This window comes from Orcinus orca, chromosome 14 (assembly GCF_937001465.1).
Source record: "Orcinus orca chromosome 14, mOrcOrc1.1, whole genome shotgun sequence".
Lineage (NCBI taxonomy): Eukaryota > Metazoa > Chordata > Mammalia > Artiodactyla > Delphinidae > Orcinus > Orcinus orca.
The window spans coordinates 10,702,817-10,842,949 of record NC_064572.1 but is presented as its reverse complement, the minus strand read 5'-3'; the positions used below and the strand labels follow the sequence as shown (position 1 = coordinate 10,842,949).

Here is a 140,133-nt window from a genome sequence, read left to right as displayed (position 1 = left end):
GTAATGGCTGTGGAACCACACAGGACATGATGGGGCTTTTCACTCCCTTTGTATCATCCTAACTAACAGCATCTCTCCAAACTGCACCTGTGAGGTTGCTCCACATCTGTCAGATGTTGGAGGATGCTAGGACAGTTGAGGATGGCTGCAAGTGAGGGTGGAGGGTCATCAGAAGAGGAAATGCTGGCTGGAGGCGATTGTGTGGAGGAAGAGGGAGCAGAGGCTGTGATTATTCTGCCTACAACGGAGGCTAGATCATCGGACAAGAGTTTCTGAAATGGCTCAAACCGCGGGGCATAAAGGAAAAAAGAAACACTGGAGGCAGACATCAGTGAAATCTCATCAGATGCTTCACGGGACCTGGAGAGCCAAAGATGAGACACATCCAAAGGGCAGAGGAAGTGTGGCCACTGCTGTGATGCACATGCAAGAAGTCCTTTCTCTGTTGATCTTGTTGCCTTTGCTTCCATTTGGTTCTCTTCAATTTATTGCTTGTTTCTACTGAAGCTGTCACAGGGGCTGCCGTACATGAGCCCCTCACCCTTTAAGTCCCCAGTATCAACTCTGCCTCTAAGCTGACAATTTCCACATGGAATTTCCTAAATCACTAAGGTCACCTAACACAGACTCCCTTTGTGGTCTGTGGTCCACCAGCCTCTCTCTCTGTAATAAACACTCTGGCTTCTCCTTGAACCTAACCTTTGCCCTGTCTTCTCCATTTCGTCCTCATCACGGTGCCTTTTCCCCATCTTTGGGCTGTAAGGTATCCTTTTTCTACCTCTGCCCTCCATCCCTCCTCCTCTGCATCTGCAGCCTGGCACTGTCTCCCCTGAGTCTCAGATTTGCCTTGCCCCCTCGGGACCACACCTGATGGCCAGCATCTCCTCAAATTCAATACTGAGCTCATACATGACATCTCCCACCCTCAAAAACAAGACAAGACAAAACAAAACAAAACCCTAGGCTCTTGTAGGACTCTTTCTTCATTTCCTTTAACCATCCAGACTTCAGAACTGTCTTTGACAACTTATCACCCTTCACATCTAAAAGGCCAACAATTGAGATGTTTGTTTTAAGAGCTTAGCCAGCCGTGACCTAAAAGAGTTACACCTCAGATACTCAACAGACTCCACAAAAAAGGAAAATTTAGGTCTAACTGGGTGACTCATCTTTTCCCCAAGCCAGCACTCGGCTGCCTATGGCAATGATTTTCTGCTTATCACAGAAAAGCACAGGGGCTGGTCTCACGCATCCCTCTGCCCGCTGGTGTAGATGCTGTATTTCAGTAACAGCGGGGTGACTGTGCACCTGCTCATGCAGTGTCAGAGAGAGAGTAAGGGCTTTGTGGACAAAGTTCTCACCGGCCACCTCCTTTGCCCCCGGGGTTTCTCCCAGTCTCTGCATCCATTTCTCAGGTCTGTATTTACATGCCTGTTGTTTCTGTCATCTTCAGGGTTTAGATCCAGGAAAGTCAGCAAACTTAGTTTCCCATGATGTCCAGAACAATAAAACGATTAAGAAAGTAGAATAATAAATAAAAGTTTAAAAAACGGAGTCTTCGAAATTTTCAAAATGAATAAAATTTAAAATAAATATTATTTTACATAAATTCAAAGTCAGTATTATTTCTATAAATAGATTTTTTTTTTTTTGGCCACACCGCAGCTTGTGGGATCTTAGCTCCCCAACCTAGGATCAAACTTGGGCCCCCTGCCATGGAAGCCCGGAGTCTAACCACCGGACCGCTAGGGAATTCCCTAGAATTTAAAAATAAAGGAGAAGAATGGCAAAACCTCCTAAGCAGAATAGGAAATAATAATAATAATAATGAAATAAAAGAAGAAATTTAAACTTTACAAATAAACTTTAAAAGGGCAAAGGCAGAACATGATAACCAAAAAGGTAAAATTTTTTAAAATTAGGAATCATGAAGACGAGAAAGATATATGGTAAAGTTGGATAAGTATAGAAGGTACAAACACAAACCCAAGGCTATAGAAGATTTATTTAACAAAAAATTCATAGTAAAGAAAATAAGCAGAAAAACCATAAAAATACAAAATCCTTGGAAATGAGCATTTCAAAATGTTTTCTTAAACTAGAAGTTTATCACAAGGAGGGATTCGGGAGTGGAAAACCTCAGGGGGAAAGCTTCGGGCATGGAGTTGCCTGACAGACTGTAATGTCTACAGCTGGGCTCTTTGCCTCTCCATCATGGGTCCAAATAAGACGTGTTTCTTTACCAAGTGGCTAAAGTACTCAGACTCTGGAGCTGGACGGCCAAGATTCCAACCTCTGCTCTTCCACTTAATAACTATGCTGCCCTTGGCAAATTACATAGCTTTCTGCGCCTACAGTTCCCCAGATATAACATGGGCCTAATAACAGTACTTATCTCACTGGGGTCCCTGTAAGTATTAAATAGGTGATGTGCTTAGAACAATGCTTGACATTCCATATGTGCTTTATGAGTTAGTTGTTACTAGTTATAGGTCTCCAAGAAAATACTTTAAAGAAAACCTTTTTATTATGGAAAATTTCAAATATAAGCAGAAGTAGAGAAAACAGTATAATGAACCCCATGTGCACATCACTCTGCTTTGACAGTTATCAACTCATGGCCAAAGTGTCCCCCATCAACTCTGTCTGCCCTCCCCTTCAGAGTATTTGGAACCAAATCCTAGATGTTGTATTAGTTCATCTTTCAACATTTCAGTGTATACCTCTAAAAGATAAGATTTTTTTCAAAAAAGAGAACCTAACCACAATGTCATTTTTGCACCTAAAAAATATTAACAAGGCAAACACTTGATAGGTCTTAGAACAGTCAGTGCATGTACCAAGCGCTTGTATGAAGGCCAAAACTTAATCTACTGTTATTTCCTTTAGATTTCAGCATGTAAAGCACGTACTCATTGGTATTCATGAACTGAAGCTAAAGTTTTTCCTCGTCTAACAATTTTGTGGTGACTCATATTATACAATGAGAGTAGTTTTGTTGTTTTGAAAGTGAAAAAGAACCAAAGCTTTTCTCTAAACGCTCCAGGAATACATCCTGTGAGGTATGTTTTAAGAGACCATTGACAACAATTACACTTTTTCTCTGGATTCATTCTTCTGTGAGAAAGAGTTGTTGGTGTTGCCAATTGAACTCTTGAGGATACACATTGCACATTGTGTAGTCTACAAGGGGGGCACAGCATGTGAGATCTCAGTTACCCAACCAGGGATCGAACCCGTGCCCCCTGCAGCGGAAGCGCAGAGTCCTAACCACTGGACCGCTAGGGAAGTCCCCTCTTTCTTTTTCATGTGAAAGACACATTTCAGTTCTAGAAAGGTTATCGTTATCTATTCCATATCCTTCAAAGCATATTATTACTGTGACTCTTGAAATTCTTGTATTTCCAAAGAGAGGGAGGACAGAAGGAAAAACGTTGAACCTTCCGTAGCACCAATCACGGTAGCATCCACTCCCACATCTGCCCCTGCTCCTCCCCAACTTTACGTAATCACCTTAGAAGGCTGGTCAGTAAACGGTAGAGTCTTTGTTCTGCCTCTGTTCCTAAGGCAAACCCCATATTGAAGTCTGAACACCATCTGGCTCTGCGTTGCTTTACAGTGTTCAGACAGAATTCATTTAGTCTCGTTTCTCTGCAGTTCCCAATGTGCTCATAGAGAAAAACTTTCAAGAGAGATGTATAACTTTCAACTTTCGAGACAGATGTATAACATGGAAAATGATTAAGGTTTTACTTTATCATAATTAGTTCGTTTCTGTAAATTAGACTTTCCTTGATTTGGCCAGAAAGTGAAGTCTGGACGTTAAACCGTGATTTAATCAATTCTCCTGAGAGTTGAGTCAACCTTGTTTGTCTAGAGGTACAAATAGAGAAATTGAGGTGCAGCCTGCCTTTAGCATGCATTTTGGCAATGTGATCATTATTCAGGTACAGTAACACAGTTACGTTAGTATATTATTGCAGTAAATAAATTCTTAGAAGATCGGTAGTTCATGTGCCCTGGTTACTAATACTAGTGACAGATGCAGTAAAGAAAAACCCAACTCAATACAAGTAGCACAAAAGTAAAGCGTAGATGTTATTATTTTTTATTTATTTTTATTATTTTTATTTGGAGCTGTTGGATATGTTTATTACCTTGATTGTGGAGATGGTAACATGGATGTACGCACTTGTCGAAACCCATCACATTGTATACATTAATACATGAAGGTTTTGTATACAAATTATACTTCAAAAAAGCTGAAAAAACAGTACCCTTGAGATCACTCCATAGGGCTTTCTAGAGATAGCTCTCACTCCTTTCAATAGCTACAGAGTACACCATTGTGTGGATGTGCCACCATTTAGTCAACTAATCTTCTGTTGACGGACACTTTGGTTGTACCTACTCTTGCTATTACAGATACAGCTGCAATGAATAGACTTGTGACATCTTTAGCAATTATCAATATGCCTTTGAGATCAATCCTGAGATATACTATTGCTGAAGAAAGGGTAAAAACACATATAATCTTAGAGCATAGGTGTTTTTAAAAGGATGTCCAAATGCACATTATAAAAATTCATAATAAGAGAACGGTTATTAAGTTCAAGGCTCTGACTGCTAGGACTACATCTGATTACAAGCTGTCGTGTATTTCCGGGCTGAACTTCTGCATAATTACTCTTAATTTCCCCTAATGAACCTGTGGAAATAGAGAATCATAGTGTGAAATGGCAAAAACAAAATCTTCAAAAATAAAATAAATAATTAATAATAATAAATAAAATAATAATAAAATAATAAATATATATATATTAAATAAATATAACATTAAACAATAGAATAACTAAATAATAATAAATATAATAGCATTAAATAAGCATAATAATTAAATAAGGATAAATATAATAATATTAAACAAATATAAATAAATAAAATATATAATAATAATAAATTATTATTATTATAAAACCTTCAAAAATAAAACCTTGCAATTCAATCCATCTGGTGATCAGTTTTAGGGTCAAGATAATCAGGAGGATTTGACACTTGGGGAACAGTAAGTGTTCGCATGTGTATTTCTTGTTTCGTTTTGCTTTGTTTTGTTTTGTTTTCCGGTAGGCGGGCCTCTCACTGTTGTGGCCTCTCCCGTTGCGGAGCACAGGCTCCGGACGTGCAGGCTCAGTGGCCATGGCTCACGGGCCCAGCTGCTCCGTGGCATGTGGGATCCTCCCGGACCGGGGCACGAACCCGCGTCCCCTGCATCGGCAGGCAGCCTCTCAACCACTGTGCCACCAGGGAAGCCCCGCATGTGTATTTGATAGGCAGGCAGCCACACTCAGATGGAAGGGAAGTTTAGATCTGGGGCTCCACATGACCTTCCAGGGGTGCACAGATGACCTTCTGGGGAAACCTCTGCCATTATATTCAAAATGGCATATCTCTGTGAGAAGCTTAACTTCTATCAAACTTTCAAGGGATTCATTTACTTCTGGATATTCAAATATGATACCGATAGGAATGGTCAAGTCTGGAGTAGAGGAGAGGGGCAGGGGACTGTGTAAGCAGAGGTTCCGTTCAGCTGTGGTCGGGACAGAGGTGCAGAGTGCAGTGAGTTTCCCTGACCTTGCGGTCCCTACCTGAAGCCTTGGGCACCTCCCGGTCACCACGCTGAGGAGCACAGCCATCGCAGCCCTGTCTGTGCCCTGCGTTTGTCCTTCACACGGTTCCATGTCCATGCGCTCCAGCCAGCTGTGACTGCCACAATGGGCTTGTCTGGGCCCTTTTCTGGCTCACAGGACGCTGCTCTCCCTCCTTCACGGTAAGCCCGACGCGCTGGAGACTTCACCTCCCCTGAGAGCAGCCCTGGACCAGCGACTCTTGGAGCTGGTGTATAAATACTCCAGCTCACCTACCGCTCAGTTGGGATAATCCTGAGATGCGTGTTTTATACCATTTCCCAGAGTCCCACACACACAGCATGGGATTAAGCCCCTAAAGGCCACTGTGGAAGCTGGTTTAATAATGCACACACATGGGCCATCTTCTCACCCCTGTGTCACCTCTCCGCTCTCCTAGTGGTCTTCTCCGCATCTCCCAAGAAAACTACTTGCACTTGAACCCTAGTCACACGGGTTCACTTGTGGGGAAAACTGGACCAAAGCCAGCCAAGCCCTGACCTCAGTCTCTCAGCACTAGTAACAGTCTTCTCAAAGAAAGAATTTCCTGCAAGAGTTTCCATTAGCAGATACAAACTACTATATATAAAATAGATAAACAGCAAGGACCTACTTATAGCACACGGGAACTGTATTCAATTTCCTGTAATAAACCATAATGGAAAAGAATATTAAAAAGAATATATATGTATGTATGTATAACTGAATCACTTTGCTGTACACCCAAAATTAACACAACATTGTAAATCAACTATATTTCAATTAAAAAAACAAAAAGAGTTTCCAGAGGTCTCAACAGGTGCAGAGGGGCAGCTAAGCCTCCAACAAGAAGCTACTGAGGCAGATTTGTTTTCCTGAGAGGTCCCTCAATTGTGAAGAGCATCGGCGTCCAGACTCCTCCTACACCCTGACTTCTGGGAAGTGCGGTCCCTTTTGGTCTCTTTGCCCCCTCGGAGATGTCCTTTCCTGAGAGGGTTGGCTGCCCAGGAAGAAGTCAATGTTCCCTGGGTGCTGCTGGCTCTGCCTCTGGCTCAGGTCAATGCACAGCGTGTCTGAGGTTGCCTGGGCTGTGGTCCCCAGATCTCAGAAGACTGTTTCCTGTGACCAGTTCCTCTCTTGTATCGCTGTTATCTTTCCACCGAGGCATCTAGGCTTTTCTTTCAGCAAAAACCCAAATCTCCTGCTCCCTGGGCCATAGTTACTTTACCCAGTGGAGGCAACTATGCTCTTGGAGAAAGAGAACCGTGTTGGACACAGAACATCTGGGTTTATGTTCTAATTCCAGCTGTGTGACCTTCTGCAAATCATTCAACCTCTCTACACTCCGGTGAAATGGGCAAGATTAACAAAATGATATCTATCTTACAGGGTTGTGATGCGGATGAAGAGAGATGGGTGATGATGACAGCATCTTGTAAATGCGAATTAAACCTAGCGAGAGAGCATTTTTCTCCTGTCAGGTTAGCAAATATAGAAATGTCTGATAATACGCTGTACAGGTGAGGATGGGGAAACAGGAGCTCTCATATGTTGCCAATGGCAATGTAAATTGTTGTCACTTCCCTGAAGGGACATTTGGCAAAAAGCTTTCAAAATTACAGACACATGCCCTTTAGCCTAGCAATTCCACTCACGAGAATGTGTTCTCTGAGATACTTCATTCACGTGCAAAATACCTACACACACACACACACACACACACACACACACACACAAAAGATGGGAATATTAACCATGTTATTTATGCTAGAAAAATACTGAAACAACCTAAACAGCCATCAAAAGAGAATAGGTTAAAGGAGTCACAGTTCGGTGCAATTCCATGCAATTGGGGGAAGAGCAAATCAACACCATCTATCATGACACAGAGTCATCTTTGAAATACATTGATAAATGAAAACAAAGCCAGATGCAGAACAGTATGTACAGTTTGCAGTCATTTGTCTAAAAACAATTACATGTGTGTGCAGACAACACCTCTGGAAAGATTCACAGGTGCCCCTGGAGAGGAGAATCACGTGGCTGGAGGACCAGAGAGCTGAGGGCGTCTTATCTTCTTCCAATACTTTTTTTTTTTAATTAATAGGAAAAATAAGTATTTATTTTTATATTATATAATATTTTAAAAACAATAAAACTAGCGCTAATAAAATTTTTTTAAGTTAATTATTTGAAACAATAGTGGATAAACTGATGGATAATCTCATGACTCAATAAATATCTTTTTTAAATTTATTTTTTATTTTATATTTGACTATAGTGGATTTAAAACGTTGTGCTAGTTTCAGGTGCACAGCAAAGTGATTCAGTTATACATATACATATATCCATTCTTTTTCAGATTCTTTTCTCATGTAGGTTATTACAGAATATGGAGTATACTGTGCTATACAGTAGGTCCTTGTTGATTATCTATTTTATATATAGTAGTGCGTATATGTTCATCTCAAACTCCTAATTTATCCCTCCCCACCTCCTTCCCCTTTGGTAACCGTAAGTTTGTTTTCGAAGTCTGTGAGTTTGCTTCTCTTTTGTAAATAAGTTCATTTGTATCTTTTTTTAGATTCCACATATAAGTGATATCATATAATATTTGTCTTTCTCTGTTTGACTTACTTCACTTAGTATCTCTAGGTCCATCCCTGTTGCTGCAAATGGCATTATTTCATCCTTTTTTATGGCTAATACTTTTTTGTACTTCTTCAATCTCATGACATGTACAACTATTACCTATCCAAATATTGTTGATAAAAAAACTGGAAGGGGGCTTCCCTGGTGGCGCAGTGGTTGACAGTCCGCCTGCCGATACAGGGGACACGGGTTCGTGCCCCAGTCCAGGAGGATCCCACATGCCGCGGAGTGGCTGGGCCCGTGAGCCATGGCCGCTGAGCCTGCACGTCCAGAGCCTGTGCTCCGCAACGGGAGAGGCCACGACAGTGAGAGGCCCGCGTACTGCAAAAAAAAAAAAAAAAACTGGAAGGAAATCCAAGAAAGAGAGGATATATGTCTACATATGGCTGATTCACTTTGCTGTACAGCAGAAACTGACAGAACAGTGTAAAGCAACTATACTCCAATAAAAAAAACTGGAAAATGTGTGCAATATACAAAATTGTTAAACCTAATAATCAATGGGAGTAGAACCTGATAATAGTGCTTGCAAAGCAAAATCCTGCACCTAAGATCCTGGACAAACTTGTGGGACAGGCTGCCTGGCACCAGGGACAGTTCAGCCTCCACCCCTAGATGACACCATAATGCTTGTGTGGTTCGATGCTGAGATCCACTTCTGTCTCATCACACTGGGTCACAGCCCAGAGGCAGGGGCAACCTGTTTTCCTTTCCTTAGCAGGTGGCCAGCTGGTTGGCATAAGATCAATCATTTTCCCCATTTCCTTACCCTGTGTTCCCTCTCTACATGCAGACACTAGCCCATTGGGTACGTTTGCAGAGATACACTGGTGAGTCCCATAACCAGATGTGTTTTTGTTTGCTCCGGCTCTGCCTTTGCAAGTATTTGTTTTCCTCACACCTGCTCTCATTAGGCCATCTGGAAATTGTGTGCCTGTCGTGTGGACAGCACACGTTGCTGCCTTACTTTGTGAAGGATTGTCATCTTGGGCCCTAGTTCTCAAAGGGACACATAATGGTGCTGACATGTACCTGACTGGGCTTCTTTTTAGATGAAGAGCATCTGCGGAGGCTGTCCCAGAGGTGCCCACTGTCTCAGTCTTTCTGGCTGCTGTAAGAAATTACCATAGATTGGGCTGCTTGGCCACCAATTCATGTCCGACAGCTTTGGAGGCTGGCCGTTCAACATCAGGGAGCTGGCAGATCCAAGATGCTGTGTCCTCACGTAACAGAGAGAGGGGAAACAAGCTCTCCTGTCTCTTATACAAGAGCACTAATCCCATACTAAGGGCTCCATCCTCATGACCTAATCACCTTACAAAGGTCCCACCTCCTAATACCATCCCATTCAGGGGTCAGGGTTTCAAACTATGAATTTGTAGGGGACGCAAACATGCAGTTCATGACACTCACCCACCAGCCCAGCAGGGGGCTCAAAGGAATCTTCAGAGAAAGATCACAGGTGACGCAGCTGTTACTTTGAGCGTGTAAACTGGTGAGGTGATGGCCTGGAGGGTCAAAAAGTGTGGTGTGCTAAGGAGTTCCAGGGGTGTTCTAGGCCAGAGTTTCTCGATACTATCCAACCGATGTTCCTTTTTAACAAATACATTGTAACATCCTCCTCATTATTCTGAAATGAAATTTATAAACATTACCACCTACACGTAGAATTTCAAGAAAACAAATCATTCTAATTGCAGTATAAATTAAACCCATAGGAAAGACGCTTGTAATAAAATGCTGTGTCTTTCCATATGGAAATGCTCAGGTCTGCCCACAGTACAGGACATCGTGGGTGGAGTAGTTGGATGTTTGTACCAACTGTACATGGAATCACCAGGATGCAACAGCTACAAACAAAAACACGGTGGGGTATATTATATTAGTGTCGAGAGAGCAACGACAGAAGCAATGGAATTTTATGAAACCAGAAATTACTCCTGTTTGTGTTCTAGACAAACAAAATACAATCTTACAGTAACATTCTGGGAAAATTTAAGCCATGGAAAAATACTTTGAGCTTCTACGTAAAAGAAAGTTTTACATATAAAATGGACTTAGATACACATAAATCGGGTTTTCCTGACATAAAGGTCCAGTGGGATACCTGAAAATCATGCAGGATGTGTGGACAGTTCCTTATGGGGTGTGACTCTTGCCCAAGGATATTTAGCATTTCTGGCCCATATCTAAATGCCAACATCCACCTGACTCCCCAATAATCATGACAAACAGGAAATGCTTGCACAAATTTCCAAAACACACTGACAGAGCCAGCCTTCTCTGGGCTCCATCTGGCCCAAAGGATCTCCCCAACTGGATTCCAAGAGACCTTAACTGTCCACCCTTAGAATCACTAGCTTGAGTTAATATACTTTCTTCAGAGCATCACTGCAAACCTGACACGTTACCTGGAAATGACGGAGAACGAACAGCTTGGCACGAATTCATGTACTGAACACATGAACTGCTATATTAGAGCACGCATCCCTGACGTAATAGAAATTGGGCAGAAATGGTCAGATCTGAGGTGGGAATGGGGAGGAAGTGAGAGACACCCCAATATGAAAGCCCGCAGAGAAGAAGCAGGTCCAGGTGCAATGCTACACAGACTGTTAGCCTCGGGGAATATTAGTGCACCTGTCTTCAGAGTTCTTTTGCCTGTGGGCTCCCGAAAGATATGTAAAATCTATCACCTAGCATATTGTGAGGTTGACGACAAAATTTTTTATCTTAAGTTTATACGGTTGCAAAGATGATAATTTCTGAGTATTGTACATATTGTCATTTTAAGACAAAACAGTTACATTTACCTTTTATATTAAATACCAGAGTGGTGTGATACCCTCACCCAATGTCTTCTATTGTATTATAAAAAATTTAAACATACAGAAAAGGTGAAATAACTTCACATTGAACACGCATATACCTACCGCCTAGACTGAACCATTACAGTTTCTGTACTTGACTTATTACATGTGTATCCATCTCTCTATCAATCTATCCAACCATCATCCATCTTATTTTTATGCATTTCAAAGTAAGTTGAAGACATCAGACACACCTGAAAAAACTCCAGCATGCGTGCTGTATACAATTAGAATTCCATATTTGCTGATAGATTTTTTCTTTCGAGTTAAACTGAAGTAAATAAAATGTACGAATCTTTTAAATATATCACTTGAAACTCAAACCCCTGTAAGATACAGTGCATTATCTTCACCTCGGAAAGATCATTTGTACCCCTTCCAAGTAACTCAACGTCTCCATTCCCTCAAAGTTCTGATTTTTTTCATACAATAGTTTTGCCTATTCGAGAAATTCATACAAATAGAATCATACAGGAAGCACCGTTTCGCTCAGAAAGTTTCTGACATTCATCCTATTGTTGCACGTAGCAGTCCCTTCCAATTTATGGTAAGCAGTGTTCCACAGTGTGAATTTACAACAAATCTCCTGTTTTTTGTTTTTTTATAGGCTCAAAGGGCTAGATTTATTCGACTAAATTTCTGATCTAAACCCAAAAGAAAAGCTCTCAAAATTTTCCACCATTAGAGCCCTTTAGAGAGTAATATCAATTGTATACAAATGCACATCCACAAGTACTACTTAAAAGAAAACCAATTAAGTCAAAATTTATATACGTGCAAAAAACAGTCTTGTTAGATTTTTTCAGGAAATCAACGGCAAGGTCCTCAACGACTTTATATTGTAATATGTTAATAGATCTAGCAGTAACAATAAATTTAGTGTGCGAAATGCACTCTTAGGTAATATTTTGACTACAGTGATATTCCACAAGCTGTCAGCATGGATAGAAAATTTCCATAATTTTAGAAAACTAGCTCAACATCCTATAGATGCATTCTACATAATCCAGTCTATTCTGTCGATATCTTAACTCTAGCAGGAATGTGAATTCCATAATACAGTGAAATCAAATAAGAATTTCTAAAATTGTGTCCATCCTGTTGATGGACACAAGCTGATCCTAAGTTTCATATAGGATCCTCAATTTCATGTAGAAATTTAAGGGACCCAGAAAAGCCAAAACTACCTTTAAAAAGAACAAATTTGGAGGACTCACACTTCCGGATTTCAAAACTTACTACAAAACTACAGTTACCAAGATTACATGGTATGGCCTAAGAATAGAAACATAGACCATTGTAATAGAATTGAGAGTCCAGAAATATACCCTTACATTTGTGGTCAATTGATTTTTGACAAGGATGCCAAGACAATTCAATGGGGAAAGAATAGTCATTCAAACAAGTTATTCTGGGACAAGTGGATATCTACATGCAAAAGAATAACATTGGACACTTTCCTCACACCGTACACAAAAATTAACTCAAAATGGATCACAGACATCATGTAAGAGTTAAAACTTAAAACTCTGACAAAAATATAGAAGTAAACCTTCATGAACTTGAAACAGGCACAAGTAACCAAAAACAGAAGTAATGAAAGAAAAAAATAGACAAGTTAGACTTTATAAAAATTAAAAACTTTTCTGCAAATGATATCATCAAGAAAGTGAAAGGACAGCTCACAGAATGAGGGAAAATATTTGCTAACTATGTTTCTGATAAGGGATTTGTATCCAGAATACGTAAAAAACTTATAAAACTCAATAACAAAAGGATAACCCAATTTGCTGTGCAATAGAAATTAACCCAGCATTGCATATCAACTATACTTCAATTAAAAAATTAATAAATTATAAAAAAGACTAGTATACAAAAAAGTGGGTAAAGTGTATCAACAGACATTTCTTCAAAGAAGATATACAAATGGCCAATAAACACACGAAAAAATACTTAGCATCATTAGACATTAGGGAACCACAAATCAAAAGCATAATTAGATATCATTTTGCTCCCTTTAGAAGGCCTATAATTAAAAGACAGACAATAGTGTTGGCCAGGCTATGGAGAAATCAGAGCCTTCATACACTGTTGGTGGAAATGTAAAATGGTGCAGCTGTTGTGAAAAACATTTTGGCAGGTCCTCGCAATGTGAAACATGGAGGGACCGTATGACCCAGCAGTTCCACTCCTAGGCGTATACCCAAAAGAATAAAAAGCATGTTCAAATGATAATGTTCATGGCACATTTATTCCTAATAGCCAAAAACTGGAAACAACCCAAATGTCCATCAGCTGATGAATGGATAAATAAAATGTGGTACATCAAAACAACAGAAGATTTTTCAGCCAGACAATGGAATCAAGCACTGATTGGCGCTACAACGTGGATGAACCTTCAATAAATGATGCTATGTGAAAGACACAAGTCACAAAAGACCACATGTTATATGATTCCTTTCACACGAAATGTCCAGAACAGGCAAATCTATAGCGACAGAAAGCAGATGAGCGACTGCCTAGGACCAGAAGTGGGGAGGACTGGCGATGACGACGTGGACTGGCTGCTCCTGGGTACTGAGTTTCTTTCTGGCTGATAAAAACATTCTAAAATTAGATTGCAGCGATGGTTGCAAAGCTGTGACCATACTAAAAATCATTGACTGACGTACTTCAGATGGGTGAATTGTATGGTATGTGAATTATATCTCAGTAAAGCTGTTAAGTATTAAGATAGTACTATCTGAGAATATTAACATAATAAATGCAACTTGTATTTATTCCCATTATTAGGAACAAAGTATTAGGGGTAAATACGTCAAGCATTCCATGTTTAAAAACCTTCAGAGGGGCTTCCCTTCCCTGGTGGCGCAGTGGTTGAGAGTCCGCCTGCCGATGCAGGGGACGCGGGTTCGTGCCCCGGTCCGGGAAGATCCCACATGCCGCGGAGCGGCTGGGCCCGTGAGCCATGGCCGCTGAGCCTGCGCGTCCGGAGCCTGTGCTCCGCAACGGGAGAGGCCACAACAGTGAGAGGCCCGCGTACAGCAAAAAAAAAAAAAAAAAACAAACCTTCAGAAACCAGCCATCATTAGAATGAGGGTAGATTTTTAAACACAAATTTGGACTTTGGCTGGTTTGTGGATTTGTCAATTTGAATCGATAGGAATTCAAAGAAGTATTACATTTAAAATAACAACACTGAACTAAGTTTTTTCACATAGATTTTTATCATTTTAAATCCATTTTATAGTTTTACTCTGACACATTGATCCTCTAGCAAGCACAGCATAACTGAGCTTCACTCAAATTTTTCTCTAGGTTATTATCATTTATCATTTGACAGCGTCAGAGCCATCACAATGTCTCTGCTCTGGGAGAATTTGCTCTTCTTACAGACACAGAGGTCTACTGCTGCTATTTCTTCTAATTCCTAAAACTACGCTCGTGTGATTTATATTTTATTTTCATCTCCTCTCCACTTGGACCAGATGCAAAATGGAAGTAATTAAAAATGCAGTCAATGAAAACCAGACCAGCAGGATGCTTCATTTTTGCTGAGTTTTGCCTGGTATGTCATTGCAGGTTCATTCTTAAAGCTCTGAGCCAGCCTTGGGCTTAGCTCTCTCTTGGAAATGGCCAATTTCATTCAAGTAAGTGAAGCATGAAGTCATAGCAGAGATTGCTGCAAGACGTGCCCAGAGGCCAGACACAAGAAATACGTGATTGGAATCGAACAGTTTTGTTCCCTGGCTGATGCTGTTTCAGTGGAAGGTCTTAATTCCTTTCCTATCTTGAAGGGCTTCGGGACACATGGACAAAGTTAGTTGCCAGTCGTTCAGGACTCTCCTCAAAGGATAGATTCCACAGACGCACATTTGACAAAATTGAGTCATACTTTTTTGTAGATTACAGAGATGAATCTAAAATTTTTTTTTAACATCTTTATTGGGGTATAATTACTTTACAATGGTGTGTTAGTTTCTGCTTTATAACAAAGTGAATCAGTTATACATATACATATGTTCCCATATCTCTTCCCTCTTGCGTCTCCCTCCCTCCCACCCTCCCTAAAATTTTTTAATGAAAACCTCAAGGAAGAGCAAATAAGCAGCTTAGAGGGTGATTCCCATGATAACACTTTTAGGAGAGCAAAGCAATTCTTGCTATCAGAGAAAATTTATTTCTGATGACCTCATTTTAAAGTAAATTCCTCTAAGCACAAGTTCTGCCAACCTATAGTGTGCAGAGTTGCACGAAGAATTCCTGGGCTCATGGTTTCTCTTTGTCTACCAGTCTGGCTTCCGGTTAAATAGCATCACGTAGACAGCTCTCCAAGGACGGTCCGTAGTCCCCATATGGGCATCTCACCGGTCCAGATGGAATAAGCAGGGCTAGATGGTTCAGGGAGAGCAGGTGGGATGCGAAAAATGCCTGAATCTATGGCATGTCCCCCCAAGGGTGTGTGCACGTGTGTACACACATGCAAGTGTGCCATTCCGGAGTTCCCCGTTTCCTGGTCACCTCAATACACTCCTCCTTACTTACCGCTGGTGCAGTACCATCGCTCTCTGGCTGTTCAACCTCTTCCTCCTTTCACTGCCGCGTCCCGTCCAGGTCTGACCTAGCCACACTGCATCTTTATATTATATGTTAGGAAAATAATGTAATCAAAATCCATTGTTACAGTATCCTGAAAAAGTAGTTGCTTTTATTCATTTGTTAACATATTTATTTATTTATTTGGCTGCACCGGGTCTTAGTTGCAGCACATGGGATCTTCACTGTGGCACGTGAGATCTTGAGTTGCGGCAGGTGGGATCTAGTTCCCTGACCAGAAATTGAATCTGGGCTCCCTGCGTTGGGAGCACACAGTCTTAGCCACTGGACCACCAGGGAAGTCTCAAAGGTAGCTGCTTTTAAACTTTGTGACTCCAAAGGTTTTTTTTTTTTTTTAATTCATCCTCCCAACTCCTGATTCCTTTGAAGTATGAGTTATCGGTGATCATAATAAGTTCTAGAAGAAGATTTTGTTGAGGACAGTTAGGGATGCAGAGGCAGTAACTTATTTTTCCAATTTCCAGGGCCCAGCCTCTTCTACTGCCACATACCAAGAGTTACAATGTGATCACTGGCCTGTCCCTCAGTAGCCAAGCCAATCTAGATTTTTATCACGGCAGCACCTTACTTCTAGGTACCAGTTTTTGTATCAGCTAGTTATTTCTGCGTAACAAACCACCACCAAAATTAGTGGGTGAAGGACCAAGCATACTGAGTTCATGGGTCTGTGTGGCAACTGGGCAGTTCTGGTGATCTGGGCTGGGCTCAGCTGGTCTTGGCTGGACTCACTCCTGTATCTCTGATCAGCTGGTGGCTCAGCTAGAGATGACCAGTCAAGGTGGGCCTCAGTTGGAAAGGCTCATCTGTGGTCCATGTACTCTCATCCTCCAGCAGGTCCACCCAAACTGGCTCACGTGGCAGCCGGCAGAGTTGTGAGAGAGAGAACAGAGCACACGAGGCCTTTTGAGATCTAACTTGGAGCTGGGATATCAGTTCTGCTGCATTTTTTTTTTTTTTTTTTTTTTTTGTGGTACGCGGGCCTCTCACTGTTGTGGCCTCTCCCGTTGCAGAGCACAGGCTCCGGACGCGCAGGCTCAGCGGCCATGGCTCACGGGCCCAGCCGCTCCGCGGCATGTGGGATCCTCCCGGACCGGGGCACGAACCCGCGTCCCCTGCATCGGCAGGCGGACTCTCAACCACTGCGCCACCAGGGAAGCCCCCAGAAGCCCCCATCTTCTTTTTTTAAAATTAATTTATTTATTTGGCCACGCCACGCAGCATGTGGGATCTTAGTTCCCTGACCAGGGATAGAACCTGCACTACCTGCATTGGAAACGTGGAGTCTTAACCACCAGACCACCGAGGAAGTCCCTTGTCTTCTTAAGCTTAACAACTTCCTCCTCCTCTTTCCCACAACTGATAATTGGGTTGGGAAGGACGGTGGGCCAGGAAAGAAGAAAAGGAGTCTATTGTCTCATATGACACTGTTGTAAAATAACTCAGGCATGATGTGTGTGGACGTGGGTCTCCTGTAGCTCTTCTCTTCCGCATACTGTGTGTTCAGCCAGCCTGCAGAAAATATAAGGCACTCTCAAAATTGGTCTATTAATTTGAAAGCACATTGACATACAAGCCAAAAAATCATGATGTTGTACAATTTCAGCCTGGATAATATCCTTCACAAATCAAGAGTAAGTTCTAAAATAACATAGTTACAGGATTTATAGATTTGATTTCACTAGTAGCATACAGGTTACTTACTAAGCAGGTGATAGAATTTCTGTTCGATACAGTCCACTGCATGAAAAGAACAAAGTATAACCCCTGCAGCACTCAGAATAATAGATCATTAACTGGGATATAACCTCTGCAATGAATTAATAATGAATGCAATCAAGCATAATTTTGAGAGTTTGAAGAAAATGTCTTTGATAGCTAAAAATTATTAATAATTTTCAATAATAAACTTAAATGACTTTTGAAAACAGGAAAAAACACTTAATTAAAAAAAAAAGAGAAGCCCATATTATGGTATATTTATACAATGATACTATGTAGCAATTATGAAGAATTAAAAGGAGTCCAAAATGTAGTGCTAGATGAAAACATCAAGGCTATATAATAACAATCATGACTAACTTTAAAATATACATCTATCCTTAACATACACATGGTAGATCTACATCTATATCTGTACCTATCTATATACACACACACAATTGAAATCTATCCTTACCTACATATACATATACAAACACACAAATATATATCTAATCTATACATATATATATACAATATATTTTTTTAAGTGAATAATGGTATTTCTGGTAAGTGATATTGAGAGAGCCAGGAAGCATGGAGAAAGACTTGGGGTTTTTCTCACTGAACACCCTTCTATGGGTTTAGTTTTTAATATACATGCAAATATGCCTTTTTATAAAGTTTTTTGTTGATCAATGGCAGAGAGTAAGCAAAATTATGAAGATGACAAAATTTAACTTGCTGAGTTTGAGGACCTAAGGGGGTTTAGTAAAATCGTATTTTGTAATAAAAATAGGCTAGAAAGAAAAAAGAAGAAAGCAAGGAAGAGGAGGTGGGCAGAGAAGAGGGAGGGAAGGAGGGGAGAGGGCTGTGGATGTTCCGTGACTGAGTGTGTAAACATATTGTGTGTAATCTGACACAAGTATCATCAATTCCTCTACAGAAACACAGCAAACTCAGTTATCCTCCTTGACATTAGGCAGGTATCAATAAGACCATTTTAGCGACCACTATGCTTGTAGTCAGGGGATTAGCACCATGAATTGTGTGGTCAAGGAGACCAAGAAGTTATTAATAATTTTATAATACGTTTTCCTTTTTCTCTCCCTCTTCTAAAACCTTTAAATCCATTAGCATAGTAACATGGATTTAATCCCAACACAATGGAGAAATCTGAAATTGCAGCATGAAAGGTGGTTTAATATTGCCCTCTGGGCAGAGAATTTTTTCTTGATTAAAAGCTAGTGATTTAGGATTAAAGTTATAAGATTATTGTTATAGAGCTTTAGAACAAATAAACGTTCTTCTTCAAGACTGAATGTTTTGAAAACATTACACTAGACCACCCCTTAGAAGACTGACCTTTGTATCCTTCACTAAGAAAGAGAAAATCTCTAGGAAAGCAACTCTCTCGCTCCAAGAAAACTTGAGAACAACTTCATTTGATACTAATAACAATTCAGAATGTATCAGACTGTTTCTGTAGAAATCTACATCATATGAAATTCTTACCATGTTTGTTCATCTGAGTTTGACGTTTCTTGGGAGAATGATCAATATTTGATACAACTGTAATAAAATCTTTTTTTTTCAGACAAGTTGAACAAATCCACAAAAGACATGAAAGAAGACAAAGTGAGTTCATATAAAGACATGAAGTATCTATTTACAAGCACAATACATTCACAAAGCTAAGGAAATATGATAGGCAAAATACATAGCATGCAAATAACACAGTTTATTAGATTTTTTACCCACAAGACGATGGCCAGAACAAAGACAGTTAATGATAAAGTGCTAAAGGAAAAGTATGAACAGGATGCCCAGTGATCCCGGTGGCCCGGAATGAAGGACGAAAAGTTCAAGACTGATGCAAAGCTGCTAGTTGACTGCGCTCCACATCCGCACGGTATCTCCCCCTTAGGAAGAATTGTTTCTTGTTCCTACTAGGGCCCAGGTGTGGTGCTCATCCCTGGGGCTACAGAAATGCCAGCACTGTCCTTGTCTTCAAGGAACTCCACAGCGAAGTGAGGAAGACAGACAAGTAAGCAGTTTCCGTATGGTGTTGCTCTGGTCAGTGTTCGGCAGCAGATAACAGAATCCACTACTGCTACCTTAAGTGGGAGGAGACTTATTTCAGGGCGTTACGTGGTTTACAAAATCACTGGTGGAAGAACTGACTCTACCTGAGCTTCTGTGAAGAGTGTCCCCTGACATAGTAGGGAGCTGTAAGAACCAGGAGGCTGTCTGAGGAATTGAGGAATTAGCAGTTGCTGGTTCCACAAACACTCTACCTCTGCCCTGACCTGCACAGCAGAATGGACACCCTGCACCCTGCTTCCCCAGCATGTACATTCTGAAGTCGGGGTTCCCTGCTCTCCATTAAGGCTTAGTGGAACTTCAGTGAGGTCTGAAAAGGATATAATGTGAGAGAAAGCTTGGGGAGAAGGGAGCAAAGGAGGAGGAAAGAAGGGAGCAAAGGAGGAGGAAACGTAGACATTCCCCCTCGGGGCTTTGGTAAACTGTGTGTGTGTGTGTGTGAGGGTGGGGGGTTTCAGGGAGGTGAAACTTACGCAGAGGGTGGGAATGGAGGTATTGATGCCTCTGTCCCCACTCAAGCTCTGCTAAATCATCATCTCTCAAAGTGCCTCTTCACCCGCTGGGGCATGACCACGTCACCGTGGGAGTATTACCTGCTGCAGCCACTCTCAGTCCCCACAGAGTACAGACAGTGAGATGAGAGCCAGATGTCTGACCGTGATGCCAGCGGTGGCGGAGCCCGGGGACCCCATGGCAGACACTGGCAATGGACTGTCAGGCTCAGGGGCTGGATGGAGGATGTGACAGAGACTTCGGAACCAGCACTGCAGAAACCAAGATGAGGACAAACCGGCCACTGCTGGCACCGTGGGATTCTGAACAAGCAGGGAGAGATCAGACAGCTGAGAACCCATAGTCTATGCCTCCTCCACAGGCTCCCTTACGACATCCCTTCCGTGTGCCTGGCCACCATTTCAGGACCGGAGGCAGGGAACGGGACACGCTATTAGAGAAAGAACATTCTTTTAATGCAAGAAAAATTAGGCACTTATGGGACTATACTAGTTGTCAGATCAGTCTAAGTTTTAAAACATGAAGAAAGTTAAATTTTTATTTATGCTTGGTATGTAGGGCTCAATAGAAAGACTAAAATAGTAGAGGGATTCTGCCTATCTGAATTTCAGCCTTAGTGAAACTATGACCTCACTACAAATATTAAAAAACATTTTATCTCGGTGCCTGGTGCCAAGTATAAGGCATTTTAAGGTGCCTCCCACGAGTATGTACGGCCCATGAAATACAGTTCATTGTAGGAGTGTGTCCTTACTCCCCGGGCTCATCTGCAGAGAATAAGATTGTATTCCTTTGGTACTTGTATGTGTTAATCCAGGTCCTTTGGGAAGCTGATGCCAGGGTGGGATTAAACACCAATGACTTTATTAGAAGCTATACCTCTGCTATAGCTTCTAATAAAGAGTAAATGGGGAGGTCCAGGAAGGCTGCTGGACCTTGATGCAAATCTGACGCTGAGTACGAGGCAGGAGATAGATGGGCCCCGGGCTGAGCTGCTGGAGTTCGTCCCCTGTGGACGGATACTCCAGAATAGCAGGAGGGAGGAGAAGCTGAGCTCTGCCCAGATAAGAGATAGAGAGACCACATATTTCTCATTCTCGAGATCAAGGAGACCTTCCCGACTACACATGCACAGAAAAGCTCCTGGGAGGTCAAAAAGGGAGGGCGCGCCACTCCACAGGAGGTGATGTCAACCTACCCACAGGCCTCTTCGCTAGAATCCATCTTGGCTACGAGAGGTGTGCACACCCAGGGGAGGACCCTGAGACAAACCAAATACAGACTCAGAGCCAGGCAAGGCAAGATGATTGGCCAGAGGAAACCCGGAAGAAATGTCCCATATAAGTGATTCAAACTACCACGGGGGCACGACTCTCTCTCTGCGTCTGCCCGTGGGAGTCTATTCACACGAACCCTTTTTCCTCCTAAGAAACACTTCACTTGTTTCACTTCTTTCGCCTCTTTGTGGGAATTCATTTCTACAAAGTCGACGGGCCAGGGCTCTTGTCACTGGCCGCTGGCCCCTGGTGGTCTAGTGACTAGGATTCGGTGCTCTCACTGCCAGGGCCTGACGTCAGTCTAGGGATGGGGACCTGAAATCCTGCTTCAAGCCGCTGCAGGCCTAGGACAGTCAAGAACAAGAGAAGGAGAGAGAAGGGCATGGTTAATGGAAGCGTCCATCACAGGTGCCGGGTGCCATGTGAGGAAGGTTCTGCTGGACCATCAGGAGGTCCTCAAGCCAAATCAGATGTCAGGAAGTCCAGTGGCTCCTGGGAATGGCCCGCTTTATGGACCCTGTTGCTCTCACTCACTGACTTCATCACGGCTTCAGGGCAAATGCCGTGATAGATTTCAGAGCACCACAGCCAGAGCCTTTGCTCAATTAAACTCCCTGTGATTGGAGATCTGTGACATGTATTCTCACGGCCCGTGCTATGTACAATTGCTCTGCCTCAACATATAGCAAAAACAATTCCTGCATCATGGCTTTGGCAGGTATGATTATCTTACAAATATGTAGATCTTAAGCTTAATAAAGGAGATGCATTTCTTAGGAACACCATTAGTATTTAAAGTCACACTCTAATCTTGTTATTTTAATGACTGTATCTGAGCCTGGCCCTCGGAATGTCTCTAATTTACCTTCTTTGGAGTAGTTTATGCCTTCTGTTGCCAATCTTTTTTGAAGTCCAAGGCTGCTTTCTTCAATTTATCTAATAAGCATCTCACATATTTTCTTAATCGTGATTAAGTATACTTCCCACAGTGATAAGCCATAATGTCTCATATAACCATGAGTACTTTTCCTTAAGCTAAGAGAGTAAGAGAAGCAAGAATAACACTTTGAAACAAATGATCAGGAAACCTCACATTCCTCACCTATAAAATAGGGGACATAGGGCTTCCCTGGGGGCACAGTGGTTGAGAGTCCGCCTGCCGATGCAGGGGACACGGGTTCGTGCCCCGGTCCGGGAAGATCCCACATGCCACAGAGCGGCTGGGCCCGTGAGCCATGGCCACTGGGCCTGCACGTCTGGAGCCTGTGCTCCGCAATGGGAGAGGCCACAACGGTGAGAGGCCCGCGTACTGCAAAAAAAAAAAAAGGGAAAAAATATCTACCTTATGATATAAAGGGAAGGATTAGCATTGTGTTAGTCACAAGGCAATTCCAAACCACTCCAGGTATTTTAATCAAAAGGGGTTTAATACAAGTAGCAAAGTGCTTACAGAATTGCTGGCAGGACCCTCAGAACAGCACCCCAAATAATTGCTAACTCTGCCATACCCAGGAAGCTGGGGAATCAGGAAGCCAAAGCTCTAACGAGTGACTTCAGAATCACACCGCCCTGGCTTCAGTCTTTGGACAGATCAGGAAGCTCCACAGGGCTCCCAGGATGACCACAGCCAAGCGGACGCCTCTTGCCCTGCTGTGTTCCTTCTGCTGAACTCTGCTCCAAGTTTACATCTCGTACAGGAAATGATTAATGTTTATAAGGAAACTACAATTTCTCTGGGGCTTCACTTAAATGGTTTTGCATTTTCAAATCTACATTCCAGGAATTTCTAGATGAATGAGCTTTGAGAATCCCACCTTGTAATATTAAGACACATCCATTTGGGGGTTTTCAACGCTAGGATATTACTTTTTAAGTTTCAATTTTGAAGCATTGTAAAAACAGCAAGCACAGAACACCTCAAGCCACAAACATTTGGGATCTTTTGGAAAATAATTAAATTGAAATTTAAAATTTTGAAGAATTTAAGATTTTAAAGAAGGAATTAGAATAAGAACGCATCATGAGGAAAGTTTCCTACTTAACAACTTGGTTGAAGCCATTATATATATATATATATTCAAAAGTATATTTCATTTCCGTATCAACTAATTTTTTCTGTACTTATATAATCCGTTTCAGGGATGGATTTTCCATCTGAACCAGGTTTAAGTAAGAGTGGTATTGTTACAGCAAACTTCTGTTTCCAAAAATAGTATCATTCCATTGATACCTCATTACTGGGAGACTTCCAAGAATTTGTTTCCGAGCAGTAGAAAGCCATTTCTTCATGACTGAGAGAACTGGTCACCTCATGTTGGGTTTCAATGTGGAAGTCCCTGGATGGATTTTTCCCGCTCTTTGGACAGTAGGGGAAAAACAATTCAGGAGCTCAGGGCTCAAAAAAGGAGACTGGGTTTGTTACACAAACGAAGCCGTCGACACTGGAGACAGTACATGTTTCCTGTGTGTCAGGGAGAGAAGAGATCTTTGGGCATCTTCCTGGTTCCCAGTTTACCAGAGCACAACCACAGATTCAGCTCCATCAGAGGCCTCGTCATCCAGGTTCGAGAACCCACGTGGAGGGACGGGTCTGTCCTTTGCTGTGCCTGGACGCCTGCTGTCGTTGGTTATGGTGGGTGGGCAGCAGACCTGAGGAGGTGAGGCTAGGTGGTCTGAGCTCTCAGCAGGCTTGTGCACCAGGGCCTGCGGAGCCCAGAGGTTTTCTTTTTCTTTTTTTTTTAAATTAATTTATTTTTAATTTTAATTTTTAAAAATATACTTATTTTTTGGCTGCGTTGGGTCTTTGGTGCTGTGCACGGGCTTTCTCTAGTTGCAGCGAGCCGGGGCTACTCTTCATTTCGGTGCGCGGGCTTCTCATTGCGGTGGCTTCTATTGTTGCGGAGCAGGGGCTCTAGGCTCGCGGGCTCAGTAGTTGTGGCACGTGGGCTCAGTAGTTGTGGCTCTCGGGCTCTAGAGCGCAGGCTCAGTAGTTGTGGCACACGGGCTTAGTTGCTCCACGGCATGTGGGATCTTCCCGGACCAGGGCTCGAACCCATGTCCCCTTCATTGGCAGGTGGATTCTTAACCACTGTGTCACCAGGAAAGTCCCGAGCCCAGAGGTCTTCTGAGCTGGAGGGTAACATCTTAAAATTTGCATTTTAAGGTTGGGGAATGAGGAGGGACAGGACTCCGAGAAAAGACCTGCCGAAGGCATTGTCTGGTCTGGAGAACAACAGCCAGAGTAATTGGAGACTCATGGGAAGTTTCCGAGGACAATTCTGGGGTTTTCATCTGGCTGAAGACAGGACCACGTCCAGAGGAGCAGCTAGCCCTCCCGTGGGCAGGGGGGTTACCTGTTCAACAGGACTCCAGGTGGGCACACCTGTGAGGCCGTTAGCTTTGTGATCTAGAGCATAGGTCCGCCAGTGTGTGACAAGCCACCAAAATGCCAGCCTGTTGTCCCAGGGCAGGACGGCCAGGTGCTCCCTGCACTCTGTCTGGCCTCACAGGCTGTCTGTCTGGTCCTGGAATCAACTCCACTTCTTTGTCAAGAGCAAGACCCTTCCCTTTACACACCTCCAACCTCCTCATTCTCGTGATCTTAGTCTGTCGAAGACGCAGCAGGAAACAAACCAGGAGGTGCAGGTGGCTGATGCATCTGCCCAGCCTTCCTACTTCCTTTCACAATTACACAGGACATCTAGGTTGTGCGGTGTGACCTTGGTTCACGGCTGCAGAGCGGCTGCCGGAAGAGCAGTGCACTCACCCGGTCCCCCTGGCCGGTCACTGGTGCCTGGAGAAGCCTCTTGTTATGCAGCCAGGCCAGGAGTGCAGACTATTATGCTCCTGACTCACCTGGGCCACCTTCTTCATTAAGCAAAAGGCCCCGTATCAGCCAGTGCTCTGTGCCCTTGGCCAGCCCTCCTCCTGCCGTCTGCCTTGCTGATACAGGGGAGTGATGAGTTTTGTAGAGAAATGACTCATTCACGTATGACTTATTCGGAACAGTAACCGTACAATTTAGTAATGAGTATCCAGGACCTAGGCTGGTCAGAGCCTGCCTTTAAGGGGCCACTCTGCCTGGAGAGCAGTGCCGGATCCAGGCTTTAGGGTGTCCTGCCCAGTGGCTCCTGGGTACCAGGAGTGCCGTGGCAGGGAAGTCAGGAACACGAGGTTTTTATATTCCACGTAATGAAAGATCTTGCTGGGGCCGCAGCAGTGCTAGCACCACTGTAACCGGGGGAGGTCCCATTTGGGCTGCGTGCAGGGCAGAGCTAAGGGCCAAGTGAAGGATCCCACAGGAGCCAGAGCTTCTCCCAGCACCACTGGACTCCATCTGCTTCCTTCAGCGCTGGGATTCAGCCACAAGGAGCAGGTTCTCCGTTCAATTTTATGTGAAAGCACAGCCGCCGTCGCCAGAGCCTAGAGCAGCTGTTGCATCCCTGCCAACCCTCGGGTGAAACTTTTGGTCAAGATGACTGTTCCCTTCTCCATTCTGGGCCTCCATTTGTTTTCACAGCAATTTATTTTTCACTTTATTTAAAAAAAATTTTTTTCCATTTACAAATTCGTATTTTATTTATTTTTTAATTGAAGTATAGTTGATTTACAGTGTTATGTTAATTTCTGCTGTACAGCAAAGTGATTCAGTTATACATATATGTATATATATATATATACAGTCTTTTTTTTTAATATTCTTTTCCATTATGGTTTGTCATAAGATATTGACTACAGTTCCCTGTGCTATACTGTAGGACCTTGTTGTTTATCCATCTTTTATGTAATAGTTTGCATCTGCTAATCCCAAACTCCCAGTCTATCCCTCCCCCAAACCCTTCCCCCTTGGCAACCACAAGCCTGTTCTCCACATCTGTGAGTATGACAGCATTTTACTTTAAATGTCAGAGTAAAACAGGAGAGTGAAAGACTGAGTCAGAATAGCTCATGGGGTGTGAAGAAATGTCATCACCTGAAAAAAAAAAAATGAGGCTTGAGTTGCTTTCCTCTACTTAGAGAGGGCAACATTGGCATGGGGTTTTTTTGGGGGTTTTTTGTTGTTTTCTTAATATCTTTATTGGGGTATAATTGCTTTACAATGGTGTGTTAGTTTCTGCTTTATAACAAAGTGAATCAGTTATACATATGTTCCCATATCTCTTCCCTCTTGCATCTCCCTCCCTCCCACCCTCCCTATCCCACCCCTCCAGGCGGTCACAAAGCACCAAGCTGATCTCCCTGTGCTATGCGGCTGCTTCCCACTAGCTGTCTACCTTACGTTTGGTAGTGTATATATGTCCATGCCTCTCTCTCGCTTTGTCACAGCTTACCCTTCCCCCTCCCCATATCCTCAAGTCCATTCTCTAGTAGGTCTGTGTCTTTAGTCCTGTCTTACCCCTAGGTTCTTCATGACATTTTTTTTTCTTAAATTCCATTATATATATGTTAGCATACGGTATTTGTCTTTCTCTTTCTGACTTACTTCACTCTGTAGGACAGACTCTAGGTCCATCCACCTCATTACAAATAGCTCAATTTCGTTTCTTTTTATGGCTGAGTAATATTCCATTGTATATATGTGCTACATCTTCTTGGCATGTGGTTTTCTTAGGAAAACCTCCAAGAGCTGGAAGCCCTTGAAGCAGGGGACCTAGGGGGTGAGAATCAGCACTTCTCGGCGGCAGGCTTTGGTGGGTTGGGGTGCGAATGGACGGTGAGTAAACCCGGGGTGTAACCTGCCAACGGTCTGCGTTCTCAGGTGGTTCACACAGGCTCGGCACCATTTGCTGGTCTTCACACGTGGCAAGATTCCCAGGGCATTTTCCTTTCAAATGTGACATATGTTCACATTTCATAGGACTCAAAATGACTCAGAGAGAAACAGGTCAGCAAGGCAAGAAACATGCATCTCTCGGCTGGCAGCAGCCGCTGCAGCCTGGGGGTCCTGGGATGCTTGCAGCTGTCCATGTGGCTGGTGGAACACAGGGAACTGGGGAGGGCTGACTCCACACCATGGGTTAAAACCGCAAGGATGAGAGGCCTGCAACCTTGTCTCCATGGAGCGCTCACTCTAAGGACTTTGGAAACTGAGTTTTCTTTTGAGGAAGAGACATCTTCATGAGCCTTGCAGGAAGGACACTTGTGCCATTACACCATCACGTTTTGCTGGTTTATAAGGAGGCCTTATTTCCACCCCTCTCGGCTTCCCTACCTCAGTTGAGACAGCGAGGAATGTTCCTTTCCTTCCTGGATCTTCCGTCTTCAGCCCCAGTCCAGTCATTTAATGCCGGTCTGCGCAAGGGCTGGTCCTGCTTCCCAGTTTCTCGACACTTCACCTTGTAGCCGGGACCCTGCTTCTCAGGAATTCTGGATGTGTTTGGCTGGGAATTGAAGCCATGCAGCTCAGGTTGGGACTTGAACCCACGGTCTTTTTTTTTTTCTTTTCTTTTTGCGGTACGCGGGCCTCTCACTGTTGTGGTCTCTCCCGTTGCAGAGCACAGGCTCCGGACGCGCAGGCTCAGTGGCCATGGCTCACGGGCTCAGCCGCTCCGCGGCATGTGGGATCCTCCCAGACCGGGGCACGAACCCGCGTCCCCCGCATCGGCAGGCGGACCCTCAACCACGGCGCCACCAGGGAAGCCCGAACCCATGGTCTTTTAATCGAGATCACACATGTGGTCTCAGGACTTAACGAAGCACAGGTTCTGGATGTCTCATCACAGAAAGAACTCAGTGAGAGACAAAGTGATACGTAAGAAGTAGATTTATTCAGAGAGACACACACTCCACCCACAGAGCATTGGCCATCTCAGAAGGCGAGAGTGGCACCAGGGTCTGGGGTTGTCCGTTTTTATAGGGGTGGGTCATTTCACAGGCTAATGAGTGGTAGGAGTATTCCAGCTGTTTGGGGGAAGGGGCGGGGATTTCCAGGAACTGGGCCGCCGCCCTCTTTTTGACCCTTGTGGTCGCTCTTGGAACTGTCATGGCGCCTGTGGGTGTGTCATTTAGCTTGCTGATGTGTTACTGTGAGCATATACTGAGGGTCAAGGTCTAGTGGAAGTCGACTCGTCCGCCATCTTGGACCCATTTGGTTCTAATCAGTTTATGTCGTGTCCTCAGCCTATGTCATTCTTTTAAAGGTTGTGCCCTGCCCCGTTCCCTCCTGTTTCAGAATGATCTAGATCATCAATAAACTTTCATTGTCTAACTTAATTTAGCAAAACTTTAAAGTTTTAAGTTACTAAAAATCTGGGGCAACTATTTTGAAGTAGACATGCCGTGAAACATAATTACTCCTAAAGAGTTCACCTAAAAAATCTCATTTATATTTAATTTACTTATAAAAATTCCATCATACCAATTTCATTTTCTTGCTGACAAATTTTGTAACAGAGATAGGCTCTTATTTGACTTCCAGTAAACCTAGGTGCAATAAAAGTATTATACTTAATGCTGATAACTCTAAAGACATGTCTGTATTAACTAAACCAACACATTTAAGCTAACTTTAATACCAAATATTAATTTAATACTGAATATTTCCCAGATTACAGGAACCTGAAATTCATTTGGGTTAGTTTTTGAAAATTTTTATTTATTTATTTTTATTTCTGAGAAGTTATGTAAGCACTTAATTTTTCTTTAAGCCAACCAAATAGATCTCTTTTACAAATTAATTTTGGAAATGCCATCCAGAGGTATCTAAAACGTACACATGGACTATAAACAGACACAGCCAGAAATCTTTCAGTTTCATTTTAAAATTTAGTCATGAATCAGGTATTACAATACAAAACTTGCTAGTTTAAAAACAACAGTTGGAATAAATTAAGCTTACTCATTTGAATTTAAAAAGACCTCTTTTCTCTTTTTTTTCTTCTCAGTCTCAGGAATTGGAGCTGGTCTAGATAAGAGTAAGATAAGAGTTCCTGAGAGCCCTGTTAGAACATTTACATCTCAAAGGCACAGGGAAAAAAATGCAAGTTGCTCCTAGAAGGGCTTTTGTTCCCTTAGGGTCAGAATTTTGAAAAGATGTTTTATCAATCTGGTTTTCTCTAACTGCATACACAAAAACCAATTTTGGAATGTCAAAGACCCTCATCTTGGCCATTTTTAGGGTGAGATTTCTTTAATTCCAAATCAAGTAAGTACTTGCAAGTGTAAATTCCAAAAACCCATCTGGGGTGTTGTCAGAGGTTAGCTGACATCCCTTGTTTCTCTGTTTGGGAAACTCTGTTACCCATTTAAAAGTTGGTTTGTCAGAGTAAAATTGCTAATGAAATTGTGTGGTGAGCCAGTGTACTGTTTTTGAGCTTAATTCCTCTAGGTGTCGCCATAGAGTCATTTCAGCTCTCTTTTGTGTTTCTCCCTCACGCAGTCTGACATCGCCATGGGCACTCGGAGCCCTGGATGGCCAAACCTCTGTGTGTGTGTGTGTGTGTGTGTGTCCACAGGTGGATGAGTTTCTTTAAAGCAATAAGTGGTTTTCCCTATGGGGCCACTGCACGGTTATGAGAACTCGCCTCCACCACTCTTGTAAATTTCTTAGTTGCCGGAGAAAGCCGTTACCAGCTGGGAAAAGCTGTGTCCCTTATCTTCGGAGTTAAGAGGTCTCCTCTGGTACCTTTACTTTTATTCTGACAAACTCTGTTAAGGTATCCAAACCGAGGAAAGATGTCAGGTCAGCCTCCTACCTAATCACCCAATCCAACCAGCTCAGTGTCTCTCAACTGAGAAAAATCTCCCAATGTCTCCCAGTTGAGGAATACAGGTACCCCTTTTTGAACGTAATCTCAAAGAAAACTGATCCTCACAGAGAGGAGTTTATCCACCACTGAATAAAACTCAAGATTGTCAACCAGCGATGGGTGACCCAAGACCGGGAGAGACTCAAACAAATTTGTCAGGGCTTGCTGAGAAGGTGAACAGGCATGAGGTCCCTTGTTGGTACCAAGGCTCCAGACCTTTGTAGAGTTCAGGTGGTGGGGAAGATGCCCTGCGTCCCTTCATGGTCACCAAAACTGTTACTGAATTTAAAAACATATGTAAGAGCAGTGAGATTCAGTTTTATTTGGGGACCTTACTGAGGATTATAGCCTGGGAGGCAGTCTCTTAGATAGCTCTGAGGAACTGTTCTGCAGAAGTAAGGGAAAAACCAGTATATATATGAGTTTTGGGGCTGGGAAATACATGTAGTCAAGCATAAAAAGATTACTGATAATCACAAAGAACAGATATGTCAAGTTAATGATTTTAGTGCTCTTGTACGTATGGGAAGATGCAAGGATCTAAGGTCATTGAAATTCTTCCTTAGATAAGCATCTTAACCATCCAGGGGCCCATTTATCCAAAGCACAGAATGTTTCCTGTCTTTTCTATACTGAATTCCCCTCAGGGTGCAGTGTCAGGGCAGTTGCAATGGCTAATGACTTGATCCTTGTAGAACTGGAATGGTGGGTGATATTTTTTCTTTACACTAACACACTGTTACTGAGTCTGAGTTCAAGCTCATACTGCTTGCTGTACAACAGGCAAACACATGGAGAGATGAGTTTTTGGGACAAGGAATAGCGACTTTATTCAGAAAGCCAGCAGACCGAGAAGAAGGTGGACTCGTGTCCCAAAGAACCATCTTACCTGAATTAGGATTCAGGCTTCTTTTATACTAAAAGGGGTCGGGGGCGCGGTGTGACTGGTTGGTGCGGACTCCTTGGTGCCTGAATCCTTTGTTCTTGCAGCTGTCCCTATATGTCTGGTCACGAGGTTCCTGTAAACCTTCAAGACAGTTGATATTTTCTGTTCTACAACTTTTTATCTCTGTTGAATGGAAAAGTATTTTACTACCTTTAAAGGTCAAGCCTGGGAGGGAGAACATTAAGAAAGGGCTATGGTGTATATTTCATGCTATAGGCAACATTCTTTTATAAAAGCTGCAGAGCCAGCATGACTCAGCACAACAGAGCACAAAACAGCAACAAAAGTTAGAGCTAAAGGAATAGATCCAATATGGGAATAAGCCTCCGTTTCTGCCCACTCACCCGCCAAACACAGAGTACGGGCAGAATTGAGACCATCAGTTCTTCAGTGTTGGGAAATAACTCTCCGTGGGCATTTTTACATCCATACACAGTCAGAGCCTTCTGAGCAAGACTTACTGGCAACCTGGATTAAAGGATGATTGAGTGGCAAACATGCTTTGGAACTGAGATAGGAGAGGCTCTGGGGTTGCCAAGACGTCCATTTTAGACCTATCGTACATTTGAAGTGGCAACTAAGAGGAGGAGGGTTAAAAGGGGATTTAATACTCATTTAAAACTCAAGACATAAAAAGGCTTTTGTTCCATGTCTATCGGGGAACCAGGGATCTCTGAAACTGATAGCTTAAAAAAAATTGAATAAGGTTAACATTGCAATTTTATACATATTTTTATGTCATACGTATATCATGTCACCATAATCAGTAAACGGTTAAAGTGTCAGAAAATTCTGCTACCTTATTTTCATTCTGATAGGAAGTAGATGGAATTAGTGTGTCATGTAGAAAGCCAAGTTTCTTCACAATTTATAGCCCAGTTTCTCAGACAAACTATTTAGAGTGACACATTTTTCAATGAGACCATTGACCAGCACAATAGCTGTGTCTATACGGCATGTTTATGCCAAATGCCACTATATCGATTACGTCATTTTAACGCTAGGACCTTCCCAAAAGGCAGTTAGGGGCTGGAACTATTACCCAGAGTTTCGTAGATCAGAAAACTGATGTGTGGCACCTAATGACACATGCAGATACTGATAGAACCAGCAATGGAACCAGCTCTCTACAGTGGCAGCCCTGGTCCTTTGCCCCAAATGCTCAAGCCCTTGGCTGTTTGATTTCCCTATTGTCACTGTCCAATCCCTAGGCCCTATTTGTGTTTCTAAAGTGAAATTAAGGGTAAACCTATCCCCATGCTGTAATTTCTGAGACTGAGTTTTCTAATCTCTTGCACTCCCACCGCTGTAAATGACCAAATAAAAACATGCTCATGGTCCTTGGCGCTCCAAATAATGATAAGCTGTTACTATATTTTGGAAAGAGATTAACCTTGGTCTTTGCATGTTGCTTGAATGGTTAACTGAACCTGCTCTCAACCTCCAAATACTCAAACCCAGAATATTTTGCTTTTACCTCAGTGAAGTGTTCCAGTCTTTATTTTCTGGGGAGGACTAAAGGAAAGCGATTTTTCATGAGTTAATGAACATTAAAAGCCAGTAGTTTTAAAGCCTGGCTAACTATCAGATTTCCTTGGAGGGCTTTTAAAAAATATAAGTTATTGTGTTTTTTATTATACTGAAATCTCCATATTTATTAAATTAGGCTCTCCAGAGGTGGGGAGAAGGGGAGAACTTTGATCTTTCTTACATTCCCTAGTAATTCTGGTGATTATGCATTTGGGGAAAAGTCCAACTTTGAACACAGCGCTCCTGGAATGATTATAGCTGTTCTCTGAGCTTAAGCCCCTTTACCTGCCTCCATCTCTCATCCCCCTAGGAGACTGGTAGAGATCAAATTATCCCATCGTTCTCATAAATGATAACCTCTTCCCCTTTACTTGTTCCTTCTCAAGCATTTAATGTGTTCAAGTGTCTTCCATCTTTAAAGACAATTAAAAAGCTGTTTCCTCAACCTTACACCTCCCTCCACTGTCTCTTCTTCTCTATTCTACGTTTGGCTCACTGCCCCCTTGAGATCTCCAAACTCACCATCCCTACCCTTGGCTTTTAACTGAGTGCACCTTTCCAGCTCATACCTTCCTGGGCTTCCTGGCAGCATCACAACTCTTGGCCTCTCCTTCCATTTTGGAACACTCTTTGCTTGGCTCTTATGACAGCACATCCCTCTAGTTGTTTCTTTTTTTTTTTTTTTCCTTTTCTGGACATGGTTTTCAGAGAATTGGCCATCCCCCTTCCGTGTGACCCTGAGAATTATGTTTCTTATAGAAAGATCGTCAGCCTACCTGGATCAGAATCATGGCAGGTGCTGATGAAAAATCTAGAGTGCCGGACCTACTAAACCAGAATCGCAGGGGAGAGGGGTTGAGAATCTCAAATTTTAGCATGCATTGTAAGTCTGAACTTCCCGACCACTGAGCCACAAATGAATTAAACAAGATGTAGGTGCTGCCTCTGCCCCCAGCTTTCTAGGGGCTGGTGGCAAAGGAAGGCATAGGCTCTGGGCTGGTTGTCCTCCTACATGAATGGCTGCATTCATTTATCCCAGGTTTCTTATCAATAGAATCATTTCTGTGGATGCCAAGAGGGGACAGAAGTGGGAAGCAGCGCCCAAAGTAATCTGTATGCACCGTCAAGTTTGAGGACCACTGCCCTGAATGCAGGCGTCCCTTGGGTTCTCCAGTCTGGGCCAGCCTCTTTTCTCACTACTGTACTGTCTTGTCCACGACAATTCCATCCACTTCACAGCTTCAATGCCCGTAGCTACAGCTCTGCCTAGATCTCCTGTCTGAGACCTACAACCGCATGCCTAATTGCCTTTTGGCCGTCAACTAGTAAATGTCCCGAGGATCCCTAAAACCAAGACGCATCCGGCCCAGAATGGAAGACAGATCTCCCCATGTCCTAAATCAACTTATCTGATTCTATCGTACCTTCCCATAGTCTCATAAATTGCTCTAATTGTAACAGCTGGATGAAACATCTCCTCAATAGGTTGTAAAGTTATTTATGGCAGGAACTTTAGTTCTGCAGTTTTAACCTAGCTTGGCACTGTATTATTACTTTTACGTAAAAGATACTCAATAAACAATAACTTCCTCCTGAGTTCCTTTTTTTTCTTTTTATAGTTGTATAGAAGTATAGTATAGAAGTGTAGTTGATTTACAATGTTGTGATAGTTTCTGGTGTACAGCAAAGTGATTCAGTTATACACATATATGTATATATACTCTTTTTCATAAACAAATTGTTCTATTATTCTGGAAATTGAGAGTTTTTAATCTGGAAATTGAGACATGACTATTCATTTCATAGAGTTGGTGAGGAAAAGCTTACAAAGTAACTAGAAAAAAATGCCAAGCACACAGTAGGCGCTCAACAATTATTAGTGTCCTCGCCTAACATTTACCTTATGAGACGGGCATGCACCACTTCTCACAGATGAGAGAACAAAGACGTTCAAAAGAACATTCCCAGTGCCATTTTGGGCACGGTATCTGGCTTACGGGGTCGCTGTGAGAATAAAATGAAATAATATATGTAATTCTCTCAATGGGGCCTGGTGCAGAGTAAGTGACTTCTTATACGTTAGCTCTTTTAAGGGCAAGTATTTGAGGGGCAATATTTTTGTCTTCTGTTCTTTGATGTGTCCCGAGTACCTAGAACTGTGCCTGCTGCATTGTAAGAACTGAAGACATAAGTGTTGATAAAATAAATGTCAGTTCCCTATCCTCACTTCCACTTTTTTACTCACTATAAACGAAGCATTAAGAAGTTTCTGCTCCCCACGTAGCTTGCCTGCAAGACACTAGAAATAAGGCAGAATTAGCCATGGCTCCTGTCCAACGGCCTGACAAAATCACTTAATCCATCTGGGAGAAAAAAGAAGATAGAGTGCGACATGTCGCCAAACCATGGAGGGGAAGGGGCTAAGAGAAAATATTGGGACTGAACAGCATGGCTCACGGGAACAGTTTTGAAACAACAACAGAAGCATCTAGAAATGAATGCCATATTGGTACATAGCAGGGGGTGAAGTAGAAAAGAGGAGGAAGAGAAAATTAGAAACTGCAGGGACAGAGCTATAACTGGCACCGGCACAGACACTGAGGTGAAGGCTGGCAGTATGCAGGATGAGGCTATTAGAACACCAGCGGGTTGCGGTCAGGACAAATGGGCACCGAGCTGGAGCCAGCGATGGCAGCAAATAAAACGGGAAGCAAGAGGAAACGGAAGTGGCAGTAAAAGTCGAGTTAGAAGGATGAACATGTAGCCTAGACCCATTCATTCACGCAGCTAAGCATTCGATAGTAACATGGCAGCAAGTCCTCACTATGCAGCAGGGACTGAGCTAGGCAGGGGACCCGGAACTTTGTTGATAAGACATAGAGCTGAAGGGTTTACATGGCCTGTTCTTCCTGCCTCAGCGTCAGGCACATACTTCCCCTAAATACCTAGAAGGAGTAAACAAAAGATGAAACGACGGTTCTTTTGGGGATGCCAGACACGAAGCAGTTTCTATAGGAACAGCAGAACCCTGTAATAGGATGGCTCTGTATGGGTAACAGGGCTCTCTAGGGGCAGATCTGTTGTGTGAGATGAATCACAGACAAGTGTGTCAAAGCTTCAAAGAAACGGGAGGAGGGTAGGAAATCTGCAATGCATGATGAATGGGAACGTGCCACTTGGTAGGGAATTTCATTGCTAACCCTCAACTTTGGAAAAAAATTTTAAAAAATTTTAAAAAGCCTTGCTCTCAGAAGGTAAGACTTTCCTTGCAAGAGAACCTGTCTGTCAAGTTTTTATATATATATTAATTTATTTGGACAGGAAACACGAGGTCTCTGGATCACAGAATAGACCTTTGCTCTCACAGAGCGCTGCAGCAGGATCGGCTTCCCGTGGAGTGATACACCTGCACGTGCAGGGTTGTTCCACAGGAGAGGGCCCTCCAAGCTATGAAACTCGGAGTTTATATAGTTGGCTGGCGCATCTGCCCTGCCTTTCCTCTCTGGGCAGCGTGGGTGAGGGTAAGAAGGTTGGGAGGAGAGAGAGAAAGGCCTTTGCTTTGCATTGTAAACAGATACTCTCTAGGGAGAGGAAGTTGCCCCCGCCCTGCTTTTTTTTTTTTCACTCTTTTGAATGTAAGCAAATATCTCCAGATGAGATAAGACTTCAAATTCCTCCACAGCAATAAACAGGATCTCAGTTCCAAAGCATGTTTGCCATTCAATCATCCTTTAACCCAGGTTGCCAGTAAGCTTTGCTCAGAAGACTCTGTGTATGGATATGAAAATGCCCACGGAGAGTTATTTCCCAACACCGAAGAACTGATGTGTCTTAGTTCTGCTGATGCTGTGTGTATGGCGGGGTGAGTGGGCACAAGTGGAGGCTTATCTCTGTTTGACGGACAGTCCATAGCCCCTGCTTGGCTTTTTCTGACACCACCTGAGTGGGGGCATTGGGGTGCCTTGTTATAGCCTAGCGAGGGTAGAAGTCTATGCTCCCCACTCTGTCTTTGCTGCCATGAATGTGGTGGGACGAGTTTTTTCTGTGGTGTGTCTTTCTTGGACCCTGAGTTCCATAGCTGGTAGGCTTTCATGGTTCCACTTTTCACTCTTCTTGTGTTTATCTTACACATAATGTGCAGGGTTGAATTAACGGGAGGAGTAGGGAAAGTACCCCTACTCCATCTTTCAAGATGCAGAATTCTAATTACTTTGACTTACCAAGAGGCTAGATCTTTTTTATTTTTAATTTTATTGAAGTATAGTTGATTTACAATGTTGTGTTAATTTCTGCTGTACAGCAAAGTGATTCATATATATATGTATATATATATATTCTTTTACATATTCTTTTCCATTATGGTTTATCACAGGATATTGAATATAGTTCTCTGTGCTATACAATAGGACCTTGTCGTTTATCCATCCTATATATACTAGCATCTGCTAATCCCAAACTCCCACTCCTTCCTTCCCCGTCCCCCCACCCCCTTGGCAACCACAGGTCTGTTCTCTATGTCTGTGAGGTCTGTTTTGTAGATCAGTTCATTTGTGTCCTATTTTAGATTCCACATATAAGTGATGTCATATGGTATTTGTCTTTCTCTTTCTGATTTACTTCACTTAGTATGATCATCTCTAGGTCCAACCATGTTGCTGCAAATGGCATTATTTCATTCTTTTTATGGCTGAGTAATATTCCATTGCATATATGTACCACATCTTCTTTATCCATTCCTCTGTCAATGGACATTTAGGTTGCTTCCATGTCTTGGCTATTGTAAATAGTGCTGCTATGAACATAGGGTTGCATGTATCTTTTTGAATTATAGTTTTGTCTGGATATATGAAGAGGCTAGATCTTAATTATTCCCACCACAAAAAAAGAAATGATAATTATGTGATGTGATAGAAGTTCCAACTATCGCTACAATTGCAATCAAATTGCAACCTATAAATGTATCAGATCAACACGTTGCACACCTTAAACTTACACAATGTTATATGTCAAACATATTTCAATTAAAAAAAAAGGTGGAGAAGGGAAGGCAAAGCTGGCAATGAGGGAAATGAAACTTAAATAGTGAGACTGATTGCCCAAGGCCCCCATGGAGCCTGCCAAGATTTCACATTGTCTTAGGATTCTGCCTCATTTTGAATTAAGTCGCTCTTGTCATTGTGAAAGTGTCAGACCTTCTCAATAGGTGGTGAGACAGCCTAAATTTGAGGAGAGAAAGTCACATCAAAGGTTTTGAGGAAGCCGAGCTGCTAAATGGATTCCATCCATGTTGAAGAAATCGAACTTACGGTTAATGCTCTATTTAATCAGAAGCCAACACTGAGGACAGGTCACGAGGGGAGCGATTCAGCATCTCAAAGCCCTCCGACTGCCTTTAGCATCTCCCTTACATCTAACCTTTCAGCTTACTTATATCCACAGCACAAGCATATCTTCCACCCAGGCTTTGTCTGCCCATTGGTCCTAAAAGGCCTCTCTGGGTTTTGATAATTTTGATGAGATTTGCCCCCCACTTTAGGCCCCTTTGGCTTGAGTCAGGAGCAGAGTTAAGGGAAGGTGGTCTGACAGCCCCATTTCTACATCTCTGAGCTGCAGAAATAATCTGCAGTGACCAGGCAGTGTTTGGAGTCCCCTCCGTTGGCCAACAAAGTGGGTTCACAGCATCCAGGATTAGCCCCCAGGTCTCCAGAAGCACGAGGAGTGGAGGTTACAGGCTGACCTTATCAAACACCCTTTGGCAGATGCCACAGCCATTCCAAGTTCTTGCTCTAGAAAGGAAACGATGTGGTTTTAAAAGCTGACAGAGGGCTGGGCTTCCCTGGTGGCGCAGTGGTTGAGAGTCCGCCTGCCGATGCAGGGGACACGGGTTCGTGCCCCGGTCCGGGAAGATCCCACATGCCGCGGAGCGGCTGGGCCCGTGAGCCATGGCCACTGAGCCTGCGTGTCCGGAGCCTGTGCTCCGCAACAGGAGAGGCCGCAACAGTGAGAGGCCCGCGTACCGCAAAAAAAAAAAAAAAAAAAAAAAAAAAAAAAAAAAAAAGATGTGGTACATATATACAATGGACTATTACTCAGCCATAAAAAAGAACGAAATAATGCCATTTGCAGCAACATGGATAGACCTAGAAATTATCATGCTAAATGAAGTAAGTCAGACAGAGAAAGACAAATAGCATACGATATCACTTATATGTGGTATCTAAAATAGGACACAAATGAACTCATCTATGAAACCGAAACAGATTCACAGACATAGAGAACAGACTTGTGGTTGCCAAAGGGAAGGGGGTTGGGGAGGGAAGGATTGGGAGTTTGGGATGAGCAGATGCAAACTATTATATATAGAGTGGATAAACAACAAGGTCCTACTGTACAGCACAGAGAACTATAGTCAATAACCTGTGATAAACCATAATGGAAAAGAATATGAAAAAGAATGTGTACAACTGAATCACTTTGCTGTACAGCAGAAATTAACACAACATTGTAAATCAACTATACTCCAATAAAAAAAATAATTACAGTGACCCTTAAAATCTAGCTTGGTCACTGCTTAATGGCTGGAAATAAGCTTAGTCCCAGTTTTAAGGTCACACTGTCCTAAACTGCAATCATTACACCATGTGCCAAGTTGGGAACACCTGCACAGAGGAAGCGTTCATTATGCAACGAGCACATGAATAAAAGGACACTTTTCCCAAGAATGCAGCAATTTGAGGGAACAGTGTTTACACAGAGCACGAACAAAGTAACACAGGAGTTTCAGGTAAATTATGCTGATGTCTTTGAGCATCTATTTAACCTTCATCAGAAGGTTAAATACCTCATGGCTGATGGGCTCTGGGTTTCTAGCCACTGCTTAGAAATGGAAATTAAGTGCTGAGTTATATGATAGATGTATATATAATTATATATAAAATTATATATAAAAACACTCTATGGATTCATTAGAAGGTTAAATACCTCATGGCTAATGGGCTCTGGGTTTCTAGACACTGCTTAGAAATGGAAATTAAGTGCTGAGTTATATGATAGATGTACATATAATTATATATAAAAACCCTCAAAACTCAGTTTCTTCAACTAAAAATAAATAATATAGATACATAATTTATTTACAGAAGATGTAAGCAGTGGTCTCATCTTCACATGTCAATGGCAGCGAGGCTATACATTCGTTACCACGCTACCTCCTGTTGGAAAGTGAGATGCTTAGTCTAAGGGCATTTCCTAGACAGTGGAAATGATCACTTCAAAAGCAAGGCTCTTAAAAATGAATTCTAATCATTTTGTATGGAAATACATTTTCTTTTATCTCCTTAAACAGAGCATATCAAACAGAGTTTAACATTGTTATGAAAATTGTGTAACCGAAATCACATCAATAAAAATACCGTGCCATCCCGGGAACTATTTGCCTCAGCCTGTGAAGGTTTCAGAGGGCAGGTCTTTTCTTCTTCATCTGGGTCTGTCCCTCACGTCAGGCTCCCAGAAGTCTGCTCTCCTTGGTGGACTTACCAGTGGTTAACACAAGGTTCTCAGCCGGGGTGGCAATACACTCAGATCCACAAACCACACACAGGCGGCCAAGCAAATTTTTATCCACGTGGAAAGTCCATTTTTGCCACAAATTTATACTTTTACAATCATATCGACCTGAGCATGTCCTGCCGTTTGGCTTAGAATGGATCCAACTTGCTGTGAGTAACAGAGTTGTTGCATTCCTGGAGCATCTCACGATTTTCCTCCTGAGTACGCTAGAGGGGTCAGGAAGTAAACTCTTCTTCCCCGATGTGGAGCACAGGAGGCCAAGGGGATGGTGCAGGCACCGCGGATGCTTCTACCGGAACAGAGAAACTGCTCATTTAAAGCTGCCCGAGCAACTACATGGTCATTACTTCCAACTTGCGTCTTGAGACAATTTTTTTTTTTTGTACTCTGCCACCAAAAATTATAACATGGAAAGTCTAGGAACTGTTGGGAAGCAGCACGCGCGTTTATTTTCTGTGGGTTGGGAAATCAGAGCAGTAATTTTTTGAGACCTGTGTGCAAAGTAAGTATAAGCTCTGAGGGAAGCCAAGAGGGGGCTTATTTATTAAACGTACTTGACTGTCAGGCTGGGAAAAATACTTAAAATCATTTTTATTTACTTCTGGGTTCATTATTGCATTTTAGAAAGCTGAGGTTGGGGCTTCCCGGTGGCGCAGTGGTTGAGAGTCCGCCTGCCGGTGCAGGGGACACGGGTTCGTGCCCCGGTCCAGGAAGATCCCACATGCCGCAGAGCGGCTGGGCCCGTGAGCCATGGCTGCTGAGCCTGCGCGTCCTGAGCCTGTGCTCCGAGGCGGGAGAGGCCACAACAGTGAGAGGCCCGCGTACCGCAAAAAAAAAAAAAAGAAAGCTGAGGTTATCTGACAGCACATTATTAGATAAGTGAGATGTTTTGAATATTGTCTTCAGCAAACAATCTCATGTTTTGCCTCATACAGAAAGCTTGGATGTACCAAATTTTCATAAAGTAAAACTCTTGGAAAATAATACATCAGGACATGGAAAACTTTAAATGTATTAAAGACACATATCTGAAATCTTACTGGGCACAGTTGAATAAAGTAAATGGTAAATACTGTATTATTTCAACTTCAGCTTTCTAAGGAAGGGTTATTTCTCATTTTGCCCAGGATCTGGTTGACCATGTATGCATTTCTGAAACTACATCCCAAAAGGACTGACTGCCTTCCTGAATTGAGGATATCGGGATTCATCACAGCTCTCCTCAGCATGGAAGATTTAACAGCAAATCACCAAATGGATGCACTATGCCACGCAATTGGGAAATTCTGCTCACTGAATTCTGCGTGAGAGATAGATAATCCCATGATCGCCCTCCAATGCATGCTTGTGTCAATTTAAAATGAACTCTTTTCTGGAGCAAATATTAGCTGCTTTTAGTAAGAAGCCAGTGTGCTACTGATAATTTTAAAGGGTTAAAAACATTTTGCATTGACCACTTCAGTTACCGTGACATCTCAAGATTTGCAAATAGCTCCTTATTCATTTCCTAAAAGGCACGTAAGGCTGGTCTGTAGGACGTATGAGCGTGACTGACTGTTTTCCAGACATTCCTAAACATTTTTTCCTGAAGCCACTCATAAATGGAGTTATTTGGGCCAAACTTTATCTGTCCCATGGGTTTCTTTTTAAGATTCTTTGGGAGACGGCTCCAATGCCTTGGTCTGTAGTCCCTTTGATTCGGGGGAGGCTAATGCTTACTCTGAGCTACCGTTCGTTGAGTATATCTCCTGCTCCAAAATCAACATACCTACTGGACACACCTGACTTTAAATTCACACACAATGAAGGACAATGCTTTCCGCTGATTCTCTATCCTGCGGGTGTTCTGTGGGATTCTTAAGAACTCAGCCTAGAAGACTCCTGCCCAGGACTTCCATCCTTCAGCTTATACTCTGCTCACTCCAAATCCTTTTTTTTCCCCAGAATCCTCTTCTTTAGTGTTCACTTTGACTTCAACTTCACACTTGCTCACCTCCAACTAGAGGGTTCCAATGACACTTCTGGCCCAGCCTCTCACTTCCTCATCCCGCCCCCAGGGGACCCTGCCTCTGTTCTCTGGCTGACACAGCTCCCCCTTCCTCAGGACTCCAGGGCAGCATCTGTCCCTTGGCCAGTGACAAAAAGAAAGTCTGGAGAAGACACTCTCCCTTACATTTCATTTCTGACAGGGAGGCAAAACCTGCTCCAATTTTTGAAACTCATCCTTCATATGAAAAAGAACAAAAACAATGTGAAGGGTATTAAGGTTTAGCATTTAGTTAAGGGTATTCTCTGCAGATTCACAAAAGCTTTGCAAGTGAAGTATTACATTCTCTTCTAAAATTCCTAATGGCGTCCTACGTACAGCATTTAAATGGTGCCTTTACGGTTCGTACAAATGCTTATGAATGACATCCTGATTCAGAATTTTCCCTTCAGGCTCTTCCTCGTTTTCTGTACTTTGCACTCCCCTCTCACATTAGAGTCGAGCAGTGGTGGCATATCATTGTTTCCTGCATTGAATAAAAATGCAATGACACTCCGTGGGTATAATCCACCTTTTCTCCAATTTACATTCTTCAGCATCTTAGCACCATGCCAAGAACTGTGATCACCGTGAACTTTCCAAACCCAGTCCTGCCCAGGAAGCATGCAACCTCCTAGGGGTCTCTAGTCCAGCCCTTTACTCAATTACCGACCCAGGGTGAGCCGTCTCCCACCATGGAGACACAGTCAGCCTGGAATGCAGACAAAAATGTGCTTACAGGGCAGGATAACCCAGAACGGAGGGACAGGAGGACACGTTTGGAATTAAACCCTGGAAAGGATCTGCCGAGGACGGTTCCCCATTACAGGAGCTATGGAGTGAGGCACTGGGGCTACAGAGTGGATGTCATTCCTTCTCATGGTTTTGCCACTCTCAGACAAGATGGGATTTTATACAATAAAGAAGGGCCCTGTTCTAAGTCAGGGGATACAATGTTTGAAGGCTAACAGCAGCGAGCAGGACAGAGCTGGTAACGGTGTGCCCAGGGCACACAGTGAAGGAGGTGAAGAGGCTTCCGGGGGAGCCCCAAGGAGAGGATACTCTGCTCAGCTGGCTCGCCAGCAGGATGCCGACTTTTACCAACATGTCAAGCATCATCGACTGGGCCCGGGAGATTGGGACTTGGCTAGTGGGTCACTGAGCATGCGTCATCACACAGGGTCTAATTTTCTCTTCTAAAATTCCTAATAGCGTCCTGTGTACGGCATTTAAGTGTTGCCTTTATGGTTGCTACCAAAGAGTGCATACCTATTATCTACGTGGAGGAAAACTTTTCTTGATATATTGAAGCATACGACTGCAACCAACTAACATTTTTATTTATTCAACTTATAAATTAAAAAAACTCTCGGACTCATTTGACAGAATCTGTTCGTTTGGAGCGTCTGTGTTCCGGTTCTGTGCTTTAGTACTAGGTGATGGCAAATCATAATTCACTTTCAAAACAAAATATCTTAACTTTTTCTTTCTTTTTTTTTTCTTTACAAAATCATATTCTTTGTTACTTGTTCACCTCCAGAGAAATGCTTACAAACATTTTAGACATTTGAGACCATACTACTGCGAGAGGGTAGAAACATTTATTGTAGCAGAATACTAAAGTCATTCACTCATAAGTGTGTTATTCCCCTTATTTTATTGCAGCAACTTTTGACTGTTCAGTATAAAGAGAAATCAAAAGGGAAAATCTCTACAGTCTTGGGTTAAGAAGTGTGCTGGGATCCAGTGACCTACACCGTATGTACAGGATATAAACATATTTATACTTTATATGTACACAGTTAATGGTTATCTAGTCATTATAAATAGTAGGTTTAACTTAGAGTCTACAAAAATAATGATTTCAGATGGGCACATGCAAACCAGTACACATAAACTTATTTGTAAAACACATCTCTATGCTTTTCTTTTTTGCTTTTAAATATAAATGTCGCCATTTAACCATCAGCTAAATGATTTAAATGCAAATCCCAAAGTCCCCAACGAAAAGTATAAAATCTGCTTCTCTCCACAGAGGCACCCTGCTTCAAGTGTTGTTCACCTATTAGTAAAGTCGAGATAATTTTGTCATATATGAATGACGGGTACAGACCCCATTTTCTCGGATTTAAGACAGTCCTCCAGAGTAAGAGCTTCCTTTGCTCCATTATACAAAAAATCTTGCAGACAGTAGATATCTGTTCAAATGTCACCTTGGCTTTTACATACTCATCAAAATGAGCGAAGTGAAGCCTCCGCCCACTGCCCGGAGCCTGCGCTCTGGGACAGCGCGGCAAAGCCCTAAGCCTACTGGTTCGCGGCACCGTCGGCAAAGGCCGGTGACTGGGGGGGCACAAAAGGCTCATCCTGCTTCTGGTCCTCCTTCACGCTGGCCGCTTGGTCCGTGATGGAGGAGAAGGACATCTGGTCGTGCTCTATGATGTGCACTTGATCCTCCTCCTTGTCTTTCTTCACATAGAACATTTTTCTGAACTTCTTCAGCTCGTGGAGCTCACAGAAGGTTTCCAGAACCACCAACATGGCAATAAGACCCAGAAGCAGGTAACCTGTGTGAGAGAAATGACAGCGTCTCAGTGCGATCAAGCCACGCAAGACACAACCTATCTGCTGATGAATAAATCCATTGCCACTTCTATAATTTCTAGGGATGTGTTGAATTCCACGGGTCAAAGAGGGACGACCCAGAGAAAAATGGAGAATGACTTAACCTCCTAGACCTAAATAGACGTTTCTCCAGAGAAGGCATACAGATGGCCAACAGGCACATGAAAAGATGCTCAATATCGCTAATTATTAGAGAAATGCAAGTCAACACTACAGTGTGGTATCACCTCACACCAGTCAGATGGCCATGATTAAAAAATCTACAGATAACAAATGCTGGAGAGGGTGTGGAGAAAAGGGACCCTCTTACACTGTTGGTGGGAATGTAGATTTGGTACAGCCACTATGGAGAACAGTATGGAGGTTCCTCAAAAAACTAAAAATAGAGCTACCATACGATCCTGCTATCCCACTGCTGGGCATATATCCAGAGAAAACTCTAATTTGAAAAGATGCATGCACCCCAATGTTTATAGCAGAACTATTTACAATAGCCAAGACATGGAAGTAACCTAAGTGTCCATCGACAGGTGAATGGATAAAGATGTGGTACATATATACAATGGAATATTACTCAGCTATAAAAAAGAATGAAATAATGCCATTTGCAGCGACAAGGATAGACCCAGAGATTATCAAACTAAGTGAAGTAAGTCAGAAAGAGAAAGGCAAATACCATATGATGTCACTTATATGTGGAATCTAAAATATGACACAAATAAACTTATCAATGAAACAGAGACAGACTCAGACACAGAGGAAAGACTTCTGGTTGCCAAGGGGGAGGGATGGATTAGGAGTTTGGGGTTAGCAGATGCAAACTATTATATATAAGATGGATAAACAACAAGGTCCTACTGTACAGCACAGGGAACTATAGTCAACGTCCTGTGTTAAACCATAATGGGAAAGAATATGAAAAAGAATGTATATCTGTATAGCTGACTCACTTTGCTACACAGCAGAAATTAACACAACATTGTAAATCAACTATACTTCAATAAAATAAATAAATTAAAAAAAAGAATGACTTAACCTTCTACAACCCTGGATGATTCAGAATCACATGGTGTGATTCTGGGAAAAAAAGAAGTTGGGGCTGATAAGGCATTGTTAAAGAGAGATAACACACTGTACTCGCCCAAGGGCAACCTCCCCTCCACTGTATAATCAGTGCTTCTCAAAAAGCCAGTGACATTTCGGAAGAGTTTCTGATGTATCAGGAGTGCTTGGCACAAACCTTGCCACCCTTTTCAGCACTCAATGCTTTTAGCAGTAGACATTACAGTTTAAGCTAGATGAAAATTCCCTTAAGAATGGACGTGGAGGGACTTCCCTGGTGGTGCAGTGGATAAGATTCTGTACTCCCAATGCAGGGGGCCCAGGTTCGATTCCTGGTAGTGAACTAGATCCCACATGCATGCCACAACTAAGGAGCCCGCATGCCACAACTAAGGAGCCCGCCTGCTGCAACTAAGACCGAGTGTGACCAAATAAATAAATAAATATTAAAAAAAAAAAAAAAGGAACAGATGTGGATATTTACAAGGTCTTTGGGTGTGGTTATTTACACTTTCACCGGGGCCCCGCTAGCAGACTAAGCTTTCCATTATGTGACCAGTCATTTCTGGGGCACATGGACCATTCCTCAAATACTATGTTTCTGACTCCAAAATGAAAGATAACCTGTTGCTTCAGGTAAAGTGCTATTCCTTGGAATCCGTGATAGGAAAATGGTAATTTTAAGTCGATTCCAAGGCATTTAAAATCGGTTTTCAGAAAAAAAAATGGTTTTCATCAGGGAAAGGAACAAAAACACGAAAATGAAAACTCAAAGAGTAACAAAAATCCCAGTTTCATGACCCCAAATGGTAAAACGTTTGAGGACTATTTTCAGAAAATAAATGAACCAGGGAAGTCAGAATCGGTAGCATAACTGGAACAAGGAGGCTGATTACATCAAGAATGCAAAGTGACAGTTTTCTAGTATCTTTAGAATTTGGTTATTAGGGTTTGGTAATAAGATAGCATATTTTAGAAATAGCAATGACATTGTTAGTAGACTAATGGCTAATCTCCTCCTTTTCCTTTATGCACTATGTAGTCGAACTCTTGAGGGCTGACAAAAAGAGCCATGATGTTTCAGACAAAAGCTGCGGGACTTTAGCCTATCCACAAACTAATATACCTTTGGAACGTTCATTTGCTCCACCTGGCACACGCACTATTCAGAGAGCCTAAGAAAACTACAATTCACATGGAAACAAGCCTTAAAACGTTCTGTAAGGATTTAGTATTACATGAAACATTGAGGACATTAAACCGTTGGGCAAAATTTATGAGCAAACAATTAGCACAAGAGAAAAGTAGAGCTAGCCACCATAATTAATTAAAGAAACGAATTCAATATCTCTTACGTCATGAAAAAATTAAATTCAGAGAAGGAGGTAAACATTTTACCCTAATGCAAGACAAGAAAGTCTTGCATTAGGTAATTCTGGTGGTACTGTAAACTCATAGGCCATTTGGAAAGCACTGGGTCAACATGATCTATGAGTCACCAAAGGGCATGTTCACTTTGGGTCAGCCAGCCCACTTCCTGGAAAGATAACAAAGTAGAAAAACATGTAAACATACAAAAGTATTTACTGCAGTATTATTTATAATGCCCCCCAACTGGAAGCAATCTAAATATTTGATGGAGGGCTTCCCTGGTGGCACAGTGGTTAAGAATCTGCCTGCCAATGCAAGGGACACGGGTTCGAGCCCAGGCCCGGGAAGATCCCACATGCCGCAGAGCAACTAAGCCGGTGCACCACAACTACTGAGCCTGAGCTCTAGAGCCCGCAAGCCACAACTACTGAGCCCGCGTGTCACAACTACTGAAGCCTGTGTGCCTAGAGCCCGTGCTCCGCAACAAGAGAAGCCACCGCAATGAGAAGCCCGTGCACCGCAGCGAACAGTAGCCCCCGCTCACCGCAACTAGAGAAAGCCCACGCGCAGCAACGAAGACCCAACACAGCCAAAAATAAATAAATAAATTTATTTTAAAAAATAATAAATAAATAAATAAACAAACAAATATTTGATCGAAGCAGGACTAGATGATGGTATAGGCACCAGATAAAATATTATGCGGATATTAAAGATAAATATGGTAAGTAGAGGAAATGTGCAATCACTCCTGTAACCATTTGGTAAATATTTATGGAACTTGTATGGTAGCCAGGCACTGCTGAAAGCACTGGGTGTTTATTAGTGAAGCCTTTGTCCTGAGTGAGCATGGTTTCATAGAAAAGCGAAAATACATACAGTTCAACTAATCCTTCTGTCATGTTAAGACTACAGGATAGGGCCAGGCCAGAACATCTGGCTGCCTGAGTATGTACTGTGATTTCCTAGAAGACATGGCATGAGCTGAGTCTTGAAAAATTCCTGAGAAGGCAGAAATGAAAACTATACGTACAGGGGATGGTGGTGGTGAGATGAACTGGGAGACTGGGATTGACATATATACACTAACATGTATAAAATAGAGAACCAATAAGAACCTGCTGGATAAAAACATTAAATTCAATTAAATTCAAAAACAAAACTGTACATACAGTATGATGTAATTCTACACATTGTGAACAGACAGGAAACAGACACACAAAAATAAACAGTTTCTTGCCAATGGATTTCTAAGTTTTCCATGACATTATATTGAATTTTTCAAATATTGTTTAAGTTATAAGTCACCGGCCATCTGAATTTTATGCCTATTTTCCACATATAAAATTCTGAAAGCGGCAAACATGGTCTAACTTCTTCAAAAAAGAACCAGATGGACAAATGAGATAAGCAACTGGTTTACGATTTTCCTGGTAAATGAAAGAACATGATGGATTGTTAACAGGCTAAATCCTAGTCCTGGTTTTCTTGCGCTTAAAATAGTTAATAAAGTAGAGCAATTTTTTAAAATCAAAAGTTGATTATCGGGATTCCCTGGTGGCGCAGTGGTTGGGAGTCCGCCTGCCGATGCGAGGGACACGGGTTCGTGCCCCGGTCTGGGAGGATCCCACATGCCGCGGAGCGGCTGGGCCCGTGGGCCGTGGCCGCTGGGCCTGCGCGTCCGGAGCCTGTGCTCCGCAACGGGAGAGGCCGCAACAGTGAGAGGCCCGCGTACCGAGAAAAAAAAAAAAAAAAGTTGATTATCAAGTTATTCTGTGTGGTGCATTCTTGTGCTGTCATTTGTAGTGTCTCTTACATTACTAGTAAGAAATTGATGGGTACTTTTAAGGTGCCTGGGAAACAATAATTCTCAGTAATAAGGCTTTTGCTTAAAGCATTTTGAAAGGAATCATGACGAAATGAAAGTTATGGGAAGGTGGCAAAATGGAAAACGTATCCATGGACAGCAGTCAGGGCTCTGATGAGCGGCTCTCCACGAGTGGGTGAGTGGAGCTTGGAACCGCCAACAGAGCCCCGGCGGGGGCAGAGTCCGTGAACCCCAATACTCACACGTGATCCCAATCTTGTAGAGCTCCCTGAATTTTTGATTATAGCCCTCTCCGGGAACATAATCCCCGAGGCCAATTGTGCTCAGGGAAATGAAGCAGAAGTAAAAGGATTCCAGGAAGTTCCAGTCATCCTCCAGGAGGGAGAACACCGCGGCCGGGATGAAGAAGAAGCAGGACACAGTGATCACACCGAGAAGGACAGCGTGGACGATGGCCACCGCCTGCTTGGAGAAGCCCCAGCGGACGTGGAAGTAGAGGACTGGCCTGCGGGTGACATGGATGGTGACACGCTGGACCACTGCCGTCAGGAACAGGAGGGTGAAAGGGATGCCGATGACCGAGTAGATGATGCAGAAGGCCTTGCCCCCGTCGGACAGGGGCACAGTGTGGCCATAACCTGAAAGGGGAAGAGGTGGAAAACACCTTGTAAATAACACACGCCTGCCGTCCAGCCGTCCTCCCCTCCCACCCAGGTGATGAGCCAGACGAAATTTACGTTGGTCCTTCAAAGGCTGTATCCCGTTACTGCAGTAAGATTCAGCAGTGGATGCCATATATTTGGGAAGTCCATCCCTCTGGGTCAGATCCACCCGGCTCTTCCCGACGCATCCAAGCCTGGCGCTGAGGTCATTGTTAGGCTGAAATAGAAGCTCTGTGTGCGGCGGAGCTAACACTTCGTCGTCTTAGGCCATCAGGGAAAATGCATGATAGGATGCCTCTGTGCCAGGAGGGTGTACCCCTCCCCACTCCGCTCCCCCCAACCCTCCCCAGGAGCCTCATTAGGACCCAAAGCCAGTACAGGCTTGCTCCGAAACACTAGAACCAGGCAGATGATGGTACAGTGGGAAGATGGGGGAAGACTCAGTGAGGATTACAGACATCAAGAAACAGGAAGATAAACGAAGATGAAAGCACACCGGGTCACAGGGCTGAGTGCTTCTTTTCAAATATTTTGTTCGATGATCTGGTTAAACGGCACATCCACAAACTGTTAACATTTTTTCCGCCTTGTCATTTCTGTAGGTTCCAAGATGCCATATAGTCCACAAAACAGACATAAAAAACCCCCACCCGTTAGGGTCAGTGGTCAAAACCTATGTCTCTGATTTTCCACTAGGTTTCAGTCATTCCCAAATCAAGCTAGTCAAGAGACTTCATCTGACAAATGGCTGCAAAAGAGAAGCCAACGGACTGTTTTTAAAATCTCACAAGCCCTGGGGCTTCCCTGGTGGCGCAGTGGTTGAGAGTCCGCCTGCCGATGCAGGGGACACGGGTTCGTGCCCCCATCAGGGAAGATCCCACATGCCGCGGAGCGGCTGGGCCCGCGAGGCATGGCCGCTGAGCCTGCACGTCCGGAGCCTGTGCTCCGCAATGGGAGAGGCCACAACAGTGAGAGGCCCACATACCGGAAAAAAATAAAAAATAAATCTCACAAGCCCTTCATCCTGAAAGGATGCCCATGTCTGAACAAGTCTGTCCAGGAAAAAGCCAACTAAATGCATTTTTTGGGGTGAAATCAGCTTCTGAAAAAAACCCCTCACTCATGGGGTTATTATTGAAAAGCGGCTTCAAAATCTGATTTCTAAAATATATCCTGCTTAGAAATAACTCTGAAAAACCTTCAGCTTCAGATCTCCTGATTCTCTGCTTTATACCAGTTTCCAGGGGTACGGGGGGCGGCCCAGGTCTATGTGGCCACCAAGAAGCTGCCCCGGTTACTCCTGTGCCTGGCCTCAGCACGACAGTCAAGGTGGTTTATCCCAGAAGGTTCTGAACGAATAGGGAGTCCCAGCAATCTACTGAAATTGTATCCACTTGAACATATCTCCACACCGTGCATTTTCTGTAAAGAGATGACAGAGCTCAGACGCTCAGAGGATTGAGAACCACCGTGCTGAGCATCGGGTCCTGAATCCATCTGGTCCTCGCACACCTGGCTGCTCCTGGAATGCTTCAGCTGATTCCGGGCGTGGTTAAAGAGGGAGATGAGTCAGTTAGGGTTTCCAGAGGGTAACATGAAGGATGGAGAAAGCTTGTCGAATTCTGTTCATGCAAAAAAAGGAAGCAGCAGAAATGTGAACGCTTCACTTTTGAGGAAAAAACATATTACAGAGGAATCAGACTTTATAAGTAAAGCAGCCCGTATCACAGAAGACAGGGGCCAATCAGAGCCATGCCAGGCATTAAGGAGGAAGGATTTTTTAATGGTCAGAGATCTGGAAACAGAATCTGATAATGGAATCTTATTTAACACAACAAAACCGACTGGAAAGTGATTCACAAATTTGGTAATGAGCCTCTGACCAAAAGTATCAGGAGACAACAGGGGAGCAAGCAGAGACTGTAAGGGATGGATTGACTTTGGCAGGAATTGTGTAGAGAAGACATAAGATTAGCTGAATTTGTTAGACTACGTAAAAGTCTTGAAGCCATGATTTTATTACTGTTTGGTAGCATTGCTATGAAGTATCTTCACTAAAAGTGTAACACACCTATTTCACATCGCCCACCTCTTCTGTAGCATCTGTTCCAATAAACTACATGATTTCAGTATTAGTAGAAAAAAATTAATTTCTAGTTTTAAAATACTTTAGGCTACAGTTTTTACTCTCCAATGATAATAGCTCTTTTTATTAGAATCTTAACTAAACTTCCATTTACTAAAATGTTATCTCCAAGCCATAGAGATAATCATTACAAGACTCTAGGATGGCTGTCTGCAGTAATGCTTTTTTTTTTTTTTTGGTCAGTAACGTGTTCCCACTAAGAGATTAAAAATCACTAAAGTGTAGATGCCTCTTGAAAGCCAGTTTCTCCTTCTGATGTTTGCATAAATAATTTTTGTTAGTGGAAAGTACACTGTAAAATTTATATCTCATCTGCAGTCTCTACACTTTCAGTGCTTTACTGAGTACACAGCAATTCTTTTGCAATGGACAGCTGAATGCACCAGACAGAAACCTTCAGTCCTAGTGAATTATAATGAAGCAGTGAATAATTTACTCAAGTTCAGTCAACTGACTCCCCAGATAAATCGCAAAGCAAAGCTCATATTTTTATCTCAGAACCACATTAACATCCTTTACAAACTAGGAAGGATTTAGCAGAATGTTAATACCTTACTTGTTTGGTGTTCCTTAAATTTTTCTAAGGCTATGCATATAATTTGGGGTCCAAAAGATTGAGCATGGCAAAGTCTACTGGAAAAATGAACTTCAAAAACTTAGGATCCAGGGACGTCCCTGGTGGCGCAGTGGTTAAGAATCCGCCTGCCAATGCAGGGGACACGGGTTCAATTCCTGGTCCAGGAAGATCCCACATGCCGCGGAGCAACAAAGCCCATGCGCCACAACTACTGAACCTGCGCTCTAGAGCCCGTGAGCCACAACTACTGAGCCTGCATGCCACAACTACTGAAGCCTGCGTGCCACAACTACTGAGCCCGCGAGCCATACTACTGAGCCCACGCGCCTAGAGCCCATGCTCCGCAACAAGAGAAGCCACCGCAATGAGAAGCCCACACATCACAACAAAGAGTAGCCCCTGCTCGCTGCAACTAGAGAAAGTCCGCACACAGCAACAAAGACCCAACGCAGCCAAACATAAATAAATAAATAATATAATATAATATAATAATATAATATATATGTATATTTAAAAAACAAAAACTTAGGATCCAGAGACGAAACTAGGATGTACAAATGTTCTTATAGAGTAGCCTCCTATCCCACGATTGCTGGGTTTTCTGTTCTGATTCTGCACCTGTAGGGCAGGAAGGAGGACATGTATCATGCGGGTGAGGGCGTAGGGGGCGCATCACACCGATGACAGTCTTCCAAGAAATCTGGCTTCCCCATCTGTCACTCTAACTAAACAGCCCTGACACGAGGCTAGCTAACATCCAATTTGGAGCCACGCCATGCTGGACACGGGCCTTCTAGTTTTTCTTGTATTTACATCCTCCTGAATGAGATCCAAGAGAACCTCTGTGGGCTCCTATTCCGTCCATTACAGCAAGTCACAAACATGCAATTTCTTCACATGTACATCATGATGCTTTTGAGAGAAGTGCCGCTCACCACTACCTCTTGTGGTGACCCTGCCCATATAAAAAAATACTCTTGGGAATTCCCTGGTAGTCCAGTGGTTAGCAGTCCAAGCTCTCACTGCTGAGGGTCCGGGTTCAATCCCTGGTTGGGGAACTAAAATCCCACAAGACATGTGGCACGGCCAAAAAAAAAAAACAAACCAACCTCTCATTTATTCATATTATTTAATATAACATGGTACAATGTATGCACACTCCATCTGGAATCCTTGCCTACAAATAAATACACAACTGCAGAGGCACCAGTCAAATGTGATAGGATGCCCTGTGGCCCAGAGGATGAGTTATATTCCAAAGAGGCTCACATAAACATCAGCTGAAAGTTTCCATCAAAACTGTATGTTGTAAAAAAATGATTCATTCTTCAATATGGAAAGTACATTTTCATTGGAAAACTTCACAGAATACTGATGAAAAGGTCCCTTGACCACCCACCTCCTCTTCAACTCCAGGTCTCCAGAGGTGACTGTTATGAGTCTGTAGCCAATAGTTCCTGAAATTTTTCAAAGCATTTAGCTCCATATACATAGATTTCCAGAAAAACACAGTGTTAGTTTGTTTCTATCATGAATAGTATACCGCATGTATGGCTGTTCTGCTACTGTTTTCTTTCTGATGATTCTGCTTCAACATGTAGTTTTTCACCGTTTGCTACCTGCTTATTGACCGTTTGTTCTACATTATCCAATCAAAAAGATTTAATTTTCTAATTTAAATTTTTCAGCGAGCAACCTGGCCAACTTTGGGATTCCTATTATGAATGCTTTCTTTTCTAAGCATTAACAACTTTCAGGGTTCATTTCCTGTCACTCTAAAACCATGTGCTTACAAATGAACTTATTTACAAAACAGAAATGAACTTATTTACGAATATCAAAAACAAACTTATGGTTACAAAAGAGGAAACGTGGTGGGGAGGGGAATAAATCAGGAGCTTAGGATTAACATACATACACTACTGTATATAAGACAGATAACCAACAAGGACCTACTGTAGAGCACAGGGAACTCTACTCAATATTCTGTGATAACCCATGTGAGAAAAGAATCTGAAAAAGAATGCACATATGTATATGTATAAACGAATCACTTTCGTTGTACACCTGAAACTAATACAACATTGTAAATCAACTAGACTCCAATAAAATTTTAAAATAAATAAAAAATAAAATATGTGTTCATTCATTTTACCCCTTACACTAGTCCTATGAATACTATCTAGTGCTAAGTGATCCCAACTGTTTCATTTCTATATGTTTTCTTTTCCCTCGCACTGTTTATTTTAATTTTTTAATCTCTTGAATGATGTTTTTTAGCTCTAGAGTTCAAATTACAATGATCTTTCCCTTTTTCCTTTTTCATATTTTTAGACCTTCTTCAATCTATTTTTTTTTTTTTTTTTTTTTTTTGCGGAGCACAAAAAAACTGTCGTGGTCTCTCCCGTTGCGGAGCACAGGCTCGGGACGCACAGGCTCAGTGGCCATGGCTCACGGGCCCAGCCGCTCTGCGGCATGTGGCATCTTCCCGGACCGGGGTGCGAACCCGCGTCCCCTGCATCGGCAGGCGGACTCTCAACCACTGCGCCACCAGGGAAGCCCCTCAATCTATTTTTAAGACATGTATCCCTATAATGTCTTCTCCCACCAGCCTCTCCCTATCCTCACAAGCCAAGATCACCTTACGAAGCCCTGCTTCATACAATCGAAATTATCAGAGGCGTAAATAAAAGTTGTGGAAACTTGGGCTTCCCTGGTGGCGCAGTGGTAGAGACAGGTAGAGACCTGTTCCCTCTGAAAGAGAATCAGCTCTTAATCTCTCTGTACCTTCCCCAGCACCAGCTTGCTCAAGTGGCCACCTACTGAGCACTGTCACTTAATCCCCTTGTTAGGTTACCAGAGGCGCAAGAGGGTAGCACGTGACCCAATAGCCAATATGAGATCATCACCAGATTAGTTCCTGTTTTCAGTATAGCTTTCCCAGGATTCCACGCAGCCCCATGTATTGTGGTCCCCCAGAAGGGAACAGACGAGGCAGGGTAAACAGGCTTAGGGCTGCCTAGTTGGAGTCATTTCAGGGGGCTCTGGCATGCAGGGGCTGGCCCTAGTTGTCTGGTACCCGGCCCTGGGGTAGTCCCCTGGTACGAGGGCGGCGGGCGAGTATCTCAGAGAGACAGCCCGATAAAGGAGGTGCTGGGGTGAGGGCTCTGGACTGGCTGGTTTGGATAGGAAAAGTACACCCACAGGCGGGCCCTTTACCATCTCGGGATTGGCTAAGCCTGGGAGGGGCAGTTCCTGCAGGATCAACAAGGCCCCAAGATTCCAGAGCATCACAATAAAAAGACACGTCATACAGAAGGAGAGCGAAACCAGAGCCTACCTCTAGGGAGGCACGCCCGTCGGGCTGGCCCAGAAGCAGTGCCAAGCCTGAGCTTATTCTAGCAACCAAACCAGGAAGAATCCAGCGTAGTGGATATGGGAATGGGGAGATGAGCTTGAGAGCATTTAGAAAAAGTCAGGGAATAAGGTCAATACATAATTACAATGACACTTCATGATACTTCAAATTCCTAGAACCTTCAAAGTATCCTCGGGACCTCCCGGGCAGTCCAGTGGTTACGACTCCGCACCTCCAATGCAGGGGACGTGGGTTCCACCCCTGGTCGGGGAACTAAGATCCCACGTGCCGCGCGGTACGGCCAAAAAAAAAAAACCCTCATATTTGGTCCTTGTTAACTCTGGTCTCCCCTGCAGACCTGGGAAGAGTGTTCCAAAGAGAAAATGAATGTAAAGCATTTGGTATGTTATGACCCAGGCATTTGCTTTTTAAGTGTCATTTCCTTTAATCTTCACATCAGCTCTTTGAGATAAGCATGCCAAGTCCCTATTTTACAGAAAAAGAGACACTGAGATTAGACCGTTTACCGAAGTTCTAAGAGCAAGCTCGTGGCAGAGGCAGGATTTGAACCGTGTGTTTACCAATCTTTTAAATCAGGCCACAGGGGCTGTGATGAGGGGTAACAGGGAAACACAGAGGAGCGATGATGGCTGACGACGTGGGCGATAAAAGCTGGAGAAATCCCTGTGTGTTCCCAAATCACGGAATACTCGGAGACAGATCAGACCTAAAGCAATGACCACAGGGCATGGCTAGCCTGTGCTGGGAGCTCCCAGAAACTCACCCTGCCCTGAGGGTCCGGGGCCCTGGGTGAGAGCTAGGCTATGATAAAAGAAATTTTCACATACTGAGATTTAGGGAGGTCGTTCTGGCTAATACAAGAGGTAACTTGAATTTTATGCTAACTAAAAATAGCCTGTTTGGGCTTCTCTGGTGGCACAGTGGTTAAGAATCCGCCTGCCAATGCAGGGGACACAGGTTGGAGCCCTCATCCAAAAATATCCCACATGATGCGGAGGAACTAAGCTCGTGCGCCACAACTACTGAGCCTGCGCTCTAGAGCCCACGAGCCACAACTACTGAGCCCGTGTGCCACAACTACTGAAGCCCGCGAGCCTAGAGCTCGTGCTCTGCAACAAGAGAAGCCACCGCAATGAGAAGCCCACGTGCTGCAACGAAGAGTAGCCCCCGCTTGCCGCAACTGGAGAAAGCTTGCGCACAGTAACGAAGACCCAACACAGCCAAAAATAAAATAAATAAAATAAAATAAATAAATAAAAAAAACCCAACCTGTTTGTGGCCTGTCAAATCTACATTGTACATCTGCTTTAATTTTTAAAGAAAAGGGCACACTGACCAGAAGTAAAGAATGTCCAGACAAAACACAAAGATTAAATGCCTCCCTTCCTGGGATACCAAGGCTGGGACTCCGTTGATGACAAGCCTGCCTTCGCAGGTGCTAAGGCTGTGCTGACTCGCTGTGCATGTGCTGGTCTGTTTCTTTTAAACCTTGAAGGAATGGATCCCTGACTTGTTTGACGTTCAAGATATAAAACTGTGTCAAAAACCATGCTTCTCTGGAGCAGTTTCTCAGAGTCATATGTGAAGCTGGCTCCCAGGCTATAGTCCTCAGATGGCTCAGGTAACACTCTTTTCTATTCTTATTATTGATTGTTTATTGATTTTTTTTCATCGACAGCTATCTAGGCAGCACACTGGCCTGTCCTGATTTTCCCCTGGACCTGAGACTTCTGCTTGGTCCAGTCTGTTTCTAATTCACTGTTTTTCTGGGGGGTTTTTGTTTTGTTTTTTTGTTTTGTTTTGTTTTTAAAGTATTTATTTATTTGGTTGTGCCAGGTCTTAGGTGCGGCACGCGGGCCCCTTAGGTGCGGCACGCGGGCTCCTTAGGTGCGGCACGCGGGCTCCTTAGGTGTGGCACGCGGGCTCCTTAGGTGCAGCACGCATGTGGGATCTAGTTCCCTGACCAGGGATGGAACCCGGGCCCCCGCATTGGGAGTGCAGAGTCTTATTATCCACTGTGCCACCAGGGAAGTCCCTGTTTCTAGTTCACTGCTGCCTTTGTTTGGGGTTACTCTCAGTATTTCTTTCCACCTCTGTTCCCCTTTGAGCTAATGCAGAAGAAATGTTCAGGTCACCCCTGGTCTACCTGGTCCCAATTCCACGAGAACAGGGATGAAAGGGTTCATACCCCCCCCCCCGATGAGTGCCATCCACACCAGCCTCTTGCAGACGTTACAGCCTGTTACAGAGGATGCTCTATGCCCACGGGCCCGGCATTCTCACCCCGGCTGCTGCTGCCGTGCGTGTGGCAGCACCCCGTCCCCGCTCCTTGTGTAGGGGTCAGCATACCTGTGCAGGCCCCCGCTCCCCCCGTGTGTCTGTCACACACAGACCTACCTTCCACCCCTGGGACCTCTGACGAAAGAGTTGGAATCCTGATCTAGAGCCTGATTGTTGTGCAAAACAGCGCGGCTGAGGAATCACACGTCATATTCTAGTCTGTCTTCTTGTGATTTCTTTTTCGTTTCCTCTCTCACCCATTCCTGACCACATCTTAGAAATGTCTGACAACAGGAAAACAATGAGAAGAAAAACTGAAGGAAGCAACAGAACAAGGGTCTAGTCCTTCCGAAAGCGCCAGTATTTTAAACAAGCTTTCTCGTCGTATTTCCTCCACCTGCCACTTCCCTCAGGTGCGCCTTTGGGTTTGACCTAATTATCCTGCAGCCACTACTTCCCTGAGGTCTAAAGTTCTAAGACTGTAAAGGCTTCCCAGTCATGCACTTTTAGAACAGGGTTTGAAAATTTATGCTGGTAGGCATTTTCCCCCGGGGCACGGATGCTGTGCAGACAATTTCAATTTCTTTTCCCCTAGGAACAGCAGGCACCTTGCCCTGTGGAAGACAGGGTAAAGGTGAAGGAAAAAGTGCTGGAGGACAGAAGAAGACACACCATATACTTGACCCTGAATCTCCAAGCCCCGCCATGCAGATAAGCAGCATAGCTCCTGTCTGGCCCCAAGCCTAAATCCAGGCTAGTAGTGGTCCTAAACTCTTGTCTGGTGTAAAGGGGTGGAGGGGCCCTGGATGCCTGCTGGACCAAACCACCCCTCGCTTTACAGAGACTCAAAGCAGTGACGTCCCAAGGTTTTCTGGCAGGAAAACACAGGTGTCTACTTCACCTTGGTGGAAAAGTCTCTATACCTTTGAAAGGTAGAGGTTCCTGGAATAAACTTTCTCTTTCTCTTCCATTGGACCTTAAAGACTCTGATGCTCTTGAACATTGAGAAAACAGGGAGGAAAGTGCAAACAAAAAAGTCCTTTGCGGGCTTCCCTGGTGGCGCAGTGGTTGAGAGTCCGCCTGCCGATGCAGGGGACGCGGGTTCGTGCCCCGGTCCAGGAGGATCCCACATGCTGCGGAGCGGCTGGGCCCGTGAGCCGTGGCCGCTGAGCCTGCGCGTCCAGAGCCTGTGCTCCGCAACAGGAGAGGCCACAACAGTGAGAGGCCCGCGTACCGCAAAAAAGTAAATTAATTAAAAAAAAAAAAAGTCCTTTGCAATACCACACGTGTAAACCAAAGATGGTGCTTAGGGAAACGGACCGAGGAATCTGACATCCTAAATTTGAATCCCGGCTTTGCTTCTGACTAGGTGCGTGACCCTGCAAAACTTTATGCCTTCATTTCCTCATCTGTCAAATATGAACAATACCTCCTACCTCTTGGAGGTGTGATTAGGATGACACCAAAGCATCCATGCACAGATGCTGGTACCCAGGAAGTTCAGAGCAAGTAAACTCTTCTGTGGATGCTGAAAACACTACCTGAACTCTCTCGACAATACGTACGCTCTTCCAGACTGGCCACTAGGCGTGCTAGTGAGAAGACGTCTGTATTCTCTCCTGTCCTCTGCCCACATTTTCATTTTCCCTCCATCCTTCAACACTCCTCCACCACACTGATGGGTAAAGCAGTCCCTGGTGACAGCGAAACACCTAACAACAGCACTCAGGGACAATCTGACACACAGGACTTTGTGGCCTCTCTGTAGCTGGGGACAACACTAACGACCCCCATCCCAACAGAAAAATCCAAAGGTTCCCTCTCAACGTCTCACTCCCTTCACTGTCAACGGCCCAGTAAGGCCCCATTCACCACAACCACGTTCTTATGGGTTGACCCCAGGAAATTCCAATGATTAAAGGTAGGTGAGACCCCTCCCACAAAGTTTCTCTACTAGGTGGTATGTTCTACAAAGAAAAGAGGCACTACATAGCCACACAACCTATGGTTAGCACAGGGAAGTTCAAGTTCTCTCTCCTTTAGGTACTGCAACAAGCAGTTACTTGAAAGGCTGGGCGGAGGCAGATACCACACTCTCTGGAAGCCAGATTTCTACCACCTTCTGGTCCAATCAGGTGACAGAATCCTCAGGATGCTTGGTGAAGTGGCAGAGCATTGAAGACGGCCGAGTCCTCGAGCTGGAATGCCATGGTGAAGGATATCCATTTGCTGGGTTCTAAAGGTTTTATACCCCCTCGTGCAAGAGGAGATGAAAAACACCTCTAGTCAACCTACGTAACTTGAATGAAAATCCATCCACGTTACCCATGAAAATACTTGTAGTAATCCTTATGCTAATTCATGGACTCTAGTCTATACTTAGGCCTTGCTGAGACCTCGGGAGAGCGGATTCCTAGTTACGGTCTCTCAAATGCTAACTAACTTCCCCTGGAGTACAGGTTCCTAATCAGGGAACTTCACATGCTAACTCCCTGCCTCTGGACTACAGACTAATTGATAGGAACGCCATCACACCATCGATATGGGAACACACAACACCTCTGTACTCCTCTCAGGGCCTGACGTGACTGACTTTTCCTTCTAGCAAATCTCACTTCTCTCGGCTCTGGGTCATGGCCCAGTCGGCACAGGACCTCCTTCAGGAACACCCGTGAGTGGGTCTTCCACAGGGTGAGGCTCGCCTTGCTGCCTTGGTCCCAGGGCAAAGCCACATGCATCCGTCAAGGGCACGTGCCTTGGTTACCGGAAGCCACTGAGGTCAGGGCCACGTCACCGCAGCATCGCTTAGCCGAAACTTACTAACCCAATACGCCAGGGAAAACTCAAAAGCGGGTGGGGGAGGTGTGTGGGATGGAGGAGATAAGAATGGGAAGATTCAGCGTGTTGACAGCTGGCTTGTGGGTACACGGAGGATCCGTTATGCAACTCTCTCTAATTCTGTCTATATTTGAAAATAACCTAGAAGGACAGACTTAAAAGTTAAGGCTTTGATGTGTGGATGTAAGAACAGTGTTCCATCTACGTAACAGCGAGGAGGACATTCTAGATTTTTCTTTACTCCTTGAAGTCCTGCTTTGGTACAGGGCAGTGCTGGAAGTTAGCACATGAAGAGGAGATCAATTAGGACACAGAGGTGTGGCACTCAGAGACATGAAGATACAAATGTGCTTTTTAAACTGTTACAGGGACTTCCCTGGTGGCCCAGTGGCTAAGACTCTGCGCTCCCAATGCAGGGGGCCCGGGTTTGATCCCTGATCAGGGGACTAGATCCCACATGCATGCCACAACTAAGAGTCCATGCTGCAACTAAGAGTCCGCATGCTGCAACTAAAGATCCTGCGTGCCACAACTAAGACCCAGTGCGGCCAAACAAATAAATGAATGAATTAAAATAACCGTGCTGGAATTATATATTTAAAAAAATAAATTGTTACAAGTCTGTAACAATTCCATAACCTCCTTGAACAGATGGCTTAACACCTCCCGTTGTGCTTTGAGAGCACAAACTCCCAGGCTGTAGGCAGCTCAGACGTGTGTGGGCCGGATGGATGGGGGGATGTCAATTCTGCAGCTTCCTCAGGAGAACTGCCGGGGGGCCCATGCACACCTGCTGTCTGCTCCTAGATGGGGGACACAGTTCTCAGGTCCATCTGCCAGCCTTGGGGCGGGGGGGGGGGGGGAGTTGCAGCGGTGCGGCCCAGGGAGCACCTCCTGTCCTGGCAACCCATCACTGATGAGCAGCGTTCCAGAAAATGCTATTTCTCTAAGGCTGAAGGAAGTGCACTCGGCTGCAACACGGCTCCCCACAAATGCTGGGCCTGACTTCACTCTCCTGTGAAACTCCCGGGGCAGGGGGACAGGATTCTTGGGGCGGGGGGGTGGCAAGCACTAGAGCGGAACAGAGGATTTGCAGCCAGAACCCAAAGGCAAGGCAGCCCTCCCGGCTCGGCATCGGGGGAGGGGGAGCCCTGAGGACAGAGCAGGGCAGAGGCAGGGGGGTGAGGGCGGTCCGGGTGGCGGGACTGCGGGGGGCGTGTAAAGGGCCAAGCTCTCCCAGCCACCCCGGTGGCTCAGGTGCCCTCCTCCCAAGGGACCCCCAGATGTGGACCTGGCTCTCCCCGGGGGGAAGCTGTGTCAGTCCTAAGTTCCAATTGATGTCTGCTGAGCCCTGAATGTGTTCCAGGCAGCGGGGTTTGACAACCTCATTTACATTCAGGTACGAAGTCATTCAACTAGAACCACCTTGCTCAAGAGAAACCACATAAAACTCACTGATCCCCCAGCCTGGGGAGAGGATCCCTCTGTAGCAAAGGCAGACTGAAAAGAAAAAGATTTACGTGAATGGAAACAGAGGCGCAGATGACACACCCACTTATAAAGCTGACACCTTAATAAGGGGATTCGGGTACCACATTCCCAAAGATGAAACACTGGGCTCAAAAGAGTCACTTTGAATAGAATTTTCTAGCTCACAGATATGCCGGATTTTAAGCGGGGAAAGGAGAAGGAACAGGTCCGTCAGAGGCCTCCCTCACTGGTCCAGGTTTGCTGGGAAGATCTGTGGACCCAGACGCACTTCCTTCTACTGGTTCAATATGACCTCCATCTAAACCACTGTGTTGAAACAGGTCTGTCTCCTCCAGGTCACCAATGGCTTCCATCTCGTGAAATCCCCCCAATAGTTCTATTCTCACGTTTCTCAACTTCTAAGCGCCATTTGACCAAGCTGACGGCCCCCTTGAAACAGTTTCTTCCCTTGGCTTCTCCCTCTCATTCGCTGTCTCCCGGCTCACAGGCCCTTCTCAGGGTCCTTCACTGGTCCTTCCTCCGTGGTGAGCGTACCAGACTCGAGCCCTCCAGGACTCCCCCCTCATACCCTGTCTACACTCACTGCCAACCCCAGACGACAGCCACCTGGAAGCAGAGGGGGATCAGAGTCGAGCCTGCTTGTGACCCAACAACAGCGTCACATCTTTGAGGCAGCTCTGCCTTGGATGATCGCATCCAGACTCGAGGCTTTAAGTACCCTTTTACGCCTGTGGTTCTTCAACCTGGCTGTGCATCAGCTTCACCTGGGGGCTCTTAAACACCTTAGAGATGTCACTTCAACTGGTCCGGGATGAAGGGCAGATGCTGGTACATATATATACATATATATATATATATTTTAGAAGATGTTGGGGATAGGAGTTTATTAATTTATTTATTTTAGTTGTGTTGGGTCTTTGTTTCTGTGCGAGGGCTTTCTCTAGTTGCGGCAAGCAGGGGGCCATTCTTCATTGCGGTGCGCGGGCCTCTCACTATCGCGGCCTCTCTTGTTGCGGAGCACAGGCTCCAGGTGCGCAGGCTCAGTAGTTGTCGCTCATGGGCCTAGTTGCTCCGCGGCATGTGGGATCCTCCCAGACCAGGGCTTGAACCCGTGTCCCCTGCATCGGCAGGCGGACTCTCAACCACTGCGCCACCAGGGAAGCCCTGGTATATATTTTTAAGCTCCCCAAGAGACTCCAACATACAGCTAGGATTGAGGACCACTGATCTATATACTACAGTGATGGCTCCCAAATTTACTTGTCTTGTTTTCTAAGCTTTCAATTTATGCCTAACATCCTATTCAAAATCCTGTCTTGGATGTGATACAGGCATCTCAAAATTAATGTGTCCACAAAAGATGTCTCGATTATGACATACTTAGGGGACCACCTCTGCCCTCATCATCACCCCTCACCCGGAAAGCCTCAGCCCAAATCTGCCCCTTCCCTAGCCTAGTCTTCCTCGTTTCAGGAAACAGTACTGGCATCTGGTTCATTCTTCAGGCCAAACACCAAGGCGATTTTTAAAAAATTCTTCTTTCCCTTCTCCGCAACCTCTGATCGATCAGCAAATCCTATTGGTTTCACTTCCAAAATATGTTCTAAAGCAGATCACTTTTCATCATTCTCCCTGCTGCTGGATTCATGGCCCATGGTTTTTCTCCTGCGTCCCTTCCCCACTTCCCCTCACGATTCCACTCCCCCAGCCGCTGATGTGTGCCAAAGCTATAAGACACTTGCGTTAGCGCCCTGTAGCTGCCTTGAGAAGCCGACTTGGCAGCTGAAGTGTATCTTCTCCCGGTTCTGGGGGCCAGGGGTCTGAAATCAAGATGTTGGCAGGGCCGCACTGCCTGCAAAGGCTCTGGGGGAGGATCCTCCGTGCTCTCCCAGCTTCTGGTGGCTCCAGGCCTCCAGGAAGGTGGTTTCCTTGGCTTGTGGCCGCATCACTACATGTCTAACTCCACCTCCACCTGGCCTTCTCTCTGCATCGTCTCCTTTTCTGTCTCGTATCACGACATCTGTTACAGCATTCAGGGCCCATACGGACGACCTCACCTCGAGATCTTTAACTCAGCTACATCTGCAAGGACCCTCTTTACAAATAACATCACAGGATCCAGGGTTAGGACCTGAACATAAACTGGGGGCGCGCGGGGGGCACCATTCCACCCACTTCAATACTATAAGGTTAGCTTTTTTTTTTTTTTTTTTTTTTTGTGGTACGTGGGCCTCTCACTGTTGTGGCCTCTCCCGTTGCGGAGCACAGGCTCCGGACGCGCAGGCTCAGCGGCCATGGCTCATGGGCCCAGCCGCTCTGCGGCATGTGGGATCTCCCGGACCGGGGCACGAAGCCGTGTCCCCTGCATCGGTAGGCGGACTCTCAACCGCTGCGCCACCAGGGAAGTCCTGCTTTTTTAAAAAAAAAACAAAACTACTTCTCAGACAGCTCTGCTAAACCCAACAGCGGTACAGAAGGCTGACAGATTACAGGGAGCACTTCCTTTTTTTTTTCTTTTTTTAATTAATTAATAAATGAATTTATGTTTTTGGCTGCGTTGTGTCTCCATTGCTGCGTGCGGGCTTTCTCTAGTGAGGTGAGTGGAGGCTACCCTTCATTGCGGTGTGCGGGCTTCTCATTGCGGTAGCTTCTCTTGTTGCGGAGCACGGCCTCTAGGCGCACGGGCTTCAGTAGTTGTGGCACACAGGCTCAGTAGTTGCGGCTCACGGGCTCTAGAGTGCAGGCTCAGTAGTTGTGGCGCACGGGCTTAGTTGCTCTGTGGCATGTGGGATCTTCCTGGACCGGGGCTCGAACCCGTGTCCCCTGCACTGGCAGGTGAATTCTCTTTTTTTTAATATGAATTTTTTTTTGAATTTTATTTTTTACCCAGCAGGTTCTTATTAGTTATCTACTTTATACATATTGGTGTATATATGTCAGCCCCAATCTCCCAATTTATCCCACCCCGCCACTTTCCCCCCTTGGTGGCCATACATTTGTTCTCTACGGCAGGCAGATTCTTAACCACTGCGCCACCAGGGGAGTCCCTAACGTCATGTTTGAATAATGAAAATCGTATCACATCACCCCTTGGATTAGAATCCTCTAATGACTTTTCACTGCAAGTACTGGAAATAGAACACAATCTTTAATTCCTTGCTATAGCTTATTGGACTCTGAAGATCTGGCCCCTGGCTACTCCTCTGCCCAAACTTCCTGCTACTACCCCCCTCATATACCACTCTCTGGAAAACACCGGCCTCTTGTCTCTTCTTCCAAAAGTTTGAGCTCCGTCCCAGGAGTGGCTCCTTTTCTTCATTCAGGTCTCAGAACAATATCACTGCCTGAGAGAGGGCTCCAGGGCACCCTCTCGAAAGTGGTCCCATCCCCTCCATCACTCTGAAGCCACTACCCCATCTCAGTTTCCTGTCTCACACCAAACACCACCTTACTTAGTTACATACTAAGATGTCTTGTTGACTGTTCCATGCCCAAGTGCCCAGAAGAGCCGCTTGGTCAGTAGGGTGCACTGCATAACTGTTTGTGGACTATATGGATTAGTAGGGTATCTGTTTAAGAAGCACCGTGAACGCCCCTGAGATGGGTGGCAGTTTTATTGTCAAGACACGTGAACTTCGAAAACTCCTTTGGGATTGTGGCAGCACAGCTGATTCTGTCTTATTTACGCTTTCCCTCCAGAGTCCAAATGGTCTACACTGAGCGTGGCACGGGGGAGAGGTGAACTCAGATGACGCCGGGTCCGGAGATGGTGGGAGCTGTGGTGTATACGGATTCAGCCACATCACGCCATGCCATAACGGGGGTGACGTGCGGCCAAGCAGAAGCGGCCAAAGGCCCCATGGACAGCCCACACCCAGCTGAGAAGTTCAGGTCTCCACACCTCCTCCTCTGACCTCTGTAAACAGGGAATGACAGGGTATCACAGTCCGAGGACTCGATAAGGAAAGAGAACCACAGCAAGGGCGGAAGTGCAGTAGCTGAAGGGGACTCACTCTGGGGCAAGTGTCTACTAATAGCTCATCAGAGAAAATCTTATCCTCTAGAAGGAAATGTCAAACTATAAAGTCCTAAGTTGCCATGAATTCCATCACCATGCAGTGAGTTAGAGTGGGCCACCCTCTTACCCTGGACTCCACCCAGACATTTTATTTCAACTGGTACCTACAATGCTCCCCCAAGAATCCCCTAATTTATATATACCCCAACCGCCCAGTTCTCCCATCAAACCCCGTCCTCCGTTCCCAACCACCTAGAGGCGAATGTACCATAACCAGCTCTAACCCAGCAAATCTACGAAGGAAACCGAAAGCTCACCCCTCAAACCAGATGGGACACTGGCTCCCCTGTCCACCCGCCGGCTGCCTGGGAAGGATCCCCAACTCGCCCTGCCTCACCACCACAGTGCAAGGGCGCACCGCGAGCCCCTGACTGCGGTAGAATCGCCCCTGCCGCCTCCTTTTTCTCCGTCATCGCTGCGCTGTTACGGTTGAGGATGTTATCATCCCTCCTCTGTACCCAGAGGAGCTACCCGCTCTTCTCCCACTCTGCCCATCCCCCGCGCCACCATTTCTCACTGCAAAAGGTTAAGATTCAGACCCCCAGGTGAACGCTTAGTGCCCGTCGGGTCGGCCTCACGGCCTGCTCAGGGCTGATCAGAGAGAACCGGGAGATGCTGCCGGAAGAACACACCCTGCCCTTCACGCTTACACGATTTCACACGCACTGCTCCCTTTCGTCTTTCTGGCCTGTCCCCGAGCCCCCGCAGCATCGCCGTGACAGCCCCCAAGGCACGTAGCCCCCTTCCCCCTCGCCTGTCGCTACCAGAGGCGGGCACAGCCACCTGGTTCCTGCCCTCGTCACCCCGCAAGCCAGGAGTGACCACACGTGCATAGCGCGGGATAATCAGCTGTCCCTGGAAATGGCCTGGAGGGGAGCTGGTCTGGGGAACCTTTGTTTCTTCCCACTTTATCACCAACAGCATGCGGGGAGCAGAGGGGCCATCCTGCGATGCTGAGGGCCTGGCCCGAGGGGAGGGGGCGGCAGGCAGGACGCTGCACAACACAGCTGCCAGCTAGACCAACGCCTGCAACCGCTCCCCAGCGGACGGTATAACGGGAGAAGAATCAACCCCCCCCCCCCCCCGCACCAGTTTAAGCCACTATAGATCGGGATTTTTCTTTACCGCAGCTGAAAGCAATGTTCATTGGTACAGTCACTTGTATTATGGTGATCATTTACATGCTTCTCTAAGATACGTTTGATTCTTCTAACTCTGAAACCCTAGCACAGGGCCTTGCATATGGCGAGCTGATGAAGGCTATAAAACCCAGAAAGTGGGGGCTTCCCTGGTGGCGCAGTGGTTAAGAGTCCGCCTGCCGATGCAGAGGACACGGGTTCGTGCCCCGGTCCGGGAAGATCCCACATGCCACGGAGCTGCTGGGCCCGTGAGCCATGGCCGCTGGGCCTGCGCGTCCGGAGCCTGCGCTCCGCAACGGGAGAGGCCACAACGGTGAGAGGCCCGCGTACTGTCAACAAAACAAAACAAAACCCAGAAAGTGTTGCCTGTGAGGAAAGCAGCCCTAAGAGGCTGTCCAGGCAGACACGAGACGTACCTGACATTTATGCTCCACATCTTCCCAGAAAACCACCTCTTTTGGAACAATTTACAAGGGTACTTTAAGAGACTGAAAATACATATGTAGAGAACAGACTTGTGATCGCCGAGGTGGAAGGTGGATGGGCGAGGGATGGAATGGGAGTCTGGGATTAGCAGAGGCAAACTATTATACATAGGCTGGATAAACAAGGTCCTACTGTAGAGCACAGGGAACGATTCAATATCCTGTGATAAACCGTAATGGAAAAGAATCTGAAAAAGAATGTATACATATATATGTATAACTGAATCACTTTGCCGCACAGCAGAAATTAACACAACTTTGTAAATCAACTACACTTCAATAAAGTAAATTTTAAAAAAAACCACAAATGTAAACTGTTGCCAGATTTCCACCATAGGGATATTAGTTCACTTGATAAGAAAACAACTATTGGAGCCAAGTTATTTTACCATTGACACCCAACTGTAATTAATTACCTTCAAGTCTGTTTTGTTTTTCAACGGAGATGAAATGAGAAATATAATGAGTCTGCTGAATTCAAGCTCATCACTAGGTCAAAAGCCAGGCTGGGCTTCCAGACAGTTCCTGAGAGTTCAGCACTGAGAATTCCAACTGCCCCTTTATTACTCACCTGCCTACCTGCAGTAAATCAGGCTCAGAGTTAAGCCCACACTGACAGCAATATCGCACAATGACTATTTCTTATGTTTCCTTGCCTTTTCAAAACTACTCATGGTGCCAAAAAAGTTCTATTTTATCAGAGGAGTACACTTCCAATGTATTCAAATGTTACCAAAAATGTTTAACTCTTCAAACCAGTATCATATGTTTTTTTCTCCCTGTTGCTTCCTATGCACCTGGGGTATGTCTTTCTATTTGGACAAGAGAATTCTCATCTCAGATCTCTTTTTGGATATAAAGTTTATAGTTCCCTTTGAAAATCCTCATTGAAAAAATGAGAATAGTGAAGTCATCGCAGGACCCACTCCCTACCCACACCGTGCTCAATTGCTAATCAGTTTCTTTCCTGTTCACCCCAAAGCCCCAGGTTAGCAGATGCAGAGAGCCAGAATGAGGCAAGGGGAGAGCCCCAGAGGATTGCATCGGGTGAGTGTGACCTGGAGAAAGGAACAAGCATTCAGTACTTTTGAGGAAGGAGTTTTCAGGATAAAAGTCAGGAGTACAAAACTAAAACCCAAACCACAGTCAAGTACACATGTGAACAAACTGAGACAGGCTGGTACCTGGGACCTGGCACCCTTTGCTGCAGTGCTTGTAGCTGGCTAAAGGTCTCTCCTCCAGCAACAGAATACAAAGAAACTTTAAGGGACTAAAAATAACTGCATGCACAAGCAATTGGGACAAATTATGGACAACAAGATACAAAAAGACCAAAAACCCAACTGCCACTTCTGAAGAGCCGGGAGCAAAAGCAAGGGGGTCAGGGGCAAAAGCGGGGTACTGTTCATGCACCGTGCACACAACACCACCTAAGCAGTGGGCAAACCACCTAAGCTACCCCTCCGGCCGACCTTTGGACCTGCCCCTACCCTCACCCCATATAAGGGACAAGGTCCCCCACCCTGAGGGAAGCAAGCAACAGAAACTGTTACTTGTTTTCACTCCCCAGCTGCTGCAGCAAGGGCCCCAATAAAGCCTTGCCTGAATTTCTTGTCTGGCTTCTTATCAATTTCTATTGATTAAGGAAGGCCAAGAACCCTGGTCAGTAATAAGACCCCAATGCCAAGTTCATGAGATGACTGACTGCCTCCAGGTTGTTTTTATAAACACCGGACAGCCTAAAGAGCACTGATTCTCCCCCCAGGATATTAATGGGGAAAGGATCAAGTATTTGACACAAACACACAGGGAATGTTCAATGCTTTGTCAGATTCTTCTATTTTAAATATCCTAGGCAAATAAACGAGAAGGAAGCTTGGTGGTGAAAAGGGCGGTATCTCTTATGGGAGAGAGAGAGATTCAACCAGGCAACATAAACGTTGGAAAATCAACCCCTCTCATAAATGTTGATAGCTCAGAAAATCAGGAATGTGCTTTGGTTGTGATGTTCGGGTCTATATGACACACCTATTAGGGATCAAACACTTAGAGATGCTGCAGGTTCTTCAAAGAAACATAGAACCAGCTCCATGCTCCTCTTGTCTTATGAAAAATATAGTTGTGGAAACAAAAAGAGAACATTCTTAAAAAGGCAGAACAGTGCATTATTAGGGGCTAAGTGCGTGGTTAGAAATGCTCTCTATAAAAAAAGAGGTGGGCAAGCACGATGTGAAGGCAGTGTCAGCCCTTTCTTTGATCTGGGTCCTGATTTAGGGTCATACGGATGAAAAACTCAAATCCTATACATTCACCTCTTCTTTTGGTGCTTCCGGACGGGAGCCTAACCGCAAGCCAACAGTCATGGGTGAATATACACATGGGTGCAAAAACATGAAGACTTTTGTTTGAAGACTTTGGTCAGTGGAAACTAATCATCACTGGCCTTATGTTTTGTTTCCCCAAAAAGTGACTGGTATCATTTGTTTTGTGGGCAGTTACCCTTAGGGAGCAGGAAAACGTATCTGCCGCTTCTGTGGACCCACGTGCTACCCCACAGAGCCAGACGTAGGAAGGACAAGCTGCTTAGTAGAACCACATGAATTCTTCCCTTTCTAAAAATATTACTTTCTGGCATAAAACACTTTCCCGAGTGTGGCTCAACTTATCACACAGCCCAGCGATGCAGAGCTGGGATATTCAGCACGTCCTGCTTCCCACCAGGTGGGTCCCCAGAGCTCGCACCTGCGCAGTAGGGCGGCTCAGCCACAAAGAGCTCAGTGTGTCCCAGAGAAGAGGCTGGGAGGCTGGCGGTCTCCACGCCCTGCTGCGCTGCAGCCTCCAGGATCTGTCACCACTTCACAACGCTGCACAGCAGAGCTCCTTCTGCAGTGCTTCAGTCCATCTGTCTTAGGAAACATTCTCACTTCTACAAAACCATCATTTCCTGAGCGGATTTCTTTTTTGGAAACATCATTAAATAAAAACACAAAAAGAGAAAACAGTCACTGTTTCTTCTTTTCCTAACCCACGTCTTTGTATGACATCATTAAAGAGAAGCAGTGAGCCCCCTGTTTAGGGAGGGCACATTGTAGAGTCAGGGGAAGTAGAGGCACATGGGGTCCCCCCCACTTTTAAGCATCTCAGATCGGACACTAACTTGGCTTTGTTTTACCGTTTAAGACAGAAAGAGTGACTATCCAAACCAGCGTTTTATTAACTTTAAAAGTCAACGCTCCTTTTGGATAAATGAAACAAGGACAAGAAATCCATCATGGGGTGGGGTCCCGCTTCTCACTGGCAGGGGAGGGGAGGGATAACCCTTTATGTTTTTCCACAGCCCAGAACATTCTCTCAAATGTTAATTTCTGTAATTGGCACTGTAATAGAGAAGAACAAATCTGACTCCATATTGGATCTGTTTCTTTTACTTTAACGTTTGTATTCTATTGCTTTTGCTACAAGTTAAGAATGTTGCCTGTAGCCTGAAATATAGCCCATTCTCAAGGCTGTGACCTTTAAAGGTATAGCACTTTTCCATTCATATAGAGATAAAAAGTTGCAGAACAGAGAATAACATTTGTCTTGTTGGAGGTTTATAGGAACACCATGGCCTGACCTACGTGGACAGATGCAATAACAAAGGATTCCAACACCAAGGAGTCTGCAACAACCAGCCACACCCCCTCCCCCCTTTAGTATAAAAGAAGCCTGAATTCTAATTCAGGTAAGATGGTTCTTTGGGACATTAGTCCACCTTCTTATCCATCTGCTGGAGATTCCAATAAAGTGGCTATTCATTGCCCCAGCAACTAGTCTCTCAATTTATTGGCCTTTCGTGCAGCAAGCAGTCTGAGCTTGGACTCAGTAACAGCATGGTAAATAATAAATATAAAATATAATACTTAGTATTCAAACTACATATCCCTCTCCCCACATAGCCATTGAGAATCTCTGCTCTGAAAGGCCTTAATTGCTGTTTCTAATCAGTCCAATAAATAGAACCATTTAAAATATAAAATGAGGGACTTACCTGGTGGTCCAGTGATTAAGAACCTGCCTTCCAGTGCAGGGGATGCAGGTTTGATCCCTGGCCAGGGAACTAAGAGCCCACATGCCGCAAGGCAACTAAGCCCACATACCGCAACTACTGAGCCCGCACACTCTAGAGCCCGCGTGCTGCAACTAGAGAGCCCGCGCCACAACTAGAGAGAAGGCTGCGCACCACAGCGAAAGTTCCCACATGCCGCAATGAAGATCCCGCGTGCCGTAACTAAGCCCCGACACAGCCAAATACATACATACGTACATAAATAGATAAATAAATAAAATAAAATGTAAAATGAGCTTCCTGCTCCTCAAATGACCAAATTGTATTTACTTTTAGTCCAGAGTTTCCCAAAACAATATTACATTCTAACCATTCCACTGTATCAAAAAAGCAGACTTTCCATTGTACAGGTTTTGTACAGGTGAAATCTCATCACTGGTCAGCCCTGGGAAATACACCACAGTCAGAAAGATTCCGCTGAAAGCTTGGTAATTCTGTGTTTATGAAAAGATAAACAAGCACTGGCAAATGGAAATTTTAATATGAGTGAGCTGAGGGGCTAGCTTGAAAGAGATGATGGTGAAAACTGAGAGATGGGCAGAAAAACTGGTTAAGTGTATCGGTGAGTTTTTAAGCCCTTTTGTTTCAAATTCTCCTTACATTTTCATCCCACTGAGCAAACAGAAGCCAACAGAAAAGACTTCCCACAAGAACCCAGCAGCACATCTCCCCACCCGTGAAAATTACCACCAGCCTTTCTCTTCTGTTCCTGAGGCCAGCTTTCCACCCGGCCAGGAGGTCCCAGCCCCACTCACCTACCAAATACTCAGCCCAGCAGGTCTACCTTCTTTCCACAAGCAATGTGACTCTCCCATCTTAAACGAAGAAGCTAACCCTTCTCCTGACCCTCCACTTCCCTGCCAGCTACGGACCATTTTCCTGCTCCTCTGTGTAGCAAAACTGTAAACCATTATCTACCTCTTACCTCGAATTCCTCTCCTCTTTTTTTTTTTTTTTGGCGGTACGCGGGCCTCCACTGTTGTGGCCTCTCCCATTGCGGAGCACAGGCTCCGGAAGCACAGGCTCAGCGGCCATGGCTCACAGGCCCAGCCACTCCGCAGCACGCGGGATCCTCCCGGACCGGGGCACAAACCCGCGTCCCCTGCACCGGCAGGCGGACTCTCAACCACTGAGCCACCAGGGAAGCCCTCCTCTCCCTTTTTAATAGACTTTACTTTTTAGAGCAGAACGGTTCACAGCAACATTGAGTAGAAGGTACAGAGAGTCCCATAAACTCCCTGGCTCTACACAGCCACAGCCTGCCCCGTAACCAGCATCCCCCATCAGAGTGGTACATTTGTTACAACGGACGGACCTACACTGACGCATCATTACGGCCCAAAGTCCAGAGTTTACCTTAAGGTTCACTCTCAGTGTTGTACATTCTATGGGTTTTGACAAATATATAATGACATGTATCCGTTATTATAGTACCATACAGAATAGTTTCTCTTTGCCCTAAAAGTCCTGTGTTCCACCTATTCACCTTTCCCCCCATCCCCTGGACGCTATTTTTGGCTGTCTCTATAGTTTTGTCTTTTCCGGAATGTCCTATAGTTGGAATTATAGGGTGTGTAGCCTGTTCAGATTGGCTTCTTTCACTTAGCAATATGTATTTAAGTTTCTTCCATATGTTTTCATGGCTTGATAGCTCATTTCTTTTTAGTGCTGAATAATGTTCCATTGTCTGGAGGTTTCACAGTTTATTTACCCATTTACCCACTGAAGTACACTCTCTCACTGTCTTCTGAATCTTACTCAGGTTGGGTTTTTACCCTCACCAACTCGCCAACCTTGCCCTTGCTAAATCCAGTGGCCAGTCTCAGCCTTCACCTATTCACGCCTCCTTGCAACAGCGCTAGCACTGATCACCTGACCTCCAGGCCACGGAGGTCACCTGCTTTTCCTATGACATCACTGATCACCTCTGAGGCTCTCTCATCTGTTTCCTCCTCTTTCTGACCTCTAATGTGGGACAGCCCAGGCTCACACATCCCAACAGCTACTCAGTATCTCCACTTGGCCATCACACAGGCATCTAAACTTAACACGTCCGTAGCTGAGCTCCCAACCTGCTTCTACCTGGGTTTATCCCCTCAGCTAGTGGCACCTGCACCTCCACCTCACTGTGACCGAAGCCAAAAGCTCTACAGTCATGCTCATCTCTTCTTGGTCCCTTTCACCCACATCCAATCCATCAGCAAACCCTACAAATGGTTCTGCCATTAAAGAACGTCCGCATTGGACCAATTCTCACCATCCCCCGCTCTACTACTGTGGTCCAAGCCACCAAAATCTCCCTGCCGATCACAGTAATGGTCCTCCAACTGGTCTCCCTGATCTGCCCAGACTCATACACTCTACTCTCCAAACAGCAGCACAGTGACCCTGCGAAAACAAGTCAGATGGTGTTTCTCCTCTGCTTCAAATCCTCCAGTGGTGCTCTGCCTCATTCTCTCACAATAAAACCCAAGTCCTTATTATGGCCCATATGGCCCTACCTGATGTGACCCCCATATCTCTCTAATTTCATCTGCTACCACACCCTGCTTTTACTCAGCTCTAGTCACACCAGCCTCCTAGCTCCATGACAGGCTCAGTCCTGACTCAGGGCCTTTGCATGTGCTGTCTCTGCTGCCTGGAATGGTCTTTCCTCAATATCCATTTGCCTGGCTTACTCACCCACTTCAGGTCTTTATTCAAAAGTGGCCTACTCAGAGAAGCCTCAGCAAACCCCCTTATATAAAACATCAATGCTCTCCTCAGTGCAAACCTCGTATCACCCTTCCCTGTTTTACTTTATTTTTCCTTAGCACTTAGTTTATGTAAAGTATTTTATAAATTTGTAAGTTACTTATATTATTATCATTTGTCCTTTCTTGAATGTATATCCCATGGCAGGAATTTTGGTCTACGTTGTTCCCTGATGTCCCTGGGCCCGTGAGCCATGTCCGCTGGGCCTGCGCGTCCGGAGCCTGTGCTCCGCAACGGGAGAGGCCACAACAGTGAGAGACCCGTGTACCGCAAAAAAAAAAAAAACCGGGACTGTCAGAGCACTGGAGTTTGAGTCCCACACTCCACTCCCAACTGCTTCCGGTTAAACAGGACATTTACATTCACATCTTTAAGGCTATAGGGGAAACTAAGGGCCGCCCTGCTATCCACAGTTTAATGATCGCAGGAAGCAACATTAGTGAGAGCAGTTTGAACTGAAAAAGCAGTATCAAAATGTAATATTATTCTTACTTCTTATTATTCAAAATGTAATAATATTCTTACTGAGTGCTTATATTTCCTATTGTATCCTGATCTCATTCATTGTCACTGCTGAACACTGGTCTTTACAATTTCTTGTACCCAAGCAAATACGCAGTAAATGAATGAATGGAACTATCGTTTTGTTGTGTACTGGTCTATTCTAACTCCCCCTTCACAGTACTAAAAGCTAAACTGGTTTTCCCATTAATTAGTTCATTAAAAGCGAACTGGTTTTCCCTACCATTAATGAGGTTGGGTGTTTTCTTCGTAAATCATATGCTTCTAGCATCACCTCATTTCAAATTGTTTCCCCACCCTCAAACAAGAGCAAACAAAAAATATATCCCCCAAAAAACAAAACATGGAATTTTAGACACTGGAAACTACCAAAATGTGTCTCCTTTTCAGACTGACCTTAAACACTAAGTAAATTTAATCTTTTACAGGGTATTATTCAGGATTTTAGATAAATCAGCACCACAATTTTGTTCTTCTACAGAGAAGGATCAAATGGGCCTCCAAATTCTATCTTACAAAATTAACAGTTTAAGGAATTCAGTAAAGTAAATATTCTCAGATTCAAGAATATTTCTTAATTCCTCAGAAAATCAAATATTAGGTTTAATGAGCCATTAACATTTTCCAAGTATATTATGTTAATCTGACTTTTTAAAATGTACTGACCTACATGAGAATGCCCTGGGGAAGAGCCCTAAAATACATACTCTAATGGAGTTTTCCTCTTAAAATGTTAATTTTTGTTACATACTTTTACTGTTTCATACCTGACCGCACAGGTGCAAATGATAAGTCCATCTACTGTATGGTAGATTTCTAAGGGTCACAGAATGAACCTGTATTGCTTGTAACCTCCTCTCCACCCCATGCTTCTCAAGGATCCCACAGCTATTTTCATACAATTCACTCATTGGCAATGGATACAATTTTCATTGAAAAGACACATGGAATCAAACCAAAGTTAACAATAATCTAGCCTTTGTATGGGCCCAGGAGGCAGCTCTGACGCACAGCTACAGGTAGACACTGGGAAGACAGGTTTCAAAACATTTCTGAGAATAGAGAATATGACCACTCAGCTCATATCTTCAAAAGCAAAGGCTGTTTAGAAGATGAGAAGCTTCCAGAAGCTAAGTTCTGAGAGCTGAACTGCAAAGGAACCTGATACGGAAGAAAAACTGGAGGACAAAGAAAGAAGTTGCCAGGTTGGGACACTGCAACAGCGAATTGCTTCTGGGAAGAGGTACAAACCCAGGATAATGAGAAAGGGTGACTGAGACCACCAAGATTAGTGTGTGTACAGCAGAAGCACCCAATTAAGTGCAAGACAAAGAGACCACATCCTGCGTGTGGCCTGCTGGATGTGGTCAGCAAGCCGTAGTAATTACCGGAACCACTGAACCAGATCCCCTGATGAAGTCTAAGCAGCAAACAGAGGACAAATCATTGCCAGGAGAGCCTGCAGCAGTGTCTCCACTGGATCTCGACAGGGACTGCAGGCAGTTAAAAAAAGCGTGAGCTCCAGTATTGTAAGACTATGAAAAAAATGGACCCTGAGGCTTCTCGTCCATGAACTGACGTTCTCATCCTACCTGGTCAATAGTACAAACAAAACATTCTCCTTGATATAATCAGGTGGTTTGCACGTCACAACTTATCAGCTTCAAGTTAGAGCTGAAATTTTTGGGGAAAAAATGTAGGAAACAGGGCAAGCATGTCCATGTAAAAGTGAATTCATGCAGAACATAACATGAGAGGAATTATTAACTTTGGCAGCAGGCTTGAGGGGAATGAATGGAACATTGCCTGAAGTAAGCAGACAGAGCACATATTAACTGCTGCTGAGCCCGTCAGCAAACGTCCCGCTCCCACTTAGGACACAAAGCTATGCTTTCCTCTTCCAATGAGCACAGCAGCACACATGTATTGACAGAACCAGGGTACCAGGGTCATGGCATCTTGGGCAGACACTGTCTGGTTTGTGGGGCTGGAGGTTAGAGTTGGTTTTCAGGTCCAGGGCCAGGTTGAGCTATGATCCCTCTCCAGGGACTAGGATAGGGCTCTGCCCGCATCAGAGGGGATCGAACCAGAAGACAGGCTCAGTCACTAAAGCTTCTGGGTGACACACTCTCTCTACCTCTGCATTTAATGAGAAATGGAGAGTTACCTGCTGGGGAAAAGGCTGAACCCATCGGCCTTTAACGAGAGCACATATAGGAACGACCACGCTGTGTGAGAAGTGTGAGGGTGCTTCTCTGGGAACATATCGCTAAGATTCTAGCCCAGCCTCACTGCACAGGTGAGGGGAAAAAAGGGGAGGCTGGAAAAACTCAGAAGCAAAGGAATCATCTCACTGGGTTCCTGCACGCACACACCTTTTAAAGCATGCGAAGTGGACAGATGAAATTGAGTGGCTTTTTTGCACTTTTAGATAGAAGGGAGAGTGGCTTTCAAAACCATCATGTATATGAGCGAGGAGGAATTCAATTAAATTCACGCTGAGTTAACGCGCTGCATACTCTCTTCAATGTACCAGGGCACAGGCTAATTTTTTTCTGCTTTTGAGCTGATAACTGTTGGGCTTAAAACCCTACTCATTAAGGAGAAACATAATAATGAGGTGGGCCTAATTAAACTTTGTGTCTTCGAGCAACGACTCTCCTCCTCTTACCCAATAGCTACACAGACATCAGCTAGCCAGCGTGTGACACGCTCTCGTGGGCATATACCCTGGTGTGGTATCCGGTTGGTTGGAAAGGGAAAGAAACACTATGATAATCAGTAACCATCACGCCTTTTAGAATTACGAATTCCCAACACTGGTAGAAATAAAACAGACCGTGGATGGTGCAAAATTCTCCCAGCCAGAGGTAACGCATTTTTTTTTTTTTCCTATTCAAGAAAGCTTATTAGAATGGAAGTAAGGGTGACATTATTATAAGAATAACATTTAACCTATTCTAATTTAGTCTTTTGGAAATGCCCGAGCCCTGCCTCTCACCTGCTTCAGGGGAGCTCTGTATCACTTTTCTGCTGGGCTCTTACTGCCCTGAGAGTACATCTGACCAAGGAGACCTTGGGGCAGGGGTAGGGTCTAACGCTGAAATTCACCAGGGTGGATTCTCAGAGGTTAGATGACAGATTCTTTTTTTAAAATTAATTTTTATTGGAGTATAGTTGATTTACAACGTTGTGTTTCAGGTGTACAGCAAAGTGGATCAGTTATACAGACATACATCCAAGTCTTCTTTAGATTCTTTCCCCATACAGGTCATTACAGAGTATTGAGTAGAGTTCCCTGTGCTATACGGCAGGTCCTTATTAGTTATCTATTTTATATATAGTAGTGTGAATATGTCAATCCCAATCTCCCAATTTATCCCTCCCCCGACCCCTTTCCCCCTTGGCAACCATAAGTTTGTTTGGGCAGATCTTTATTTATTTTATTTATTTATTTTTGGCTGCATTGGGTCTTCGTTGCGGCGTGTGGGCTTCTCACTGCGGTGGCTTCTCTTGTTGTGGAGCACGGGCTCTAGATGCGCGGGCTTCAGGAGTTGTGGCTCATGGGCTTAGTTGCTCCGTGGCATGTGGGTTCTTCCCGGACCAGGGCTTGAACCCATGTCCCCTGCATTGGCAGGCGGATTCCTAACCACTGTGCCACCAGGGAAGTCCTAGATGGTGGATTCTTAACCACTGCACCACCAGGGAAGTCCCTTGGGCAGATTTTTAAGAGAATTAAAAACCTGATCAACTTTGCTTTGCTTTTCAACATTTCCAAATATGGGAATCTCTCAGACTCACCAAGGAGCTGTGGAAATACCTTGGCTACGAAAACAACTGTGCACATGTGGGTTCAACACGGAACACACTTCTTGAGTTCACGGCTTTCCAATGAGGTAGCAAGAAGGAAAAGGAGACTTTGCTAGTGTGATCACGTGTGTGGTTAAAAATAAAAGTCACATCTGATGAGGAAGGAAACAGAATAAGACCGTGAATTTAAAGATGTATATACTAAGGGGTGTCTTTGCCTCAAAGCATTTATGAGTTTTCATACAGCTGTTCTGCCATCCCAGCTTCCTTGTGAAGAAAGGATTTGTAATACTGGCTGCCCTTGAAGCAAAAATGAAGACTAGCATATTAGAGCAAAGCCAGACGTCCTTATGCTGAGTCTGCGCACTAGGGAATCCTCTTGAATGATTACGAAATGCAAAGAACCAATGTATAATATGCGTGTTTCTTTTAAAGTCAGGAGCTTGGTCACTCAGGAACGGGGCTGAAGTTGAGATTTTAGTCTGTCCAAAGAGAACTAACTTAGAGCCAAGTAGAAGTACACACATGATCTGGGGAATGGCTATTCTACCGACTTTGAATTTTTCAACACTATTTAGAAATGCTCCTTTGTAACTAAATGACATACTAATAACTACAAGAAACACTGATTGCCACAGCCTGGAGAGCTTGTTCATCATCCTGTGGCTGAAGCCACGAGAACTTGCGGGGAGGGACCCAGCTCGCCATAGCCTCCCTGCGTCCCCCAGAAACACAGTCTGGGGGCTGGGCAGCCCACAGAAGGGTGAGGAGGTGAAGGAGAACAGGCCTGGGGTTGTTTCCGGCCACATACACACCCGGCAAGAACTTGAGCAACATGGTGATCCACGTTAACCTCATGGGGGTGTGGGCTGTGAAATTCTCGGTATGCCAGGCCATGGTGATCTCCCTTATCCCACTGCCCCAGGGCCTAGAAGTCCCCATTTATGTCCACTTACGAGCTCTGTGTGAGCTCTTCCTGGGGCCCTTCCCCACCCCATCCTGCAACTCTCCATACTCTGGTGGTCCTCTGGGCACTTCTGTCTCTTCTTCAGTGCAAGCTACCTGTGTTTGACTGACTGCAAAAGCCTCAGAGCCGTGGCCCCTACCTCTAGCTTCCCTCCTCTTAAGCCAGTCTGCAGGCCGGACTGTTCATCACAGCGCAGGCTCGGGAACCTGCAGTGGCACCCTATTACCCACAGAGTCACGCGCAAACTCTGCTTCCCACGTTCGAGGCCCTCGCCTCGACATGTACATCTCTTCAGCGGCTCACCCACAGGTGGCTCTGGGCTGGGTGAGGCTGGCATCCCATGCTCTCTCGAAGGCCAGGCTCAATTCCTCTTTGGGTACCAGTGCTGAGCATACGTGAGGCTTCTCTGAGCACCTCAGCCCACCCTGGTCTCCCCTGCAAACTCCTACAGCTGCCCCCAGGGCCTCACACAATTCAGCACATGGGTATCTATCTATACTCCGTATGGCTGTTTATGTATTAGTTTACCCTCCGCAGCTGGACTGCAGCCTTCTTTTTTTTTTTGGCTGTGCTGGGTCTTCATTGCAGCGCGTGGCCTTCTCTGGTTGTGGCGATCAGGCTCCAGAGTGCGTGGGCTCAGTAGTTGCGGCACGCTAGCTTCTCTAGTTTTGGCCCAAAGACTTAGTTGCCCCGCAGCATGTGGGATCTTAGTTCCCTGACCAGGGATCGAAACGGCATCCCCTGAATTAGATGGTGGATTCTTTTTTTATATATATAAATTCCTTTATTTTTGGCTGTGTTGGGTCTTCGTTGCTGCATGCAGGCTTTCTCTAGGTGCGGCGAGTGGGGGCTACTGTTCATTGCGGTGCGCAGGTGTCTCATTGCGGTGGCTTCTCTCGTTGTGGAGCTAGGGCTCTAGGCACACGGGCTTCAGTAGTTGTAGCTCACATGCCCAGTAGTTGTGGCACACGGGCTTAGTTGCTCCGTGGCATGTGAGATCTTCCCGGACCAGGGCTCGAACCCGCGTCCCCTGCATTAGCAGGCGGATTCCTAACCATTGTGCCACCAGGGAAGTCCTAGATGGTGGACTCTTAACCACTGGCCCACCTGGGAAGTCCCTGGACTGCAGGCTTTTTGAAGTCAGTGGTTATCTCTTTCAGCCATTTTTTTTTTTTTTTTTTTTGCGGTACGCGGGCCTCTCACTGTTGTGGCCTCTTCCGTTGCGGAGCACAGGCTCCGGACGCGCAGGCCCAGCGGCCATGGCTCACGGGCCCAGCCACTCCACGGCATGTGGGATCTTCCCGGACCGGGGCTCGAACCTGCGTCACCTGCATCGGCAGGCGGACTCTCAACCACCGCGCCACCAGGGAAGCCCCAGATGATCTTTTTAAATAGTAGATGTTCAGCCAGAGCTGCTAGGAGAACGAATGCAGGCTTAGATCGTGTTCCATAAACTACTAACAGAAGTTTGCATTTTTGTCGCTGTCGTTGTCAATTTCAGTTTGTCCTTTCCATCTTTAAATATAAGATGCATCGGGGAGGCAGGGCGCACAAGGTGGAAGATTGCTGGTCCCCTTGGCGGGGGTGAGGCCGGGGCTCCGCTTCCCCTGCTGGGCACTGCATCTGCATCACTGGCCAGTGGCTGTTTTGCTGCCATGGCTCAAGTCCCAGCACTGGTGGCAGGTAGGTCGTGATGTGGAGGCTTCTCTCCCCACTCATAACTTCTCAGTGGGGCATCTGACACCCAGGCAGCTGCAGAACAGCCTCTCCGGCTGCTTTAATTAACTTAATCCACCTAACACCAGTCTTTAAATAATTGAGCGCCTTGGCAACCGGTGTTCAAACATTTGAAGAATTTTAGTTACAATAAGGTTTTAACCTTTTAATTCTAGTTTCAAACACTGCTTTCCTTCCTGTTACGCACAAGCGGAGACGACATCAAAAAAACATTTGAGAAAAAGAAGAGGATGCTTAGACCATGGACGGCCATGAGCAGGGAGCTATACAAATTGGATCATTTCACGTGGCAATTTGGCAAACTTATAAAAACAAAATACTCTGAGGAAATGAAAATTACTCAGGTGGTTTTCTGAGTCACATGATAATTTCCCCATTTGTTACAAACTGTAAATGTGTTTATTTGAAACTGACAGACTCTGAAAATGTCTAGATCCCTTGTGGGAAAAACAAAAAACTCATGTTTTTCTTATTTACTTCCTAAAAAGAGAAGCGACCTAGATTGATTCCTTGGTAACTTAAATGTTAGTTACTCCTAAAAAAAGTATGCCAAAGATATTTATTTATTGTTTTTCTTTGGACAAAATATAATGTAAATTTTACATTGAACTGTATCAAATGCTAAATATACGATTGTTAAACTTAAGAAAATATGAAGCAAACCCTTCTGCCCTTCCCCCCCAGTTTCCCACGCAGCCTTACATAATACTAAAGTAGAAAACAATACGACAGTTTAGATGCTCTTTCTTAGCTTGGAGGTTGAAGCACAGAGTTTAAACTATGGTTAAATGCATTCTTCAAAGGGCAACTCAGCCCAGAGAATTCACATTTTCAATCTGAGTACCTTTCCCTCTTTTCTATTTAAGGACACTCTCTTTCTCCTTCAAGGACAAGTTCAGATATCACCCCTCAAAACCTCTGCAGTCAGATAAATGATGCAGGTGATGTTACCTGAAATCAAGGCCCGCTGAACAAACGGAAGCAGTTACAGTCTCCCCAGGCCACCACAATGGGGTGAGTGTATGCTTTCTGGAGACCCCTGGACACCCAGTAGGAATCTCAAGCTCAGCAGGCCCACATCTGAGCTCCACCCAACACCCCATCCTTCCCCAGCTTTCCCTCTGTCTCCACACGGCCAGGGGCTCTGACCAAAAACCTGGGGGGAGGGTTCCCTCTTGACCACTCTGTCTCACAAGTCACATCCAATCCATCAGCAAACCCTGTGGGTTCTATCATCAATACATGCCTGAAATCTGACCACTCTCACACCTATTTCCACTGCCCTTTACTAAAAATCTCCCAGTACTCTCCACCTTGCTGAGACAACAGCAAGATGCTCTGCAGTGGCCTATGACATCCTCCACCACAGGCCCCATCACTCCCCCTCTCACTGCGATCCAGCCACAGTGGCTTTCCAGCTGCCCCTCCAATATGGGGACCCGGTCCTGGAACACAGTTCCCCAGATGGCTATATAATGGCCTCCCACCTCCTTCAGCTCTTTCCTCAAATGCCATCTCCTCAGGAAGGCCTCTTTTGGCTTCCTCATCAAAGACCACCCCCTCCTGGACCCCACCCTGCCCCAAGCACACACTAATACCTGCTCCCTAGCTCCTTGGTTCCCTTCGCCGCAGGACGTTTCTCCTTAGATTTATCCCCATGGTACGTACTATGCACTTAACTTAGTTATCTTGTTTCCTGCATCTCTCCCCCTCCTAGATGGACACATCCAGGAAGGCAAGATCCCCAAGGGCCCAATCAACATTGGCTCAAGAATCCCTTCGTCCTTCCTTGAGATCACCTAGGACCCTTCACTGGGCACTGAGTGGACAGGAGGCACTCAGCTACACCTGCTTTTATACTGTGAATAAAAAACATTGCCTGCTATACATCAGTAAACAATGCTGCAGCCGTCGAGCCTTCACATTACAGCCGCCTGATCGCGCATCCCGAGACTCAGGATTAGAAGCACAGGACACTGGCCTCACATAGCTGACGTGCATATCAAAGGCATGAATTCAATGAGCCCGGACTTTGCATCTTCCCCTACAGAGAAAAGCACTAAATTCCTTAACTTGAGAGGTCCGGTTTTCCTTAATGAACAGTAACCTCTTGATGTTTTGACTACCTGGTCTCTGTTGCAAAAACTCCTCTCTATCCTGGCTCCCCCTATGCCTTTTCAGAGCAGTCCCTCAGAGTTATCGGAGATGCTGTGTCCCAAGCTTGAAGTCCTCAGAATGTCCGCCGAATAAAACAAAATTCTCAACTTTTAGGTTGTGCAAAATTTTTCAGTTGACAATATGAATAACTTCAAAAGTTATTAAAGCAATTTGGGCCTCTGTCTCTTCATCAAGGCAATGGAATTATATCTAAAGGCCTCTTGAAAATGAAGAACATCTTTAGAACCTTCCTCATTTTCCAGAAGAGGAAACAGATTCCCAAGTGTGAAGATATGTGCCTTAAACTGCACTTAATGAGGACCTACTGGGTGCTGGGGATGGGAAGGGAGGCTGAGAATGTGCTCAGACTCAGGGCCGCTCTTGGGAGAGGTCAGATAGGAAAACAAATGATGTCAGTACAAGGTGGTAAGTGCTGTAACATTAGAATGGACTGTTCCAACATAAGGGAGTACACCAGGCCTTATGGGAGCCATCAGGCAGAAGGCTCACTGATCAGACTGTGCTGCAGACCAAACAATGAAAACCAGGGTCTGAATAAACCGCAGGAGGCTTCCATACAGCTGAGTGGAAAGGGGACTGAGGCATCGACTTGATTAAACAGCTTAACTCGGGTCACGGTGCCATCAAAGCAGCAACAAGGGCCGGACATTATCATCAGAGCCGCCAACCCTTATTCTCACGTGCAATCTATGGACCACATTCAAGGCAAATGAAAACTAGCGTTTTTTATTCTGTGTGCTTTTGCTGTCTCTGCTCTGCACCCATTAGCCAGGGTTATACTGACACTGCATGAACGGGGTCTCTGAGTTCCCCGGGAGCTTCCTGCCTAAAGCTCATCACCAGGTATCAATCCACCCAGGCTTCAGAGAGCAGGCTTTGCTTTCACAGAGCAAGTCGACCTGAGCCCGAGGAGCCAATGCAAACAGTTAGACTCTGATCTGGGATTGAGCATATGGGAGCCAATTAAAAAACACTGCCCCGGGCTTCCCTGGTGGCGCAGCGGTTGAGAGTCCGCCTGCCGATGCAGGGGACAAGGGTTCGTGCCCCGGTCCGGGGGGATCCCACGTGCCGCGGAGCGGCTGGGCCCGTGAGCCATGGCCGCTGAGCCTGCGCGTCCGGAACCTGTGCTCCGCAACGGGAGAGGCCACAACAGTGAGAGGCCCGCGTACCACACACACACACACACACACAAAAAAAAACACTGCCCGGGGCTTCCCTGGTGGCGCAGTGATTGAGAGTCCGCCTGCCGATGCAGGGGACACGGGTTCGTGCCCTGGTCCGGGAAGATCCCACATGCCGCGGAGCGGCTGGGCCCATGGGCCATGGCCGCTGAGCCTGCGCGTCCGGAACCTGTGCTCCGCAACGCGAGAGGCCACAACAGTGAGAGGCCCGCGTACCGCAAAAAAAAAAAAAAAAAAAAAAACACTGCCCATGTCTAACATAACCCAATTAATCTCTTTAATATAAGAATTGATACTGTTTTACCAGTTCAAGAGGAGAAACATGAACACGGCTAGAAAATAACAGACAACCCCTGCTGGTCTGATTCATGCTCAGGGAGAGAATCACACAGCCCTTTCAGATACAGCCCCTCTATACCTCCAACCCCCCTTCTTTTTTTTTTTTTTTTTTGCATACCATATCATTTCATTTATATGACATTCTAGAAAAGCTACAGCAAAGTAGTCGTCAGTTTCTGACTTTGGGTAGAAGAAAGTGACAAGAAAAGAGCATGAAGAAACCTTGTAGGGTGATGGATATATTCTCTATCTTGATGATGCTGGTGGGAAAATTCATACAGCTGTATCCTTAAAAAGGATATATTTTCCCGTACGAAATTACACCTCCATCATCCAGATTTAAAATGAACAATCAAAACAAAGAAACTTATTGGAAAAGAGCAGAGAAACCCATGAGAGTCAAGCAAAAGGACGGCATATTCCTTGAAAACTACAGAATATAGTTTTTATTTGTTGAAAGTGTGGAATAAGAAAGCCAGCAACTCCCCACCCCACTTTCTTCATTTTGACCTCTGGTCAGGGGCACAGCCCTGCCCCGACAGAGAGTGGCCACAAACTCTGAGGACAAGGAATCTACCCAGAAGGAACAAAGCAAGTCAGAGCACCAACTGAGTGAAGGAGAGAGAAAGAAACATCATGGAGGTGAAGACGGCGCCTCTGAAGTTGCCCACTTTTCAATAGAGACACAGCCTTTGTCTCACGCCGGTAAGAGGCGATATGATCATACACCAGTTAACGGAGAAGCAAAGCATCTCAGTCTTTCATAGATTTGGCCCCAGTTGGGATCGAATGATGACATCTCTTAAGAATAAAATCTGGCACAGGGCACTCTAACTACGCCAAGGAGAGTGTACGGTGTAGACACCGTCTCTGTGCCTGAAGCCAGCTTGTAGTAAGTTGACCCACGTGAGTTGGACATTGGTATGGGTTAAAAGGGTTGAGCATTAGCAATTCCACTTGCTCCAAACTTCCAGCACTCTACTCCTCCACGTTGGTGCTCTGCCCCAACGACCAGCAGTGCCATAAAAACTTGTCCTGAAAGGCACCAGACTTCCCCCTACGCTACTGGGATAACTGGAGATTGTATTCGTGACAAGACGTACAGTTGTATCACAAAAGCAATACATACTTTCTTTCAAGATACATTCATTTATAACAGTACTGTATGTCCCAGGTGCCATAAAACAGGCACAGATAACAGCATATTTATAGTCTTTGGAAAAAAAAAACATTCAAAATACTAAAGAACTGATGTTCTATACACAGGTACGGGTTTACACATTAAACACTGATGTCTACTCTTTGATCATTATTGGATGGAAATGTTTCTAGAATTTATCACACACATCTGTGTTTTCTTAAACAGAAGCATGTTGAAGTATTGTTCTCGGTATTTCAATGATCACTTCAATATATTTCAATTATATCAATTACTAGACTGTTCTAAAACAAGGATGTCCAACCCAACCCAGGCAAACGAAATTGTTGGTTACAACAGTAAAGACCTTAAAAATTATGTTTGTGCTCCTATATTTTTGGGGGAGGGGTGGAGGGGTTATTTGTACAACTAAAAAATAATTACCTGAGTAATTCTGTATTAGTTTGCTGGGGCTGCCATTACAAAGTGACTGGGTGACTTGAACAAAGAAATTTATTTTCTCCCAGTTCTGGAGGCTGGAAGTCCAAGATCAAGGTGTCTGCAGCGTTGGTTTCTTCCGAGGCCTCTCTCCTTGGCTTGCAGATGGCCACATTCTCACTGGGTCCTCATTTTAACTTAATCACCTCTTCAAAGGTCCTACCTCCAAATATATAGTCACATGTTGAAGTACTGGGGTGAGGACTTCAACATCTGAATCTGGGGGACAGGAGTCATCCCAAAACAACCCCCTATGCCCAGACACAAGGCAAAACTCAAGTTCTTAATTCAGACACGTCTGGATTTAAATCAAGGCCAGTCACTTCTAGCTCTGTGACCTAGTTAGAGAAGTCACTCAAGCAAAACTTCCATCCCAGCCTCTGTAAAGTTAGGATATGACACCTACACCTCATCACTTCCTGGCAATACACAGAAGGTAATATATGGAAATACTGCCTGGCACACAGTATCATTTTATTTCCCTGGTTTTTAAGGTATGTGTCTTTTCATGACCTTTCTCTTAACGTTTGCCTGGAGCTGCACCTTTCCTTTTTTCATTTTTTAGGGGCTTGAAAACCAGATCATTGAATTTGTTAGAATTAAATGTAAAGGCTCAAAATCAAGACCAAAGGCTCTCCTGTGAATAAATAGCACAAACTTCTGCACGTGGGATGTCAGATCTCTCTTCTGGCTGATAGAGTTTGCTTGTTTGCTTCTGGTGGAATTTCCTTCCTTGTTGTCATTTCTGCTCCAGATATAATATAGTATTTACTGCACATTTTAGATAAGGTAATCCCAACATGAAGTGTAGCTCTGTCACCATTAAAAAAAAAAGAAAAAAAGCAATGTGTCACAGATTTGACCAAAAACTAGTGACACATCCTATAAGAAACAATCATTTGTTCTGGAAGAGGCTATGGGTGGCAGTGCATAATTTAAATGTTGCAAACCACTTAAAAAAACAGCACAAAGAAACCTGAGGGAGCTAAACTGTCTTCTAGAAAGTTTTCCAAAAGGAAGTAAGGCACTTAGAACTCCTCTGACTTAGAGTTCCTTCCAAACATCATTTTAAGGAGGGGTTGGCAAACTTTTTCTACAAAAGGCCAGACAGTTAATATTTTAGGGCACATGGGCCTCTAGTTTCTGTCACAACTCTCAGCTCTGCCATTGGACGTGGAAAGCAACCATGATACAGAAGCAGATGGGTGTGCGGCTGTACAGCAATAAAATTCGTTCATGGACGCTGAAATGTCACTTCCAAAAAACTCTAATGTGTCAGGAAGTACTGTTTTCCTTTTGACTTCTTTTCAGCTATTTGAAGATATAAAAACCATTCTTAGCTTGGGACACACAAAAATAGGTGGTGGGTCAGATTTGACCCTGAAGCCATAGTTCACCCACCCCTATTCTATTCTAAGAGCTCAATAAATATCTATTGTTGGTGAAAATACACTTCTCCTTCTGAAAATAATCTGAAAACTAAGGATCCATCAGGCACCTCCCATTACCTTTTCCCACCCTCTTTTTTTGAAAACTGCCAGTGCTGCCGACCTGACTAACACAAAGGCCATTAGAAAACAAGCCAAATTAAGTTCCTTTTCTGGGCCCTTTAAATAAGAGTCTTAAAACAGCTCTTCATAACGAGGGACAAGGCAGCATGGAACGGGGACTGAGCAATCGTGTGGACCCCATACTCGGAAAGCAGCAAAGGTCGTGGCAGCTTTAATCACATATACATACAAAAACTGTATATTTTCCCCATCCACCATCATGATAGAGCCTTGCTCAGGGAGATGAATATGAAGCAAATATGCAGTAAACTGACATGACAAACTGTTCTTTTTTTATTATTATTAATCCCAGAAATACAAAATTAGTTTAATTAATATAATTAAGTAATATATTATAGCATATTAAAGGTAGAAAGTTAAAAATCACAAAATTATGTCATTAGAGAAAAAGCATTTGTCAACAAGCAAAACTCTTTCATAGTAAAAATGCTCAATAAACACTTAATAGAAGAGGATTTCACCCTGATAAAGAGAACATATGTTGATTATTTCCTTTGTGTAGAAGCTTTTGAGTTTGATGTAGTCCCACTTTTGTACTTTGGGCTTTGCTACCTGTGATTTTCAGGTGAAATCCAAAAAATATTGCCACGACCAACGTCCAAGAAGTTTTCCTTATGTTTTTTGAGGAGTTTTACAGTTCTAAGTCTGTGTTTAAGTCTTGCTTACAAATGGAATATTAGTTGGCCATTAAAAAGCAGCAAATCTTGCCATTTGCAGCAACACGGACGGACCTGGAGATCATCATACTATGTGAAGCAAGTCAGACAAAGACAAACGTCACTCGATATCACTCATATGTGGAATCCCATTTAAAGAACGACACAAATGAACTTATTTACAAAGCAGAAACAGACTCACAGATCCTGAAAACAAACCCATGGCTACCAAAGGGGAGACACTGGCGGGAGGGACAAATCAGGAGCCTGGGTTGAACATACCCCTCGGTTCTTCTTTTTCAAAAACTAGCATAGGGCTTCCCTGGTGGCCCAGTGGTTGAGAGTCCGCCTGCCGATGCAGGCGACAAGGATTCGTGCCCCGGTCCGGGAAGATCCCACATGCCGCGGAGCGGCTGGGCCCGTAAGCCATGGCCGCTGAGCCTGCGCTCCGCAACGGGAGAGGCCACAGCAGTGAGAGGCCCGCGTACCGCGAAATAAATAAATAAATAAATAAAATAAAATAAAAATTAGCATGGCTATCAGCAAAACCTTTTCACTCCATATAAACTTTTAACCTTGTGTTAAGTACTGAAATTTATGTACAGAATAGCATATCAAACATATTTGTATATTTAAAAATTATTATAAAGACAACTATCTAAACACCATCTAAATTACAAAATGTAACACACTAGTAACTGAGAAGACACATATGAGACCTTCCAGAATAACACTCCGTCCTGCCATTTTATTAGTAACTACCCTCTAGATGTCTGTAGTAATCTTTTTTTTTTTTTTTTTTTTTTGCGGTACGCGGGCCTCTCACTGTTGCGGCCTCTCCCGTTGCGGAGCACAGGCTCCGGACGCGCAGGCTCAGCGGCCATGGCTCACGGGCCCAGCCGCTCCGCGACATGTGGGATCTTCCCGGACCGGGGCACGAACCCGTGCCCCCTGCATCGGCAGGCGGACTCTCAACCACTGCGCCACCAGGGAAGCCCTGTAGTAATCATTTTTACACATATCATATTGTTGTTGTTTATGGTTCCCTTATTTTAGGTAAAATTTACGCATGGTCAAATGTACAAATCCAAAGTTCAAAATTCAATGTATCTGGATAAATTCATACACCGGTGTCAACTACAGTCCTACCAATAAGCAGGTTACTTCCATCACCCCAGAAATTACTTTTGTGCTCATTCCTCATTCAGAATTATCCCCTAGTCCTTACCTCTCTTCTACTGTATATTTCACTAGATGTTAATTTTGTTTATTCTAGAACGTCACATAAATGGAATTACAGACTAATACTTTTTTGTATTTGGCTTTTGCTCATAATATTGTACATGAAATTCATACCCGTTTTTGGACAAACTGTTCTTAAGAATGAATGAGATTGCTCACCATTTTATAGGGCTACTGAAGAAAAATTATTTCTTACTCTTACTTCAAGTGTCACCTAGATATTATTTCTTTAATCCTTGAAAAAAAAAATTCACAGTTATGTGGGAAATACCCACATGTATAATAACCTCCTTTTATTTTTATACAGCCCTGCCCTCTGAAAAGGTAAAAGTGGACTGCAATTTCTTCCATGCTCGCGATTTCCATGTAGATGTTGCTCTAGATCTTTTTATAATCAAGAAGTAAAGAGATGTTCAATTATTTGCTGGAAATAATTCAGAGTCCTTGGCAGAGCAAAGAATGAAGAGAACATTGCTGAATTACCAACTTAAGGCTTCTTCCAAACAGACCATGAAGGAAGACTTTACCCAGTTCGTTCCAGAAATGGAAGCTTGTACTTTCTGGGAGAAGATTCTGCCATCAGTGAGTTCGTGTTCCTGTGTTACGATGGTGACTACCAAGAACCGCAACTTTGTAACCCCCATTGTTACCATTCTGGCCAAGCCAGGGGTTGACTGCACTGATTGACAGGGTGACAGTTATCTCAGTGAGTTGCCATCATCCGTGGTAGAAGAGTTTTTAAAAAATTACAGCTGGCGGGGGGTGGGGGGGTGATGAATTGGGAGATTGGGATTGACATATACACACTAATATGTATAAAATGGATAACTAATAAGAACCTGCTGTGTACAAAAATAAATAAAATTCAAAAAGAAAAAAAATTACAGCGTGTCTAATATCTACCTGAAGAGAAGCATAAACCACGATTCCAATTCATTTGAGTTGCCTGGTACTTTTCCAGCAAATATTTTTCTAGGAATGAAGTACACTAGATTGACCCTAAAATTACCTGACCCTCTGCCACAAAACCAGTAACACATGGAACATCAAACATGTCACAGGATGGGTCAATATAATACTGAAAAAAGAGTATCTATGATTTAGAATAAAATTCTACATTTTTATTAACATTCTATTTGAATTAATAAATTCTATTCTATCAATGACAAGAATTCACTGATTTGCTAATTTTACAAACCAAGAAGCAAATGTTTTTCATCTAGTTTATCCTTAAGTGCTCCCTTGCACTGATTTCCTAAATGAACTCTTGTTTTGCCTGAATGCACACTTTCTTAGGAACTACAATGCAATCCGAATACCAATAATAAGACATCTTTCCCCACCTTTTTTTTTTTTTTTTTAACAAGAACTGCAGATTTTTCTAGTTGCAAAAAGGGAGGGAGGGAATCTGGGAAAGAACTGTCTGTTCAAGATGTAAACTAGTATTTTTGACATTTAATTAGGTGCATCTGATGTTGAGATTATACAAGAGCTGCATCAGTGATGGAAAATCCCACCCAGGAGCAGCAAACCTGTTCTTTTCCTCATAATACAGTTCTTACTCCTGTTTCATCTTTGAAGTACCGTTATTTAGAAAGTACTAAAACTTATCATCATTCTCCATAATATTTACCCAACATTGTGACCTAGCTGTAGACCTTCTGCAGCTCAGTGAAACCACTTACTTCTGCAGAGAAGAAATGATTCCCGATTTAGCACAAACATACTCCAAAGGAAAGACAAGGTGAGTTCTAAAGGATCTAAGGAACAGAGTGAGGTAAACACAGTGAAAGCGGGACTGGTCAGGAGAACAAAAACGAAAGAGCAGCGTTGGAAAAGTTAAAAAGTAAGACAACAGGTCTGTCTTAAGGCTACTTTTAGAAAACGTCACAATACAAAGTAGAATTCTACTTCTGTTTATTGCAGGGCAGACTCCTGTCAGTTTAGTAATTCACCCCACACTTGAGTCACCGTATTACATGAAACCTGGATAGTATACCATTACTCATTACCAAATAATTAGCAGAACTGGGTTTAACCCAAGGGGATTATAAAGAAATAATCCCTGGGAGGCGACGGGGAGAAGGCAGAATCCGAGAAACACAAGTTGATTCACCTGTAAAGGTGGGGGGATGGTGTACTGCACGTCCTGGCAGGGAAATCACGAGGCCCAGGTTCCAGGACGACACCGGCAACCGGGAAGCGTGTGACCTTGTGGAAGCCAAGATAGGCTGTTCTAAGAACTGACCTCATGGATAGAGGCGGGACGGCGCGCCGGATGCTCTCTGAGACCACTTGCCAGGGTCCAGAGCCCAATGGATAATACCTGCCCCTCAGGTGTATACGTGCCTCACTTGGCCACTGCTGGGACAACTTAGCCTGCTCCGTCCAATCTGGCATAGTTTCTGCGCCCTGGGGCGTGGGGCCGGCCTCCTCCCGCCCCCAGGACATCCTCCATCCGTGAACGTCCTGCCGGGTGGCCGGGTGAGCGGTGCGAGCGAAGTGGCGCCTAGGAGTTGAAGGGTGGCCTCGCACACGGAAAGTTGAAAAAAAAATGCTGAATCAGGGTGCCCCCATTTTGCCGGTTCACGGGCAATCGGATGCTCCCTTCCCTCAAACCTCCTCCCGCTCCGAAAAGAAACCGGATCGGCCTGTGCGCTCAAAGGTCACCTGCGATGAGCAGAGCGCTGTCACTCGGCTAACCCTAAAACGGCCCCCACGACAGAAAAGAGCCGAAAACACCACTGCATCATCCGAAGAGAGGCCCCCTCCGGAAGGTGACCCTTTAACGCGTTATCCTTCGGTTCCGCAGCCTCGGCCGGACGGGATGGGGGAGGGAGGGAGGTGAGCGCCCCCGGAGCAACGGAGAGTTTCCACCAGCCCCGGTCTCGCCGCGCGCTGGCCAGGACGGTACCGACTCCAAGAGGACGGTCCGGTGTAGGATGTCGCGAACTAAAAACCGCAGCCCGAGGGACCCCTGCAGCCGCCCAGGCCGAAGGGTTAGGGACCACGATCTAAGAGTTCCGGGAGGCCACCCCCGAGTCGCGCTCTGAGGCCACCTCGCCGGCTTCCGGCGCCGCGGAGCCGGTCCCCAGTGATCAGAGCCGGAGGGGCCCGGGGATGGAAGGAGGAAGGCGGGGGTGGGGGGCGGATCAGGGGGCCGATCGGGGCCGGGGGCGCGGGGCGGGCCTCCTACCTGTGGTGGAGAGCACGGTGCTGGCGAAGAAGAGCGCGGAGGTGAAGTCCCAGTTCCAGTTGCCCGAGGCGTTGCTGAGCACCGACACGCCATAGTTGCTGGCCTCCAGCACCCGGCCCAGGAACTGCTCGAGCTGCGGCTCGGACAGGCACTCGTGCTCCTCCAGGAAGCGCCGCTTCAGCTTGCGCAGCTCCTGGCGCAGCAGGTCCTCGTAGGGCAGCTCCACCGACGAGAAGACCACGGCGCCGAAGACCAGGTAGAGCAGGTAGCCGAGCACCAGGAAGCCGAAGCACCAGGCCGAGCGGTGCCGCTCCACCAGGCGCACGCACGAGCTGCCGGCCAGGGACTGCAGCATCTTCTCCGCCGCCCGGCCGCGAGGCCCGCGCCGCAGACCGGCCCGCCGCCCGCCCGCTCCGGAGAGCTTCTTCGCCCTTCTTTTCCTGTTTCCTTGCAAATAGAAAAAACCCAGATGATGTGGCGCTGACGTGGTGGCCGGTTCAGGTAGCCCGAGAGTCGCCCGAGATCGCCGAGCAAACTTGCAGGCTGCGCGGGGCGCTGGGCGCGCGGCCGGGGAGCCCCCGCCCTTGACTCCGCCCCCCGGGCCGCCCGGCCTCGCCTCGCGGCGCCTCCGGCTCCCCGCCCGGGTTCCCCCTCCCAGCCCGCCCGAGCGCCGGGCAGGCGGGGTGGGAGGGAGTGTGTGCTTGCGTGCGTGCGTGTGTGTGTGTGTGTGTGTGTACACACTTCTGTGCTGTTCGCTGCCGCTCCAAGACCCCAGTCCCAGCTACACCGTTTCCCACCTATTTCTTCTTAAAGCCACTATTACAACAAAGAGAGCGCTGGAATACTTTCCATCTTCTCTTACTGGGCGGAGCGGGTTGAGCAATCTGGTGCCAGTGATGATGGTGAAAAGACCGGAATCTCAGGGCTGGAAGGCACCTGGAACCTGGAGAGGAAGGCAGAGTTTCGGAAAAGCCACATTTCTGAACCCTAATTCTTTAGAACGTGAAGAGTGAAGAAAGGTCCCAATATGTCAACTACCAGAAGCAACTGAGCTTTCCCGAGTGGCATTTCTTTTTAAGGGGACGACCTTGCTGTGGGCCAGAGTCTAGTTGGTGCAGCCTTTTTGCAAAGGCGATTTGAGGGTAGGTTTCAAGAGCCTTGAAAGAGTTTATGTGCTCTGACACTGATGTGTCCTAAGAAAAAATAATCAGGGAGACAAAGACTTATAGAGAAGGCTGTTCATAAACAATATATATCTATATTATATACGAAATAATGAAGAGTCAGGAACAATCTAACTATTCCAAAATAGAGGAATGGTTAAATAAATTATGATATCTCTAAAAAAGAATGAAATAATGCCATCTGCAGCAATGTGGATGGACCTAGAGATTATCATACTGAGTGAAGTCGGTCAGATAAAGAAAGACAAATACCAGATGATATTTTTATGTGGAATCTAAAATATGACACAAATGAACTCTTCTATGAAACAGATTCACAGACATAGAGAATAGACTTGTGGTTGCCAAGTGGGAGGGGGTGTGAGGGTGGGATGGATTCAGAGTTTGGGACTAGCAGATGCAAACTATTACATATAGGATGGATAAACAACAAGGTCCTACTGTATAGCACAGGGAACCATATTCAGAATCCTGTGATAAACCATAATGGAAAAGAATATGAAAAAGAATGTATATATGTATGACTGAATCCCTTTGCTGTACACCAGAAACTAACACAACATTGTAAATCAACTATACTTCAATAAAATATTGTAAATTAAATAAATAAATTATGGTGTCTCTACAGCATGGTTACCATATTAAAGGTGTGTTTAAAGACTACTGAAGCTAAACGATCTCATGTATAGAGTATATATGGTCTTAAGTATAGAATCTCAAATATGTAAAATATTTGCATTTTGTATTGTAAAACAGAACTATCTGCATAATAGATCTACTGCAAATCAAACCAGCGCCTAAGAGTTGTCTTTGGATGATAGTAGAGTATATAGGGGACATTTATTTCTTTGACATTTTTATATTTTTCAAATTTTCTAAAGTGGACCTTTTTTTTTTTTTTTGGGCAGTGCTGTGAAGCTTGTGGGATCTTAGTTCCCTGACCAGGGATTGAATCCGTGACCTCAGCAGTGAAAGCGCAGAGTCCTAACCACTGGACTGCCAGGGAATTCTCTACAGTGGACCTATTTTTGTATTCCAGAGAAATATTAAAAATAAACAAAACTGAATTCTTTAGTACAATTATTTAGTACAATTCCTATCTGCCTACTTTAAGAAATTCAAAAAAACAAAAACAAACCCAACCAAATGAAAACCATTTTGTGCTCATTTATTTAGAAATTTTCATGGAAATCTTTAACATCCTCATCAGTGTTTTTTTTTTACTTTCAGTCAATGAACTTACCTCCTGCTTTACTCGGAGGATTGAAGTCATCCATCTCCTTTACTTCACTTCAACATCTGTTAATCAGTAATCTACTTCTTTCCTTCCCTGTTACCCTGAGGAAAACAGCTCCTGCTTATTTTCAAGGTGAAGTCTTTAAGCCACCACTCCCAGCCCTTCAGTCTCCAGGAATCTTGACCCCCCCAGCCAGTCCCCTACTCTTTTATAACTTGAATACTGCTGCTCTGCTAGCTCTTTTCTCTCCGCTTCAAAAAATCACCTCGCGTCTACACCATCCTGTAGCACGTTCTCTGCCCCGTGCTCTGTAACCCTTGCCCCTCCTACCGTATCCTTCTTGATCTTCGCCAGCGTGACATGTCGGGGGACCGCCATGCTCCCGAGGTCACCTCCGCCTGCAGCACGCTCTCATTGTCCTTCCGCCTCTTGTGGTGCCTTTTCTCCCAGTGTCACTGTTTTTTCGGTTTTTGTTCGGCCTCAGTGTCTCTGCTCATGTGTTTCGGACAGTCCCTGCCCCAATCTCTGTCTGTGATGTACCGCGTGTACCTGTGCTTCAGGGCCTGCTTAAATGCCGTACCTTGTCCGCAGCACCTCGATGCCCCGGGGGGATGTGATTCCTTCCTCTTCTCAAACCCCTGAACCCTTTGAACACTGCATTTTGTGGGGTACATGTGGTTAACAACTGCATACACCAGTGTGGTTTTATCATCGTGCACTCAAATATACATATACATATATGGCAGCTTTAACACATGGTTGCAAACTCTTTGACCCTTTTCTCAACAAAAGGTAGGGTTTTGTGTTTCCTGCTCCCGAAACTCTGTGGGCTTGTGACTCTTTCAACCAACAGAGGTGACACTAGGTGATTTCAAGGTTGGGTCATAGAAGGCCAGCAGCTTCAGACATCACTCACTGGAACACCCCTCTCTTGGAGCCCCCAGCCATAACTTAAGATCTCTGATTACCTTGAGGTTCATCAAGGTAAACTGCCATGCTGGAGAGGCCACGTGTAGGAGTTCCAGGTGACCGTTCCGGTGGAACCAGCCCCCCCCACACACACCATCCCCACTGAGGCCCAGGACATGCCAGGTTCAACCCCCCCAGATCCGGCCATCCACCTGCTGAACACCACCCAGGGACCTCTGTCAATGTCCCCTGCAACAGAAGAATCTCCTGGCTGAACTTGGCTTGAATCACGAGCTCTAATAAAGTAGGTGTTGTTTTCAGCCATGAAGTTTGGGGGGAGCTTTTTAAGTAAAAAAAAATAGAGAACCCAGGACAGCATGCATCTGGACTATGCCTAAATTTAAAACTCATCATTAGATGTTTTCTTTCAATGTGTCTGCTGTTCCTTCCCATATTTCACTTCTCTGGCTGAAGGTCCTGCTCAGTTCCATATAACAGCCAGACCAGGGATACCAAATACTTTAAAATCACCTGTTTTATGGCTGAGTAATATTCATTGTATGTATGTACCACATCTTCTTTATCCATTCCTCTGTCGATGGACATTTAGGTTGCTTCCATGTGTTGGCTACTGTAAATAATGCTGCAGTGAACATTGGGATGCATTTATCTTTTCGAATTACGGTTTTCTCCAGAGTTCAGGGTTAACAGATACACACTACTACATACAAAATAGATAAACAACAAGGACTTACTGTATAGCACAGGAAACTCTACTCAATATTATGTAATGACCTATATGGGAAAAGAATCTGAAAAAGAATGGCTATATGTATATGTAAAACTGAATCACTTTGCTGTACACCTGAAACTTACACAACATTGTAAATCAACTATACTCTAAAATAAAATAAGAATTAAATTTAAAAAAGCAAAACAAACAAAATAAAATAAAATCACCTGTTACTTCAGACTACAGATAGAAACGAAATTATCATACGCGTGGTCTGACAGGTCCTTCCCTTCAGGGTGAGATCTGTTGAGTAGAGCCAGGAGGTGGGGCTGGGCTGAGGGATGCAAAATTCCTGTATTTCTGGCTCTTGGAATTGATGGGTATCACCGTGATAGAAGCTGGCTGCCTCCTTCCTCTTCCCAGCCCCCTTTGCTGGACAGTTAGCAATCTTAGTGATGGTAGGATTCTTTTCCTTCTGTTAAAACCTTTACCCCGCATGGTTTCTACGTACCACACTGCTGAGAAGCTACTTCCCTTCCGGCCTCCTCCTGGGGACCATACAAGCTGGAGCTACCGCACGCCAGTGTGCCAGAGGCCATCCCAAGCATTTCTGAAGAAAAAAAAATGAGAATGTGGAAGAAAGCTCAGAGAAGAGTGCGGAGATTCCCAAGAATTAGGCAAAGGTGGGAAGGGAGGGGGTTGAAATAAGTGGGAGAGACAGTATGTCACCAGGCTGGGGCTGCTTCCTACATCCTACATTAACATTAAATTATGTTAATCAACATAATTTGGAAACAGGTGACCAAGCTTTGTGAGAAACAAACCTTGCCCTTGGCACAGAACTGGCAAGTTAATCTGACATGAAGTGAATTATGTAAGCGTTCATCGCTGTTGTGCTGTATGATAATTAGGCATAAATGGCAAACAGTTCATGTAAATGGGTTTAATTACCTCAACAGGTTGAGATGATGGAACAATTCGTAGAGATGGGAGTTCCACAGGAAAGTCTTTCCCTTGGGATCAAAAAGTAAAATTCACAAACACTGGGTTGGTGAAATCAGGTCAACCAGCAGCAAAAATAAAGTTAGTGTTTGTAATTCCATTTGGGGATGTATACCCAAAAGAACTGAAAACAGGAATTCAAAGAGGTATTTGTACACCCGTGTTCATAGCAGCATTATTCACAATAGCTAAGAGGTGGAAGGAACACAAGTGTCCATCAACGGAAGAACGATAAACCGAATGTAGTATATACTGACAACAGAATTTTTTCAGCCTTAAAAAGGGATGAAATTCTGACACATGCTACCATCTGAAAGAACTTTGGAGATGCTATACTACGTGAAATAAACCAATCACTCAAGGACAAACACTGTATAATTCTACTTACATGGGGTACCGAGGGTAGTCAGATTCACAGAGACAGAAGGTAGAAAGAATTGTGGTTGCCAAGGGCTGGAGAGGGGGGAGGGGATGGGGAGTTATTGTTTAATGGGTTCAGAGTTTCAGTGTTGCAAGATGCAAAAGTACTGGAGACGGATGGTGGTGATGGTGGCATAACAATACCATTGTACTTGATGCCACTGAACTGTACACTAAAAACGGCTAAGATGTTCGGTTTTGTGTTATGTGTATTTTACCACAATTTTTTTAAAAGTCAGCGTTTTGAGCTGACAGTAGGATACAGGCGTTACGAGTGGGCTGAAGTTTCCCCATCCTCCAGCTAGCTCCAGGCTGTATCCATGATGAGGGCCCTTGAAGAAGTAGACATCCTTCACTTCCTGAGGGTGTTGGACAGTCCAGGTGGGACACAGCACAAGGCGCCTCAGTGACCTGGCACACACCCAGATGAGATACGCCTGGCTAGTGATGGGTCTGGAGGCCCAGCTTGGAGAAGTGGCAGGAGTATTCCCAGGCATTTGCCCTGACGAAAGAAAATTTAGTACGATCTGATAGCTGATAGAAAAAAAAAATGTGTGAGTTTATCTTGTAAATCTTCACAGGGCAGAGCTAGGACTAATGGGTGGAAGACATAGGGTGTAAGATTTAAAAACCACAGCAAGAGAGAACATTCTTATCACATGACTTTACTTCAATGGAATGAGCTGTCTCTAGAAAGCTCCCTGCCATGACTGTTCAAGCAGAAGACAAACAATCACAGATTCGAAAGGCAAAATGGAGAGCCTTTTGTCATTTAAGGTGCTTTCCGAATCTGAGATGTCACGGTTGCACCATTTATAAGGGCAAGGGTATGGGGAGAAAAGAGTGAAGTAAAGTTGCCCTGAGGTGCTTCTGAAAATTGCTGGATGTCTAACCAGAGACTGCCAAGATGCTCCAGCCCTGGAGCCCCTAACTCCCAGGTGGAGTCATGCCCAGTGCCAGGGAACCCCGACCGAGCAGACCCCCAACTTCTCTGTCATCTTGGGCCAAGCTTGTTGCTGCCTCCCCGCATCCCTTATCGTGATGGGAGGGGTCCATCCTGGGAGGAGGGCAGATCAGGCTCAGCCTCTAGACAGGCTCAGCATCCGCTGGGAGGGCAGCAAGTGACAGATGACTCCCTTTAGGGTCCTTGTGGCCACACAAGCCTGTGAGAGACTGTCCACCCTTGGCGCAAGGGATGCTGGTAGTTTCCCTGCCCTCATCTCGGTCTCTTAACCATGCCTCCCAATCTCACTTTCCCTGTGGATGTTAAAACATAACCCATCCCCCTCACCTCTTATTCAATCATTATTTAACATTCCCTCCAAGGGTACAAGAGATAAGGAGGGAAAGGACCAGAAACGAAAAACGGAGAAGGTGAAGTTTAAAAAAATTAGAGGATATGTAAGAGTCTAACGACATCCAGGGCTCTGGCTGCCAAGCGCCTTGGGAAGGTGGCTCCACCCCCAGTAGCGCCCCTCCCTCCCCTCGGGCCCCAGAGCGCTCAGGCGCGGTGCGTTGAGAGCAGCAGTCTGAGGCCATCTCATCACTCTTTCCAAAACCAGGTCATATGTCTCAGCAGCTTGGAATGGCTTCTCCCCAGGCTTGGTTTGTCTATGATTTCAGACCATTACACAGTGTGGGGTTTATGGCCCTAATGTTAGAAAAAAGAGAGAAAAAAAAAAAGAGCAGGACAATATCTCTTTTGTCTCCTGGAGTGTCCAACCCAGGCTGCTGGCAATCATCAGGGCTGCTGTGTCCCACTCCTACCGAGGTGATACGCGCAAGCTGCAAGCTCCTTGACAGCCTAGGACGATAACCTTCATAAACTATTGTTTGCATGTGACACAGGTCAGCAGCGAGGACACGGGTGCCAGCTGGCATCCATGAAGCTTTCCAGCACAGACGGGCTTCATGCTGAAGGTCCGTGTTTTTACCTTTTCAAGCACCCATCTACTCAGAGAGACAAATTTCAGATCTGGGCACACTGAGATTCCCTACCTACTCCCACTGAACTCTAGGGCCAGGACTCCAAGTGAAGTCTGTAAACCCTCACCCCATACACGGCTCAGTTTGCTGTATCAGGACCTCCCCTAGATCCTAGCATCTTTAATTCCCTCCATATCACAGGCCACTTCCACATAAACTTTCCTGTATTTCAACACCCCATTCAAATCTTCCTTTCAGGTCTCTTTCTTTAACTATCAAAACACACAAAACCTCATCTCTCTCTCTCTCTCTCTGAATTCATGCTACAAACATCACCTGTGCAAATCACTGGGTTCCTAACATGCACCTCCTTGTATCATTCATTTTATGAGTACATGCTCTGTCCTCCCACAGTGCTGTACGCTCTTCGGAGGAATTCCCGTGTCTCTCAGTTCTTTGTACCCTTGATTAGCACTCAGCACAATTCTTTCACATGACATATGTACAGTAAATATCTTAGATTGTTTGATTAATAAATAATCACGATTACACTTTCCCCAGGCAGCAGCATATTGTTTTGTGGGAAATATTTTTAGAATGATGGTCAACCACCCTGTGTTTATGCAATAAATATCTGTTATTGCTTTCAATGTGAGGGAACTGGTTCTTAGCACAAGGACTGCCCAAGGGACCCTAGACAGGAAATGATTTATTTGGGGGTAATTTTGTTCTATTGGATTCTAGGATTTTCCATATATAAAGACCTTTCAGGTGCTTTTTTACAATGGAAGGCAAAGATCCTCTAATAGACTTTTAATTTTGAATGTCTGCCCTGCCCATCACCTTTATTTTTTTAAGTTTAATTTAATTTTTAAATTTTATATTGGGTTATAGTTGATTTACAATGTTGTGTTAGTTTCAGGTGTACAGCAAAGTGATTCAATTATACATATATCCATTCTTTTTCAGATTCTTCTCCCGTATAGGTTATTACAGAATATTGAGTAGAGTTCCCTGTTCCCATCACCTTTAAAAACAAAACCAAACACCCTCTTACATATTCTAGAAAAAGCAAGACCGTGCTAATGGAAAAGAATCTGAAAAAGAATATATATATACACATATATGTATGTGTATATATATGTGTGTGTGTGTATATATATATATATAACTGAATCACTTTGCTGTACACCTGAAACATTATAATCAACTATACTTCAATAAAAATAAAAATTAAAAAAATTTTAACAAAGGAGCTGTGGAGAAACTTACCTTGTGGACTTTTAGGGGGGACAAGAATTGTTGCAGTTAAGGAGAAAGAGGCAGAGAAGTGAAATCCATAAACCTAGAATGTTAATTCAAGTTACTCCATGGAAAGAAAGGAAGCCCACTAATGGGACTATAGGATAGAAAGTGTGTGTGTGGTTGTGTGTGTGGACATGTGTGTTTAAGACGGGAGAGACTTGAACGTGATTGTGTATCGCAGGGAAGGAGCCAGTGGAGAAGTTGAATTAGAAGCAAGAGAAGAGAGAAGACAATTGATAAAGAGTGGTTCCAGGGGACTTCCCTGGTGGTCCAGTGGCTAAGACGCCACGGTCCCAGTGCAGGGCACCTGGCTTTGATCCCTGGTCAGGGAACTAGATCCCCAATGCTAAGACCCAGCGTGGCCAAATAAATAAATAAATGTTTAAAAAAAAAAAAAGAAGAAGAAGAAGAAGAAGAAGAATGGTTCCAGAGGAAGTAGGCATGACTGCGATCAGTAGCACAGAAGCAATAGGCAAAGGAAGGAAGAAACATGAGTGCCAGGCTGTTGACTCATTGATCTATTGCTTCATTTAACAGAGATTGATGTTTGCCATGTGACAAGAATTGTGCTAGGCTCCGAGAATATAACAGTGAGCAAAATGATTGCTCAACATATTCAAGTGAGAGTCAAACACTAACTAAATATGAAGAGTATGGTGTAGGGAACTCTAAGGCAGGGACCAGGGAAGTCTGCCTGAATATGGAGATCAGAAAGGCTTCCCTGAGTACACACTGAGTCAAGCTGAAAGATGACAGGAATTAACTACTAAAAAAGGAGGTGGGACCCAGGGAGGGGTTGGAACTGGTGGGAAAAACGGCTAGAAAAGCAGGTGGAGGGACTTCCCTGGTGGCACAATGGTTAAGAATCCACCTGCCAATGCAGAGGACACGGGTTCGAGCCCTGGTCCGGGAAGATCCCACATGCCGCGGAGCAACTAAGCCCGTGTGCCACGACTACTGAGCCTGAGAGCCACAACTACTGAAGCCCGTGCGCCTAGAGCCCGTGCTCGGCAACAAGAGAAGCCACCGCAATGAGAAGCCCGCGCACCGCAACAAGGACTAGTCCCCGCTCGCCGCAACTAGAGAAAGCCCGCACACAGCAACGAAGACTCAACGCAGCCAAAAATAAAAATAAATAAAATAAAATAAATTTTAAAAGAAAAGAAAATCAGGTGGGGTCAGACCATGCAGGAAATTGTAAGGTCCTAGGAATTTCCTAGGAATCCAGGGAAGAGTTTTCAGCACAAGAATTTACATTTCCAAATGGCCTCTTTGCAGTGTGAAGAATTGGTCTGAGTAGAGCAGCAGTGGATACTGACGGAACCACTGGGTTGGGAGAGGTGTCCCAGGAGGAGAATGATGGCAGCTTACTTCAGTGCATGGCAATACGATAAGGGCAAGGATCACTGTCTGCTCTGTCCATGGTTGTAGCCTCAGCTACTGGACCTAGCACATAGTGGGGCTCAATAAATGGCTGTGGAATGAAAATGAATGAATGAATGTGTGCACAAGGGCATAGAGTTGAGAAAGTTCCAGGATTTAGGGCTGGACTGAGTGAGAGTAGGTGGGTCTAGGTGGTAAGAAAGGCATCAGGTTTCTGGCTTGTGTATCAGTTTTTTTGTTTTTTGTTTTTAATTTTAATATTATTTTAATTTTTTTTTTCGGGCTTTTAAGAAAAACTTGCTCCAGTTTGTTTGTTTGTTTTCTTTCTTTATATTTTGGGCTGCTTTGGGTCTTCGTTGCTGCATGCAGGCTTCTCATTGCAGTGGCTTCTTTGTTTTGGAGCATGGGCACTAGGCACACGGGCTTCAGTAGTTGTGGCGCACGGGCTTAGCTGCTCCGCGGCATGTGGGATCTTCCCGGACCAGGGATCGAACCTGTGTCCCCTGCATCGGCAGGCGGATTCTTAACCATTTTGACGATAGTGGTGTCATTAATTGAAGTTGGGAACACTGCAGGAGTATAAGGTTTGCAGGGAAATCTCACAATTTCAGTTTAGGACAAGCTGAGTTTGAGATATTTTTCAGATATCTAAGAGAACATGTCCCACTGGGCAGTTGTATATATGAGCTTGGAGCTCAGAGAATTCTTGGTAGAGATAGAAATAAAAATGGTGTTATCTAATTTACTATTCATATACGAATACCTCTAGGAAATGACTCCGTTTGGCTTTGCGGTAGAAGTATAGTAAAGGTATAAGATTATTGGAATAAAGAAGTTCAAGAACACAGGGGTGTTGGTTGCTGGATGGGACACCCACGTGGATGTTAATTATTTCCCAGGGAGATGATGGGAGGTGTGAGAAACAGCATCGGCCATGTGCCAACGTCCTCAGGGACCTGATGAATGATGGAGAAAACGAAGGAAACAGGCGGAGAAATGGTCCCTAGGGCCACAAAGACCCATGGGTAAAGAGCAGGGCGCTAGGTTGGGTTCTGGAAGACTTGGGCTCCATCTCCTACTAGCTATGCAGCTTGAGCAAGTCGCTTAACGTCCTGAAGCCTCTTTTTCTTTGTGTGTTTAACAAAAAAAAGAACAAAGAGGAATGTTATTAACCCATCACCTGTCTCTATATAATAGTGAGAATCGAGGAAAATCATTTTTACATACATATATAAGTGAGCACTATTGAATAGTAAAGCAGGGGTGCAATTAGTTTTCACAGAGGGGCTCTAATAAAAGCCCCAAGTATTTGGAAGATAAAAGACACGCTGTGAACTTGGTCGGGTTATCCACACCGTCTTCCTGAGGGAAGTCATCCTTGAACTAGGACTTGAAATAGCAGGTGGTGGATAGGGACCTGTATTAAAAAAAAAAAAAAGGAAAATATTTGAGACAAGAATTAGCAAGTCACAGATTGACCCTAAAGTAAAAATTTAATTGAAGGCAGAGTGTAAATAAATAAAGTCTAAATAAAAGCTATAGATGGGCTACTGCTTTTTTTTTAAAATAAATGATCCAACATGGTTATATTCTCCAAAGTACAGAAAATGTTTAGCTATTCTTTTCAGTATAAAGCAGATGGTAAATCTATTTTATTCAGGAAAGGAGGATATAAGTGTAATTATCAATGTGTCAAAGTAATAGGAAGGGAGTTTGTAGCACATGTGTGTACAGCACAGACTAAGAAGACAGTATGAGGAGCTAAAACACTGTGCAGCACCCTGCCCAGACCTTCTCCCGAAACTCTGCCCCGCATCAGACACTTTGGATTTTGGTGAAAACATATTCCATAACTAGCTATCTTTGGAGGCCCTAATTCACTAAGGCACCCCAAATTAAAAGGCTTTTTGGGGACTTCCCTGGCAGTCCAGTGGTTAGGACTCCGAGCTTCCACTGCAGGGGGCATGGGTTCAATCCCTGGTTGTGGAACTAAGATCCCACAAGCCATGCAGGGTGGCCAAAACAACAACAACAAAACAAACAAAAAAGGGCTTTTCATTTCTTCCTTGTGGTATCTGAGTTGTTCCCACAAGATGCAAAATTAGTAGGATGGACATGGTACATTTTAGTCCCCAAAAGAATTCACAGTTTTGCTCTAGTATTTTCTGTGCTTGTCCTGTACTTGCTTTTAAAGCAAACCTACTGCAGTAGTGGTCCCTCCCCACTGACCTGTGGCCACTTGCAGTGTTGCGTCAGCACGATAGAGCAGAGTGGTAGGTGGGGTTCTAAAGAAGATCTCCAGAAAGTTCTGTTCTCTGGCTATTCAATTAAATGCTAATCTAGGTGCTGCAGTAAAGGGACTTTGCAGATGGAATTAAGGTTACTAATCAGCTGACCTGGAAATAGATTAACCTGGAAGTCATTGCCTTTTCAGTTTTCTTTCAGTCTTTCAAATTATGTCATTTATTGGCTGTGTGACCTTCAACAAGTTACTTTACTTCTCTGTGGCTCAGTTTTCTCAACTGTAAAATGGGAATGATAAGAAATAGTACCTACCTCATAGGCTGGTTGCGAAGACTAAATGAATTAATAGATGTAAAGGTTTGGGAAGGTGCTTAGCACATAGTAAGTTCTCAATAAATATTAGCTCTTATTGTGGTACATATATACAATGGAGTATTACTCAGCCATAAAAGAGAATGAAATATTGTCATTTGAAGCAACATGGATAGACATAGAGATCATCATACTAAGTAAGTCAGACAGAGAAAGACAAATATCATATGATATTGCTTATATGCAGAATCTAAAAAATGAGATGCAAATGAACTTATTTACAAAACAGAAACAGACACACAGACATAGAAAAAAACTTATGGTTACCAAAGGGGAACGGGGGGCAGAGGGATAAATTAGGAATATGGGATTAACAGATACATACTACTATATATAAAATAGATAAACAGCAAGAACCTACTGAATAACACAGGGAACTATATTCAATATCTTATAATAACTTATAATGGAAAAGAATGCAAAAAAGAATATATATATATAAACATATAACTGAATCACTTTGCTGTACACCTAAAATTAGCACCATATTTTAAGTCAACTATACTTCAATAAATAAAGAAATAACAATTCTATAAAGATGTTAGTTATCACTAAGGAAAAATTTGTTACTCTGTCCCCCCATAATTACCTAAAAATGATCAAGGAGGTGAGAAGTCCCTTTGTTTCTCAACCTTCCTGCCTCTGCAAATTTTTTTTTTTTTTTTTTTTTTTTGCGGTACGCGGGCCTCTCACTGTTGTGGCCTCTCCCGTTGCGGAGCACAGGCTCCGGACGCGCAGGCTCAGCGGCCATGGCTCACGGGCCCAGCCGCTCCGCGGCATGTGGAATCTTCCCGGACCGGGGCAAGAACCCACGTCCCCTACATCGGCAGGCGGACTCTCAACCACTGTGCCACCAGGGAAGCCCTGCAAATTTTTTTTAATGCAGAGACTTCTCAGGTAATATGTATCTGGACTGTAACCAGCTGTACTCAATTCACCACAGACATGAAAGCAAAGTATAATTTGTTTTATTTTTTTAACTTTTTAAAAAATATTTTATTTATTTATTTAAGCTGTGCCAAGTCTTAGTTGCGGCACATGGAATCTTTTAGTTGCAGCATGCATGTGAGATCTAGCTCCTCAACAAGGGATCAAACCCAGGTCCCCTGCATTGGGAGCATGGGGTCTTACCCACTGGACCACCAGGGAAGTCCCTAATTTGTTTTAGATTTACTGTAAGCGTTGAGAATGTGGTACATTCTATGAAATCAAGAGGAGACTTAGGCCTCTTGGCTGAAATCTAAGCCTTAATTTAATTGTCCAGCAAGACAACTAGCAGGATTAAAATAAACTAAGAATAATAATAATAAACCCTATTACTTATATAGAGATAAACGCTGGGCTAAGTGATTTATATTTTATTTCATTTAAAGCTCCAACAAGTCCATCAAGCAGGAGCAGTTGTCCCTGTGATAAGCATGAGGAAACAGAGACTTAGGGAAATTAAGTAACTTGCCTGAGGCTAAACAGCTCCCAGTGGCAGAATTGGGATTAAGACAAGTTATTGGGGACTTCCCTGGTGGCGCAGTGGTTAAGAATCCGCCTGCCAATGCAGGGACACGGGTTCAACCCCTGGTTCAGGAGAATCCCACATGCCACGGTGAAACTAAGCCCGGGCTTTATAGCTACTGAGCCTGTGTGCCAAAACTACTGAGGCCCACGAGCCACAACTACTGAAGCCCACGTGCCTAGAGCCTGTGCTCTGCAACAAGAGAAGCCACTGCAATGAGAAGCCCGCGCACCGCAATGAAGAGTAGCCCCCGCTCACCGCAACTAGAGAAAGCCCACGTGCAGCAACGAAGACCCAACGCAGCCAAAAATAAATTTATTTTTAAAAAGTCCTCATACTGCTTAATAAATAAATAAATTTATTTTAAAAAGACAAGTTATTGAACACAATGCCTTCTATTTATCTATAATTTCATCCCATTCTCTATATCTATAATTGTAGAAATCTGTAAATATGCTTATTCTTTCAAAATGTAACAGATTTAAGTCTTTAGCAGAAATTTTATAAAATAAAATATTTCTCTTTCTATGAACTGGTGACTTTATATGTTTCTATTTCCTGCTACTTCTAATTCACATATATATATATATATATATGAGCTCATTTAAGAACTATTCGTAGCCACACACATAGATTTTTTTCCCTTAGTGTCTTTTCCATTAACATTTCCAACTTAATTCTTCTCCAACATATTTTTTCCTTTCCTCTTTCTTTCCTATCTGATCTTTCTCTTTTACAGGCTATAGTATGAAGCTACGGTATATTCTTATTGATCGTGTTCATCTAGAGGACTTTTTACTTTCTGTTTTTAGTTTGGTTTCTTTGCGGTACGCGGGCCTCTCACTGCTGTGGCCTCTCCCGCTGCGGAGCACAGGCTCCGGACGCACAGGCTCAGCGGCCATGGCTCACGGGCCCAGCCGCTCCGCGGCATGTGGGATCCTTCCGGACCGGGGCACGAACCGGTGTCCTCTAGCATTGGCAGGCGGATTCCCAACCACTGCGCCACCAGGGAAGCCCAAGCCTTCTTGAGAGACAGTATTGTGTAATGGTTCAGAGCCAGAATATTGGAGCAAGACCCCAGTTCTGCTCCTTACGAACTTCTTGACCTTCATCTCTCTGTGCCTTTTTTGCTTTATCTGTAAAATGGGAACAAAAATGGCACAACCATTAGGGTTGTTTTGAAGATTCTTTTGAGGATTAACTGACACAGTATATGTAAAGTACTTATGGAGGACTTACACTTATATAAATACTAGCTATTATTATTACTATTTCTGGAAACTGTAATATCTAATGGAACAATTTGAAAATCTCTACTCCAATGAACTGAAATATTTATCACGTCGCTCTATGTTCCTAGGCTAGGCAAGAGGGCTTGCAGGGAGTTTCAGCGTGTATTTATATCAAATACTTTTTTGATTTCTGGTTGTGTTGAAGCCACAGAACAACAAATATCAATCAAAGTTCACTATTCATGGAAGTCATTGAGCTGAGTGATTTGACCTATAAATTCCTTCATTCCTCATTCTTTTATTTATTCTCCTCCATCTCTGTGCCCCATTTACCCTCTTTCCTCCCCTGTCTCATCTCCCCTTTTGCATTTCTTTGATTATAATCTCTTAAATCTGTGCTAAATTGTTCCCTATATTGAAGCTGGGAAATTAGGGACCTCTACAAAGATAATATTGAAAGCACATTTAGTGAGTCTGATGTTATAACCAGGAAATTAAACTTTGAAGTTGTTAAGAATAACAACTTGAAGAATAATGCTTGACATTATTTTCCTTATTCGTAACTGTGGAAAAATGAGTAGTCTACTTCAAACATGGCCGCATTTGACTACAGAGGAAGTTGCTTTTCTTTCCAAGGTTTGCAAATCTGGATGTATTTATATTAAGGCGTTTCATTTCATCTTAGTTTCCTACCGGCTACAATTCAAACAGAACACATAATGTATTTGCTCTCCTTTATGAGAAAACCCTCCTCCTCACATACTATGATCCCAACGTGCTTTTATTTTAGGGCTTTAAAATCAACCTAATGGGGACTTCCCTGGTGGCGCAGTGGTTAAGAATCGGCCTGCCAATGCAGGGGACTTAGGTTCGAGCCCTGGTCCGGGAAGATCCCACGTGACTTCGAGCCCTGGTCCGGGAAGATCCCACGTGCCACAGAGCAACTAAGCCTGTGCGCCACAACTACTGAGCCTGCGTGCTGCACCTACTGAAGCCCTCGCGCCTAGAGCCGGTGCTCTGCAACAAGAGAAGCCACTGCAACGAGAAGCCCGCACACCGCAGTGAAGATCCAACACAGCCAAAAGAAAAAAATTAAAATTAAATAATAAAAAAAAAGAATTATGTGAATCACTAAATAAATAAGTAAATAAATAAAATCAACCTAATGATTGGAGGTGCAATAGAAGAGTTTTTCTTCTTCTGCCAATGGTATAATTTGTATTATTTTCTAGATTTTAAATATATTTCTAGGTACTTGAAACTATAGTTGGAAACTAGCATTGGGGATGAAAAGGACAGTTTAAGGTTCCATTATAAGGACCTGATGCCACAATTTAAAATGTTATTTCTTGGTTTTTAAATGGCTCTCAAATTTGAATGTTATTTTTGTATTCCCAGTTCTTTTTGCACATGTGGAACACAGCAGTAGTTATGTTGCAACTAGAAAAAAAAAAACTGGAAGGCAGTGATATGTTATAATCACCAGAAGAAGAGTAGCCCAGAAGAGTGCATATGGGGAAAACATAGTATGTAGCACCACCACAGCATCCTTTATACATTAAGATAGGTTTTAGCTATCTAGCTCTAGGAAGTATACCAGAAAAACTCGGGCTTATTCACTCACTCAGTACTTTTTTTGAGAGCTCTTTGTGGTAAGGGCAAGCTTGCAGTGAGACGATGCATTAGAAAAAATAGAATAAAAAGAGAAAACCTCCATGTCTTCAGGGACTTGCCCTGTAGTTCACTTAATGATGAATGTATTAATTTCTTTGCAGTTTTCCATTTCAATTAATTAGCCCAACTATATTCTGTAAGCCCACAGCTGCGCTGGGAATTCAAAGAACAGAAGTAGGACCCAGTCTCTACCTGTGAGAGAAAATTAGAATATAGTCTGGGATATTATATCATTAAGTCCTAGAGGTTTTTTGCTCTTTCCATTCAAGGTTCCCAAATCCATCTCACCTCAAGGGAAGAGATGGTATCTCATTCACTTTATTTTTTCGATACCTAACGCTGTGTCTGACACATGGTAGAGATTCAGTAAAGGTATGTTGAAAGAAGAAACACATTTTTTCAAAAATCCAAGGCTACGTCTGGCGAACATCTCATTTCCCAGGCACTCTTCCAGTATTATGCAGAGTTGAAAGTCTTCTCTGGCTTTTGACATAACTACTCTTGATAAAAAATTAGAATACCTATTACCAAATGTTAGGAAATATCTGACTGTGGTCACCATTATTTATTACCTAAAATGCCTCGTTTTCTTAGAAACCGTTTTTAAGTCTGGAAATTATAGAAACCAGAAGAAATATGATTCCAATTCTAATTTAATCTCCTGTCTGTCCTCTGATCGCTTAATAGTATGAAAATCTGGTTTGCTTTGGTCGCATGCTGCCAGGTTCAGGAAAATATACACCAAGTTTCTGAACATGGGTAAATCTATAAAAAGATTTTCTGCTTCCATGGCCTGTACAGAACTGATATTGATTGTTTAAAGGTAGAATTGTTACCTTTAATACAGTCACCACTTTTTTCCATGAATTTAATGGAGCCTGCAAGAGGAACCAAATGACTATGTAGAAAGACGTGTTTCCTCTTTACGGGTGTGGGTGATGTCTCAGAAGGTAAGCAAAGCTTTTTGTGAGTTGCAACCCCCCATGTCTGCCTGCTGATGCCTGAGCGTCTTTCACCAGAAGCAGGCAGGGGGTGGGGACTTAGGAAAGATGGAATGAGTTGGAGCTGACAGTTGGCCCCCAGGGACTGAGACACCCAGGATCTCAGGGAATGAGGTTCACCTCTCAACATGTTCGCATTGCTCTGTTTGGCAAACCCAGTCTGGGGGGAGAAAGACAAAGGTATCCCGGGGGATACTGACTGCAGATCACACAGTCAAGGGTGGCTACCGAATCCTCCTGTTAATTTCTGATTTCGTACTCCCACTGGGCTCTTTTGAAAGGGGTCCATATACTTCTCTCAAGGACAGACATGAAATTTTGTTTTAACTTAATTAATTGTTGAGGAATGAAACAGTTCCACAATCCCTTAGCTAATGCCCTTGGGACTACAATTCAGTCTGTCCTTTTTTGGATTTTATGTTATATAACATCCCCGACAGGACCTGAGGCAGAACCCAGCAATCAGACACATGAATATTTCTTCTTCACTGAAATGCATGAGCATTTGCACTAAGTGGAATAAAGATTACAAGTAGCCTCATGCTATTTCGGGCCAGATTTTGTCTCCAGATGAATTGTGAAAAACTTTGAGATTTCATATAATTTGGGGCTTTGGAATTGCAAGTAAGGGATGGGAGAGCACTCAGCCCCTCCACACCTCTCGCATTACCCCAGCCCTCTGCTCCACCCACCTCACCCCACCCCACTGCTGCTGTGGTCCATGGTTCAGAATATTCTAAAGCATAGTCATTGGTCTTATGCCTGCTTTGCCGGGAATTTACCGGAATGATGAAGGGGCCTCATCATTTTGCTGTATCCAGGAAGTCCTCATGCGGGATTCAGTTCTTATGGGTCAGGAATGTGGGGGACGGTCCCTTTCTCTTCCGTACAAATCTGTTGTGTGGTTTTCTCGAGCATTCGAGTGTATTGAAAAACCAAAGGTCTGCAGTGAGGTGGTGGTTCTCCATCCAAAGGACAGGAAAGGCACCGAGCAGAGGTACCAGCATATGCCAAGGCCCAGGGGTACAAACACAGAGTGATTTTGAGGGATTGCAAGTAGTTCCATGGGGCTGGAGCTAAGGATGGACATAGGGACAGGGCATGACTAAGGATGGATGTAAGGTCAGGGCAGAAGAAGAGAAAGGCAATGTAGAGAAGGTGGCCTTGGACATCGTATAAAATGAGCCTTTACTGGGAAGAGTGCGAGTGCCCTTGAGAGGTTTTAAGAAGGTGAAGGACATGATGAGATGTGTGTTATTTTGGAAATCCTCTGTTGTATCGTTGAGGATGTGCCATGAGATGCATCACAAGAAAGGGCTTCTGGTTCTGCCACTCACAAACCAGGGGACTTTGGGAAAATTTTTTTTTTTTTTTTTTTTTTTGCGGTACGCGGGCCTCTCACTGTTGCGGCCTCTCCCGTTGCGGAGCACAGGCTGTGGAGCACAGGCTCTGGACGCGCAGGCTCAGCGGCCATGGCTCACGGGTGCAGCCGCTCCGCAGCATGTGGGATCTTCCCGGACCGGGGCACGAACCCGCGTCCCCTGCATCGGCAGGCGGACTCTCAACCACTGCGCCACCAGGGAAGCCCGGGAAAAATTATTAATTTACTGATTTATAATCATGGACAAAAAATTATTTTTAATAGGGTTCCAAATAATTTGTTACTGATTATATTAGTCAGAGGTTCTCCAGAGAAATACATAATACATAATATTATATAAAATAGAGTATATCTAGTATGTAATAAGAGTATATATAATATGTTATATGTAACAATATAATATATAATAATGAGTATATATAATTATATATAATGAGAGAGAGAGAGACTTATTTTAGGGAATTTGCTCACGTGATTGCACCAGTGGGCAAGTCCAAAATCTGCAGGGTAGGCTGGCAGGCTGGAGACCCGGAGAACAGTTGCTGTTGTGACTTGAGTGCAGAGGGAGTCTTCTGGTAGCATTTCCTCTTCTTTGGGAGACCTCAGTCTGTTTTCTTTTAAGTCCTTCAGCTGATTGAATGTGGCCCATACACATTACAGAGGGAAATCTGCTTTAGCAAAAGTCTACTGATTTAAATGTTAATGTGGTATGTATACAATGGAATATTACTCAGCCATAAAAAAGAATGAAATGATGCCATTTGCAGCAACATGGATGGACCTAGAGATTATCATACTAAGTGAAGTAAGTCAGACGGAGAAAGACAAATACCATATGATATTGATTATATGTGGAATCTAAAAAAAAAAAGATACACATGAACTTATTTACAAAACAGAAATAGACTCACAGACATAGAAAACAAACATGGTTACTAAAAGGGAAAAGGGGGGGATAAATTAGGAGTTTGGGATTAACATACACACACCACAGTATATAAAATAGATAACCAACAAGGACCTACTGTAGAGCACAGGGAACTATACTCAATATTTTGTAATAACCTATAAGGGAAAAGAATCTGAAAAAGAATATGTGTATATATATATATATATATATGTATATGTATACATTATGTGTGTGTGTGTATATATATATATATATATATATATATATATATAAAAAACGGAATCACTTTTCTGTACACCTGAAACTAACACAACATTGTAAATCTATTATACTTCAATTAAAAAAAAGAATCAGAAAAAAATGTTAATCTCTTATAAAAGAATGCCTACACAGACATGTAATCCAAAATATTTGGGTACCTTGGTCTAGCCAAGCTGACACAAAAAATTTCACCACCACACCAGTAATAGTTGAACTGTCAGAGTTTGCATGCATATTGCTTTTATCAGTAAAAGAGAGGAGCTGTCCATCCGCCTCGCCTTTGCATTTCCAATACAATTGAATGGGACCACAGCTTGTCTGGAATACCCTTGAGCGTATGCTGGAAAAAGTTGGCTCTAGTATTGGAAAGGTCAAACAAGGAATCTGCACCTTGTATTGCCTTCTGTGGAGATCCCTGTGGGCCTCAGCCCCTTTCTGAGGAATTTCTTACACTTTGGTCAAGATTCTGTATACCAAATGCCCTACTACCCTGGAAAAGTGGATTTACCTGTGCTGGCATCCTTGGATAGGAAGAGAAGGGGCATCCACACGTTGCGTTAACTTTCTGAATCAATCAGATCTTTGTTGGGTGGGTGAAGAGAAGGTGATGTAGAGAAAGAACATAACCATAGTGCGGACAGATGCTGAGGGATACCTGGAAAGACGGTGGAAGGCAAAGAGCATCAGAAACTAGGAGAAGTAGAAATCAGCAGAGGGAAGGACAAGGACGGAGGGGAGTATGATTACACGTGGTAGCGTGCTTGAGTCACCGTAATGATAAAGCATTAAGTTGTGAGTAGAGACTGTCTGTGGTTGGAAAGATAACCTTCTCACCAGCTTGCCTCCTAAATGACCTAACGACCCAGTGCCCGCTATATTCTCACTCCCCAAGTGTCCTTACCCTGAGGTGACCCACGGACTCCCACCGTGAAGTAACCTAAGTACCTCACCACCCCCTTGCCTCCTAATAAAAGGCAAATTCAGAAATAAATGCTGACTTAGTCTCTCTGGCTCACTTATCTCAGCTGCAACATTTGGGATTGTGCCGGGTCATCGACAAAGGTCTCTTCTGCTGCAACTTTTATTTTGACACGAGATAGCACTGGGACCAAATGGATGGTTGACACAGCAATGCTCTAAGAATATGAAAGAAAGACAGGTCAACCGTCTGGAGTTTTTATTCCTGGCTGCCCAGACCTCCACCTGATCCTACATTTGACAGAAGGTCATCTGGAGTGTACTGTGGGTGTCAGCTAGTTCAGTCCTTTTGTGTTGCTGTCTCTGCATAAAGAGTTTTTTCTAAAAACGTGGGCGTTTTTCAACGATAAATACATATTTATTGCAAGGAGATGTAAGATGAGAAAAATAACATCGTAATCACTCCTACTATCTAGAGACAGCAATCGTTAATAAATTCAAGTATCTCTCTCCTCTTCGTGCTCTTTTCATCATGAACATTTTTGCCGTGAAATGTTTTATGGAAATTAGATGTTCATAGCTACACAGCATTATGTCATGTGGATATACCAAAATGGAATTAATTCTCTTATTGAAGTTGCCTCATTTCTCAATGATTTAAATAATGCCCCAAAGAATATACTTATATGTAAATCTTTTTTGTAAAGAAAAATATCTATTTCAGAGAGTTATAATTCTTTAGTATGCTAAATATTACACAATAAAGTGTAATAAAATGGAAAGAAAATATAAGCAATAGTGAGCCTCTTCGAAAATTTTTCTATAGTAGATTCTCTTTTATGTGTGTGCATGGTTTTACAATTTTATTTCTAAAGGTCATTTTCAGAAGACAGAATTTTGCGAGTTTTCATACTAAGTGTAGGGACTTCCCTGGTAGCACAGTGGATAAGACTCCGAGCTCCCAATGCAGGGGGCCGGGGTTCAATCCATAGTAGGGGAGCTAAGGTCCCACGTGCCACAACTAAGGAGCCCGCCTGCCGCAATTAAGACCTGGTGCGACCAAGATAAATAAATAAAAGATGAGTGGTAATTATTTTTAAAAATATACTAAGTGTACAGGATGGGTTAGTTTACCATATCTTTATGTACATCTCTGATACTTCTTTCGTATGAGCCACTGAAAGCTGAAGTTTGAACATTCATGGGTTTGACACCCACTGCTAAACTGCCACTCCCCAAAAAAGTTGTGTCTATTTACGGTCTCACCAGAAGAGACTATAAGGCACCCCGTTTCCTTACACCCAAGTCAACATTGAGTATTACCTTTTTTTAAAATTAATTTATTTATTTATTTTGGCTGCACTGTGTCTTTGTTGCGGCATAGTTGCGGCATGTGGGATCTTAGTTCCCCAACCAGGGATCGAACCTGGACCCCCTGCACTGGGAGTGCAGAGTCTTACGCACTGGACCACCAGGGAAGTCCCGAGTATTATCTTTTTTTCTCTGTGCTTTTGTCAAATTGACATGTGAATGTGACATCTCACCTGAATTTGCATTTCTTTGATAATTCGTGAAATACCCCTCTCTTCATATATTTAATGACCATTTACATTTCTCCTTTTATGAATCATGTCTTGAAATCATTTGCCTATTTTTTTCTATTGGTGTGCTTATCTTTTTTCTGATTGATTTTAAGAGTTCTTTATATATGAAGGAAGTTATTTGCCTGTATAAGGTAAAAACAAACAAACAAACAAAACCCCTGAATTTTCTCTGTTGCTAACAGGGAAAAAGATTTCCCCCACCTCTTTTCAAGGAACATTTCCTTGGAAATAACTACTATTTTTAAAACCTTCCTCTATGAATTTGACATGTATGTAAATCTTTTCAGAGGCTAAACAAGCCTCTTGCCAGCCTTACAACTCTGCAGTTTCTCTTTAGAGCCTGGGGTTCTCTTTTTGAAGTGCAAACATTAATGAAGAGAGTGCCTCTAACTCCAAGTCACTGTGGGAGGTTGACCTGGACTCCTTGCTCTAAATCTCCTGATTGTCATGGAGATACAGGAGATGTTTTATTTTTCCTTCAAATAAAGGCAATTAACTATCAGAGATGGCTACCTCAGTTACCGTGGGTATATTTAACAAATGGTGGGGTCAAGTCCTCTTACAAGAGGGAAAATTACTGTGAATCCTGAAAACCCATGTATGATGGGTTGCATCTTCTAGGTTATACACAAAGGTGGGGTTTCTTTCTGTCTATTTAATCTCATTAGCATATTACCTGTGATGTGCCTGGCAGTCTGTTTTAATGTGAATTCAGTAATAAAACTGGTTTCTTTATTTTGTACATCTGTGCAGATTTCCAGAATAGACTGGAGATTTTACTCTTAATTTTTTTCCCAACAATTATATGTTCCAAGCTGGTTTTGCATTTTGTTTATTTCTGTGTTTCTGATGTGTTAATTGATGGGCCGATGTTCTGTATTTGCTCCTCCATCACCATGTGAATTGCCTTCCTCCCCTTTGAAGTCCCAAACCTCTTTTGTGTTGAGCTGAAGATGGTATTTAAGGGGAGGGCTTGGGCCATTTCGGCAAGTTACTCAGTCTTCCTGGGTCTCTCCCATCTATACATGGTACTAAGCTTTGTTTCATTTCCTTCTGTTAACTTGCCTCATGTCAAATTAATTCTTAGATCAGCTTGAAGAGCTTGGAAAGGCAGAGGAACGTTTTTTCCTTCCTGACAACAGTAAAGCACGTGGTGGATTAGTTTGCTAGGGCTGCCACAGCAAAGTACCACAAACTGGGGGGCTTAAGCCACAGAAATTGGTTGTTCCACAGTTCTGGAGGTCAGAAGTCTGGAACCAAGGTGTTGGCAGGGCCCATTCCCTTTGAGGACTGTGAAGGAAGGGTGTGTTCCAGAAGGACCTCTCTCCTTGGCATGTAGATCCTGATGTCCACGATGCAGCCCAGTCCTGTATGACTGTCTGTGTCCAAACTTCCCTCAGTAGTGTTGGATTAGGACCCACCCTAATGACCTCACTTTAACTTGGTTATCTCTGTGAAGACCCTATCTCCAAATAAGATCATATTCTGAGGTCCTGGCAGTTAGGATTCAACGTATGGATTTGGGGGGAACACAGTTCAACCTATAACACACGGTGAAGTCCTCTATTTGTTATGTCAACGACTGGAGGTGACCATTGCCAGCAGCACCGAGGTGGAACCTCTCCACAAGCCATTTCCCCAGCAGACAGTCCTGATGACCAAAGGAAAAATGTATTTGCAAGCAGAAGACTCAGTGCCGTCCTATCTCTCTCTTTTTTTTTTTTTTGGCGGTACACGGGCCCCTCACTGCTGTGGCCTCTCCCGTTGCAGAGCACAGGCTCCGGACGCACAGGCTCAGCAGCCATGGCTCACGGACCCAGCCGCTCCGCGGCATGTGGGATCTTCCCGGACCGGGGCACGAACCCGTGTCCCCTGCATCGGCAGGCGGACTCTCAACCACTGCACCACCAGGGAAGCCCCCATCTCATTTTTAAAGAGGCTTCATTTTCACTTGAGGGAATGGCCTTTACTACAGAAACAATCACTTAAATTGTTTCCTTCTTCACCTTGTCTTTCCATATCTGTTAATTGAGAATAAAATCTCACATATGTGGACTCTGCATACAATTTAGAGGACATTAGAAAACTTTTGTGTTAAAACCCTTAGTAAACCTTTACGGATCCAGAAAAACTGTCACGTTCTAACGTGATTAACGTGTAACCTACATGACTGGGTGGATTTTTCTCATTTTGCTAACAGACTGTGCTTGAATCGATTTACCAACATCAGACCAAGGATGGATGGCACTGAGAATTTTCCTTCCCTCCTGTTTCATACTGACAGCATGAGAAGAGGAAGAAAATGGAAGTCTCCAGAATGGGGGGTGGGGGGAAGGGGAGGGAAAGTAGCTGAGGAATGTAATAGGATGCAATCAAAGGTCTGTGTGACAGAGGAAACTGTGGGCTTATCTTTCTCCAGTGTAAAGGATCCGCATTCACGGTGGTACAGCTAATTCATCTGAAGTCAGACCTGGGTGTGTTGACTGAAAAAAAAAAGGCACAACCTAAAAGTTCAGAGTTATATTTCATTCAGCAGACTTGTTAAGGACTTAAGCCTAGTAGGCAGCCTCTTAGATAACTCTGAGGGACGGCTCCGAAGAGGTAAGGGAGGACCCAGGATATAGAGGAGTTTTTGCAGCAAAGACCAGGTAGTCGGAACATCAAAGGGTTACTGTTAATGAAAGAAAACCAGATATCTCAAGTTAAGGGATTTAGCGCTTTTCTATGTACGGGAAGATGCAAGAGTCTGGGCTCATTAAAACCATTCCTTTGATATGTACCTAAACCATCTAGGACCAGTATCTTGTTTTCTCCATCCTGAATACCCTCAGGGTGCATCCTCGTGTGTGGAAAGAGGGGATCTTCAGTGGCTGACGGCTTGATGGACCCACATTCTTTGTTTACTGATATGGCAGGTGACATTCTTGGTCCACAGTTGGAATCCTACTCCTTCCACTTACAGGTTCTGAATAGTCGCTCAATTTCCCTGAACCTAGGGGTGAACAATGCCCACCGTGCAGAATTCCTGTGTTGATTTGCGCATCCCAACACCTATGGGAACAACTAACAAATGCCCGATTTGAACCAATTGTTCATTTCCAGGAAAGTAAGGAAGTAAATTAAATGATTAAACAATTCCCTAAGCTGTGGCAAGATGTCCTCTTGTGCTCTTTTTGGTTGAGTAGACAAAGGGTTTAGTTTCCCTCGGGGATGACATCATGGGAGTGAATGTCACAGCCCAGAGAAGAAAGGGGAGAGTTAAAAGTGATTCAGGGTCTTACAACTGTTATTGCAAAAGCACTTTTCTGTATTTATAATTTTCAGGAAGTGGATTATTAGAAAAACCCAGAAGTAACGGATCGACAGTGAATTAGCTACTTGATTGTTGTCAACAGAGGAAAAAACTATAATACAACTTAATCACTGACCGCAATGTGATTTCTTTAAAGAAGGATCTTGTTTTGCTGGTTCCATGTCTGGAAAAGAAGACTGTGGGTGTAGGAGGTGACTGTTGCACACTGTGAATGCTTCTGTGTGGGTGCAGAAAGTGGGGAGGCTAGAAATGAAAATACTGTCATTATTTCTCCTTAAAGGCGAAGCTAAACAGAAGTGGGAGCCATTTGGATGGCTGCTGGTACAGAAAATGCGGTTTAAAAATAAGTTAACATTGCCACTTTAAATCGAAAACAATGCACCCTCCTCGATAGATTGTATTTCGTCTTTGCTTCCAAGTTTATTCTGTATAATGTAAGCAATAGTTCTCAATGTTTTTCCCTGTAGGCAATCTATCGTTGACTTTGCTAATCACTACGTTGCAGGAGTACCTCATCCTGGTAGCCAGCACCCTGGAGGGGTAATTAATCTTTTTGTCTTAAAAATATCCTGTTCAGAAACATGTGTTGAAGGGCTTCTCTGGTGGCGCAGTGGTTGAGAATCCGCCTGCCAATTCAGGGAACATGGGTTCCAGCCCTGGTCCGGGAAGATCCCACATGCTGCGGAGCAGCTAAGCCTGTACACCACAACTACTGAGCCTGCGCTCTAGAACCTGTGAGCCACAACTACTGAAGCCTGTGCACCTAGAAACTGTGCTCTGCAACAAGAGAAGCTACCGTAATGAGAAGCCCGTGCACCGCAACGAAGACCCAACACAGCCAAAAATAAAACAAATAAATTTAAATAAATAAATAAAAATGTAAAAACCCAACAAACCTATAAAAAAAGAAAGAAAAAAAACACATGTTGAGCTTGTATGTATTCGAAAGACTGCCATAATGGGGGCTGTGGAGATGCGTGAGACATGACTCATGCCCACTAGGATATCAAACATCTTTCCAGGAGGAGATGGGATTCCTCACAATGGTGGGGAGAAGGGGTGGCTGGAAGTGTTTGAGTTAAAATTTGAAGGATGGGTAAATAAGATGGGGGAAGTCACTCTAGAAGGACCAAATTAAGCAAAAACAGGAAGTGAACAATGTCCATGGACAGAACAATTTAAGCCACATTGTTAATAAATGATCATCTCCACCTTAGCAAGGGGTCCTGTATAGTGACAAGGCTGGGGGAAGATACTGCGGGATGGGGGCCATTTGTTACGTTCTCAAATTGCAGTCTGGGGCACATCAGACTGGACAGGAGCGGGAGGCGGCCAAGCGAGAGCAGACAGACCTTTACCTTCTCTGTGTTCTCCCAACTGCTCGGCATTTTGTTTTTAAACAATGCTACTGTATTCAGTTTTAATCTTGTTTTTAAAAAAGCTTAAATCAACCATCCACACAAAATAACAAAACTTCACCTTGTGTGGGTGACTGCCTGTACTGATCAAATAACAACCTGCAGTGAACATGACATGTACGATTACAAGGTGCTATTGTCAATGTCAAACACTTCCAGTATCGTTCCTCTGTCCCCACGTACGGTTGGTCCTGAAGTCTTTTACAGAGAGGAGTCCTGCACTGGCCCAGCTCTGAAACAGACCATGTACAGGAAAGGTCCACTGTGCCCACTCCAGGTGCCAGGTCTCTAGGAGTCCTCTTCTTATTCACAAACTAGGGTAATGTATGTAAGAGTTAAGGGAATGGGACTTCCCTGGTGTGGCAGTGGCTAAGAATCCACCTGCCAGTGCAGGGGACACAGGTTCGATCTCTGGTCCAGGAAGATCCCACATGCTGTGGAGCAACTAAGTCCGTGTGCCACAATTACTGAGACCATGTGCTGCAACTACTGAAGCCCGTGCACCTACAGCCCGTGCTCCACAACAAGAGAAGCCACGTCAATGAGAAGCCTGTGCACTCCGACAAAGACCCAATGCAGCCAAAAATAAATAAGTAAAAATAAATAAATAAATAGATAAATTTATACATATATATATACATATATATATAAAATAGGGGAATGTGCTTAGTCAAAGGCTCTTCTGTCCAAGGACAGGAGGGAGGGGATGAGAAGAAGAGCATCCTCGTGGCCTGACTAGAAGACAGAGCTATTGAGTCAGTGGGACGAGATGGGGAGAAGAGGAAATAAATACTATTAGACTTGTTTCTGTAGAACCAAAATCCTCACTGTTCCACATCACATAGAAACTATGTATTTTCCCAAACCCAAATGTAATGTGTTATTATCACTAAGAACCATTATTTTCTGGTGATTCATTGCCAGCAATATTTATATAATTATGAGCTGGATTAGAAAAATATGGTATCATTTTAGACTTAAGTGAGGATAGTAAGATAGCCCATCAGCCTCTCATACTTGCTCTATAGGACAATATATTCCACTTTAATTTTCTTTTTATTGTTTCATATTCAGATAGGATAGGTCCATAGCTCAATAAATGTCATTTTCTCATTTGGATACAATCACAAAATGAGTACAGGTTTCAGCCTCCAGGCGCAAGAATGCCCTGAATTTCATAGCACGAAGCCCCCAGTACTATCACAGCCAGATGTGACAATATCATGTTCTATTACAAGAAATAATTAAGGTCCTCGTCATCCCTTTTCCTTGCAGCAATTTTCTTTAGAATGACCCTTTGCTTTTAAATTTTAGTCTAGGGCTTCCCTGGTGGCGCAGTGATTGAGAGTCCGCCTGCCGATGCAGGCGACACGGGTTCGTGCCCCGGTCCGGGAAGATCCCACATGCCAACGGAGCAGCTGGGCCCGTGAGCCATGGCCGCTGAGCCTGCGCGTCTGGAGCCTGTGCTCCGCAATGGGAGATGCCAAAACAGTGAGAGGCCCATGTACCGCAAAAAATAAAAATAAATAATAATAAATTTTAGTCTAAGTGGAAATTACTATCAATGCAGCAATATGAGATTTACAACAAATCCTTACCATTGTCTTGGACAATGAGTGAAGAAGGTCTCGAAGACTTATTGGTCCCGCATTTCCTCATGTCGTAGAGCATCTGATACCTGGAGAGAAGGGTCTGGTTCAAGGTCACGATGAATCGTTTTTAGTAGAACCAGAAGCAGAGGTGGGAGAGTAGTCGTGCTGATGTGAGCTGAGAGTGAGTGGGACGTAGCAGGAGACACAAGTGTGGACAAGTATTTTCAGCATCTTGTCAATGGAGGGGAAGAGGAGTAGAGTGGGGATGGGGGGAGAGGCACACAGGAGGCGCCATCATGTTTTTTTTTGGCTGCGCTGGGTCTTCGTTGCTGCGCGCGGGCTTCCTCTAGTTGCAGCCAGTGGGGGCTACTCCTCGTTGCGGTGCGCAGGCTTCTCATGGCGGTGGCTTCTCTTGTTGCAGAGCACGGACTCTAGGCACGTGCGCTTCAGTAGTTGTGGCATGTGGGCTCAGTAGTTGTGGCACGCGGGCTTAATTGCTCCGCAGCATGTGGGATCTTCCCGGACCAGGGCTCGAACCCGTGTCCCCTGCATCGGCAGGCGGATTCTTAACCCACCGAGGCGCCATCATCTTTAATGGGTGGGCGGTGTTAGGCTCCTTAATGGCTGAGGGAAGAAGGTGACAGAGGGAGGAAATGTAGACCCAGAAGCAGCAACACTGAGAGAAGGAAGCTGTCTGCCCAGAATATTGGAGGACATGTGGTCGGCGAGCAGGGTGGGGAAGCAGTCTGCAGCCAGGGTCAGACGCCAGCACCTCTTGCCTAGAAACAAAGAGACAAATCTCTTGCTGAGCAAACTAGAACAGAAATAAAACCCGAGAGCACACAAGGTCAGTCCTGAAAATAAATAATTAGCAGCCAGGTTCGAGTCTGTGGCCCAAGAGTCCGTTGCAGGGTTTTAGGAGGACAGAGGACACTGGGAGCTGCTAGGTGATGCCGAGAGCAGAAAGGGTGAGATGCTGAAAGCCACAGTCCCCAGAAGGACATAAATATAGAGAAACCAAAGCTATCAAGGAGTTCGGGGCTGGGAAGATGGAAATAGCAACACGGAGACAGCTACTAGAAGGATCCAATGAATTCTGCTGAACTGTTTTCCTTATATGGGACTGGAGTTTGTTTGGGGAGGACCACGTTTACTGAGGATTGATATTCCGGAACAACCTGTTTTTACCAATGAGAACACTTAAGCACACGGGGGGCGTTAAGCTCCTCCCCCCAGCTTATGGTGATAGGTGGTGGGGGGAGGATGACACTCACCCCTGGTCTGACCCCAGAGCCTCCAGTGTCACATGACCTTGCCTCCCAGTCCTACCAAGTTGACTGAACCAGGTTTATTCCATTAGACAGAATTTGCAACAGGAAGGAACAGGGGTGACTAGAACAACATGTATACAATCTCAGCTTCCAGAGGCGCGACAAGCCCCAGCATGAACAGTCATGGTCACAGGTGATGTTCCTATGGGGTGCTTCCTCCCTGCTCCCAAGTGGACAGACCTTGTTTTAAAATACAGGTTTATTATTATTTGGGTGTGATAAGCCGATGGATTAGGAGACAGCTGACATTGAAAAGGTAGGTTTACTCACAGTTCCCAAGAGGAGGGGCACACTATGCCATGGGCAGGGGTGGGGGGCACTTGGGAGAGCACCAGGGTCAGTCACAGGCAGAGGGAGAGAGGGAACTGAGACAGGAGCTTTTATCATGGTCTCTTTAAGCAGGAATAGGCAAGACAGGGCCAGCAGGCTCAGGTCTGGCTAGTTTGAATCATTCCAGGGCTCTGAGGCATGGGGACTGCCCCTGGTTGTCTGGTACCTGGGCCTGGGGGGATTAGGGCGGGGGGAGAGTGAGCCAGAGTGAGAGCCCAGCACAGGAGATGGCTGGGGTGTGAGCTCTGGATGGCTTGGTTTGTATTTGAAAGGTGTGCTCAAGGGCTAGTTATTTGCCATCTCTAGGAATTAGCTAACCCTGTGAGGGGGAGTCCCTCCAGGGTCAGCCTGGCCCCAGATGTCAAACCATCAGAAGTACAGGAAATAAAAGGCATGATTCATTCCCATCTCCATTGGCATAATACTCCTGGCCTCACCCAGGGAAAGTAAATGACTTGTCTGTTGGGAATTTGGAAGAAAACTGGGCCTTATTTTCATCCTTTCCCTCTCAGGTGGGTGGCTGACTTCAGAGAGCACATCTTTCTTTCCATGAGTCCTGCGAGCAGCTCAGCCGCAGCTTTGCCCAGTGGTGGAGGGCGGCGTGAAGTGCCTCTAACTGGAAGGGGAAACAATGTCCACTTCTGGAGCTGAGTATCAGGAAGTCCGCTTGCCTGAGGAACCGAGCCGCATTCACCAAAGCCACCACCTCAGTAAAAACCCACCTGATATTTGGTTGTATTTCTCCAGTGTTCAGCACTCCGGTGTTTTACTATCGTTCCAGGAACTTGTAAGGGTAACAACTGCAATTATATGGAAATAGATTTTGATCCTGAATACCAGTCAGTAAAATGGCTGGGACCCCAAATACCCTTTCTACCTGGCAAAGAAAACTGAGTGGCTCAAAGAATCTGGGCTGTCATTTAACTTCCTCTGCTAAGGTTTTGTTGCCTTTTCTTTATGAATATGTGACATATTCCCTTGGGCAACACACAGCATCCAAAAAGACCCTTTTTGTCACTAGTCACTTAATGACAGAATTCAATCTCTTGTCCATTAGGGTGAGTTTCTGACCTAAGACAGTCTAAGAATGATCAGCAATCCCCTGGGTCCTTACTCTTGCTTCAAGAATCTTAATCCCATGACCAGCCATAAATCCTGAAGCCTTCTTCATTATTCCTCTCTGGCAGTTTACTGCATCTTCTGAAATTGATCTCAATTTGGCATTCCCTGATGTGCCAGAGTCACCACGAGACGGTAGATTTCTCAATTCAGATGAAAAAGATGAGGGGAGAAATGGGACACTGTGGTTCGCTAGTTCACGTACTGCATTTTGTTTACCATAAAGCAAGAAATTAAGCCAATGTTTGAGACAGATTTACGCACCATAAAATATACATTTAAGTGTACATTTTGATTAATTTTGACCTATGTAACCACAGTGTAAACCAAGGTGTAGAATACTTCCATCACTCTTTACAATAGCTCCTCCCTCACCCTTCACACAGAGGCAACTTCTATTCTGATTTGCGTCACCATAGTTTCATTTCGCTTGTTTGAGAACTTCATATAAATAAAATGAAATAGTGTGTACCCTTTTTTTAAAATTAAATTTCTTTTCCTTTCTGTTTTCTTTTGTTTTTGGCTGCGTTGGGTCCTCGTTACTGCATGCGGGCTTTCTCTAGTTGCGGTGAGCGGGGGCTACTCTTCGTTGCGATGTGTGGGCTTCTCATTGCGGTGGCTTCTCTTGTGGAGCATGGGCTCTAGCCACATGGGCTTCAGTAATTGTGGCACACTGGCTCAGTAGTTGTGGTTCGCGGGCTCTAGAGCACAGGCTCAGTAGTTGTGGCACACGGGCTTAGGTGCTCTGTGGCAATGTGGGATCTTCCCAGAACAGGGCTCGAACCCATGTCCCCTGAACTGGCAGGAAGATTCTTAACCACTGCACCAATTTTTTAAAAAATTAATTTATTTTATTTTTGGCTGGAAATAGTGTGTACCCTTTTGTGTAAGACTACTTTCATTAAATTTTTTTACATTGCTTCATGTTATTGCACCTATCAGTGATTTATTCCTTTTTATTTATTTATTTTTTACTATTTATTTATTTATTTGGTTGCGCCGGTCTTAGTTGCAGCAGGTGGACTCCTTTAGTTGCAGCAGGAGGGCTGCTTAGTTGTGGCATGTGAACTCTTAGTTGTGGCATGTGGGATCTAGTTCCCTGGCCAGGGATCAAACCTGGGCCCCCTACATTGGTAGCAGGGAGTCTTATCCACTGTGCCACCAGGGAAGTCCCTATTCCTTTTTATTGCTGAGTAGTATTTCATTGTGTGGATGTATCATAATTATTTATCCATTCTGGTGAAGTACAAATGTGCATTCTCTCCTTTTGGCTACAGAGATGCTATGAACATTCATATACAAGTTTTTTGTGGACATACATATTCATTGCTCTTGGGAAGGAGTTAAAATGATGTTACAGTGTAGGTGTATGTTAACTTTATAAGAAACTGCCAAGGAATTTATTTTTTTTTTGCGGTACACGGGCCTCCCACCGCTGCGGCCTCTCCCATTACGGAGCACAGGCTCCGGACGCGCAGGCTCAGCGGCCATGGCTCACGGGCCCAGCCGCTCCACGGCACGTGGGATCCTCCCGGACCGGGGCACAACCCGTGTCCCCTGTATTGGCAGGCAGACTCTCAACCACTGAGCCACCAGGGAAGCCCTATCTTCTTGTTTTTATGGAGGAGTCTTGTTCTATCTCACCACATCACAGACACAGAGTGACCTCACCTGATGTTACTGCTCTGAAATTTTTTATAGTTAGCAGGTGACAACCTTGGTCTGGCTCAGAGTGCCAGACCAGCTACCAGAGCTGCTTTTTTTCCTTTCTTAAAATATAAGTTTTTAGTACAGAATATGGCACAACATAGCTCATGCTATATATCTCTCCATGTAGTCTGGGATGTATATGCCTGTCTCCCCAGACATGCTACCATGACTGGCAGACAGAGACACACTTCACCCGCTCTCCATCTGCCACTGCGGTCACCCCCATGGGTACCACTTCCCAGGAGCCATCATCCCTCCCACAGGATGGAGCCTTTACTGTGGTCGAGCCACCAAATTCTCACGGTCGTTTCTACGACTTATCCTTATTAAGTATCAAATCACACAGGGTATTAAGGTAGGCATTGTCTGATGATGATTAGACACACCTCATCTTGGTACATCATGGCAAAAGCGAGGAAAATATTATCTACCATGATAGGATTTTACCTATCTCTGTATTTCCCACACTATTTCCACATTACCTGACAAATCACTGTCTATAGGAGAGAATAAGATAGAATAGAATATGTAAATAAAGATGTTAACCTGCCACAGTCTGCAATAGTACAGGATTTCCAAACACATCTCTCACATTTCATCTTTGTGAAGGGATCAGGAGGTGCTGTGAGCATTACCTTTATAGCCATTTTCCTTTGACGCCGTTACTCTTCTCCCTTAGAAGAAATTCCTTCCTCAGAGGCTCCTATCGTGCAGCTAATTCAATTTAAGAATCAGGTTGAGTGCTAAAGGAATATTTCAGTCACAGCTCTACATAGGACTCTGGTTGGCATCCACTGTTACTAGGGACCAAACACATCTAGTAAGACTCTTGGCTTGGGTTACTTTCAATGCTTGTTGCATAGTACTTATGATGTCTATTTGTGAAAATGGGTACGTTAATGCTCAGAGGGGAAGAAACCCGAATATAAAATTGTACTTATCTATAATGATAACATGTGAAAACAAGGTAACCACATAGATAAAAACCATTAAAGGACATGGAGAAATGGAAAATGTTCACTACTATAAGTTGTATCTGTCTATCTATGCAAAAAATAAGGAGAAAACTGAGTGATTATAAATCTGTGGGAATGGGCATGTATCTAAATATTCTGTAACAGTGGAGTTTTCCCCGAGGCCCACCCCTCTCAAATCCAGCGCCCTATGTTCCCACACCCCTTATGCACACGACTGTAGAAATACTGTATTCCATTTAAACTGATTTGCACAAGTTGAACTTAGTTCCATTTTTAGAGGAAAAAAATATTGCATTACAATTTTGTATTATAATGTATTATTTACATGCCAATCTATCAACCCCTTGAGAGCAGGTCCCATCTCGTTTGTATTGAAACCTGTAGGGGGCGCACATAAGCTGAATGGGTGCTTAAGAGGCATTGGCTACTTAATGGTTTAACTAGCTGTTCACATCTCTCCACCTGCTGGCCTTAGCCTTGAAGTTCAGGAGCTGCTTTGAAGAGTTCCCTAGCTCGATTTACGATACACTTGAAAACCTAGTCATACAGTGACAGCTTGGTGACAATAGGTTTAAGAAAGGAGCGGTGTCAATGACGCTGGTAGCTGTCCTTTTCTGTAATCTTTAAACATTTTTGCCCACGTGTCTCCTAAAATTTTTTGGAAAAACAAGTATTTTTAAGTTGACATCAGAAAACTTTTATTTTAAATTTAAATAGTTGCAGAGTATATTAGAGTTTTAAATATAATTTTTAAATATTTATAGAAATTATAATAAATTATTATTATATTAGATAGTGTTATACTGGATATATATAAATTTAAAATAGTAAAAAATAATTCATTTAATTATTTCTGAAGGAGTATAAATACCATATATCCACTGAATTCTAATAAATACCAGAGCAATTTGATATCCTCCAACATACATAAGTATGTATATATGTATTTTTTTACAAAAAATTGGTGACCCCAAGATCTGATAAAAATAATTTCTTCTGAATTCAATTATGTTTACAAATATTAATAGGATATCAATCAAAATAAAACAGTTATATGTTTTGATAACTACTAAGTGGAAAATACAAATTTTTATTAGAAATGCCTTTTTAATAAGTTGGGTAAAGGTTTTTTTTAGATTAGTTTATGTTTCCAAAAAAAAAGATTAGTTTATATTTCCATGGGTGAATATTATAAATTGCTATTGTAAGGCAGTGTTCATCATCAGTTTTATTCCTATTTTCATGTTTTATAGACAAAAATTAAGAGACACATATGCAAGTAGATGGGGATAGAAGGAGTTTCATTATAACAACATTACTTTTTTAAATGTTCTTCTTCTGACTTGAATACCTAACGTAACAGTGATCAATCTTTTTATTTCTTTTTTGATGATCAGCTGACAAAGTGATTCGTTGCGGCTTTAATATTCTTGAAAACAAAGTATTGGAGACCATCTGACTTGCAAAAGCATTTATTTCTAGTCTTTGGTGTCATTTCCTTTCTTAGTCTCTGGGACTATAACCAAAAAGGATTAACCTTAAGTTATTCAATACCTACTAATTACACCTGGCATTCTTTCCCTTGGAGACACTTATTTAACCCAGTCTAGTGGAGAGGTTAAGAAACTTGAAATTTTGTTCATTTCAAAACATCGTTGTCATTTTTTTGAAAAAGAAATACTCATTATGTGTTTTAAAAAAATTTTCCTCAGAACACTGTTTAAGATTTACCTTATGGAAACTATGGAAAATTTTCCCTGTGTCACCTAAATGCCAAATCCAATCCCTGTTATCAAACAAATCAGCAAAACCAGAATAACTTGTGCCAGAAAAATTGTCCTTGATTTTCCAATTCAATTAAACTTTACTTATATGCATTTCTACGTCCCCCCTCTTACTTCTGAATCCAACTCTAAGAGAGAGACAGACAGACAGATAAGAGATAAAGACACATACCTCTGTTGCTGGGAGAGTACAATACCTCTCCCTGCCTTCGTTATTCCTTAGGACGTCCTCTTTGCTTTGCTCTCAAAGATTCTTCTTTAAAAGCAATAAATTCTTCCACAAAGACCAGAGGATGTAAGAGATAAGGGCATGCAGATAAAAATAGTCAAATATGTATATGTATAGCTGATTCACTTTGTTATAAAGCAGAAACTAACACCACTGTAAAGCAATTATACCCCAATAAAGATGTTAAAAATAAATAAATAAATAAAAATAAAGGGGAAAAAACCCCAAAATCTCTATGGCTCCACTCAACAACGTAGCTGTATTCAAAATATTTATGACATTGGCCCAAATCAATCACTTCTAGTACCATGCCTTGCTCTTAAGGTAAATATGCATATATACGAAAAGACTAGAATCCCCACCAGGATGGTTCTGCTTTAATAAAAGAGGCTGTGTGATACCATTATTTTGACTTGTCCCTTTGATTATATCCCAGAGGGTTTTTATTTTTATTTATTGTTTTAAATTTTATGTGGGATCCTAGTTCCCCGACCAGGGATCAAACCCGCATCCCCCTGAACTGGAAGTGCAGAGTCTTAACCACTGGACCACCAGAGAAGTCCCTACCCTAGAGGTTTTTAGATCCCCTGGGCAATGCACCATAGTAAATTTCAGGGTTGGTTATGGGCGTGTGGTTCTATATTGCAAAGTGGGCAGAGAGCAGTTTTAAAAGCAGGGGTGGTTATAGAAGACTGGCGCTATGCTTTCTAAAGCAGATCACTTTTAGATGGACTATATAAATGGAAGTCACACTGGAAAATGATTTCCATGACTCCCCTGGAAAGGCTCCATGAGTCCCTGCAATCACACCTTGCCGCGGTTGGAAAGTACTGCCCCTCTTAATATCTATTCTTCTCTTCGTTATTACTAACAGAATCCCAATTTCCCTTGGGGTGGCATTGTACACAGCTAAAATATTCACCTGGCCAAAGTGCCTTGCATTATGACCCATTTTTGCTGATGAAATCTAAGCTGGGGCGGCCAGGGGTTGGCCTTGTCTCTGGAGCAATTGTTTTTCCGATAAAATGGGACCAACTCAGCTGGCATACCCCCTGGTCTTTCACTTTCCCCCTCCTTTATCTTTTTGGAAAGCAGACACACCCTTTGGAGGTGTAGCAGCCATCTTATAACCAGCAGAACAAAGCCACGTGTTCATAAAGGGGAACGGATTAATGGACAGAGCCTGGATCTGGGTTGACAACCTTGGGAGCTGCTCCAGACCCATGCTGCCTACATCTAGATTTCACTGCATGAGAAAAATAAGCCCTACTTGTCTAAGCCTTTGTTGTCAGGTTTTTTATTTCTTGGCCTCAAATCCTAACTGGAACAAAGGACCCTTCTCTTACTCACCTTGGGTGATACATGATTTCATTTTCTGGCCTCAAAGGTTTTTGCTTTAGGGAATTGCTGTAGGGAATGCTAGTACAATCATATTTACACATTATTATAGGTATTCATTTTTCTGATCAAAATAAGATACATTTATAAAATAAATGTTTTGAACACCAATCAACACATCACAAGGTTTCTGTAGGCATCACATCTTTGTAACTTTTGTTCCTCGAAAGAGTAGGAGGTCAGTAAATATTTCTCCATCTGTCAACAGTGTCAAGGGTGAAAAGGCCAACTCTAACATTGTTTTTTTGCTTAATTATAGGGAATTTTAATGCATGTTTAAGGGTGACTTGTGAAAAGCTAAATTCAATTCTAACTATTCACGAAGTAGTTATAAATCATGATCTCTGAGACGCTGCGAAATAAAATACAATGAAATATAATATATGAATAACTAGGGAAACATCGCCTGAAATGAGAATGGTAGTTTGTAATTGAGGATTTAACACATTTATGAAAATTTATCAGTGAGCTTCATCTAGTGCTATCCCAAATGATAAAATGCCTGAAAATTTGAAATGAATCACAATAATTATTCATTGAGGAAATGGCTAAATGCATTGGTAGAAATCTCAAAATGATGCAAAAGGAACACTCTCAGATATATAATCATCATCATCGTAATATTCCCGAGCATTTCAGATGTATTTTGTCATATAATCTCTCAACAATTCTAAACATGGAATAATATTATTTTCCCTGTTTTACAGACAAGGAAACTAAGACACAGATGAATTAAGTAACTTGCCTAAATTTACACAGGTAGTAAGTGACAAAGTGAGATTACAACCAAACCAAAGTAATCAGTTCCACTGATGATACGGCCGAGTCACCCCCAACTCCCAGAGACGACAACTGTCAACACTGGGTATAACATAAAAACAGCCACCTGAATGCTGTGGACAGTAAACAGAACAGGCAGCGTTCGGAGTAAAGCCAACACTTGGAAGAAGGAAATGGCATGGAGTTCGTTTCCCATTTTTTATGGCTTTTAGCCTGATGGCAGGCTACAGGTGCTACGCAGGGCCGCTAAAACCCAGAAAAAAACCCCAGTCTTCTGTCTACTCAGTATTCTGTGATAACCTATATGAGAAAAGAATCTGAAAAAGAGTGAATACATATATGTATAACTGAATCGCTTTACCGTACACTTGAGACTCACACAACATTGTAAATCAACGATACTCCAATAAAATATTTTAAAAAATAAGACCATAAATTTTCCTTGAAACACTTTTGCTGCATTCTACAAGCTTTTATATGTAGTATTTCCATTATCATTCAGTTTCAAGTACTTTTAAACTTAATGCTATACTTTCTTCTTGATTCATGAGACATTTAGAAGGTTTTTTTTTTAATATATAGAAAATGTTTTAAATCGTCCTTTTGTTATAAACTTCTAATTGTGAATTGTTTTGTAAACAGAGAGTCTATTATAATGCTTACACTTCAAAATATGTAGGGAAATTTTATGATTAAATTTTATGAATGTTCCATTTACACTTGGGAAAAAAACATGTTTCCTAATTGTTGGATGCCAAATATTATATAGGTCCATTATAACAAAAAAACAAACAGGGCTCCCCTGGTGGCGCAGTGGTTGAGAGTCCGCCTGCCGATGCAGGGGAAACGGGTTCGTGCCCCAGTCCGGAAAGATCCCACATGCTGCGGAGCAGCTGGGCCCGTGAGCCATGGCCGCTGAGCCTGTGCGTCCGGAGCCTGTGCTCCGCAACGGGAGAGGCCACAACAGTGAGAGGCCCACGTACCGCAAAAAAAAGAAAAAAAAAAAAAAAAGAGGGAGAGTTGGCACAGCTCTGCCCAGTATTACAGCCTCGTTCATAGTAGAGGATGGGAGACTGAAAAGTATAGTCTGCCACTAGGCTGTTCTCCATGGATTCATCTCTGAGTTCTAGAGAGAGGTGTATGGCAAATAAAACTTAACACTTCCTCACTCCAAACTCTCTAAGACATTTGTCTTATCAACTGAGCATTTATTGCATTTTTTTTCTGCCCAGCGTTCCTTATTCCCCTATTCAGATAGTAATACTTTCTCTTCTTTGTGGAATTGCCTATCTTTTGTGAGAATTGAATGGTGCTCCGAGTCTCAGTATCTTGTCCGTCAAATGCAGTGATTGACCCAAGGAAGGGTGCCTGACCCGAACTGAACGATATTGTGTCCTTGGTGAGTTTTTATATAGGGCTGTTGAAAGAGAGAAGCAGTGTCTTTCCTGCTAAGCTGGAATGATGTAAGCCTGGGTCAGTTGGAGACCATTTCTCATCAAACCCATCCCACTTGCCCAGGAAGGAAATCTCTCCACAGTAGGAGGGAATGAGGCCGACAGAGAGAGAAATGGAGGGCTTTGAAATGGTAAGAGATGGAGACTAAGGAAGAAGGGAGAGAGTAAGAGGGAGAGGGAGAGAAAGAGGGAGAGAAGCGGGGGGTGGGTGGGTGGAGAGAGATTGATTCTAATATCGTAAAGCCTTTGAACACGCTAAAACCATATTGTAGATTTTCTGGTTATATACGATCTCATACATTCCCATTTTCTAAAATTCAGAGAGCTGTTTAACAGAGATTAACATAAAAGTAGAGGAAAGGGATGTTCCTGTAACACCAGAAGTATTTGGCCCTATGGGGCCTCTCCAGGATGTGGCCAAGCTCTAGTACAAGTGCTGCAACACATCAACAGCAAACTCAGAGGGATGCACCCGGAAGAACTCTACGGGGAGAGACCCGTGCTTGAGAATTGGCAACTGTAGAAACAGTGTCAGCAGCATCAAGAAGCAACGTAAGTGGTTAGAAAGGGTGCAGGAAACTTCGGAGGAAGTGAGCGGTATCGTGTCTTCGGCACACATGGCAGGACTCCTGACTTTCACCAGTCACACTCATCCTCACAAGTTGATAATCACTGACGTACCCAGCTATAGACACGTCACTAAGAGGGGGATGGGCAGGTTTCAAAAGAGAAGAGGAGAAAATGATCAGACCCCATGTGAAAGCTTAAGTGAGAAAACTTCTGAGGCCTCGGAGAAACAGACGGGAGCAGGTCATTTAAGGGCAACAGCATTTGTGGCGGTCATAGCTGTAAATGTGACCCTGCTTTTACTCTCGGACTGAAAAGTTCTGGGAAAAATGAGTTACACAAAGCTTCACTTTCCCAGCTGGCAAAATAATAATAATAATAATAATAATGATGATGATGATGTCCATGCTAAATATGAGAGCAATGTGCTCATCTGGAATCATGTGGAGATATAAGACTCACGGAGCTACCAGAATTAACATGAGAACGATAAAGCTAGAAACAGGTGCTAAGCTTGTGTCCTTGGGAGGCTTGTCAAACACTGAGCTGGGCCCAAGGTCAGGAGAAGAGTCAACATCTAGAGGGAGCAGAACAGTCAGACCGTGAGGAATGATCCGAGGACAGAGCTGGCCGGGGCTGGCAGAAGAAGTGAAGTCCTCACTTCTCCAGACAAATTTACTGTAGCAGGGTCACATTAGAGTCCCTCACAGGGTGCAAGGTCAACCCAGAATCTGAGCTGAAACAGGTTTACTTCCAAGCCAACTTGTAGAGGAAGAACTCTATAACTCTCTGACCTAAGAGTTAGAAGACGATTTCCTAATCTCGTCTTTCTAGTTCTCTACTGAAGCTATAAAGCAAGATTATTTTTCTATTTTTGATAAGGGGGATAAAATGAGAGAGGGTGAAAGCACTTTGAAAAGCTGAATGCTTTTAAAAAATAAGAAATCTTTATAAATAAGTCACTAATTAGTGTAGTGGGGCAGCACCCTACTACTTGGGTGAACACTATCTCCCTCCTCTTTCTCCATCTCTTTCCTCTCTCCTCCTGGCCAAGGCACTTTCATTTCTTTGTCACATTATATAAGCAACACATATATAGTTGGTGCATTCACACACACAAGCGTAACACACACACACACATCATGGCTGACACTCGTCTAATCCAGTCTGCACTGGTCTAGGAGTGGCTGCTTGTGGCTGATGTCTGTTCTGATTGACAATATCCTTGAAGTGCCAGTGGTCAATTTTTAATGTCATCCTCATTTGTATGTATTGTGAGATATAGATATAGATATAAATATATGGGGTTTTTTAATTGGAAAAGAGATGGACTATTACTATTAAACTTACTACTACCCCAACATATGCCCCACCCTCAACCTGAGACCTTTTGGTTTGGAGTTGAGGAACAGTTCACTGCTCAATTTGTTCTAGAACATCCTAAACAGAAGAAGTATTCAAATAAATAGTGGGGCTGCAAACAGGGTTGATATTTCTGGTACTCTTTTACAATTTACTAATTGTTGACAGGTATTTAGGCCATTGACAGGAGGACTTTAAGAGAAGCTAGTGATTCGTGGGTAATCTCTCCTCCCCTGGCTGCCCAGATCTTTAAGTGGAAGTTGAAATTTCTTTAGAAATGTATTCTTTAACACTTTCAGAGATGTGTTCTCTTTGTGTTAGAATATGAACTTTTGTAAGATGTAAGGATGAGAATGTTGTATCTTCGCCAAGATATAATGCTGATAAAGGGTTCGATTTAAGGAGTTTAGTTAATTAAATCATTAACGCATGTGAGAAAACTCGTAATGACTCAAATATTTTGGATCAGGGAATTCAACAGCATTTTATGATGCTTTTAATTAGAGAAGACACTGTGAAAGATGTTTCAGTTTACAACTACCACCATAGTCAGTAAAATAAAATAGATCCTGGTAGTAAGAGCAAGTGTCCCCATGTTGTCATGAAAAAGATAATGGCTCCAAACAGCCAGTTAGTTGTGGAAGTGCTCTTTAAATAACTACCAGTTGTTATTTTCCTTCTGAAACCTTGTTACTCTGAAATGTAAATGAGTAATTAATGATCCAATGAAACAGAGATTCTTGTCATTACAGAAATTCTTGTTGTAAATGAACTGGGCTTCAGCTAGTCCCAAGGAAGAAGTTAAGTTTTTAACAAAAATGTATGGAACTTGATTTTACTTAGAAGAGAAACTGAGTTAATTCTGAATATACGCTGGCTTTGAAAAAAATGATAATAATAGAAGGAAAGATATAATACCTTAAAACAGTCTGTCAGGGATTTCCCTGGTGGCGCAGTGGTTAAGAATCCACCTGCCAATGCAGAGGACACGGGTTCGAGCCCTGGTCCGGGGAGATCCCACATGCCACAGAGCAACTAAGCCCGTGCGCCACAACTACTGAGCCTTTGCTCTACAGCCCACGAGCCACAACTACTGAGCCCGCGTGCCACAACGACCGAAGCCTGTGCGCCTAGAGCCCGTGCTCCACAGCAAGAGAAGCCACCGCAATGAGAAGCCCGTGCACCACAACGAAGAGTAGCCCCTGCTCGCCGCAACTGGAGAAAGCCCGCGTACAGCAACGAAGACCCAACACAGCCTAAAGTAAATAAAAAACAAAACAAACAAAAAACAGTCTGTCAGCCTGAAAGAAGGAAAAGGAGCCAATCACACAAATTACATAAATTGACTTAAGAAAAAATAAAAAACCTCACAGACCTAAAATGAGAGATGGAATCAGTAATCGAAACCTTCCCAACAAAGAATAGACCAGGATGAGATGGCTTCATTGGTGAATTCTACCAAACATTTTGAAAAGAATTAATCACAATCTCTCCAAACTCCTCCAAAAAATAGAAGAGGAGAGTTCTTTCCTAACTCATTCTATGAGGCCAGTATTACCCTAATACCAAAACCAGATAGAGGTATCACAAGAAAAGAAATTATTGACCAATATCCCTTACGAATACGGATGAAAAATTTCTCAAGAAAATACTAGCAAACTGAATCCAATATCATATTAAAGGATTATACACAGGAACAAGTTGGATTCACTGCACCATGAATACAATGGTGGTTCAAAATAGAAAATCAATCATGTCATAGGCCACATTAATAGAATAGAGTAATAAAACATGTGATCATCTCAATTAACACAGAAAAAGCATGTGACAAAATCCAACACATTTTCATGATAAAAACATTCAGAAAGCTAGAAGTAGGAGGGGACTTCCTCAAGATGATAAAGAGTGTTTATAAAAAACTCACACCTAACATCACAGTAAACGGTGAAAAACTGAAAGCTTTTCCCCTAAGATCAGGAAGAAGCCAAGGATGCCTGCACTCATCACTGCGGTTCAACATTGTAGTGGAAGTTCTAGCGAGAGCAATTAGACAAGAAAAAGAAATAATAGGAAAGGAAGAAGGAAACTATCTCTATTCACATATGATATGATCCCATATTAAAAGATCCCAAATAATCCACAAGGAAGCTACTAGAACAATAACAATAAACAAATTTAGCAAAGCTGCAAGGTACAAAATTCACACACCAAAGTCAGTTTTGTTTCTAGACACCTGCAACTAACAATCTGAAAAGAGAATTTAAAAAGCAATTCCATTCATAATAGCATCTAGAAGAATAATATACTCAGGAATAAATTTAACTGAAATTTATTTCATTTAAATTATTTTATTTAAATTTATTTCCTTTAAATTTATTTCAGTTTTCACTTATAACCTGAAAACTCCAAAACACTGCTGAATGTAATTAAAGAAAATCTAAATAAATGGAAAGACATCCCATGTTCATGGGTAGGAAGACTTAATATTGTTAAGATGTCAATACTACCCAAAGCAATCTGCGGTTTCAGCTTAATCCCTATCAAAATTCCAACAGAAAAAATAACAAACAAACAAATAAATGTACCTAGTGATTTCTGTTAGTGATAAGTGCCATTGACATAACAGAACCAGGCAATGTGATGGGACTGACTGGAGAAAAGGGTAATTTAAAGTGGACGGTCAGGAAGGGCCTCTTGAGGGTGGTATGGAAGTCAGAGTGATCAGAAGGGGTAAGCCCCACAAATATAAGTGCAGATTCTCAAAGTTGATTTCATTACAATTCTTAAGAAAAACATGGCTTCCATATTGCTACAACGTACATAACTGAAAATCACGGTGGATAACAGAAATAAAGATCTAAGACTTTAATTATTACTTCGCTGAGCTTCTTACATTTTCAGTTAATGGGAGGGAGATTGTGTAACTAATTCAAAATAGTGGATAATCTAACAGGCTTTGGTGAGCAGTTAAAATACACACACACGCTCATGTATAAAAAGCACCTGCCATGGGCTTCCCTGGTGGCGCAGTGGTTGAGAGTCCGCCTGCCGATGCAGGGGACATGGCTTCGTGCCCTGGTCCGGGAAGATCCCACATGCCGCGGAGCGGCTGGGCCCGTGAGCCATGGCCGCTGAGCCTGCGCGTCCGGAGCCTGTGCTCTGCAACGGGAGAGGCCACAGCAGTGAGAGGCCCGCGTACCAAAAAAAAAAAAAAAAAAAAAAAACAGCACCTGCCGTGTTCACAGACCAGCACCTTCCCTTTGGCTTGGACTCCATGGTGAGCTGCCAAAGCACCAGATGAACAATGGCAATGATTCAATGGTTATGAATATTCTCCAAAATACAGTTCATATAATGACCACCAGAGTGGTCTAAAGTCTGGACAGCCTGAGGGTCATGCTTAGTCACAGGGCAGCTAGTTTAATTAATTAATTAATTAATTAATTAATTAATGGCTGCATTGGATCTTCGTTGCTGCGCGCGGGCTTTTTTTA

The 140,133-nt window shown here is 43.9% G+C and overlaps 1 protein-coding gene across 1 annotated transcript; it reads right to left on the bottom strand.

Moving 5' to 3' along the window:
* Positions 1-43,530: 43,530 nt before the first annotated feature.
* On the bottom strand, positions 43,531-94,665 carry KCNK1 (potassium two pore domain channel subfamily K member 1). Its single transcript, XM_004281582.3, has 3 exons — positions 94,070-94,665; positions 49,340-49,735; positions 43,531-44,778 (listed from the first exon to the last, which is right to left on the bottom strand). Exons 1-3 carry the CDS (start codon positions 94,422-94,424, stop codon positions 44,519-44,521), a joined length of 1,011 nt encoding a protein of 336 aa, XP_004281630.1. The 5' UTR covers positions 94,425-94,665; the 3' UTR covers positions 43,531-44,518.
* Positions 94,666-140,133: the final 45,468 nt, after the last annotated feature.

Coding starts and splice junctions, on each gene's coding strand:
- KCNK1 (XM_004281582.3), bottom strand. CDS start 94,424: ATGCTGCAGTCCCTGGCCGGCAGCTCGTGCGTGCGCCTGGTGGAGCGG. Junction 49,736..94,069: donor CACCGTGCTCTCCACCACAG/GTAGGAGGCCCG, acceptor TTCCCCTTTCAG/GTTATGGCCACACTGTGCCC. Junction 44,779..49,339: donor CTACAAGATTGGGATCACGT/GTGAGTATTGGG, acceptor TCTCTCACACAG/GTTACCTGCTTCTGGGTCTT.